Source organism: Poecilia reticulata, chromosome 18, assembly GCF_904066995.2.
Source record: "Poecilia reticulata chromosome 18, P_reticulata-male-v2, whole genome shotgun sequence".
Lineage (NCBI taxonomy): Eukaryota > Metazoa > Chordata > Actinopteri > Cyprinodontiformes > Poeciliidae > Poecilia > Poecilia reticulata.
Window position 1 is genome coordinate 19,940,826 of NC_088847.1, and position 144,179 is coordinate 20,085,004.

The 144,179-nt window shown below is 37.5% G+C and overlaps 7 protein-coding genes, 5 long non-coding RNA genes and 1 pseudogene across 19 annotated transcripts in view; 12 read left to right on the plus strand and 1 right to left on the minus strand.

The window, feature by feature from the left end:
- Window positions 1-1,847: 1,847 nt before the first annotated feature.
- LOC103480784 (urea transporter 2) lies at window positions 1,848-20,307 on the plus strand. The gene is made up of 9 exons (XM_008435961.3): window positions 1,848-2,224; window positions 2,589-2,778; window positions 3,227-3,355; window positions 3,959-4,148; window positions 7,096-7,243; window positions 17,096-17,230; window positions 18,301-18,350; window positions 18,495-18,706; window positions 19,865-20,307. Exons 1-8 carry the CDS (start codon window positions 2,098-2,100, stop codon window positions 18,675-18,677), a joined length of 1,152 nt encoding a protein of 383 aa, XP_008434183.1. The 5' UTR covers window positions 1,848-2,097; the 3' UTR covers window positions 18,678-18,706; window positions 19,865-20,307.
- Window positions 20,308-22,606: 2,299 nt separating this feature from the next.
- LOC103480785 (protein O-GlcNAcase) lies at window positions 22,607-38,628 on the minus strand. The gene is made up of 17 exons (XM_008435962.3): window positions 38,298-38,628; window positions 34,827-34,878; window positions 32,306-32,403; window positions 32,021-32,151; window positions 31,762-31,933; window positions 31,583-31,681; window positions 29,406-29,675; window positions 27,916-28,002; window positions 27,336-27,793; window positions 27,079-27,253; window positions 26,300-26,356; window positions 25,848-25,933; window positions 25,615-25,719; window positions 25,018-25,109; window positions 24,477-24,666; window positions 23,308-23,467; window positions 22,607-22,899 (listed from the first exon to the last, which is right to left on the minus strand). Exons 1-17 carry the CDS (start codon window positions 38,335-38,337, stop codon window positions 22,763-22,765), a joined length of 2,409 nt encoding a protein of 802 aa, XP_008434184.1. The 5' UTR covers window positions 38,338-38,628; the 3' UTR covers window positions 22,607-22,762.
- A 5,675-nt stretch (window positions 38,629-44,303) lies between these two features.
- Window positions 44,304-53,784, plus strand: LOC145548895 (fibronectin-like). The gene is made up of 16 exons (XM_081599977.1): window positions 44,304-44,310; window positions 44,365-44,535; window positions 44,708-44,858; window positions 45,640-45,788; window positions 47,381-47,638; window positions 47,784-48,041; window positions 48,198-48,455; window positions 48,585-48,842; window positions 49,197-49,454; window positions 50,126-50,383; window positions 50,529-50,786; window positions 50,943-51,200; window positions 51,330-51,587; window positions 51,942-52,199; window positions 52,873-53,130; window positions 53,485-53,784. The coding sequence occupies exons 1-16, from the start codon at window positions 44,304-44,306 to the stop codon at window positions 53,760-53,762; spliced, it is 3,594 nt and encodes a 1,197-aa protein (XP_081456103.1). The 3' UTR covers window positions 53,763-53,784.
- Window positions 53,785-55,219: 1,435 nt separating this feature from the next.
- LOC145548822 (fibronectin-like) lies at window positions 55,220-58,758 on the plus strand. Its single transcript, XM_081599829.1, has 3 exons — window positions 55,220-55,463; window positions 56,664-56,921; window positions 58,187-58,758. The coding sequence occupies exons 1-3, from the start codon at window positions 55,262-55,264 to the stop codon at window positions 58,627-58,629; spliced, it is 903 nt and encodes a 300-aa protein (XP_081455955.1). The 5' UTR covers window positions 55,220-55,261; the 3' UTR covers window positions 58,630-58,758.
- A 199-nt stretch (window positions 58,759-58,957) lies between these two features.
- LOC145548685 (C-type mannose receptor 2-like) lies at window positions 58,958-108,710 on the plus strand. Of its 7 annotated transcripts, XR_014084687.1 has the most exons (7): window positions 58,958-59,040; window positions 59,125-59,759; window positions 64,362-64,532; window positions 64,744-64,977; window positions 65,054-65,153; window positions 69,789-70,636; window positions 70,721-73,286. XR_014084687.1 is itself a non-coding variant. In XM_081599590.1 (6 exons), the coding sequence occupies exons 1-5, from the start codon at window positions 61,193-61,195 to the stop codon at window positions 69,829-69,831; spliced, it is 582 nt and encodes a 193-aa protein (XP_081455716.1). In that variant the 5' UTR covers window positions 60,705-61,192; the 3' UTR covers window positions 69,832-70,636; window positions 70,721-73,284. The 7 variants fall into 7 exon arrangements, 6 of the variants coding, with proteins under 6 accessions (XP_081455714.1, XP_081455715.1, XP_081455711.1 ...); XM_081599590.1 differs by lacking the exons at window positions 58,958-59,040; window positions 59,125-59,759 and adding an exon at window positions 60,705-61,226 and having other exon boundaries at window positions 70,721-73,284; XM_081599588.1 differs by lacking the exons at window positions 58,958-59,040; window positions 59,125-59,759; window positions 64,362-64,532; ... (2 more) ...; window positions 69,789-70,636; window positions 70,721-73,286 and adding exons at window positions 60,679-61,226; window positions 79,426-79,596; window positions 79,749-79,982; window positions 80,084-80,183; window positions 108,356-108,709.
- LOC145548510 (uncharacterized) lies at window positions 87,033-88,090 on the plus strand. The gene is made up of 3 exons (XR_014084514.1): window positions 87,033-87,284; window positions 87,423-87,680; window positions 87,839-88,090. It is a non-coding gene; the product is annotated as an uncharacterized LOC145548510 (long non-coding RNA).
- Window positions 90,198-91,251, plus strand: LOC145548519 (uncharacterized). Its single transcript, XR_014084521.1, has 3 exons — window positions 90,198-90,446; window positions 90,585-90,842; window positions 91,001-91,251. It is a non-coding gene; the product is annotated as an uncharacterized LOC145548519 (long non-coding RNA).
- LOC103480796 (receptor-type tyrosine-protein phosphatase H-like) lies at window positions 91,339-98,139 on the plus strand. Its single transcript, XM_081599912.1, has 10 exons — window positions 91,339-91,642; window positions 91,781-92,038; window positions 92,197-92,454; window positions 92,584-92,838; window positions 95,071-95,328; window positions 95,487-95,744; window positions 95,874-96,131; window positions 96,728-96,985; window positions 97,757-98,014; window positions 98,123-98,139. The coding sequence occupies exons 1-10, from the start codon at window positions 91,339-91,341 to the stop codon at window positions 98,137-98,139; spliced, it is 2,382 nt and encodes a 793-aa protein (XP_081456038.1).
- Window positions 98,523-100,636, plus strand: LOC145548737 (uncharacterized). The gene is made up of 2 exons (XR_014084742.1): window positions 98,523-98,605; window positions 98,689-100,636. It is a non-coding gene; the product is annotated as an uncharacterized LOC145548737 (long non-coding RNA).
- On the plus strand, window positions 103,312-106,175 carry LOC145548830 (uncharacterized). The gene is made up of 3 exons (XR_014084822.1): window positions 103,312-103,478; window positions 103,690-103,923; window positions 105,706-106,175. It is a non-coding gene; the product is annotated as an uncharacterized LOC145548830 (long non-coding RNA).
- A 563-nt stretch (window positions 108,711-109,273) lies between the features above and the next one.
- LOC103461438 (uncharacterized) lies at window positions 109,274-120,481 on the plus strand (annotated as a pseudogene). Its single transcript, XR_014084853.1, has 12 exons — window positions 109,274-109,754; window positions 109,960-110,208; window positions 111,102-111,359; window positions 112,321-112,761; window positions 112,978-113,226; window positions 114,121-114,378; window positions 115,319-115,759; window positions 115,964-116,212; window positions 117,107-117,363; window positions 118,328-118,768; window positions 118,977-119,225; window positions 120,128-120,481. The product of XR_014084853.1 is annotated as an uncharacterized LOC103461438 (transcript).
- Window positions 120,482-126,219: 5,738 nt separating this feature from the next.
- LOC145548742 (uncharacterized) lies at window positions 126,220-127,559 on the plus strand. Its single transcript, XR_014084746.1, has 2 exons — window positions 126,220-126,287; window positions 126,376-127,559. It is a non-coding gene; the product is annotated as an uncharacterized LOC145548742 (long non-coding RNA).
- Window positions 127,560-142,267: 14,708 nt separating this feature from the next.
- Window positions 142,268-144,179, plus strand: part of LOC103480787 (uncharacterized) — an 11,037-nt gene continuing 9,125 nt past the window's right edge. The window contains exons 1-2 of the mRNA XM_081599687.1: window positions 142,268-142,497; window positions 142,580-142,679. Coding sequence (XP_081455813.1) covers window positions 142,467-142,497; window positions 142,580-142,679 — 131 coding nt within the window. The 5' untranslated portion in view covers window positions 142,268-142,466. The remainder of the gene's footprint in view (window positions 142,498-142,579; window positions 142,680-144,179) is intronic.

Sequence of the window (144,179 nt, forward strand, 5' to 3'; positions counted from 1 at the left end):
TACACATCTGAATAGTTCTGCATCCTTTCTCTTAATAAAGCTCGCTCTGTCTTATGTACCCATCTGTCGCTCGTTTTTGAGGCTTTGAGATGTGCATTTACAGACGTAGGGCGTATTTACTGAGGCTAATAAAACAAACGAAACGGGGCGAAGCAGAAGAGAGATTAGCTGTCAGAGCATTTTGGAATGTCACAAAAGTTTCCACCGTTAAAAACGAGGTTTTTAGATCCTGACTCTGATGGAGGGATTGTACCTGACATGCTGTTATTGTCTTTACTCTCTTCACTTTGGCTTTTCATATCGGTTCATCTCAGACAAAAATAGTGCCCTTTAGCTATTCGATCCCCTGGTAGAGACGTGCAAAAAGGCCTAAAATAAACGTACCTTTTATTGCATCTCAGGCAGAGAAAATAGAAAAATCTAACTTTATTTAGTATGGAGAAAAATAATATAGAAAGGGTTAATAATTAAAAAAATAAAATAGCTGTGGTCAATACAATGATCAACATAAATTTCTAAAAACGATGCTTTTTTAAAAATGTTATCAGAGTTTGTAGGAATGATTAGTATGCATGTCAAATATCAGAAATGTTGTTTCTTAGTTTTTTTCCTTTTTAAATTAGTTTAGCCTACATCTGGTTGTGAGAGAGCCTGTGTACTATCTCTGATGGTAACTAGAGCTGAGGATGGCTAGTGGAACTAAACTCCACTTTCCAAAAAATAAAAAATTAAATGTGATTTACAAACCATAGAAACATGAGAATAAAGATCTGCAGAAGACAAAATAACATTTCTATTCCAGCAGATCTTTAAAAGTCAGTAGATAGATGCAGGATAAAAGCCACTCGCCTAAATCTGCTCAGATCGACAGTCAGAGCAAGAATCACAAACTTTGAACAAATGTGACAATCAAGGCTGGATAAGAATCCAGGTGATAAAGTAAACACCTATAAGGCTCGTTGTCAGAGAACCTTTTCTTACCATTTCGGTGGAAACACCAACATCTAAACTGATAATTGTCTTCGAGCAGGATTATGTACCACTTCACAAAACTCAAATAATCGCAAACGGATTTCTGCAAGATCAGAATTCACTGTCCAGTTTCCTTAATAGTCACCAGATCCCAAACCAAGACAGCTCCTGTGGGATGTGGTGGATTTGCATTATTGATGTGCAGCTGAAAAACCTGCAGCGTCTGCTTGATGCTTTCATGGCAACACGGACCAAAATGTCAGAGGAATGCTGTAAAGCCTTGAAAACTACAAAACTATGCTTGTTAACACCAGTTTTGCCTTGTGCTAGCTAGAAAGAAGCAGGTACAAAAAAAATAGTGCCAACAGTGGATGTGTTAGATCTGTCACATTCATGTCCGACTCTGTCAGAAATATTTCCGTTTAAGCAGCAAAGATACCCGTGTTAAAGGACTTCAGCAGCAAAGGCCGTTAATGGGTTTTATGAATGAAGGGAAGACAAAGATTCATCAACATGGTGCAATAAAAGGTGGATGAGTAGCTCAAATGGACAAACAGCAGGTGAGGAGCTGTGCCTGAAACAGAAGAGAGAGCAAACAGGGTGACTGTGAAATGGAACATCAGGGCAGGAACCGGCTTTAGGACTAATGCTGATCACACACACACACACGCACACACGCATCTACACACACCCCTACACACACACACACACACGCACACGCACGCACACACACACACACACACACGCACACGCACGCACACACACACACCTACACACACACACACACGCACGCACACACACACACACACACACACACACACCCCACACACACACACACACACACGCACACACACACACACAGCTGACAGTGTTGAACTTTGTTCAACTTTGTTCAACTCTGGCACACGAGGCTGAGTGAATACATCACCCACCAGTTTATAAGTCACCCCTTCGCAGAGAGAGAAGAGGCAGAGGAGGAGGAGAAACGATGAAGCAGAAGGAAGACGAGAAAGACGGAGCAGAAGAACAAAAAACAAGATAGAGGGGAACGTAAAGGGGAAGGTTTTCTGGATCAGCAGAACATTTTTCTCCTGTTTGGAGTTGGGAGGCCCTGCAGCTGTAAGAATGTGGATAGAAACCAAAACGGAGGTGGAGGAGGCCAGCAGGAGTCGGGCCGGTTTCAGTCGGCGCGTGCTGGATGGTCTGATGTTGTGCACTGGAGACATGGAGCACTTGGATACATACATCCAGGGTAGGGAAAGAAAAAGCTAATTTGGACTTTGGTGCTACTTTTACACACATTATTCACCAAGTTTTAGAATAACGATAACACTTGTGTGCAAAAACCCAAATAACCTCGGCTAGAAATGCTCACGGTGCGGGTAAAATATGCAGATTTAATCACAGCAGGGCTCCCACAGCGAGGTCGCCCGCACTCTGCCTCTAACACAACATATTCGTCATTAAAATCTTTTTTCCAGTCACTTTGCAAAACATCCTGAACTAACAAGAAATCAACACAACAGAGGAATAACTTTGTCAGCAGTAGTTTGCCCCCCCTCTTTTTTTTTTTTTTTTAAACATGTTTGAATATTTGTTTTTTGCTTCCTGACCAGAAAAGTGGTTTGTGCTGCAGCTGGCTGTGTGGGGGCTGAGAGGGGTGGCCAGAGTGATTCTGGCCAACAACCCGCTGAGCGGAGCTCTGATCCTGGCTGCCCTGTACTGGGCCTCCCCCTGGCAGGGCCTGCTGGGAACTCTGGGTGTACTGGCCTCAACGCTCACAGCTGTCATCGTTGGACAGGACAGGTGGAGTTTACACTGCCGCAGAGATCCAAACTCGCTTAAAAACGGCAAATGGTGGTTTGAAAATTGTCGCAAGAAATCAAGTGGTACGGGTCAAAATGTTTTGGTAAAGTTCACTGAATTATGTCTGAATGCAGTTTTAAGTTCACACTTCTCATCTTAAAGAAGCTGTACTACAATGTATGCCTCCCAGTGTGAAATATGCTAATGCCTATCCTTGTTCAAAAACAAACACTTCTCAACTGGAGGTCAAGGTGTTTAAAAACGAGGTGCAGAATACATTTACCTTCACTCTGAAGTTGCTGCTCATTAAAACAGAGACGTTTGTTTCATGAGGATCCGTAAAGTTTCATGAGGATCTTGCCAGTTGACGATAATTATGTTTAATAGGTTCCTAAATGATCATTTTTCATTATGAAACAAACACTTGAGCTCCTGTGCTTGTGAGCAGTGGCGACGTGGCGGGAGGTCTCCACGGATTCAACGGCATGTTGGTGGCTCTTCTGATGGGAGTGTTCAGCTCAGCGGGAGACTGGTACTGGTGGCTGCTGCTGCCTGTCTGTCTGGGCTCAGCTGCATGGTATGAATCTCATATATGCTTTATAACAATATAAAGCATAGATGGCGGCATCCGCCGTTTTTCCAAAGGCTTAAAAAGTATGATTGTATATATTTGAAACAGTATGTAAAATCTTGACTCTGTGAATTAGACTAATGTATGCTTTTTCAAATCGTTGAAGTTGTATCAGGTAGAATCAGTTCACCCTGAGAGAAGAATGATTCAGTAAGCTAAAAATCAATACGACACCGATGACCTTGAAGCGTGTATGAAAGCTTCTCATCAGCATCGCACCTCTTAGCGTTGCTCAGACAAAAACGTTGTTAAATGTCTGAAGAAAATAGTTGCTGCCAATAAAAAGGTGACGTGGTAATATTTCTCTGAACCAAATCAACATACTTAACACATTTTCTTTCTGTGTGTAAAGAACGTTTTATATTCCAAAGGACACACCCCACTGATATTCTTCTTCTTTACTTTATGGAATACAAGTTGGCAGTCATTTCATATTTCTGAGTTTGATTTCAATTCTAATCAAAAAATCAAAAGCATGTTTTTCAGCATATTGTGTTTTAATTTATTTAAAAAGCTTATAGTTTTTTCCATTTACTTTCATTTTCCCAGTGTCTTTCTGTCCAGTGGGCTCACAACGTTACTGGACCACTGGGACTTGCCTGCTGCCGTGTTTCCCTTCAACATCATTATCGTCCTTTACCTCCTGTGCACTGGAACGAACAGCCCTTATTTTCCTCACGACCCAGTAACACCACCGGGGGCAGTAGAGCCTAATGACACAGCGCTTATAGCAGTCGAGGTGAGGACAAAACAACCCGCTATGGACTGCATGTCCACCCAGCACGGGTTTAAAGGTCATAAAGTTGTGAAAGACAATCTCTATGAAGGGGAACATAAAACTACAACCCGACAACGCCATACGGTTGTGAAGACACTAAAGGTATTTGTGAGCAATCAAATTTTTTTTCTGACGAATATTAAAGTAATACACAGAATGTAGTACCTGGACTTTTTTTTTTTTTCATTTTAGAAAGGCGAGGTATTCATCGGTTTGCAGAAAAAAACAACAAAAAAAAACACGTTTTATGTGATGTAAATGGGCAACAGCAGAGCATGTGCACTGAGCTGCAGTCTTCCAAACTCTGTATCCTAAACAAACACTGGCTGAGAGCCAACATGAACTAAGAGACAAAATACCACCAAAGCTTTGACACCGTTTGGTCAAAAAGATCAGTTCCCATGGCTTAACACCATGGAAACGCTCTGAATTTAAAAACACAATTTTTGCACACTAACTTTGAGATAAAGAGCTACCATTTTGCAAAAGGTTGCATGTTGATCTGCTGACCCTCTTGATTTGTTTGGCCCTTCATCAGCAGCTGCAGAACAGAATGAAAAAGGCCAAAAACCGCCTGAAAAGTAGAGTAACAGCACTTTGAGTGTTAGTGGGTGTATTCATAATAATATGCTTCTATAATTCATATCTATTTATATATTACAAACAGAACACTTGTGCTTGTGAATTAAACGCAGAAGATATTACTCACGTTTATTTGAGCTGTCATCTTCAAGCTTTTCATCGATTTCTCTAAAGTCTCAATGATAATGTCAGAAAAGTGATTGAACAGTTTTGAATACTTTTTTTCTTGTATTTCTCTGCAACAGCCTCAACCAGTGGAAGAGAAATCCTGAGTTAATACGCCTTCTTGTATGAAGATGCAAACCTCTGTCAGCTGAAAAGGTCAAAACTCGATTCTGTTTGATCTTTTCGTCTTAAGGTGAACGCTTTCCCGGAGCGAGAAGCCTTACGCTGAGGAAAAAAAAAAAAGAGAGGCGGCGTTTAAGTGAACTGACATAATTCATTGTTTTTGATATGAGATATGTAGCTTTGAAGTTGCGAGCGGTATGGTAGTTTACCACAGACAGATCTGAGAAACTCCAATTTGTCTGAGTGATGTCGTTGTGAACAGTTTAAAATTTACGTTTGTGTTGCAGTGACGTTTCGTCTCAAGTATTTTCCTTCGTAATTCAGCCTCTAGTTTACAGTTCAACAATCTTCCAGTTACAGATCCCTCCAGGGTATCTGCTATGTTTAAGTTCAAAAAGGAGAAATTCAACCACTGGAGAACATCAAACAAATCTGGAAACTACTGGACAATAAACTTTAGCCAGGAAGGATGAAGATCAGGTAAATGAAAACCTAGGATGGTTGCATCCTAAAAGACTTCTAAAGAACACGCATTAATGTGTAACTAAAAGTCGGTGACAGGGAAGAATGAATGGAAAGATGGGCAGAGTCAGAAAAAAACAGAGAAACCATAAATTCCAACAAAAAAATCCTATAATGTTTAATGTCTTAAGAAACACTAGAATGTAAATGTAAAGTCATTAGATGTGGTCAAGAAACAACGGATTAAACAATTCATCTTTTCAACAGTAAATATCTTTATTTTGTGATGTATTTTCCATATAAATGAAATTTTCCCACAAGGATTTTTTCTTTACAATAAGTTGTTCTGTAGTTTTCTTTAAAACTGCAAAAGCTTTAGCTTCTACCAAAAGTTCCCTCCTTATTAGTTTGCCCTTGCGAATATAATTAAGCCGATTTGTAAGTAAGCCTTTAAGTACGGAGCTGCTTTGTTTCAGGAGGGGGGGATGAACTGTTTGTCTCTGAAGGATCATCTCCAAACTGATGCTGAGCTTTGATGCTAAAAAAAATCCTCTCCACTCCGCTCTGTGTCCTGGATATCAAAATTTAGACACGATGTTAATGACAAGCACCACGCTAAACCACTTTCCACAAGTTTCAGCTCCAACATCTCAGATTTTCTTATCTCTTTCTCTCCCTCCATGAATCGTTATTCATTTAGTCCTTATCTCCTGCGAGCTCATTTTCAATTTGTTTCATTTTCAAGTCTTTGTGGGCCGATAAGACGTTCCTTCTTGTTTAAACATTTCTTATTTCTTGTTAAACACTAAAAATCTTCCTCTCATCTCTTTGATTCTGTTCTCTTTTTGCCACTTTTGCTCTCTCTCATTCCGTTTTCCACATCTTTATCCATTTGTTAAAATGATTTTCCCCTCTTTCCGCATAAAGTAGCTTAATTTATGCTGTCCACCTTGAAGTCGTACATTTCATTTATGGCTCTAGTAAAAAAAAAAAGAGCAATATTTCTCATTTTTTTCTCTCTTCTGTTCCTCTCTTCCATTCGTTTTATTCCAGCCATCTTCCAGCTCTCCTCCGGTTCTCTCCCTAGATGTGTTTGGGGGGAGGGAGGTGACGTCTGTCCTATTTATATTTAATGCTCTCAGATTCAGTCGCTCTGCCGAGGAAAGCGCTCAGACAGCGTATTAAATCTTACAGGCGTAGAGATGCATACACACACGCACACACACATGCACACCCCTACAAGCGCACACACGTTGAGGCAAAAGCAGTAGTGAGGCTGCCGTGTAATCAAAAGACCATTTATGACTCGTAAATATCAGCGAAGTGCAGGTGCAGGTGCAGCCTTCGCGTCGCCATGGCAACTCTCCGGTGCTGAGTGACTGCTGGGAAGGCACCGTTTATCACTAGAGGTGTCTAAGCAGGAAGAGGTGGAGGTTGAGTAAAGGTGATTTATAAAAAGAGAAGAGCAGCAGCATGTTTAGATATGTTTGTTCCATAAAAGTCCGTTTTAAAGTTTTCCTATAGTTCGAGTTCCCGTTTCACCAAGTTTGTTCCTAAACTCTTCCCACCTCCCCAGGTGATCCGCGGCATCCCTCTCGGTGTGGGTCAGATCTACGCTACCGGGGCCCTCGGACCCTCTCTCCTCATCCTGGGGGCCGTGGTTCTCTACTCCCCGCTGCTGGGCATCCACGCTGTGCTGGGATCAGCAGTGGGAACGTTGGCCGGTCAGTCCCGCTGCGTCTTTGTCACCCGTCACAACCAGAATAACCAATATTATGCTCACAGTGCACAGACATCAAGCATATCGCAGACATCTGCCGTGTCGCAGGTGTTGCTCTTGTTTGACAAGTTGCATGAAAGAGCTAAGCTAAAACGCTTAAACGTTTTATAAGTCTGTCTGCATTCTGGCATGGTCATCATGAATGGGATCCTAAATTCAATTTCACATTGAAATCAGTCAGTTTGGATGGTTTTGGTGGGATTAGGAGGTTTTCTGAGAGACTCGCTGGGAGGAAACCCCGGGGCAAACCCAGATTTTACTGGAGGAACTGTTTATCCCTTCTGTCCCCCTGAATGAGTTGGAAAGGATGACAGAGCAGAGAAACGTCTGGGTTTCCTTCTTGGATCTCTTGTGCAGTGTTGACTTAGTCGGGTTGAGTCACATCACACTAAAAGCAGTTAATAAACATTTTTGTTTAGTCTGCCTGGTCTAGATTCACTTAATTATGTATGTTGGATTCAGTTAAAAGCTTACATTCTGAATATAATTCAAGTGTAGGGTCCTTTAGCTTTTTAAGTCACTCCCAAATCGGACATAGCTTTTATTGGGATATTAATATGAAATGTTGTAGTTGGTGTATGTGGCTGAAACGGATCAGATTCTTCATCCCATTCCTTTTTATGATTCTTCTTCTCTTTGCTTCTTGAGGCTTGTTTTAAAAATAGGCTGCTGAGTTTATTTTTGACATCTGAGATGTTCCTAAAATTAAAACAAGGTGATTTCACGATGTTTTGGAGCACAAGAATCAGGCTAACGCTGGGTCACAGTTGTGACATGACTGCAAGTTGCTGTGGTTCTGTGGCTTCTTTGTTTTTAGCTTCTGTTTGAACAGACAGACAGAGTTTTAATTAAAGACAGAAAAAGACGCAGCAACGTCACCCAGTCCACATTTTTAAATAATGGCAAGTTATGGTCTGTGATCGCGAAACACACAGTTATCAAGGAAAGGTCAGTTCTTCTTCATTGGTGTTCATCATTATTTTTAGTACTAGTGACCTACAGTCTTGTAAGTAGCTGCACGTATCCAGAGTTTTCCGATCGTGACTGTCTGATGGTAAAAGCTGAGCTGTTCTCCAGAAGTTGTATCTTCTGGTTTTGTTGGGATGCCTCTTGGTTTTTGTTTTACATTGATTGTTTCAGAGAATCTTCTATTTATGTCCAGTTGACATTTTCTAAGTAAGTGCATTTGCAAAGTGAAAGCAATTTCATTGTTGTTGTTTTGCTTTAGATCCAAACTGAAATATTTTACTTATTGGTTTCTTTTATTTTCCACCTGTGTTTTATAAATTACCTTTATTTCTGACTGAAACTGACCTGTTTGTTCCTCTATGGTTGCCTGAAAATGTATTAATAGTTCTTGTACTTGATCATAATTTGTCTTCTATATCAACACAAAGTGTAATTTGGGTCATCTGCATCATATAATGACTTTATTTCGACGTTTCAGATTGGGACATAAAAAAAAATTCAAATAGACAATGCTAAATATTTTAACACGATTTGTAGCACAACTTTTTATTCTGCATTTATTTGCTTACATTTACTCCTATATCAAGCTACAGAAGTTCTAGGTTTTTTTGTTTTAAACAAAAACTCATAATTCTTATTTTATAATACTAGTGGGAATTATGTTGGTAACTATTCTTGTGAGGTGTAAACCAAGTGTTTGCGTCCTGATGAAGGTTTAAAATACAAAAAAAACGCGATGTAGCTGAATAACTAGCTCGCTCACATTCACTATGTGGTGCATTGCTAAAACATTTCTCTTTTTGACATGAAATATGAGCACAGCAGAAATCGCCTCGTACAAATCAAGCCAAAGAGAAAGTTAAAATTTCCATATTTGATAATAAAAAATCTCCTGCAGTCATTTTTTTTTATTGATCACCTTAAACAGATTGTAGGATCAGCTTTCTGCAAGGCACGCTTTCAACTGTAGAATAGTTTAATAAGATTAAAGTCATCTCGGACTTATGAAACCTTTTAGCAACTACACACATTCCTAGTGCAGATATATAATTAAAGCCGCTGTGACACAAGAGGCAGGAAAAGTCTTTGTTGGCTCTTATATTCTGGGCCTACATCTGTACTATATGCATTTACAAATGTCTGCGTTTTTATGCGTTTAGTTTAAATATTCATATAAGAAATGATAAATGATGTAATTCAAGCCATGTCGCCACTGGCCACTAAAACTTCAGCACTGAGTCCTAAAATACTTTGACAAGCTGTGAGTCATTCTGCAAAAAAAAAAAAACAGAACAGTGGGAGTGAGCTGGTGCACAAATATGCGAACAGAAAACCTGGGGACATTAGACTTCTACCAGTGGTTAGTATGCAAACACACATTTCTGCAATAAGCATTAAGGAGATATGACCCTAATGAGGTTGTGTGGGCATCAGAAAGTAGACGGAGCGTCTGCCGGAGCATGGCGGTTTAATGCACGACGGCTAAATGCCTCTAAAGGTCTCTCTCTTGTTGCACATTATTTCTTTCATGCGTCTTCATTATTTCTGACTTTCTCACAGATTTAAAGTCTGGTTTCATTTTTGTCCCCCATTAGTGTTCATGTCTTTAGCGGAGGGTTAAAGACCTCGGGTCGTTCACAGCATTTATTGATGGACAGAAATTGAAGTTAAAGTTGTTTAAAAGTAAAGATCTAATCAGAGACGCATCTAACCCTACCCTTTACTCACATCTGCTCAGGAAAATTTTGAACTGCAAAATAAAAGACATCAAAACCAACACCTGATGTGTCCATGTCTTGTCAACTTTTTAGTGAGTTGTCAGAACTCGTCTTGTGGCTTTTCGCAGACTTTTGACTCATTTTTTTTCTAGTCTTATTGGAGACTTTTGCAGATTTCTAGAGAAAGCACATTGTGTTTTAGGACTGCAAAAGATTAATGCATGTGCCAAGCAAAGCCTCCTCTGACTGAACCTCTCACAGTAATTTGCAATGTGAAAATAAAATCTTCTTTGTTTATAATCACTCCATGTCTATGATTGCATTTGTTTGTTGCTTTTTATGTTATTTGTCTATTACTTTTCTGCTGATTCTTTGTCCTTATCCTTTCATGCCACATTAAGATTGTTCTATTATTTATTTAAGAATCTTTATTTCACCTCCTGTTTCTGATTCTCCATTTGGAACCTGGTTAAAATTACATTCTGACATATATATACACAAACCCATTCAATAAATCTGAATATTATTAAAAAGTCCATTTATTTCAGGAACTTTAACCCTGAGTGAAACACACATAGATGAATTACACACAGATGGATGTTTAAAAGCATTTATTTCTGCTACGGTTTCCCACCTAAGCAGCTTATGCTTATGAAAACACATTTTATTTTTAGGATATTAAATCAGACCAATAGAAAAAGTTTGTCTAATGCTTGCGTGAAGGTTGTTGTTTTCAAAATCTACTTTTAATCTGACAAATGACACTCATCGTTTCAAATTTATGATAGTTTCTGACTCAGAAAAGATTTCGTCCAGGAACATTTTAGGTAAACAAACTGCTCCAAACCCCAACACAGCTCTGACTCTTGCATAACAAACTTAATTTGTCCAAAAATAACATCTTCTTATTTTGTCACTGCGTCCTCTGGAATCTGCTTTTTTATTTGGAGAAGTGCATGAGCTATTTTTAGTTTGTCTATGAATTATTTCTACTTATTTGTTTTTTAACATCTATGTCAGAAATCAAAGTCCTTTCTTATGTAAATATGCTGCTTTCTAATAATTGAGTTTGACTCCTACGTATGACAAAATTTTTCAATCAGTACTTGACTTAATAAATCATAAACTTTTTATGTTCTCCACTGACTGCCTAATTAAGATGATTTTGTTTTGCAAAAAACTAAAGGATGATGCTTTAAAAAAAAATCAAACCTTTTCTTTTCTCTTTGCATTTCGATGTAGCTTGTTCTTTTTCTTTCATCTTTTCCTCACCTACATAATGAAAAGTGTGGGAGAGTTCGTAGCGCGATATTGCTCTGCGATGTCACATTTAAACCCAACTCTGCTACTTGACAGTTCTCATGAAAGGAACAGAAAGATTTCACCGTCAGCAGGCAGAAACTCATATGTCACAGGCAGTTTAATTACAGGTCAGAGGGTTTTGAAGATTGGAACAAAAAGATGGTGAATAAACCACAGGCAGGGAGAGATCAGCTGGAAAAAAAAGACAGCGATGCTTGAGAATGCAGAAGATGAAAACCCAACACTTGAACAGAGCCGAAAATGTGTTTTTCTGTGCTTTACGTCTCACTTCTTTGATACTTCAAGGTATTTTTTTCTGTTTTACATCTTCTATTTTTTTTATTTGCAGCTTTTTCCTTTTCCTTTTTGGTTTCCATGAAGGTGTACCTTTTATTATCCTATCATCTTGGTGTCCTTGTCACTGACATTAGCCTGCTGTTGCATTAATTATGTTTCCTTCATGGAAACCACATTTGATGTGTAGCTAAACATGAAGGAATGCAGAATGAAACATCTTCACCTGTTATGTTTACAAATTATGCGTATGCTGTATGACATGCCGCTGTTTTTCATATTGCGTGTGTAGTAACTTTTCCCATGAAGGTTGGTCTGGATACAAATTCAAAGTCATCACACATCAAATTGAAAAATATTTTGTGGAATTAAGCTCAACAAAAGTCCAAAAACTGGAAAAAATAATTTAAAATTTAAGAAGCCAAATACTTTATCACATTGTATATATCACAATCGTTTGACTTCAAAGTTGGTGGTTGTCATTAAACCTGGATAGGTGTACAAAGACAATAATGACAACTATTCTCTTGACAGTGACACCGGGGAGCCAATTAGGCAACTCTCTATAATCGCACTTTCCTAATAAAGGTTTTGTGTAAAAACAAGAGAGGAACAAACAGTGTTAGCACGTCTGAGCTCAAAGGAAAGAGACGAGCATTGAACTCAACAGGGACAGAGTTCGAGGCCATATTTAGAGCTGCCACTCAAACACGGTAGTGTATGCCGTTCCCACGAGGGGTTTCCAGAGGAGAGGAGCAGGGGCCGAATGTAGGGCAAAGCCTGCACATCACCTGCTACGACCACTTCATAGGAAAACAAGTAACCAAATGTGTTCTGTAGGGATCAGACTCTGAAAGAAGAGAAACGATGGGAGCTGGAATTCAGATTCAGATTGTTCTCCATTTCTAGGTGTGGATGTTTGGTGGCTGCATTGGTAATTAATGGAGGAAATATACAATATTAGAATCATATTAATTTGTTGGTAAGCTAGCACAGACCCAGCTTTTAAACGTGGTCCATGCATTTTTAACAGGGTAGTGGATGCAGCATCAGGAAAGCAGTTGAGCTCAATATTAACCGTGTTTCTCAATTTCAAAATCGGTTTTGATTTATAACCGGGATCATAGTTCAGCTGTGAAAGGAACAATCTAAGAGTCGCAGAGGCTCAAATTTATCACACTGTATGAATGAATGTTGAATGCTGCAGCACTAGCTGTGCTTCCATTGACCTTAAAATTGTGCAAGTTGGAATTACGAAAAGAAATTTTCTTAACGGAGACCCAGCAAAAACATGGCAAGTTTTTAAAATGTTTTTTTTTTTCAGCTGCGTTCGGACGTTAATACTGTCAGAAAAATGAAGAAGACGACAGGAAGTGTGGTAGTAGGATAATGGTGCGGGACGTTTTCTTAACTTATTGAACAGACTTAATGAGGTGAATTTAATCCACCTTCAAATTCAAGTTACTTTTTTTCACCTTCGACAAAACAAACATCTTCTAACATAAGGGTCATGATGGGCCTTGTGAAATCTATTTATTCATTTAATCCTATACTGCTCCGCGTTCCCACATTCTTTCCCCCAGAAAATTTAAACTTCAACACACCTGAATAGAATAATGATGTCAAGGTGGAAAAAAAGTAAATAAATATCAAACAAGGTTTTGCATCAGTTGTTAAAGCCCTGACCTTAACTCTGTTGGAAAATCTTTTGAGTAGTTTTTTAAAGCAGTTCCGTGCCGGGAAACCGAAATAACCAAGATGCACATACAAATATTTACTTCCCAGAAATGCGACACAAACTGCAGAGATTGATTCATCAATTGAATAAACAAGAAGGGTCAACAGACTGTTTCCTCTCAGCAGCCCTGGATGAAAGTGATATGTACATCTGTGATTTATTTTAGTGGTTTATTTTGTGCCTGTCACACTGTCCTCTAGTCAGAGGATGGAGGCAGGTGGAGTGAAGGTAAAAAAACAAAAAAAAAACAGAGTAGACGTTAGCATTTGATACGATAGAAGCAGTCTGACTCATCCTGTTAGAAAATACAACACACACACATACACACACCCAATAACAGTCCAAGCTGTGAAAATTACAGCATCCTTTGCAGCTCTCTTCCCATATTACTGCTTCCATATTACCATTTTGTTGGTAAGGAGCATAAAAAAGGGCAAGAATTGAAAGGGTCAAACAGTGAATAGAAGCAAATGAAGAGGATTAAGAGTGCAGAGGCGTCTGGATGTGAAGAAATGAGCAAACAGCTGTAGGAGAGCTCATCATGGCAGAGTGGACCAGCAGACATCACGAGCAGGAAGCACCGGGGTGTGGTCCGTCTGCTTCTGAACATGACTGCTAAACTGCAGCTCCTATTACCGCGTAATGAGTTAATCGATCACAGTGCTGGCTGAAGGTTGTTTTCTATAACAGGGCAGCTACCAAACTCCATATTGCTCTGAAAAATCCTGCAGCTTCCTTCCACACAGGAAGGATGTGAAGTGGTCCAGACTATTTTCTTTTCTTCTCCCTTATCTGTGCTCAGCATGCCTGGTCGGGCATTTCAGAGTTGTGATGGCTTTTAAAAGGCTTTTTCATCACACGAGATTTACAACTGGAAACACCAAATGAGTATATAATTAAAAAAAGAGAGAATGCTACCAACGTAGGAAGCATAGTGGTTTGGGTATTAAATGGTCCTTCCTTTAGATAGTCTGACAGTTTGAATTATTTATGATCTCGTGGTTCAGGAGGTTCAAAATGCAGTTCCTGCTGCAGGCACCCTGGTCAGCAAGCAGCGGCTGGAGACGTGAGAAGCATGGAGCCAGAATTTAAAAGTGTTTTTCATTAACTAAAAAAAAAACAAACAAAAAAAACACAACAGCCAGCATCTTTAAGTGACCACCTTCTCAGTAGACAGATTGTGTCCATTGCCTTTTACAAGATATTGGTTTTGTTTTGGAGAGCCAACATAAAACCAATCAACACCAACTTACATCTCAGAACTTTTACATCCATACATCCCTATAATCAGACCTGCTGATTGCCCCAATACAAAACTACAACTTAGAGAAAGCAGATTGATTTTTTTTTTCTTCTGTGGCTCAAAGACTCTCAGATAAGCAAACTCCTTTAAAATCCAGTTAAAAACATATCTGCGTTTGTTTTAAATTTGCTTTGTTGAAGCACTTCATTTTGATCTGGAAACTTACTTGCGAGCACGATCTGAATCAGCTGGAGTTTAATTTGTAGAGGAGCCACTGCTCTTCTGTTCAGCTGAAATATATCAGTAATAATTGGAGAGGCTGCTAGTGGCATTTCTCACATTCATCGTCCTCACTTGATAAATCTTAATGACTGCAGCGTTTGGTTGACATTTCCAAGGTGCCGTGATGAGATTCCTGTTTGTTGCTAACAACACTGTGATGGATCGCCAGGAAAGTTGGTGCTGGCATGTATAACCCCTCAGGATGTGGCTGTTTTATTCGCTTTATTACTTTGCAGCCCACATTTGTTCAAAATGCAATTTGTCCTATCATGTGATTAATGGACCAGTGCTGATTAGGCAGCCTTTTAAAGTGAGAGGATGTAAGACTCAGATTTATGTTTTTCTATGTACTCTCATACACACTGACTGACAACTTATTTAGCTACCTATTGTTAATACTGGGTTTTATACAGCTTTGCCTTCACTATTGCCTTAATTCTTTGTGAAATAGATTCAACAACTCGTCAGAAACATTCCTCTGAGATTTTATCCATGTTGACATGATAGAATTGCAAAGTCGCAGCAGATTTGTTGTCTGCATATCCAGTGATGTGAAAGGTACCAAAGGTGCTCTGTTAAAGAATTTGTGCTTTATAGCATTGTGCATTATGCTGCTAGATGGAGCCATCAGAAGATGGGTGATAAACATGGTCATTAAGGGAAACAATATGGTCAACAGCAATATTTAGGTAATACATTCCCACCATAAAGTATTTGCTAATGCAAAGCATATTTTGCATTAGCAAAGTATCGACCAATCAGTAATCAAAGTGTGCCAAGAAAACATTATACTGCCTCCAACAACATGAAATGTTGAGAAAAGGCCTGATGGAAACTTGCTTTGGTGCAGCTGAAGCTAAATTTGATCATATCCTCTAAATGTCACAACTCAAATTAAGATTCCCATAGACCAAGAAACACTTTTCAACCTGTTTTTGTCCAATTTTTTGTCCACAGGGTTTTGGTTTGTTGTTATCATATCTCCTGATAGATGTTTTGTTCCAGCCTAACTATTGCCCTGTTGGATTTAAGAAGATTAACATCCACCAGTGTTACAGGAGGAGTGTCAGTTATTCAGACAGAATAACAAGAACAACACCCACCTCTGCCTGAGCTGCCAGGATAAAACGCATAAAGTTATTTCATTTAACCTATTAAAACTGTTAAGGGTGGTAATTCTGTAGTTTTAATAGTATCAACAAGCAATTGGCAGCAACATTAAGAAAGAGGAACATGAGAAACTAAAAAAAAAAAGTCAAATTTGGGGGTGTGGCTACAGCAGATTTTGGGAAACATCTAGAAGAGTGCAGTCCTAGGAAACCCGCTAGATTCTAGGCCTCTTGTTGACGAACTCAAAGTGGAACTGCTTGAGTGGATCATTTTTAATGCTGCTGCTCTATTTTTGAAGTTTTTGCCTACCTTATAATTCAATCAAATTATGCCTACCTGTCTGATTGTTCAGTTCATCGTTCCAGATTTGATCAGCACGGTGGCTAATCTAAAGGTGAAGCATATGAACCTGTGCAGCTGAACTCCGCCGCCCTATTCTTCCTCACCACAGTGTGATTTTATTATCTCCCTCTGCGTGTGGGTGAGAGAGTCACACTGCAGCTGCTGATGCTGGAGGCCATGGGACAAAATGTCAGAGCATCTGGCTGAGCCGAGATCTACTTGGGCCGGAATGACCCCTGTGTAATCGGTTTATAGTTTGTCTGCTGTGGGTATGAGTCAGAGGTACGGTTTACCTGCATCACCAGAAGCCTGCAGCAGCCTCCAACAGACTGGGTGATGCAAGCATGACTAAAGTGAAATAAAAATGTAATATTTTAACATGACTTTTGCTTAAAAAAAATGAGGCTTTTTTCCCCCTCCCTTTACATGATTAAAAGCTGAATGCAGATGGCCTGGCTAATTAGCAGCAGTTTTCCAAGTGATTCATCATATCCTTCTAACAGGTTTGCTCCTCACAGCAAAGCAAGGCTAATTAGGTAAACGGCGTGTTCTGAGGATTTTAGCACTTATAACATCGGTCCCCATTTTAGGTGTGTTGACGCACAAAGGAAAAATTTCCCTATTAGGTTACATGCAAATTAAGGGTTGTACAAAGGGGTGGAAGCACAAAAGTATGTGTCTAGCCCCACCACATGGACAAGAATGGTACTGCTGTTTCAAGAAGTCCTGATTGAGTGTGTGTCTGGCTGTTTTCATGGGTTTATGTGATGACATCTTGTGTGTGTTTGTGTGTCACAGGTTTATCCATGGCAGTGCGTCATGACTCGCTTTACTCCGGCCTGTCGGGCTTCAATGGTGCTTTGGGCTGCATGGCCGTTGGAGGACTCTTCTTCACCTTCAGCTGGAGGACCCACCTCTTTGCCATCGCTAGCGGTGACAAACATTTACAAAATCTACACACACAGCAACACAATCAGGCCATGACCGCACGGACTTCAAGAAGAGTCCGTCAATTCATTCTGTTTTTTGACAGCTGGCAATAAAAACCAACATTAACTTCTTCACAATCAAAGCTAAAGTTGTTTGTTCAGCACAGGGGCCAGCCTTATTTGGAGTATTTAAAAAAAATGTCCACCACTGAATCAATTAATCATTAACTCAGTCTTTATGGAGAACTTTTGGTAGAATTAAATGTAACAAAGTGCTTTACAGAAACTGAAGTAACGACAAAGAATCAAAAGCTCGACCAGGTAATAACGTTACAATAGTAAGGAAAGGGTAATAAATAAGGAAACATTGGCAATCATGAATCAACATCAATTAAAGTGCTAAAAATTATACAATTCAAACATTACACAAAATTTATAAAATATGGAATTAGGAAAATGATATGTATGAGTAAGACAGTGATAAAAAACATAGCTATAACAATGAAGGAATGCAATGAAATTAACCAAAAATAACTTATATTCCTTAAATCATGACAAAAATAAAATATTGATAGAACTAAGACAGGCTTATTGAAGTTCAAGTCAAACTACAATGGAAAAAAAATACAATTTTGTACATTTTCAGTAATTTCAATTGCTTTTAGAAGTATAATAACCCACTCAGACTGAGTACCTTTAATATTTTTTTCAATTTGAGCATTTCTGTTTTTCCAACATTGTAAATTGCATTTCCATTCCTTTACATTATTTAAGTACAGTATTTTTTCTGTTATTAAACCAAAGGTTGATGTCATTAATCAGTGTAGACTTTAAATCCATTTTATCACTTTATCCATCCTCACATCTGAGAGGAAAAGAGCAAACTGTAGCGGTCACAGACATCACAGATAGTAACACTGACCAGCCTGACATGCAGCTAATTACCTCCCATTATGTAAATTGGCCTTAATTGGTGCTTTGGCTGCTATCAGGAAAGAGAGCAGCCAGCTGCTGCTGTGCACTGAATGTGTGGAGAATATTCTGTATGAACTCATCTTTTTTTTTTGTTCGCAGCGTTTCTCTCCGCGTACTCAGACATCGCTTTGAGCAACTTGCTAGGAACTGTAAGAATGAGAATTTGGTCTTTCTTCCTGCCTTTCTTTCTTAATAAATTGCAACTTTCTTTCTTGGACAACTAAACCTGTGTAAAATGTGGGTTAAGCTGCTAAAGGTGCCATGAATACACCTCATTCCTTCCCTCTGCTTAGGTGGGTCTCCCAGCATGCAGTTGGGCAGCTACTCTAATAGCCACACTTATGTTGCTGTTGACCGGAAGCTTAGCCGGATACCGCATCCCCATTGGTCAAGTCAAGGCCCCTGAATGCAACCTGCGCTCCAGAAGCCAATGGGAAGCCGGAAACACGGAAGAGAGGGAGAGCACGGATGTGTAGCGGAAAGTTACACCAACTGGACCAAACAGGTAGTTTTAATCTTAAAAATTATGTTAGCTGTGAGTTTTTATACTGGATTTTATTCCAAAGCTGCTTTTAAAACTGCCCTTATATTGACAATACAGCAAATGTTTTAAACCATATTTACTTGACTTAAAATCTGGATTCGTCATTTATAGGTTGGTGTATGCAAAGCAGCTCTTTAGGAATAATCCGTCTGGATTAAGAGTATTTGTTTCGGTCTGTGAAATTAGTTAACTTTTGGTATTCTTCATTTATTTACTTTCAGAAATGTGAAGAATGATGACAGGCTGCTGTTAAAGTTGTCCTTTTTCTCATAAATGTCAACAACTTAAAAAAAAAACTTTTTAGGGATCTAAATTTGAACAAGTGAAATTTTGTGAAACATGAAGTTCTGTTACCTCCATAAAGCTTGTGTATTGCTTATGATTCTCTTGATCTACACTTAATGAAATTTTTACTGAGCGTCTCAAAGTGCTCAAAAAATGATTAGCAAAATTTTTCCAAATAAAATAGGTCCAACTGACCTGCTGTTGAAGTTTGTACATTAAGATCATTTGCATGGTTGTGAGATTGTTGCTGGAATGGTAATTATTCAGAATAGAGTATCTAAATTTAACATCGACAAGAAACTTAGGAAATATCACGACAGGACTCTTGGGATACAGGATATCCTGTATCTTGTAAACTGTATTCTTTGCTTAGCTGCTGGTTTGGTTATCCCTTCTTTTAACTCTGTAGGTTTTTCTGTGTAATATTTTTCATCATCTTGAGATAAAGAAGAGGCATCATAAGTCAGAAGGAAAAATTCATTTAATAAACATGAAAACAAGTTGCATCGTCATCTTTAAAATGAAACATCCTGAATATTATTGTCAATAAAAACCCAAACTGAAATCAGCAGTAATATTTTTTCTTTTTTTTTGTTTACCCTGCATAGATGTGCTACACAGCACTCCACTAAAAATTCATTGTAAACACAAAGTTTATGTGTGATGTAACTCTATGCAGGCAGTCTGTAGCAGTTTGAAACTTGTAATGGTTTTTAATGAAGCGATGCTTAAGCCTGATGTTGAAAGGCAACCGTTACTTTAAATACTCATACAGACATGATTGTTGTTACAATTGCATTAAATCAAGTTAATTCCTTTCTTCTCTTTTCACAGTGCTTCATGTTGACTGCAACATTTTTTTTTCACATCTGTCGACATATTGCGTTTTCTAGAACACACTTTCCTAACTTTACACAAACATTTTGAAATGATTATCACAGTAAAGAAAAGAACTGTCCCCGCCTCCTTACAGGTGCAATAAAAATCTTGCAACAGACACAACCATCTATTATTTTTCTTTTTTTTTTTTTTTTTTTTTTTGCTTTACATCATGCAATTCAGTTTTGGTGCTTTATTTTTGTCTATGCAATCACCGCCTTCTTTGTTCATTTATTATTACAAAGCACCTCACGAGAGACTTTTAAGGAAAATTGTACAAAAGTGTCTTAAGTCTACTGATTGAACATAATTGTAAATAAAAAAGGTTGAAATATAAATGCTTGCACAAGTAGTGTAAATAAAAAAAACATTCATTGTTCTACATACTTTCAGTTGAACTGAGTGCGTTTGTGCTTCTTTTTGTGTGTGTGTGTGTGTGTGTGTCAGGGTGTGAACGGTGCGTTTGTGCCTCGTTGGGGTTTATAATGAAGGACGGATGACACAGCTGTCGCACTTTAATTATTCACATGCCCACTCTTGCATCCGCCTCAAATGAATGTCACGCTTTTCACTGAGTGGTTATGTTTAAGCATGACTCAGCCATGTAAGTGATGTATAATAATAATAATAATAATGGAAGGTATCTGTAGAAAATAAATAAAAAAAGAGAACCAAGAGTAAAATGTGTTGGTGTGTGCATATATATCTATATGTTTTTAGCTTTTATTTTCTGTTTTTCTAATGAGTTTTAGCATGCATACATTTAAAATGTCCTCCTCTTACTACATTTTTTACAACTGCAATTCCCAAATAGATCATCTTCATGTGTGTTAATGCGGGTGAGCGCCAGCCGTTGCAGTTCCCTTTGCATGTTTTTGTGTGTGTAAACGGTGTAACCCTGCTTGGTAGAAGAGCGACACGAGGTTTTGTTTTTCATGCACGTAAACATTCATCTTATCTAGAAAAATAGTAAACAAAGAACTTGAGGTTGTCAGATGATTTCAATGGGATAAATATATATATAAAGAAACAACTACCAAAGTAAAAATAATGATGATAAAATGAGGGGAAAAAATCCATCATTTACAAAGCAGAGCACAAAATCAAACGGATAAATCTGTTTTAATCCTGCCTTTAGGAATTGACATGAACTGTGTGGCTGCTGCTACAATTTGCTGAGCATCGACATAAACCAGGAGAACAAATGACCTTTACCTGTACAAAGGGTTAAAACTCGCCTATAACGTCTTCATTTACAAATTAACAGCTTAAATATAGTTTATTAAATGTACTGACACCAAATGTCCCACTGAACTACTAAGATGTAAACAGTCAAGGATAAAACACCAAGGCTTCTTTTTGTTAGAATTTATCAAAAGTAAACAGCATATTACTCATGAAGTGAAACTTCACTCTTATGCGGAGCAGCCTTCAGTCTGTGGGATCAACTAATGTGGATTTTAGCTAAATTAAGTGGCTGAAATTAGTTTTGAATGTCCAAAACTATTTCTTCAAAGAAATATGAGACATAGGCTTATCCAAATCAGATCAAAAGCAAGAAGCAAAAGAAAAGAAAAGAAAAAAATGCTCTGGGAAGTCAATTTATCACCAGCTCTGTGTTTCTGCAGGTTGGTGCTAAGCAGGTTTTAAACAAGCAGGTTTCTCTTTTTTTTTTGGAAAATGTTGTGCTCATTTTCTTTTCAGTGAAACTGAGGAAAGCAGTTCTGCTCATCCAGGCAGAAAAAGTGGTTGAAACTACACAGAGTCGAGAAACATATCAGTATATCTGCACCTCAACCTTTTAAGAGTATTACTGGTTCGGTGCTGCATTTCCAAGAATAAACTTACTTTTTATCTAATAAAAATACCTCTAATAAAATTCCTTACATTTTGAGCTACGCCTCCATTTAAAACACTTGTTGCTTTCCCTGATTGAAGGTATTTGTCAAGCAGCTCTTTAAAGGGTTTAAACCCTAGTTTATAAAATGCTCAAAAATCTTGTGGCTCATGCCTGTTTGATCTCTTCATTAAGGTTTTTAATCAAGCTAAAGAGTTTCTATAACATTTTCACCCGTTTTGTGCGTTATGCGTGTAAGCCTGTTGTTTTTAGTGACATGTTTACTGTTAAACCTTCACAACATGCAATGCATTCCATTAACCTGAAGGCAACCAAAAGGCTCCTGAATCCCCTTTCATGCTTCAGTTGAGTTTACCGTTTTGAGATAAGAGGAAATTGAGACAGTTACTCGACAAGCAGGCTGTAGTTGGTATCAATAAGTAAAAACAAGTCTAAGCTACCTAAAGATATAATTATGCTAAAGTAGGGCTGCCCATGTGGCATTTTCCTCTCTCATCTTACAGATTCTAACCCTTTTTTGAACTCCACAATTTTTCTTGCTTTGGTTTTCTTTCGGTTTTCTGGTGGAACGTCTTATTTATGTCGGCAGATTTTAAACCAAACGACTTAAAATAAAACGGTGACCGTTGGCAAAATATTTCTGAACGGGGCTGCTGCTTACATGAAACATGTCCTAGTCAAAGTAAGAGAGCAATGTTTTTTTTTTTTTTTGAACAAGCACAATAACGGAATTGTAAGAAACCTTCTCTTTACGTTATTCAAAATGTTTACATGCGTAGGAGGGAGACGCCTCGAGCTGATCGAACAAAGGTGACATTTGTGGCAAGATTTTTGTTAAAAACAAGCATCAGGAGTCCCTAAAAAATAACCTTTGTTGTACCTAACCATGCACTTTGATAAACTGATGAACTAATCAATGTTGATGCTGAAATGTGTGACCAGGTGATGGCAAGTGCGAGTGTTTTTTTTTGTTTTTTTTTTTGTTGACGTGGTTTTCAGAGCAGCCGTCCGAGCACCACGCCCTCTCTGCTCCTGGCTTCTCCTCTGAGGATCTCCAGGAAGCCCAGTTTGGTTAAGAACTCCAGCCTCTGCTGATCTGTAGGCTGCACCTCACAGAAGACACCCTGAGAACCTGGACACACACACATGCACAAGAAACGTCCATCAGCCTTTTCTCTGCACTTAAAATTAACTGCATTATAAACAGCCTCCCCACAAAAAAACACCACAATGAAACATTCTTCTGAATATGTTTGTCAAACAAAACTGGATGCTACAAAGCATCTTGACTCAGGTGGATTGAACAAAAATTCACATCACAGTTCACAATTATGCTACTCTTTGCTTTGGTCTATTGCATTAAGCCACAGCAAAATGCATTAAAGTCTGTATTTGTCGATAAGTTCGACTTGTACGAATGCTTTTTGCAACGCGCTGTTACTTAGAGCTTTAAAAGAAGTGTTGAAGTGGATCTAAAGAGGTTTGCATTTCCGCGTTTTACCAAACATCAGAGAGGAACTGGATGTGACTGTTATCCTACCGTTGGCCTTGAGCGCAGTGAGCAGGGCGGTGAGCAGGGTTCGGCTGACGCTGACGTCCACCAGCTCGGGCAGCGCGTCCAGCCGCAGCTGAGAGGGGAAGTGGTAGAGGAGCGAGTCCGGGTACTCGCCCTGGTCCTCCTCCATCAGTTTCACCAAGTCCTGCTCAGAGGACAGCAGACACACCAGATTATATTTTATTTTAGATGATGGAAGCATGAAGCACAGTCAAAACATCTGTGGACGAGGATGAGGACCACTGGAAGAAGTTTGACTTTCTTGTCATAGTTCTGAGATTAAAATCTAATTTCGAACAAAGTCAGGATTATGTGAAATCCTCTTCAGTAAACACCTTACAGAAGTTACCATGTGGAAGAACAACTTTTGTCTCTTGTAGTTAAATTTCATTTGATCATTGACTTTCTGCTTTACAAATCTATGAAACACTTAATTTTGAAATTCATCCAGTGTAGCATTTTTCTGTTTCTGTTCACACAGAACCTAAACACGGGGAAGTGAAAACAGTTTGGAGGGAATTACCGCTAACTTCCACTGGAATGCAGTAAAACAGGTTATAAGAGCCTTTCCAACTCCTTCTGCCACCTCACAATAAATCATTAGGCAGACAGAAAACTTGTCCCGTCTTCAAACATGAGTACGCTTTAAAAATGGCAGTCGTCCAAAAGTTTGACTGTTGGCACACACCATGACTCATTAAGCAGAAAAAAAAATATCAACCACAGATTGTCTCAGTCTGACTGTGTCTGTTGCTCACCAGAGTCATAGATTGATTCGTTGCCAGAGATTGTTTGTTCTCTGCTGTTGTAACTTTGTGCCACGCAACAACTTTTAACAAATATACCCAAGTAGAAAGTTCTTTACCGTAACGACAGTTGAATGTTCTGCTCTGCTAAAACCTGCTGCTCCGTGTGAGCAGCATGGCCAGCTTATGCTTGAACATGCTAACATGAGGCGTCCCAAATGCCAAAAAATGAATGTGTTTTTGTGCATCTTCATAGTGAGTAATTAATCTTTGGCAAGATGGACCCAGATGGTGCAACAGCAGGTACCAATAACTAAACATTCGTGTGCATGATGCTGCATGTTACGTGTCCTGTTTGCTAAAATGAAACAGGCAAGTAGCTCCTCTGCCCAGTTTGAACATATTCACCTGTGTGTTTGAGTGTGTGCTGCTCCCTTTGGGTGGGTATTTATCTCTCATGGCAGGAATCCAGCTGGCCTGGCATCGCTTCGCGAAGGAGCGGACGTCTAGGATGCCCAGCACGCAGCCGCAAATGCCGAGCTCATCTTCCAGGATGAAGCTGTACTCAGGGCTCAGCGCCAGACATGGGCCAAGACATCTATGAGGTGAGAAGAGGCATCATTTATAAAAATGCTTTAATTCTGTTTATGCTGCACACCAGTTCAGTTGAAGGAATTTAAGAGGCTTTAAATGTGGCATGGTTGTTGGTCCAAAAAAAAGGAAAAGATTTGTAGATGATGTCAAGAGGTCAGAGGGAGATGAGCAAAAAGACAACTGCAGGGTATATACATCACTACTAGTTACAACCGAGATATGCAGAATACAATCTGAATGCACAACGCAGCGAATCTGTGAACCTAAAGCATCTGGCAAGAGTAAACAAGTAAAGAAAGCAAACTAAAAAAAAGGGGGAATCTTCAATTTTAAGATTCATAACAGGCTGACAAACCTGTCTCCAATGACATCTGGATGAGCCACGGTGGACTCCTGTCCACCCTGAGTCCTCAGGTGAAGCTGGCGGACCATCCGGTACAGCTCCACCTACGAGCACATGACGTTCAAAATATAATCGCAATGCTTTCCTTTGCAACCTGGTTAATACTTCACAGAGCACTGAAAGAGCTCGAGCATGCAAGTCTATTCACTTTTCTTTGCGTATTTCCAGCAAAGTAGAAATAAGTTGAGAAGGCTGCAAATCATTTTGTAATGTGTTAAATTTCCTCTGTTTTAAGCTTATTATTCTTGTTGGCACTAATCACTTTGTTTGTTTCAGCCATTGTGTCTTTGGTCAAGACATTTCAACTGCCAGTGTCCTGCAACTTTTAGATGCATCTCTGCTTCAACACACCTGAGTTTAAAAAAAAAAATCAGGTCATTAGCAGGACATGACTGAATACCAAGGAAGTAATAAAGTCATTTTAATCATGTGTTCTGGACCAGGGACACATCTAAAAGTTGCAGAACTGAAGTTAAGTTTTGAAAACATATTTATTACATTAACTGAGTTTTACTTTGTCAGTAGCGAAAACAACAACTCATCTCCTACCTTGTCTTTGCTGTGATAGGGCCTGATGTTGTAGAGACGAGAGGTAGGAAAGAGAGGAGGGGGATGAGTGAAAAGTTCACTGCTGCTGCCTATCGGGAGGAGCATCTGTTCACACAACGACAAACACGCACAACAGTTGGAAGGGTTTAGGACTGAACTTGAAACCTGAATGACTAAGAAGTAAGAGGTAGAATAAGACAGTAGACAAAAAATAAATAAATCAATGAAGCTACCTGCACCTCCCCAGACACCCCCCCTTTGAACACCCATGGCTCTGAGTCCACTCCCAGCAGCTCTGCTCCTGTGGATTTCCCACACCCTGGAAAAAAAACAAGAGAAAAACAATCATCATTCACAAGAAAAGGTTAGGGGCTCTGAAATACATAAAGGTTTGTCAGTAAATGCTGCAGTCATTGGAAAACGTAAATAAACATGATTTTACAGCTTGTTTTAGCATCAGTGAGGGTCATCTTGTGAATGACTTGCTAACATCTTCACACCTTGGCATATTGAAACCACCCAAATGGGAACATTATGCATATTTCTTGAACGCAAACGAGACGTATTGGTTCTCAGCGAGCCATAATCTGCACATATCCGCCAGCGTCTTCTGGAAGAACCACAGCCGACTGTTTAACTTTCACCGGCTGCACAGTTAGAGAGAGAAGCATTTCTGCCTGCTCACAGTGGAAACAGTTCCTCCAGGAGGCGAGGTTGGAGCCGTCATTCAGCACTCGTCCGTCTGAGGGAAACAAAGAGAAAATGTGACATTCATGTATGACAACAAAATGTGTGGAGTGAAAGAATGCCGTCGGTGTACGGCAGGTGTTTCAGCTTGTAAAATGCCAGCTGCACAATGGCTTTACAAACGAGAATTACAGGCATTGTAATGCAGCTCAATTACATTTCATAGTGTTTTAAATAATTACTGTAAACATTCACATAGAGGCACAAAGATGAGCCGAAAGTTTTTTGGGGGATTTTATAATACAGTAATTAAAAAAAAAATATTAAATGCATAATTAATACAGAATAAATATATACATATCAGAATGAGAGCAGCTCAACCTGTACTATAAAATAGGAATTACTTCAATAACTACTGAAATAATATAATAGATGAGAAACTTTCATTTTTCAATCAGAAACAACTTACTAACAAATATATATCATTTATTTCTTAAAGTTAAATAAACTCATAATGATCAATGGTGTTATATATAAACAATATTATATAGCATATTTTTATTGGATAGAAGTAAATTTGGTGTAAGAATAATAAAAAAAACATCAAGGATTGAGGTTTGAGGCTTAACAATTGAATTATGGTTAATAACTACACACCATGTCTGCTGCTTTATTTTACTAGTTTTATTATTACTACTAATTTCCCCTTTGTAAGATAGAATATTCTATTCTATTCTCTCCTGTTCTAAGCTTGTATCCGTATCCATGTGTTCTTACCCAGCCAGCATATGAAGGCCTTTGCCACCAGAGCTGTGTTCCTCAGGTCCCACACATAAGGGTAAAGGTCATAGAGCACGGCCCTGTTAGCCCCGCCCACTACGCTGCAGTGGAGCTGGGCTATGTCTTCGCACAGAGACAGGAACCTGGCGGCCCGCCCACGCCACTCATCAACCTGAGGACAAGAGCCAGCATTCAGATATTTAACCATGATGACCTGCATGTAGGAAATCGTTTTCGACGAAAGACAGAAAGACCTTCTGAGGCTGCGTCTTCTTGCTGTTCGCACCGACCAGGTGGCAGTTTGACTTTAGCCAGCTGAGGTCCTGCAGCAGCTTCTGCGCCGAAGGGCCGTGCTCATGGGGGAGGTAGTGGAGGCCGACGAGCAGCCGCACCTGGGCCTCGCTCAGCAGGCCCTTCCCGCCACAGAGCCCGCGACCCGGCGCCCGGCCCCCACCCGCGGGCGCGCCCGACCTCGATCCCGGAAGTTGCTGACTTGATTGGTGTGGCCTCTTTTTGTCCCCTTCTCGCCCCTCTCTCTCCACTTTGCCCATAGGAGGGGATGAGGGTGGAGAGCTGGAGTTGAGTGGGAAGACGGGGAGTTTGGCCACAGCGTGCGCGGCTCTGAAGGTGGAGGGACAGTCGGACCTGTCAGAAGCTTTGGTACGCGATGAGGAGACGGAGGCCCGGTGGTCTGCTCTTGTGCTCTGCCGACCTGAAATATTGGTTCAAGCTGCAGTGTGAGAACTTCCAGAGTTCAGATCGGGTAAATTGTGACTTATTTAGTATCAGAGGAAAGCATTATCACAGTGGTAATTTGGCTTATATAATCTTTACCTGCTTGCAGAGGTTGATTAAGTTCTTCCATCCAGTCATGAAGTGCAGCAGTTAAAGCTCTCTCTGGACAGTATTCACACTCCTCGTCTGAAATATATAATGTAACTTTTATTAAATTAACTGAAAATTAGGCCAAAAAGTCATCATTTCTGTTTCTGTTCCTGAAACCTGAGGAGATTTGATACCTTTGACTTGAAATGGGTTTAAGAGGTACTTTAATCAAACTGTGATAATCAGTTTTCTTCTGTTTCTAGTAATAATTCAGAATCAGATGAAAGTAATGTTGCTCATGGAGTTCCACAAGGACCACTTATTGGTCCCCTGTTATTGTGCATTTTAAACTCTTAATGGAAGCTTTCATTAAGCTGTCTACTCTTAAATTAACACATAATGTCACTGGTGTATTTTTTTCAATCTCTACATAAATGTTTTATTCTTATGTTTATAATCTTAGTGTAATATTTTAACACATTGAGTTACAAATGTATGCCATTTACTGAATGAACTAAGTTAACTTGAGCTGCTTTAACATTGTGTCCATAATCACCTTAATTTATGGAGCACGTTGTGCCTGGAACCTCTGAAACTTCCAGCCACAGATTATCAGCAAAGCTTCACGCAAGAATTTCCTTTTCATTCAGTATTACGGCTCCAGGTGTTTATCACTTTTATCCCTTTTAAAGGAATTGATTGCACCAGAATCCACCTCATTTTCTCCACACAAAGGGACCCGACTCTCTCCTGGTTTTCTCTCATTATCATGCGGCACAGCCACCCTGCACCGCCTCCACACACCCCACAGAGAGCAGAACTTCACACGCTTCAGTGCTTCTCAGCTGTCTTTGTTTTTTACGACTCCTCCTGTTCCCTCTCTTCCTTCCTGGCTTTTTTTTTTATTGTCAATTTAAATTGCGTAATAAAACTTTACAGTTGCAATAGGATTCTGAATAATAAATTGCGCTAAACAGACTTACAACCATCGCACATCTCTTATATTTGTTATAACATTTCATGCAGTCATGCAAGAGGATAAAAACTCAAAAATAGATGGAGAGAAAAAGAGAGAGAGACAGAAAAAGAGAGAGAGAGAGCGCTACGATGTCATTGTTTTAAAAAAAATACTCTGCTTGCCTGGTCACACAAAAATATGAAACTGTCATTATCTGGTTTTCCAGTTGGTGTTTCTCTCTCTGGGTTCCAGAATGGATTAAAATGTATCCATTCTGGAACGTGGTTTCAAACATAATCATTTCTGGTTTCCCAGGATGCAGAATGCATGTGGATAAACGACAAAAATCCTTTGCAGTTACATCTGAAATCATGTCCATGTGGACGGGGTCTTATTTGTGCCTTTTGGTCAAAATGACCCAAAGAACCAGAGAATATTAGACGATTAGACATTTCCACAAGAAGTAAAAGCAGTGACTGTTTATTAATGCAGTCTGGCAGAGCTAACGTTGACTTATAAACAAAATGAAATCTGCCCTCACCTTTTACGTAATCTTTTTCAGCTCTGAACCAGCTTCCCAGAGTATGCAGTGGGATGTAATTGGCTTCGAATTCACAGTTGGGATTGAGCAGCAGACCCCTCAGGTGGTTCTTTAGCTGAGGGTCGCGACCCTTGAAAGGCCCCAGGAAGAGACGTCGGGTATCATAGTCGTTGGCGTGCAGGTTGTCCCAGATCAGCGGGGGCCGCTGGAGGACACACTCCAACTCGGCAAGGCAGTCTAAGGACAGTTTCCTGGAGATAACTTTGCTGCCTGTGGGACACAGTGACGGATGAAAACATCTGAGGAACAAAACTGGTCACATTAGATTTACTTCTTTCTCTAAATCAATGTTAGGAGAGTCCATTTTCAGTTATGAATTTTTAGGCAAACAGATAAAAAAAACATCTGAACACAAAAAGACCTCAACTGGTTTACTACAGTGATGTTGGTACAGAAGTTTATCTATTTACCAAATGTTCAGTCAAACATTAACCCAGTTTGCATACATACCTAAAAGGTGTTGAATTAAAATGGTAATATAGGAAATTTATATGCTTTATAATATTGTTAATGTAAGTGCGTTGCATAAGTGGCTTTAGTAAATTTAGGGAGAAAGCTTATTTACTTAAAAAAAACTAGCATCATAGCTGTAAAGTACCTGGTGCAAGTTGTGCTATTAGTGTTCAACATTCACACTTTGTCAAAAATATTAGTCAAGTCAATTGAGATATGTGACATTTTAAGCACACATACTGAGTAACAATGTTGTTATTCAGATCCAATTGTGAAAATATTTAATTTAAACAAAAACATCATTTATTCGACCATATAGTATAGGCTAAGGGGATTTTTAATCACCACTCTGGAGGAGAATGACTTATTTTAGTCATTTCTGTTGCTACACACACATCTTCGAAAGGCTCATTAATAAATGTTATGTCTCCTTTTATTTTTATGCAGACACACAGCTTTGTGGTTCTTTCCAGAACACAAATTTCCTTAAACTGTCTGAATTACTTGAGGGACTAAAATAAAATACAAGCTGGTTAAAAATATCTCTCTTCAACTGATCTCTGACTAGACAAAGTGCCTCATCTTTCCCCAGCAGTGGACGGTTTCATCTGATCGGGCAATAAATTGGACATATGAACTCCGCTGTAACCCAATATGCTGAGTCAAACCCATAACCAACCCAGGGTTGTTTCAGTCCATAACTGACTCTGGACTTGGTCAGAAAAATAACCTAAATTAGGTTATTCTTTGTGTAAACATAAAGTGCTTGTTTATGTTGATTTGCCTGATTTGCCAAAATTTTTTGTTTTTTTAAATAAATCTGTTGTGGGAGAAATCTGTGTCCTCAAGGGAAGCAGGAGGTAATTGCTTGTTCACAAAACAGCAACTTTGCATATTTTCTTCAGCAGCTCTGATGCATATTTTATGCAGACGGGTCAGCTGGGTGTCTTTTAGCCGAAAATCCTCCGGGAAGCTTTTCTCTTCCACAACAACTCACAAGAACTGTATTTCACAGCCTCCGCGATTTTCCAAGTGTTTAAAATCAAGAGTGTTTACAGATTCTCATGAACCCATGTCACAAGAAACAATGCTACATCTGTTTAACACTTAGAAAGGGAGAGCCTTTATCCTCGAAGTTGCATGACTTAACTTCCTCGTGCCTTTGGCAACGAGTGAACAATCCAAACAAACGTCACTGAGAAGACACACGCCTGGATACATCGCAGTTTAGTCAGCAAGATGCCTGTAGGCTCAGTAAACAAAGCAAGTCAGGTGTTTTCTTGAGCATAAATAATAGCAATGATGAAACAACAATGTGATATGTTAGCAATCTTTTTTAGCTCCTGGTGTTGAAACCCAGAGAGAAACACCAAACCTGGAGAAGTGATCTAGAAGCGAGTGGGCGATCGATCCTGCGCTTCTATTGTGCTTTCATGTGAACGTGGGCGGATGTGAACCTAAATGGCTCCATGGTGTGTGGAGGAGGCTGAGTGGGTTTGTGCAAAAATCTAATTTGCATGCGTGCATGTGTGCCGAGATGTGCTTTTATTAGCACATTTATTAGGCAAGATGCATTTCGCATAAAGAACACGTGTATTTCTAAATTCTAGAAGGAAGACAGATTATGCAACTTTTAAGAGCGTTTTCATTGGCTTTTGTCTTACCTGTCCATATCACCGTTATGTTAGGTAGCAGGTCCTCTCCGACTGTTTGCAGGTAGGGAGATTTTGACACACTTGGGGAGCACAGAGAACCGCAATACTCTACGTATGAAAGAAAGAGAAAATAATGTTTCATTCAGCAAAACCTGCCTGGCAGAGTTTCATGCAGACTTCGGTTTTACCTGTAGGGCAGAAAAGGAAGACAGGCGGCTCCCCCAAGAAGCGGTAAATCTCGTTAGTTACTGTGACCTGAGCGTGGGCAAATGAAGTGAAGGCCTCGCTGTCGGCCTGGCACATGGAGTGATCGATGTCGTCAAAGAGGATGGCGAACGCCTGGCACCCCAGGTCTGACACCTGGCAGAGAGAAACAAAGGAGGATCAGGAAGCGGGACGCAACACGCGCTGGTGCGTTTCTGATATGTTTTAGAGAGAGTAACGTGCCTGTTTCAGCTTCCGTTTGAGCAGCGTCAAGTCGCAGGAAGAAGAGAAGACGATGTCCTGACCAGGGGAGAGCGCGTAAACAAACCTCAGACCCCGGGACTGAGCTTCCACTATAAGAGTACGCAACTGAGCTGTGAGAAGAGGAGGAACAAGTCATAAGTATGATGGTTGGGATGAGAGCTGTAGGCTACATTGGTAGAGAAGGAACTATTTGTGATTAGTCTTAAACATAATTAAATGTGAAGAAGTTATTCCATCATGGAAGGATAGAGTGAATGTACAAACCTTCCTCTTCGGGAGAATAGACTTCCCTCCACAGCAGTCTGTGCTTCAGATCGTCTTTGGGGCCGTACAGGTAGGTGTTCAACCCCCACAGCTGCATCCTGAGGGAGATGGAGAAAGGTGAAAAATGTTTTTCAATGTTGCACAAAGGGAAGACGAAAGAGATAATTTTAAGAGGTTGATAAACATCAGCCATTTACAAAGATGCACCAGAGAGAATTTTATGTCTGGTTATTCCCTGAAATCAACAACAGACTTGTCAAAGAAATTAGCTTCCTTTAAACATCTGCTTACATCAAGTCCTAGTAAAGCAAAGGCTCCTCAAACACAGACTCTTCCACCTCCATGATTCACAGTTGGAATAAAGTTACTTTCCTCCAATGCTTTATTGGGTTCACACCAAAACTCACCTCCTGTTCAGTGATCTTAACAATTCAATTTTAGACCTTTATGTGAAAAACACGTGAGCTTGCTTTAAATTGTACTTTGTCTTTATGTTTTTCTCACAGAGCAAAGGTTTCCTCTTTGCACACCTTCAATGAAAGTTAAACTTGTGCAGACTTTTTCTGCTTGTACAAGCATGAAATGTCATGCAAGCAATACCAACAGACTGCTGGACGTGCTGCGGTGACATTTTGGGGTTTCAGAGATTTATTCTAGCATCTCGTGGCCTCCTCTTGACTCAGACGTGTTTGTAGATTATCCTTCTGAGAGTGGAACAGATTGTTTAAAATTCTGTTTAGACCCCATTTAAAGACTCATAATTTACTATTTACCGCATCGTTTACTTTGAAATTGAATATTCACATTTTCAGATGCATAAAAATGAGCTTTTTCAGAAGTCAAAGGTACAAGTTTTTCCCATGACTGTTCAAAAATGTCTTCTTCCCTCTCTCGGAGTACCACATTTAAAAATGTTGTAGTCAAAATGACCTGGCAGCATTGGTGTACTAACTGATAATGGAAATTATGTTTCTTTTTTGCGATTCTGACCAACCTGTCAGCGCTGATGAAACTAAAAATCATGCGATTCCTATTTCAAGCCGATTTTGCTGCATCTTTGCTTTGACTTGCAGACCCAAAACAAATTTGCTACAACATTTAACACTTAGTGACAACTTTTATTTAGCTTTTTCAAAACATATTTCATGCATACCCATCTTCTCCAAGCTCTACATCTTCTCTTTTGTCAGATATAAGTCGATGTTTCGCATCGAGAGGGAGGACAGTAGGAGCAGCAAAAGACAGAGCTGCAAAAATCGTAATAAAAGCAGATTAACTGTCTCTACTGCGAGATCCCAAGGCTGCGTCATTTATAGGACACAAGCTCCTGAATTATAAATAGAGAATAGTACTAGAAATAAAACTGAATCTGCATCAGTGCCCATTCATACACTTCGACATGTTTGTGTTCCTCCTGCTCATTTCTGGAAGGGAAGTGATCTCATCTTTCACTTCCTGGACAGATGGCACGTACAGTAAGTCGCCTCCACAGAGTGCCAACCTACATACCAACATGCAATGAGACGAACACACATATCGGGTATAAATCTGCAGCACCACTCTGCCAAAGCTATAAACCACAAAGCGACTGTTTCTGCACCCCACATGAGAACCCCAAATGAAACGTCTCTATTAATAAATCTGGAACCCGCACACTCAGCTGTTGGCGCGGCATCTTCACAACAAAGTGACTGTTTAGCAAAGTTGTGCAAACTTGAGACACATTTGAATTTAAAAATCTGCAAGGCAGAATTCTTCAGACTTAATCCCAGCTGCCTGCTGTGTGCTATAAGGACAAACTTCAAACAGAACCAAACACTGGACTAATTATTTTTGCTTAGGGAAGCAGGGGTACGCTCTCCAGGCTATTATTAGATGCCAAGCTACAAAACTGTGTCCGAGCTTTCAGCAAGGATTTAAGATTTAATCTTAAAGGTAGGATCAGCGAGGCGCGAATAATTAATTGGTTCCCTTCAAACTACAGAGAATACACGAGGGTAATGAGAGAGCATGAAAATCCCTCGTCTTTCATTAGCGCATAAATTTACAGCATGTTTGAGGCACGTCTCTCCTCATTGTTTACGTATGAGGTTGTTTCTCCTTACATGACTAGATCGCCGATGCTTTAACACTTTGCGTTTGCATTGCGTAGGGAGCTGAGTCATGCACAGCTTTGTTCTCTTTGTGAGGAAACTGCTAATGAAAAAAATGTTTTGCAACTCAATGGGGAACACAGTTACTTTCCTTGGCAGTGACTCAAATTAAATTGAAGGGCTAAACCTGTCTTGTTCCCCATTGTGCGTCGGATGAGGGATGTAGCAGAAAATAGCAGCCGCTGAGGGCTGGAGTTCGACCCTTGCGGTTTGGAGCAAAATGTATTAGCATGGCCCAGTCAAAGTCCAGACTGAAATTCAAACATGGTTTAAATACATCCTGTCACACAGATGGTTGAAACGCAGCAGTTTGAAATGTGTAGAGAAAATATTCAACAGGACACAAGCAGACTGAGGAATGTTCTTACCACTGGAAGAGAACTTTCCTCTGATCCATGGACCAGGGTCGACCATAGAAACCTAAAGGAAAAACAAACATAGAATGAGCACAGACGCACAAAACCACTGCTGTGCTTAACTGCTCATTGGTAACATTAGAAATTAGTTATGTTAGCCCATATTTTGGATTGAAAACCAACTCATTTTGCTGAGTGACCCAACCATGTTACGTTAACTTAACCCAGACCTGCATTGCTCCATATTTGACCAAGTACTGGTTGACCACGATGACTAAAACTGGCTCAGATCAGGTTGTTTTGAATCCACCAATTCTAAACTGTTTCATTTTCATATTTCACACTGTTGTTATCCACAATGAACTGATTCCGCCATTGACATGAACTGATGATCACTCAGCAACGAGGACATTATCTAAGACAGACATAAAAAAAAAAAAGCCCAATTACAATTTGGAAATGCAAACGAGGACAAAAGCCTTAATTTTTGGAGCTACAGTGACCAGAAAGTAAAACTATAGTGTCTGGCCTTACTGTCCAAGGTTAGGCAGAAGCTTACAAGCCTGACAACTCCATCCAAACATCAAAACTTTTGCTGCCATCATATACTTTAGAGAAATTTTGAAACAAGAGCTGCCGGTCTTAGGTATAAATGGGTGTACCAAATGGACAGTCACCTTATGTATACAGTGAGATGAATATACCTTAAGAACAACAAGATCGACGTGGTGGAGTGACCATCACAAAGTCCTGATCTCAACATCAAGAAAAATATGTGGGCAGAGTTAAAAAGGTTCAGGCGATCTAGGCGGCCTACACATTTAACTCACAAGTTCTCCCAGAGGGAATGGGCCACAATTTTAGCGAAGCTTGAAAATTAATATTAATATTAAAGAGACATCTTATTACATGCATTTTTTTTTTTTGTTTTAAAATGTTACAAAGATTAACGAGATGTTAAAAAGATTCTGCTGAAATAAAAATTATTACCGCTGACACATTTGCAGGACATTCTTTCTTCATGACGGTGTTGGTGAATTAAAATAGAGGATTCACACAAATTAGTTTCTTATGCTGAAAAATCAGAATGAAAATTTGCATCGGAGTCCACAAATGAGATCTCCTAAATTTCCCAAATAAACAAAGAACAGCTCAGTTTTATTAATACTCATTACTGGCTGCTGCAGCTACAATGCAAAGCGTAAAGTAAGGCAAAACGATCTGAGATCTTCCAGCGCCCGCTTGGCCGTATCCCCACTGTATTTGGTTTAGGCCTAATTTATCTGCATGCACACTCTCCATCACATTTTCTATTAATAGAAATGGGAGCATCCCCAGTGCCCCTACCAGTCTTGTATGTTATTGAATAAGTCTGCAGTGTGTGTGTGTGTGTGTGTGTGTGAGTGCAAGTACAGTAAGTGGGTCAGAGTGACAAGTGAATAAAATACAGTCCAGACCACTTTCTTCTGCAAGCCATTGGGGAGTTTCTTCATTACTGCTTCGGTGTGCATGTGTGTGATGTCTGACGTTTCTAGATGCAAGTGGAGTCTTGGCTTCAAAGCCAGACTAAAAACCTCATGAGAAACCTTCTGAACGGTCTGAGGAAAACTACCGTAGGTTAGAGGAAGTAAAGAATCTAACAGACAATTAGCTGCTAAACTGCACTGGAACGAAGAAGATTTAAGGTTATGTCTGTTGTGAATGCTGAACTGGAATGGATTAAATGATACAGTATGCAGCTGGAATGATAGATACCTGAAATAAAATAAAATAAAAACTTCCAAAGATGTATTATTTAACAAACAGGATGCCAAAGAGGGTAAGAGAGCGATCTAGTTATTTACTGACGATTTTATTTGGTTTCCTGCATATCACATCAAAATTGAGATTATACAATTTTTACTACTGATGCAGAACAATAACTGCAATTTAAATGAGCTGTTGTGCAAAGTTGGATTACTGTTTTGGTTACTCCATCATTGTTTTTCTTGTTTAATGTTTTGGGTTTTGCTTGCAATATTGACCAGCATGTCAAAAATAAACCTTCTTGAAAAATAATTCAGTTTGAAAAACCTTTTTAAGCCCTGGAAGAACAAGTGTTTGTTATAGACATAATCCTGATGAGCTATAAAAAAAGTGAGAGCATTTCTCATATCTAGAAATTTGATGTCAGACACGGATGTCATGACACAAAACGTTAAAGACATGAAAAGAGTAAAATACGACGCTTTATGTAATTAACACACTAGAATTACTTTTTATGCAATGTTGAAGTAATTTGATCATCAAATAAGTCAAAATATCACATATTTTTTTAGACATGCAACTTTCAAACACGATGTACCTGTGTGCCAGTGGGACATTGTTGTTAAATATGGCAGAAATGCCCCAATAATTTTACTAAAGCTCATGCAACACAGTGCAAACACTTTGTCTACGCTAATGAAGTCTCCCTCACCTTAAGACACCAGATGCCTAAAACAAATTTTTTGGTTCATCTCGCTATTAATTTCCTGACCAGTTACTCTGGCCATTGTGTCTTTTTTCTTTTAGCTAAAATTATCTAGTCTTATCTGTCCAGACGTAGTTGAACGCTGTGAATTCCCCTAATGTCTCTCAATTTGCTTATATCTTATATACCTGGATTATTCAAATATTTTTGGTTCAGCGCCTCAAATAAGTCAAAACAGGACAAAGCTTTCTATTTGTATCTAAAAATGGAGGAAATTTGCAACATCACAATTAACCAGGATTTATTTTTTTAAATTACTTTATATGCCGCTGTATTGCGGTAATTGGAATCTGTGGCACAATAAACGATAATTGTAATTCTACTTTACTTTTTTTCAGCATTATTATCATATTTCTCCTCTTCATCAAAACTGTACTCAACAGATTTAGATCTGTTGAGTCCTGTGTCCTCTTCACCTTCGTTATCATCATCATCATCATCATCATCATCATCATCATCGTGATAATTAACTGCCCACCATAACAGCAGCCTTCCTCCTCCTATCCCCCCACACACACCATCTCTGTCATCATCTGCTATTGTCGTGTCATTCAAACTTCATTTCATTCTCTAATCACCAGCCTCTTCATTTCCAGCTCCATCCCATCATTTCTATTCCTTCCATCATTTCTGTTTCATCTATCAGCACATCAGTGTTTATTTCCTGCAGCCACAGTGGCATGGTTCAAACAGATCTGATGCTTTCCGCTGCCTGCCTTTTTGATCTCCACTTCACTTGGCTGATGCCCACACACATCATTTGCCACAGACCTTTTCATCCAAGCTTATTCTTCCTTCATAAATATATTTATCAACACTCCCACGCCCATTTTACAGCAGCTGCAAACGATCGTTTTTATTGTAGTCCAGGTCACACTATTCTCTGATCAAAATCAATACGCTCAGTATAGGAATAAAAAATAAAAAAAATCACATGATTTATAGGTCATTGATGAAGTCGCCGCTCTCACCTTCCACCACCCCACAAAGGAACTGCTTCTCCTCCTCCATCCCGCCGTTGTCTCCCTCCGCTTCCTGTCGCGGCCTCTTAACGAGCGAGGGAAGATGTTTTCCCCGTCGATCAGCTCAGAGTCCGGGAATATTCTTCATGCTTACCATCGATATGCTTCCTCTTCTTCCTGTCCCTCTCCTTCCTCTCATCCCTCCTCCTCCTCCTCACTACACAGCCGGATGCTCCCGCGCTGCGTTCAGGTGCTCCCGGGAAGCGGCAGCTTTAAAGCACCGGAGAGGTTTCTGGCAACGGGCAATTACGCGTTTCTCAATAAGTACGCCCGAAATAACATCGAATAAAATTTAGCAACGGCCAACCGTTTTTGGCCGTTGGAATGTTGATATTTCATCTTGTTGTGAAAGGATGAAATAAAAAATAAAAGTCAATTTCCTGTTAACCTTAATTTAGAGAAGTCACCTGCGTAAAATAGAACCCCAGCCAGCGCACCTAGGTGGACCCCATATGCAGTGGTGGAGAAAGTACTCAAAAAATTTACTTAGGTAAAAGTACAAATACACAGACAAAAATGTACTCAAGTAAAAGTAAAACTACCACATTAACATTTGTATTTAAGTAAAAGTACTGGCTTTTAAAAATACTTAAGTATTAAAAGTAAAAAAAACTTGCTGAATGCATTACCTAATCGCTAATATCATTAAGTGAACCGATCGTATTTAATTTTAATACATTAGAAATTTGCCATTTTAATGAACAATGCCAGATAAAGCATGTTTTTATTATGTTTACTCTGTAACATAGTTTAGATTTAGATATGTGATTCTATGCATCATAATTTCAGGGATGAAAACATCTTGTCTCCTGTCCTAACATAACATGAACTTCACTTTTTTTTGCCACTAGTGGCTTTTATTTTTAAAGAAATCCAACAGAAAGGGGATGGAAAGAAGGTGAGTGGGAGAGGACAGGCAACCAAGGAGCCAGTAGCAGTGTTGTAGTCAAGACCAGCACCCCCGCTACATGACACAAAAAAATTAAGTTTTACTTATCAAAATTGCTTCTCAAATTGATCTGAAATATCCACATTCCCATAAAACAAAACTAGATATTAAATACTTAGAGCTGAAATAAATTTAATCAGTAAATATCCGTCCAGAAGAATCGGATCGGTCCTGAATGTTTGGTCACAGCGTTGTCCCATATATGCAACACCTCAGTCAACACCTCCACTCAATAATTCAGCGCATAAGTGACAACTTTTTTCCATCGCAGATGCAACATGTGTCTCTGTACAGCTAGCTTTGCTAGCATCACGTTCACGGATCTTACCTTTTGCTTCCAAGTGATGCTGAAAGTTGGACGAAGTCCCCACCGTCTGTGAAAGTGAAGCGCTGCTGATTTTACATGTCGCCATATCTTACGATGTATGCAGTGCTATTATATTACTGACGATTAGACAGAGGAAACCACTTTGCATGTCTTGGAGCTCTGCTGCGAGTAAAGGTGGAGCCGATGGGTGACAACAGACACGTAAGTCACGTTATTGCTCGGATTTTATGGCGCCACCTTAAGTCCCTGAACTTCACATTTTAACGGAAAAACAGCTCAATGCGACTTGGATGTAACGAGTAACGCGACACTTTTGTAGAAATGTAGTGAAGTAGAAAGTACAGATACTTACTGTAAAATGTAGTGGAATAAAAGTAGAAAGTATCCATTATTAAATCTACTAAAGTAAAGTACAGATACACGAAAATTGTACTTAAGTACAGTAACGAAGTACTTGTACTTCGTTACTTCCCACCACTGCCCATATGGGAAAAAAGAGGGCAGACAATATGGGTCCAAAAAGGGTTGGTATTCAGTTTCCTGGTGGCTCTACGGGGCAGCTGTTCTATCAGATAGCTATTAGCTGTCAGGATTGCATACATGCAGTGAGTACTCATGCCCGCGCATGCGCATTAAGAAGTCCGACCGTCAGTGGAGTTGTCAGTTCAGCATACGCAACAAGTTATCACGAAAATAAGTCATTAAAGTGTTTATATCATATAATATGATAACTAGATAGATATATGCGTTGTTGTGGTTTCTGACAACGTATGCTGATCTGGACCCACCATAGAAACTGCAGACAAACCCTTCTGTCTGCCCTCTTTTTCACATATGGGACCCACCTATGTATGCTGGCTGGGAGCTAATCAAAATACCTGCTTTACAAAAAACCATAAATTCTTCATTCAAATACCAGATGAAATCAAATCAGCTCTGAAGAATAAAAAAAGAAGGCAGACTTTTTCCAGGTATTCACACTAAATTGTGATGGAGTATCATAAGATTTTCAGCTGGCAGCTGATGTGAACTCCTAATTTCACCAAGAAAGTTTAATGCTTCTATGTTTAATTCCTGAGTAATTGTAGAGAATGAAATGTACCAGATAAGTTTTTCCTTCATTCCACTCCTTTGGAACATTTTCTGTTCAAATATTCTGATTGTTATGATTATTGTCTGTTCTGTATTGTCTCAATTTATGTATCCTATTTGAGTAAAAAAAAAAACGTGCAAATATAACAACAATATAAACAACAAATACTTGCAATTACTTTTCTTGTAAAAGCACGTTTTGATTCAGTTTTCTACAAATTATGTTAAGTTTCTACCTGTGTGCTTCCTCTCCCCGCTGCATCTTGTTAGTAAATCTCACTCCTCAGTGTTTAGGCCTCGCTGTCTCTGCCACTCTTTGCTAACTTCTTTCCTGGCATGACCTGTTTCTCCAGAATGTTCTGCTGCCTTTTAGTCTTTTTTATGCTCCTAGAGCTGACTACCTGTGTGAGACCTGTAAGTTTTCTTATTAACATAAAACCTCACCATGCTAATTCCATGTTCCTGTATATATTTTGCCCCTGCATCAACAAACATAACATGTTTTACATACATCTCCCACATCTGGTTACAGAAAATGCACGGACCTAACACAAAAGTTACTGTAAGGCTATTCAGCCAGTTGAAAATATATACTTCTCACTTCAAACATTAATATTCTGGGTTTCCCTTCCTTAACATGAAGAAAATACTTTGTAAGATCTGATTTTTTTTCACTTGTAAACTTTCTGAAGTATCAACTGAAAGCTCAAAGACAAAGTGAAATAAAAGCAAGAAGAAAACACAGAATCTGATTGAACTACATTTTTAATAAATTTCCATTTTTATCATAAATACTCTGGAATCATCTGATGCATATTAAGTTTGTAGAGCAGACACTATCATCAGGGTCCTTATAAACTAGCAAGTAAAAACAAAATCTTCTGACTTTGTTGTCTATATGGTTTATGTATCTCTGAAATATGAGATTTTCTTCAGTTTGTGTGTCACTGGCTTTTGTGAGTTTTCCTGACAGACCAGATTCTTTCATTAACTTCATGGTCCAACTGCTTTCAACAGGACTTCTCATAATACTTCATGGTTAAATGCAGAGCAAGTTTTCTCGCTTAAAAACCAGAAAACTCACATCTTCATACAAAATAAATATGTGTGATTAAAAATTCTAAATGGAGTAGTTTGGTGTAGTGTTCAGATTTTTTAAATTTGACCACAGTTAAATTACCTTTAAGGTAAACGGCCATTAAATATCTTGTACTGCGTAAGAGAGTTTCCACCACAAGAATGAGTTATGTTTTTTTACCCTGGTGGCACTGACATGATTTAGCTTCACCTTAGCAAGAATCTGCTCATTTAATTCTGTTAAGGTTTTGTGACTTAATTTGGAAGAAAACAATCCACTACAATTCAGTCCACAAGAATTTATTTTCAGTTCCCACATCACCCTTAAGCGTTGTGTTACAACTTTGGTTTTCATTCATGTTTTGATCATTTCTTTTTTGTTCTTTCCTCTGTGTGTTTGTCTTTTGATTTATTATATATATTTAGCATTTAGACTTATGCTTTTGTAATGCTTTTTTCTGTTGCTGCTCTTGTTAGTTTTAGGATTTATCTTTTGTTTAATCACGTTTTCAGCTTATGTTGCAGCTGTTTTCCATTTACTCATCTGTCCTCTGCTTGTGGTTTCCCTTCAGCTGTTCCTCATTCTTTTGATTACACCTACTGCAGGTTAACCCTTCTGCTCTCTATATCCTCTCTTAGATTCCCATTTATGTTGCCGCTGTGTTCTCTGTCACTTGTTAATCTCTTTTAAGACGTTTTGGCTGAGTTTGGTTAAACTCTTTTAAAAAAATTGGTTGTCATGAGACTTCCACTTTCCTGTTTGTGTTTTGGTCCCATCCCCGCTCCATGCATGACACAGTGGGCTCCGGTTTTTAGTTTTTATCGGAGAGGAGTTGTGGTCCAACATGTACACACTGCCTAATAAGAAAACCAATTCAGAAATTTACACAAAAAAAAACAACTAACCAAGCAGCCTTCAGTAAAGGTTTATTAATAATTGGTAAGTGAGATTATACACTTTATAGGGACTGTAGGTTTGAGCTGGAGCATCATGAAACCTTTCCACTGTTTAGTTTATGAAAATATTATAAATGACTACTTAAAAAAATGATATATAGACATAAGTCTACCATGTAAATGTGCCAGATTTAAGCTTTAAGGACTGCTTTCCACTGCAGTTCCTGGTATAGTGATGATGTGGGAAACTTTCAAAAACTGTGATGTCACAGCTAATAAAATCATCTTCCAATTTCCTTTCTGAGCATTTTTTTAAGATATTCATCCACTGATTTTCAAATTCATTATTGCTTTTCTTAGCATATTAATAAAAAGCTGTACAGCTTGTGGTAGAACTGAGCTTTATTTGTAAATCGTTTGTGTAAACGGCAGCATATTGTGCTTTAAATGACAACAAGGATAACAACTTTAATTTTCACAAGAGCTGGGTTGAAACATCCTCATTCCTGTCTGTTATTGCAGAACGAGGAACAATCTTTCCAAAAAGTCCCTAGGATCTATAAAACTAATCAGACGTGTTTCTTTCTTACTCTGTAACAGTAGTAAAAACGCAGAGCGCCTGAAGTTTCTGTTTATGAGTATCTTCGCTTCATTGCAGCACTCATCTGCTCATTACTTTGATGTGTAGCATTTTCCGTCAGGACAATTTTAGCAACAAGAAGGTGAATACTTTTTAAAAATGAACTTTTAAAATCTTAATGTTGAGTATCTGGATTTTATTTTTTTTTTTTACCTGACTAAGATATGAAATAACTTCATAATGTAGATTCAGTGGATGACCATTAAAAAAACCCAACTTGATTATTGGTCTTTTTAAACGTTTGACCCATGGATTTTAGGTTGATCTACCTCGCACTCACAGGTTTGTAACTTTTTGATTTTATTTTCTGCTTTATGTTGTATTTTGTTGCATGTTCATTTGAAATCAAAGGAATTCCTACAAATGGGGATATTGTACAAATGGAAGTAAAATAAAGCATGAAAATAAATAAAACCAAAATGTTCTCTTCTAAATACTTTCTGTAAGAAACTAGAAATAAAGGATTGTTCATGGAAAAGTAAATGTAAAAGAAACTTTTGATGTTTCAGATACATATTTTCTTTAATAACTGAAGAGGGACAGGATCTCAGAGTCGAAATTCTCAAAGCTAATATTTAGGTTTTTGTCACATTTCACTCATTTGTAAAACCCCAACTAATGACAAGAATTGAAAATTAGTCAGCATATCAAATGTACATTAAAAAATAAAGTATAATAAGGAAAACAAGTGCAGTTACCAGAATGTAAAACTATCCCCTTACTTACCTTTTATTTCAGTGACCTGAAAACAACTTTGTGATAAATATTGCAATTCTTCAATGTAACCAAAGTTTAGAGCAGATATTTTTCTAGGAAGGGACACAGTTATTAATCCATACATGTTCAATTTTTCAGCTAACTCAATTTGTACGCAGTAAGTTTTCTTGTCCACCTCTAGGTGCCTAAATGCATTGAATTGCTGCCACATGATTGGCTGAATCACTGTTTGTGTTAACATGCGCACTGAATGAAATGGCCAGTGAGTTCATTCGTACATCAACAGCTGTGCATTACTCAATGTGTTTTATTCTAGGTGCACTCCTCAGCGTTGCCTTTGCCCAAACTCGTCAGTACTACTTTGTAGGCTCTGCACAAACCTGGACAAACGCCCAGAGTGTCTGCAGACGGGACTACACCGACCTGGCCACCATTGAAAACTTGGCTGACGTTGATGCTGTTATCAGGACAAATCCTGGCTATTCGGGTAGATTCTTAACACTCACTGCATGCTTAAGTGTTTCAGACACAGACCTTATATTTTGAGATGCATATATATATTTTATTAATGTCTGGAGAAATTCAGAAATACAGTGAAATTCTCATAGATCAATCTTCACAGCTGCTCACTGGCAACTTGAAACTTTGTTCTTCAACAGGTAATGCTTGGATAGGCCTCTATGATGAGTTGTACAACAGCTGGAAATGGTCCCTGAATGACAGCAGCTTCTATGGAGCTGGAGAGTATACATTTAGGAACTGGATACCCGGCTCACCCAATGACTTCGGAGGACAGCAGCACTGTGTTAGGTTTTTAAGTGACAACTCATATTTGGGTGGATGGGATGACCGTCAGTGCTCGGACCTGAGACGTTTTTTGTGTTACACTGGTGAGATTTTCTTTCAGTTTACACTAGAAGTCTGTTGTTCTTTTTTGTTACATAAAATCTTATGAACACTGAAATGTTGGTCATGGGGGAAAAAAGGTGGAAATATTGTTTCTTTCTCTGCTCATGTAATTCTGGTTAAAGCCACTTGATGGCATCATTTCCTCAGAATTCCCTTATTAATAACATGACTGGTAAACTTCAAGCATTCCTAATCGTCAGTCTGTTTTATTTTCAGGAATAGTCGGTGGCTCGCCGTCTTATTTTGTCAGTACCCAATCACTGAATTGGGCCGAAGCTCAGCGATTCTGCAGAGAGAATTATATTGACCTGGCCAGGTAGTAAAAGCACAATATTAAAAGAAACTGAAATATGTAATGTACTACTTAGCACTATGAGTTTTCTTTTCCCACTTTTGGGTCATTGCAGTAATTCAGCAGCAAAATTTAAACTTATGAATCTACAAATCAAACATTAACATTTTATTTTCATTTGAAAATAAAAAAACTTTGTCCATTTTATATGCTTTATATAATGTGCTACTTAGTTTACCTGCCTGAGAAATCAATAAAACTATATCAGTTTGTTGTTGACATGTCAAAAAATGTGGAAAATGCAATGATAATCCAAGACAAAGAAAGTTATTGTCTACTGAACCAGTTCAGTTTTCCTGATTTTGTTTCTGTAATTTTCTTTCTTCACAGCATACGAAATCAAGCAGAAAATAATAACATCAGGACCCTCCTGGGTGGCATCGAGGTGTGGATTGGGCTTTATCGGGACAAACTGTGGTCAGACAGCAGCCCCTCTCTGTTTCTACACTGGGCGGCCGGTCAGCCAGACAACGATTACAGTCAGTGTGTTGCTGCTTCATTCAGCGACTCGGGAAAATGGCTGGATGAAGACTGCACCCAGAGTTTTCCTTTCATCTGTTACAAACCAAGTAACTCGTACTATATATTTGTCTTTAACATAAGAAGAAATGTGTTAATAATTGCTCACATACTAACACTGTAAACTCATGCTTTAAGTTCTCTGTGAAACTTGGAATTTTTTTTTCTTTATTTGACCTCAGTACAGGTTGTCTTGTTGAAATGCAAGATTGCACTTACAAAACACAAACAAAAATACAAAATCAGACATTGAAATAAATGTACATTTTAAAAACAGTGGAGAGAAATTTTCCTGTGTTGTCCATGGAATGATAAAAAAAAATTCAAGTAAAAAAATCAGATATACAGAGAAAATATTAAATGGGCTTTAGGCAAAGGTGATTTAAATTTCAAATATCATTTGTAAAATCCCATATAAAAGCCCATTTAATATTTTCTAATATTTTCTAATTTTTTTATAGAGTTTCATGATTTTTCATATATGAAGAGAAAAATCAAAATCTTTAGCACAGTTGCAGTTTTCATTCTGCAGAAAAACCCAATTCTGAGGCATAAAATATATCAGTGAAGTTTGATTCTTCTGTTTTTGTTTTATGTAGTAAAGATCAACTTTCTCTCTCAGTCCCAGCCAACACAGAGGGTTTCAGAGCATCAAGTCAAAATGAGAGCAGCATCACTCTGCAGTGGAACAAGATGAACAACAACATCAGCTTTGTTCTCCAGTTTAATGGATCAGAGACATTCATCAGAGCACCAGATGGAGACGGACCAGTAAACCACACAGTTTCATCTCTCACTGCTGGAACCAGATATACATTCACTCTCTTCTCCGTGTTTGAGAACGTCAGAAGCAGTGGAGTACAATTTCAAGCTGTAACTGGTGAGAAAATTTACCTTCATTATATCGACAAGAAAACCAAACTGTCCTAATTTTTTACTTCATTTTATGGCCCCTTTACATTTTTGAAAGAGAATATATGACCAAGAAATTTTTTAAGAAATTGCTTCATCCTATATTTTTGGAGCTATCGGTGTGCAAACAGAACATTGAATAAACATGTTTTAAATGTGGTTAATGTGAAAGAACTTGGTGATTTCCTAATGAATTTTTTATATGTATGCTATGACAACATTTGGCTACGGATGAAAACACACCTAATAAGATATAAATGCAAACATTTTATTTGGTCATTGGATAAAAATCATTAAGTCAATTTATAGAAGATTTTTTCATTATATGATTGTGTTGACATCATGTTGCAAATCATACTGATAGATTAACAATATCTATCCATTCATAAAGAAACTTCAAAATAAGCTGCTCTCTCAACTTTGTGCATTAGTATTTGAACATAACAGAATACTTTGTTTTACTAGATTTATTTTCTTACATTAGAATTTGATAAAGTATAGCTACTTGTTTTGAATCTTTTAAAATTATATTCAGATTTTTGGACACCTTGTACCATCATCACTATATTTTTGGAGATTCTATCTTTTGGAGGATAAAGATTGTCAAGAAATTTGACTATTTTTTCCAACTTGTTCTCAGCTCCTGTAAACACAGAAGCTGTGAGAGCATCAGATCAAGATGAGAGCAGCATCACTCTGCAGTGGAATAAAACCAACAACAGCACCAGCTTTGTTCTCCAGTTTAACGGATCAGAGACATTCATCAGAGCACCAGATGGAGACGGACCAGTGAACCACACAGTTTCATCTCTCACTGCTGGAACCAGATATACATTCACTCTCTTCTCTGTGTTTGAGAACGTCAGAAGCAGAGGAGTACAACTTACTGCAGTCACTGGTTAGATACAAGTACATTACTTTATTAACAACCAAAGTAAACTATTTTTGTTTGACATTAATTGCTGATGAGTTTGAAAAAGTCACTTCACCACCAAACTCCAATGAACTGAAGACATAATTTAACTCATATTCTTTTCTTTCAGCCCCCCAAGATGCAGAAAGCTTCACATCACTGAGACAGGATGAGACCAGCATCACTCTGCAGTGGGATGTTGTCAATAACAATGTCAGCTTCATCCTCCAATATAATGAAACAGAGTTGAATATAGCACCACCTGCTGGACAACAACCATTACTTCTGACAGTTTCATCTCTCACTGCTGGAACCAGATACACATTCACTCTCTTCTCTGTGTTTGAGAGCATCAGAAGCAGTGGAGTCAGCATTGCTGCAGTGACTGGTGAGAGATTTATTTTCATCACAGTTTCAAAGGAAACTACATTAGTGATGTTTGTAAGCTGTGAACAAAGATCTGAATGTTTCACCTTGGACTTGGAGTTGGACACAGTCAGTGACTCAATGTTGAATCATTTCTAAATCTCATTGTTGTTCTCAGCTCCTGAAAATGCAGAGGGCTTCAGAGCATCAGAACAAAATGAGAGCAGCATCACTCTGCAGTGGAATAAAGGAGACAACAGCACCAGCTTTGTTCTCCAGTTTAACGGCACAGAGACAAACATCAGTTCACCAGATGGAGACGGACCAGTGACACATACAGTCACATCTCTCACTGCTGGAACCAGATATACATTCATACTGTACCGTGTGTTTATGAATGTTAGAAGCAGTGCTGTAAACATAACAGTTGCTACTGGTAAGATAACTGTGAGCTTAACATTAAATAATATTTGTTCTATATATAATTTCTTACACTTCAAGCATTTCAGTTTACCAATGATTTTATGGAATTTTCTTGAGTTAAACATTTATGTTTTTGTATCAGCTCCTACAAATGTCGAAGGTTTGAGAGCATCACATCAAGATGAGAGCAGCATCACTCTGCAGTGGAATAAAACCAACAACAGCACCAGCTTTGTTCTCCAGTTTAATGGATCAGAGACATTCATTAGAGCACCAGATGGAGACGGACCAGTGAACTACACAGTTTCATCTCTCACTGCTGGAAATAAATACACATTCACTCTCTTCTCTGTGTTTGAGAACATCAGAAGCAGAGGAGTACAATTTGAAGCTGCTACTGGTAAGGATTTTAAGATAATCCCTATGTGATTTAAATGATGAATTTCTGTAAAGATCTGCAAATGGTCTTGTACATGTTTAAAATTGATTGAGGACTATGAAGAGGATGCAGAATGACTAAAATGAATTGTAGGATGGAGCTTTCCTCATTGGACAAGTACTAATACAATGAAATTGGTTAATTTTACAGAAACAACAGATATTTGAGGGCAATTTAGATGACTATGAAAATTAACCCATTACCATAGCTGCTGAATAGATGTTTGATTGATGACTATTCATCTTTAAATCACCAATAAACACATTGGGTATACCAAAGTTATAAGCCTACTAATGAATTCCTCCTCTACTTTAGCTCCGAGAAACACAGAAGCTGTGAGAGCATCAGATCAAGATGAGAGCAGCATCACTCTGCAGTGGAATAAAACCAACAACAGCACCAGCTTTGTTCTCCAGTTTAACAGATCAGAGACATTCATCAGAGCACCAGATGGAGACGGACCAGTGAACCACACAGTTTCATCTCTCACTGCTGGAACCAGATATACATTCACTCTCTTCTCTGTGTTTGAGAACGTCAGAAGCAGTGGCGTACAATTTCAAGCTGTAACTGGTGAGAAAATGTACCTTCATTATATCCAAAATAAAACCAAACTGTCCTAATTTTTTACTTCATTTTATGGCCCCTTTACATTTTTGAAAGAGAATATATGACCAAGAAATTTTTAAAGAAATTGCTCCATCCTATATTTTTGGAGCTATCGGTGTGCAAACAGAACATTGAATAAACAGGTTTTAAATGTGATTAATGTGAAAGAACTTGGTTATTTCCTAATGAATTTTTATATAAATCCTATGACAACAATTGGCTATGGATGAAAACACACCTAATAAGATATATATGCAAACATTTTATTTGGTCATTTGATAAAAATCATTAAGCTCATTTATAGAAGATTTTTTCATTGTATGATTGTGTTTACATCATGTTGCAAATCACACAAACAGATTAACAATATCTATTCATTCATAGAGAAAACTTCAAAATAAACTGCTCTCAACTCTGTGCATTAGTATTTGACCATAACAGTATACTTTGTTTTACTAGATTTATTTTCTTAAATTAGAATTTGATAAGATATAACTACTTGTTTTGAATCTTTTAAAATTATATTCAGATTTTTGGACACCTTGTACCATCATCACTATATTTTTTGGAGATTCTATCTTTTGGAGGATAAAGATTGTCAAGAAATTTGACTATTTTTTCCAACTTGTTCTCAGCTCCTGTAAACACAGAAGCTGTGAGAGCATCAGATCAAGATGAGAGCAGCATCACTCTGCAGTGGAATAAAACCAACAACAGCACCAGCTTTGTTCTCCAGTTTAACGGATCAGAGACATTCATCAGAGCACCAGATGGAGACGGACCAGTGAACCACACAGTTTCATCTCTCACTGCTGGAACCAGATATACATTCACTCTCTTCTCTGTGTTTGAGAACGTCAGAAGCAGAGGAGTACAACTTACTGCAGTCACTGGTTAGATACAAGTACATTACTTTATTAACAACCAAAGTAAACTATTTTTGTTTGACATTAATTGCTGATGAGTTTGAAAAAGTCACTTCACCACCAAACTCCAATGAACTGAAGACATAATTTAACTCATATTCTTTTCTTTCAGCCCCCCAAGATGCAGAAAGCTTCACATCACTGAGACAGGATGAGACCAGCATCACTCTGCAGTGGGATGTTGTCAATAACAATGTCAGCTTCATCCTCCAATATAATGAAACAGAGTTGAATATAGCACCACCTGCTGGACAACAACCATTACTTCTGACAGTTTCATCTCTCACTGCTGGAACCAGATACACATTCACTCTCTTCTCTGTGTTTGAGAGCATCAGAAGCAGTGGAGTCAGCATTGCTGCAGTGACTGGTGAGAGATTTATTTTCATCACAGTTTCAAAGGAAACTACATTAGTGATGTTTGTAAGCTGTGAACAAAGATCTGAATGTTTGACCTTGGACTTGGAGTTGGACACAGTCAGTGACTCAATGTTGAATCATTTCTAAATCTCATTGTTGTTCTCAGCTCCTGAAAATGCAGAGGGCTTCAGAGCATCAGAACAAAATGAGAGCAGCATCACTCTGCAGTGGAATAAAGGAGACAACAGCACCAGCTTTGTTCTCCAGTTTAACGGCACAGAGACAAACATCAGTTCACCAGATGGAGACGGACCAGTGACACATACAGTCACATCTCTCACTGCTGGAACCAGATATACATTCATACTGTACCGTGTGTTTATGAATGTTAGAAGCAGTGCTGTAAACATAACAGTTGCTACTGGTAAGATAACTGTGAGCTTAACATTAAATAATATTTGTTCTATATATAATTTCTTACACTTCAAGCATTTCAGTTTACCAATGATTTTATGGAATTTTCTTGAGTTAAACATTTATGTTTTTGTATCAGCTCCTACAAATGTCGAAGGTTTGAGAGCATCACATCAAGATGAGAGCAGCATCACTCTGCAGTGGAATAAAACCAACAACAGCACCAGCTTTGTTCTCCAGTTTAATGGATCAGAGACATTCATTAGAGCACCAGATGGAGACGGACCAGTGAACTACACAGTTTCATCTCTCACTGCTGGAAATAAATACACATTCACTCTCTTCTCTGTGTTTGAGAACATCAGAAGCAGAGGAGTACAATTTGAAGCTGCTACTGGTAAGGATTTTAAGATAATCCCTATGTGATTTAAATGAAGAATTTCTGTAAAGATCTGCAAATGGTCTTGTACATGTTTAAAATTGATTGAGGACTATGAAGAGGATGCAGAATGACTAAAATGAATTGTAGGATGGAGCTTTCCTCATTGGACAAGTACTAATACAATGAAATTGGTTAATTTTACAGAAACAACAGATATTTGAGGGCAATTTAGATGACTATGAAAATTAACCCATTACCATAGCTGCTGAATAGATGTTTGATTGATGACTATTCATCTTTAAATCACCAATAAACACATTGGGTATACCAAAGTTATAAGCCTACTAATGAATTCCTCCTCTACTTTAGCTCCGAGAAACACAGAAGCTGTGAGAGCATCAGATCAAGATGAGAGCAGCATCACTCTGCAGTGGAATAAAACCAACAACAGCACCAGCTTTGTTCTCCAGTTTAACGGATCAGAGACATTCATCAGAGCACCAGATGGAGACGGACCAGTGAACCACACAGTTTCATCTCTCACTGCTGGAACCAGATATACATTCACTCTCTTCTCTGTGTTTGAGAACGTCAGAAGCAGTGGCGTACAATTTCAAGCTGTAACTGGTGAGAAAATTTACCTTCATTATATCCAAAATAAAACCAAACTGTCCTAATTTTTTACTTCATTTTATGGCCCCTTTACATTTTTGAAAGAGAATTTATGACCAAGAAATTTTTAAAGAAATTGCTCCATCCTATATTTTTGGAGCTATCGGTGTGCAAACAGAACATTGAATAAACAGGTTTTAAATGTGGTTAATGTGAAAGAACTTGGTGATTTCCTAATGAATTTTTTATATGTATGCTATGACAACATTTGGCTACGGATGAAAACACACCTAATAAGATATATTTGCAAACATTTTATTTGGTCATTGGATAAAAATCATTAAGTCAATTTATAGAAGATTTTTTCATTATATGATTGTGTTGACATCATGTTGCAAATCACACTGATAGATTAACAATATCTATCCATTCATAAAGAAACTTCAAAATAAGCTGCTCTCTCAACTTTGTGCATTAGTATTTGAACATAACAGAATACTTTGTTTTACTAGATTTATTTTCTTACATTAGAATTTGATAAAGTATAGCTACTTGTTTTGAATCTTTTAAAATTATATTCAGATTTTTGGACACCTTGTACCATCATCACTATATTTTTTGGAGATTCTATCTTTTGGAGGATAAAGATTGTCAAGAAATTTGACTATTTTTTCCAACTTGTTCTCAGCTCCTGTAAACACAGAAGCTGTGAGAGCATCAGATCAAGATGAGAGCAGCATCACTCTGCAGTGGAATAAAACCAACAACAGCACCAGCTTTGTTCTCCAGTTTAACGGATCAGAGACATTCATCAGAGCACCAGATGGAGACGGACCAGTGAACTACACAGTTTCATCTCTCACTGCTGGAAATAAATACACATTCACTCTCTTCTCTGTGTTTGAGAACATCAGAAGCAGAGGAGTACAATTTGAAGCTGCTACTGGTAAGGATTTTAAGATAATCCCTATGTAATTTTATTGAAGAATTTCTGTAATGATCTGCTAATGGTCTTGTACATGTTTAAAATTGATTGAGGACTATGAAGAGGATGCAGAATGACTAAAATGAATTGTAGGATGGAGCTTTCCTCAGTGGACAATTACTAATACAATGAAATTGGTTAATTTTACAGAAACAACAGATATTTGAGGGCAGTTTAGATGACTACGAAAATTAACCCATTACAATAGCTGCTGAATAGATGTTTGATTGATGACTATTCATCTTTAAATCACCAATAAACACATTGGGTATACCAAAGTTATAAGCCTACTAATGAATTCCTCCTTTACTTTAGCTCCGAGAAACACAGAAGCTGTGAGAGCATCAGATCAAGATGAGAGCAGCATCACTCTGCAGTGGAATAAAACCAACAACAGCACCAGCTTTGTTCTCCAGTTTAACGGATCAGAGACATTCATCAGAGCACCAGATGGAGACGGACCAGTGAACCACACAGTTTCATCTCTCACTGCTGGAACCAGATATACATTCACTCTCTTCTCTGTGTTTGAGAACGTCAGAAGCAGAGGAGTACAACTTACTGCAGTCACTGGTAAGATACAAGTACATTAATTCATAAACAACCAAATTCAACAATTTTTCTTTGACATTAATTGCTGATGATTTTGAGAAAGTCACTTCATCACCAATGAACTGAAGACATAATTTAACTCATTCTTTTCTTTCAGCCCCCCAAAATGCAGAAAGCTTCTCATCACTGAGACAGGATGAGACCAGCATCACTCTGCAGTGGGATGTTGTCAATAACAATGTCAGCTTCATCCTCCAATATAATGAAACAGAGTTGAATATAGAACCACCTGCTGGACAACAACCATTACTTCTGACAGTTTCATCTCTCACTGCTGGAACCAGATACACATTCACTCTCTTCTCTGTGTTTGAGAGCATCAGAAGCAGTGGAGTCAGCATTGCTGCAGTGACTGGTGAGAGATTTATTTTCATCACAGTTTCAAAGGAAACTACATTAGTGATGTTTGTAAGCTGTGAACAAAGATCTGAATGTTTCACCTTGGACTTGGAGTTGGACACAGTCAGTGACTCAATGTTGAATCATTTCTAAATCTCATTTTGTTCTCAGCTCCTGAAAATGCAGAGGGTTTCAGAGCATCAGAACAAAATGAGAGCAGCATCACTCTGCAGTGGAATAAAGGAGACAACAGCACCAGCTTTGTTCTCCAGTTTAACGGCACAGAGACAAACATCAGTTCACCAGATGGAGACGGACCAGTGACACATACAGTCACATCTCTCACTGCTGGAACCAGATATACATTCATACTGTACCGTGTGTTTATGAATGTTAGAAGCAGTGCTGTAAACATCACAGTTGCTACTGGTAAGATAACTGTTTGCTTAACATGTTATAAATATGTTGATTTTCTTTGCGATTTGAGATTCACTTCTCTTCTATATTTAAAATCCTCTGTAGTACTGATTTTCATATCCAAAGTAATAATTTCAGTCTTAAGGACGTCATTTATGTCTTTACACAATAAAATATTAAATCCAAGATAAAAAATATCCCTTTCAATAATGAAAAGGAAAAGCAGTATGAAATTTACATATTTTAATTATTTGATTAGACAATCTAGTCAGAGGTTTTAACACCCTTCGTTAAAGGATGTTAAAACACATATTAATGAACCATATAATTTACGAGGTATTTGCAGCATGATATGCAGCAAGTACCTCCAGTAGTGGAATGTAATGTCTCTTCCTTCTTGTAGTAAACCTCAACATCTTCTGCTTTCTGGTCTTTATTTGTGCCTTGTTCAAATTTTGAATATTTTGTAATTTTTATTAGATTTCTTTTCCTTTCTTTGGAACTTAATTAAGTTAAACTACATGCTGCAGCATTGTGTGAAAGTTAAACATAATTTGGATTCAGATATTTCGGCACTATTATTTGTCATTGTATGTAAAATTAATCTTTTAGAACTTCAAAGGTTTTATGAGATTTACATCACATAAATATTTTTGTTTTTGTCTCAGCTTCAGAAAATGTAGAGGCCTTGAGGCTGTCAGATCAAGATGAGAGCAGCATCACTATGCAGTGGAGTAAAATCAACAACAGCACCAGCTTTGTTCTCCAGTTTAATGGATCAGAGACATTCATCAGAGCACCAGATGGAGATGGACCAGTAACTCACACAGTCTCTTTTCTCACTGCTGGAAAAAAATATACATTCACTCTCTTCTCTGTGTTTGAGAGCATTAGAAGCAGTGGAGTACAGTTTGAAGCTGCAACAGGTAAGAAAATGACCATAATTACCCTGCCAACAACAAAGTCCATTACCAAGACAGTTCTTGAGTACCGTATTTTCCGCACTATAAGGCACACTGGATTATAAGGCGCTCCTTCAATGAATGGCCTACTTAAAAAAAAATTTCATATATAAGGCACATAGAATAGATGCTACAGTAGACACTGGAGTTACGCTATGCATCCACTAAATGGAGCTGCACTAACGGGAATATCAACAAAAAAGTCCGACTCCGGTCAGCGAGGAGAGCCTTCCACGACTGGGCCGGGCGTGGCCGGACGATGGTGACCCTTCTCCATTCGCGCACAGCATGTTCGTGGAGAACGTGGTGCTAAATGACCTGCAGACAACTTGATTCTAGACGGTCGGTAGGTAGATAGGTCAGTCAAACTTTATTAATAGATTACAAACAAGCGTTCTGACAACTATCCCAGCATGCACCACGCGCTTCTTCTTCTACTGTCGAAAATGAAGTCGGCGGCTACTTATCGTAGTTGTTAGACCTGTTGTGGCTCAATATTGGTCCATATATAAGGCGCACTGGATTATAAGGCGCACTGTCAGCTTTTGAGGAAATTGAAGATTTTTAGGTGCGCCTCATGGTGCGGAAAATACAGTTATTACTTAAACTGTGTGTTCATATGCGATGCGCAAAAACATGTTGAACAAGCAGTTTTAAACTTGTCTAATGTGATGAAAGTCTATGATTAGTTACATTTATATTTAGATACTATATTGAGACAACCATGGCTAAAGTACGAGAAGACTGCAAATAAGACTTAAACGCAAACATTATTTGGCCATTTGAGCAAAATCATTTAGTCTGGTTATAGAAAAGTCTTCATTACATATGTGTACATAATATGATGGAAGCAGTTCTAGTGTTTGAAAATCAAACTTTTGAATCAAAGAGCAAAACTCAAAATCAACTGATCTCTGACCTTTATTGTATACTTTAGCATTTGAACATAGCAGTATGCTTTACTTCACCAGATTTGATTTCTTATATTAAAATTTCATAAAATATTGTTACTTGATTAGGATTTTTTTTTTAAACAATTATTTTCTGGTGTAAGATTTTAGGATAAGTCGTTTCATCATCTCAATATTGTTTTAGAATATTATCTTTTGGAGGATAAACATTTTTTTTTATTAAATTGACCTCCTTTTTCTTCTTTTGTCTCAGCTCCTAAAAATCCAGAAGGCTTCAGGTCATCAGATCAAGATGAGAGCAGCATCACTCTGCAGTGGAGTAAAATCAACAACAGCACCAGCTTTGTTCTCCAGTTTAACGACATTCAGACATTCATCAATGCACCAGATGGAGTTGGACCAGTGAACTACACAGTTTCATCTCTGACTGCAGGAACCAAATACACATTCAGTCTCTTCTCTGTGTATGAGAACGTCAGAAGCAGAGGAGTACAATTTACTGCTGTCACTGGTATGAATATAAAGTATATACATTTATTCACAACCACAGCAAATGATTTTTCCTCCAAAATCTTGAAAATCATGTTGAACCATCAAGGACTCAAACCTGGAAACATCACACTTAAAAATAAATTCAAATCTCAATTTAGTGGGGAAAAAGTACTTTGACCTGAGATAAATAATTTCTTTTGAACTATTTCAATTCTTTCAGGATGTATAACTCAATCCATCCATCCATTTTCTTACACCCTTGTCTCTTAGTGGAGTGGGGAGGTGCTGGTGCCTATCTCCAGCTCACGTTCCGGGCGAGAGGCGGGGTCCAGAATTAACTGAAAGTATTAATGGGGTCAGTTTGACAACTGTGCTAAAACAAAACCTCAAACAATTTTTATTGTCTTCTATTAATAATAGAGTAAGAGTATGCTGTTTCTGATTGATGAAATTAGTTTTTACAACAGTAGGAATACAGATTAAGTTGGATGTTTGTAGATTCCAACAGTTGTGCTTTAAAATACACACTTCTAAATTAAATAATGGTAACAAACTCCTGTGAATAAATGCCTCATTTTTATGGACAAAATGTCTAAAATATGAAAACACTAGTGGGGTTTTTTTTTATGGGACTACATTGTCTAATGTCACATGCAATGAGGAAGTAACACTATGAGCCAGAACATCAGTTTATATAAGGGTAGGAAATAAATTAATAGAATTGAAATTTTTAAAATGTGAAATATGTGCCAAGAGCAAACAGCTATTGTTGAACAATAAATGTTTAAACTTGTTTCTTGTAAAGGAACTCAATATTCAATATAAACATATTAACAAATCTTTGAGACAATCATGGCTCAAATATGAAAAGACTAACGAGTCTCATATGCAAACATATAATTTGGCCATTTTAGCCAGTCTTTATTACATGAGTATGTATTTATATCATTTTGCAAAAAGCAAAATATACTTAAATGCACATTTAATGGTCCAGTCAAACTCTCTTCATTCAAACAGTAAACCTGAAAATCATCTGATCCCTGAACTTTATTTTATGCTTCAGCATTTGAACATAAATGTTTGTTTTACTTTAACAGATTTGATTTCTTATTTTAGAATTTGATCAAATAACATTACTTGACTTGGAAATGTTCCTAATAAAATTATTTGTCTTAAGATTGTGGGACTTTTTTTTATCATTATGACAATATTGTTTATAAATGTAAACTTTTGGAGGATAAAGGTTTTGAATAAATTATTTAAATTTGTCCTCACTTATCTTAGCGCCTAAAAATGCCAAAGGCTTCAGAGCATCAGAACAAGATGAGACCAGCATCACTCTGCGATGGAATAAAGTCGGCATCAACATCAGCTTTGTTCTGCAGTTTAACGGCACAGAGACAAACATCAGTTCACCAGATGGAGACGGACCAGTGAAACACACAGTCACATCTCTGACCGCTCGGACAAACTACACATTCACCCTGTTCTCTGTGTTTGACAATGTCAGAAGCAGTGGAGTCAGCATACTTGCAACTACTGGTAAGATACTTAATCCAATAAATAAGATCAAAAATAAGGCAAATCCAACAGATTTGCTTTATTTTTCACTTAAATTTGCAGTGGTTTTAATTATTTTAATTTCACTTCAGAACTTAAGAAAGATTGTAGAAAGTCTTATTTTGAAACACCTGCAATTATTATGTCTTTCTGTTATTAGTTTATGATCAATATTAGGTGTGTTGTGGACAAGTTTATTTTGAAATTACAAAAAAATAAAAGAATATGGAATCACCCCAATATGTTTTTCTTTTTTCTTTTCATGTCAACAAAACCAACTTGCTTGAAACTTGAAACAACATCAACTAACAAACAGGGCCAAGTGAGTATATAAACACAATTTTTAGATTTTTTTTTTCCCTATTTGGGAATTTTTTGTCATATAAAAATATTAAAGTTTGAATTTTACTCAAAAACAATTGCATTTTATTAATCTGCAATTTAATAGATTTCTATTATATTAGTGAATTGTAAATGTCTAATTTTTGTTATCAACAGGTTATGTTTTGGGATTGAAGCTGAGGTTGAAAATTCCCAGCACAATGACAGAATCAGAGCTAGAAGATGCTTTGATAGAGGTGAGCTAATATTTATTTAGATTTGTTCTATGTCTATTTGTGTCTATTTTAACCTTTGACTCATATATGTGTTTTTCAATCCAGCTCTTCAGAAAATATAATCTGCCGCCACAGTTTACTCTGAAAATCGTTTCTTCAAAACCATGAAATTTCCGGGGGAATCAAATTCTGCATAATTCATATGTAACGTTGTTTCTTTTCCCTGAAATAACATGTATTTCATTTTATGTACCAATTTAAAAATTCTGGAATGTTGTAATTTTACAGATTTTATTATTTTTTTTATGAGATATTTTAATCTATTTTTGTTTGCCAAGAACTCAGTAAAGAATATCTTCTATTTTCATTAATCATTTGTGTACATTTCTTATATGATTGTGTTGCCTCTAAATAGTTTAAGGAATCAATAAATTGGTTACTTTTGATTGAAAAATTGTCTTAGACGAAATACTGAAAGCTATATACAGAAGCTTGAAAAAAACCTGAAAAAAAAACTTAGATATGTGGTGATATGAACAAAGTAAAAGTAAGAAGAAGCAAAACTTAAGTCTGAACGACTCCATTTTGCTCCCTTGGCCATTACGTGAATGTGAAATTCTGATCCCCCACCACCAGATGGCGGTGTAGGTATTTACCACAGATTTCAATGACGCCGAGTTCAATATTTTGGTCCCGACAGCGACAACCAAAAATGTAGTGTGACATCCAGGTCGTATGAGGTAATGGGAGTTCTTTAAAACTATTTGAAATGCATGCCAAAGCTGTACTCAGAAACCGTTTTTAAAACGGGTATTTCCTGTAACTCATTCCTTTCAGTGTATTATTGTTACCTCTGGTTCTTAGCGTCACGAACAGTTTCTCAGAAAGCTCAGCTGAACTCATGACAGATTTAGGAGACAGCATAACCCAATGTGTAAAATGTGTTCATCTTTGAGTTTCTGCTCCTTATTCTATTACTCTGAAGAACAGGTGGCACACAATTGAAACACTATTAACTTTATGCTTTATAATATGATTTAATTGCAAATAATTAATAATAGGACTCAGTGATCAAAGCTAAGCTCAGTGTGAAAACAGAAATAAAACCAACCTTTGTTTATAACATCTCTAATATGGAAACGTTAGTCAAGGTAATTAAAAATATTTTGAGTATATTTTAACACAAAGATTTGATGCAAACTGTTTGAAGTTAGAGTTTCTCCCAGTGAGCTATTCTGTCAACATAATTTTTTACTATTCTGTAAATTTATTAGATTTATGAAAATAAGGAATCTCAAAAAAATTTGGATTTTCAGAGATACTTCATTGTTAAGATAATACTCAACTGTTTCTTTCTATGTTTAAATCATAATTAAATTTGCTGTTCAAAGTTGGTTGCCTGGTTACATTAGACTTAATTGTTCAATGTCAGTGTCGTTATTTTTTCTCTGTTATTTTAAAATATTAACTACCTTCTATAGATTTTCTAAGCTTCTAAATAAAATATGTGTTCTTTCCTTCCACCTTCTTCAGCTTTCTGTTTGGATCTCCCAACTATTTCACTGCAACAAATGAAACAACTTCACCAGACATTATTTTGTCAAATTATTTCTCCCATGATAAAAATGTGTTTGACCTTTTTTCTCTTTTCTACATTTTATAACGACTCAATTTATTTTGTTTTCTTCGAGATCGTTCTCACGCCACGGATTTAAGCATTTTTCCAATTTTGTACAAAGTTTCTTGTTCACCTCTGATACACCCAGAAAGCTGCAAAATAATCTGAATATTTCTACAGATGACAGGAACTAACTTTTATTAGAAGTTTGACATTGAGTGAAAACAAGCAGAGTACAATCTCCTGCTTGCATGACTTTTTAGTCTCACAAATTATAATATTGGAAATAGACTTTTGATTTAGAAAAAAAAAAAGCCTTTTACTGCAAAGTGAATTTCTATGAACTCTGGTGTTTTCTTAGAACTATGCTCATCCTCATTCCTGTACTGTCAGATGCTGGTAACTGCCACACCCACCTCAAATACCTATAAACATGCTGCACATCTCAAGATTTTGTTGTACTTCATTAGCTTGTATAAATTGTGAAATACATTCTTAGTGTTTGGATTTAGAAGATATTATCTGGATACTTTATTTTTTCTCAAGCTTTCGCTGATGGCTTACAGGCTGATCCTGTTTGGGCTCACAGGTTGGTATCTTATTCTGGCTTATGTGATTAGCACTTTCACCTCAGTATTGACGACGTACTCGATTCACTTAGGAAAGTCCAGAGCAGCTTTTTTAAGCATCCTTACAAGATCTTTAGCTTTTGTTCTGAAGCTAATATCCAAATGTTGTAGCAGATCATGTTTGATTCTAGGAGTCCCTTCTACCTCCTAACCTGTGATGGCCGACTATTCAAATGATGCCAAGACTTGCATGTACTTGTTTAATTGAAGATGAAGTTGGCACTTTCAGGCATCTGGAAATTTTACCAGATGAACCAGATTTATTTATTCTGTTCCTCTGATTTTGACCGATTTGTTTCCATTTTTCCAGGATGTCACTTAAGTAGTGTGTTTAAAATACATCCACAGGTTTACCTAACATTGGTTTACAAATGTTAAAGTTAAAGCGTCCTCGGCTGGGGTTTCTCTAATAGTTTAACATTATAGTAACCTTAGTTAACTTGAAGACAACTACAAAAATCTATTTTTCTTTCATTATTCTGGCATTTAAAAAAAAACAGGATTTAGAACAAACTTAGAATTTATCTTACTTTTTAGAAACTGTGGAGTATTCACCACCTAGGCCAGTGTTTCTCAACCTTTTTTGGGCCAGCTCCCCCCTAGCCTTTATCCAGGTCCCTCACCGCCCCCCACCAAAGAATTTGTAGGCTACTTTGCACTGATCATTATTTTATCATTAATATTACTATCACTATTGTAGACGTTTTGATTTTTATGCTTGTTTCTGTATTTATCATCAAAAATAATTTCCCAGAGAACAAAATGTCGTGGGAATAGAAATTATTTTCACAGGCGTCTACGAAAAATGCAATGAATGAAAATTTAAGTTAAAATTGGTAGGCCTAACAACAGCCAATCAGAGTGGAAAACAAATTCTTATTTTGTGCCATTTTCTAGTTGTTAAATATTCCACAAAATGACCAGATAAAAGATGTACAACATGTCAGTTTAAACTTTGAACTATTTGCAAAACGACTGAGCTCTGCAACATTAAAACATGGATATAACTAACTACATTAATCATAGTTTCTGGTGGTGCAGCTCTGTGCTGCCTTCAGGAGAATGGGACAACAGAGTATCATCCATAAAACTTCACCCTTATGGCATTTATTGTGCAAACCAGAGCTTTCAGTGGAAAAACTAAAGTTCCAGGTTCTTTTAATGCCATACAAATATGAGACAGAAACATGGATTATATCTTTATACAGACCTGTCTATTGATTACAGATTAATAGTTTAACTGGACATAAATTACAAAGAACAAATCTGGTTCTTAATCAAATCCTAATGAGTCAAATTGAAAGTGTCATGGAGTCATCAGCCTCATGACATTAACACTGACATGAAAAATAATATTGAAGAAATAAATATATCAAATCTGATTAAAAACATAAATAAGTGATCAGTTATTTACTGTTATGGTCTGTAAGATATATTTATTCTCAGTATTAGATGTGGTCTCAACAAACCCATGGCACTTCAGCAATATTATTTTACCTTTTATCTGGAAATAGTGTCTGTTTATTCTTGCCATACCATCCTCTGTATTAATTATTGATCCAAAGGTCTTACCATACCAGTTTATTCCTCTGTATTTACTTTAGTTTCTTGCATTTTGTTCTTCATTCATTTCCATTTAGTTTCTTTTGATTATTATTATTCTCTCTTGGGTTATTGCTATGTCCACTTTAGTTTTTCCTGTTGCTAGTTTTATTTTATCATTTATTGACCACCAGTAATTTTCACTCATCACCTGCCGCGCCGCCTAATCGTCATGTGTTTCACATCATGTGTTGATTTTTCACTGTTCAGCGTCGGATTCTGTGTTTTTATGCCATAATTCATATCTAGTTCGTCGCTCCGTTTTATGTCCCGCTTCTCCTGTTTCAGAGTTTTGCGCTATGTGCTTGTCTTTTTTTTTAAACTCCCTAAGGTGCAGGGCGGTCGGGAAAAGGATCGATGGGGAAAAGGCAGACTGACATAAACCTTTTAAAACAACGGAAACAATTTCTGCATTCTGGTTATTGAAATTTAAAAGTGCTGTGTTGTTCTATCACCCCCGTTTCATACCGGACCACTTACAGCACCGTGTTAACGCTATAAAATGAACGCTCTCTATCGTGGTATCAGTGAGGGTGTCGTGATTTTAGCTAACAGTAGCAGGAGACAGGAGCTGGGACAAGAAGCTAACAGAAGCTAACAAACACTGAATAGAAGAAGAGCTGCCATCGGTACAGTTGCAGCCAAGCATGGTTTAATGTCACACAATACAGTTTTACCAAGTTGCTCAAATTGTTGTGCATTTAAGGTGTAAAGTTTACCTTCGCCCAAACGCCCCCCAAAGGCATTCCAGTGCCCCCCTTTTGTAGAAATGTCCGCCAGCGCCCCCTGCCGTCCTCTGAATGCCCCCTGGGGGCGGTACCGCCCACGTTGAGAACCGCTAACCTAGACCAATACTACGTCATCATTTAGAAACTGTGGCGTGCTCACTTTTAATCCAGAAAAGGAATTAGATTAGTCACTCTTTAGTTTATTTTATCAGAAACTGTAGAGTACTCACTATTTAGATGCAGAGACCAGAAGAACAGTAGAAACTTCTGCCATCAACGTTAGATCAACATTAGATTATTTTTCATCTTTTGCTCTTTCCTTTGGTTTGTTATTTTGTTTATATTTCCTTTAAAGTCCTGTAAAGCACTTTGTATTGCCTTGTTGCTGAAAATGTGCTATATAAATAAAATGACCTTTACCTTACCTTAACACTGCAAACCAGCTATGAAGGTTACTTTCTGGTTCCTGTTTGCCATGTTCAATAAATATAAATCCTTTTAATCTACACGAATCTTGCATAAAATCAAATTCTAGAAAGATTTTAGGACAAACAACTTTTAGACCTGAAGTTAATAGACAGTGACTCTCGCTGAAGAAAACTTAACTCTCCATATCTTGTCATTTGGATACACTAATAATAATCAAATGCTTTTAATCCCTATTTTTGCTGACATTTTCCACAGAAAGCACGCTTGGAATAAATAAGGAAGATGAATGAATGCCTGTAATTTAATGCTATTAAAGTTTAATGGGTTTTATTTCAGGCGCCCTGTTCAGTGTTGCTAGTGCCCAAAGCCATCAGTACTACTTTGTGAACACTTTGCTAACATGGACAGAAGCTCAGAGCGTCTGCAGACGGAACTACACTGATCTGGCCACCATTGAAAGCACAGCTGATGTTGATAACTTTCTAAATACCACCTCCGGTTATGCAGGTGAGTTTTTAACTTGAAAATAGGTGAACAACACAAGTATAATCACAAACCCCACATTTCAAGTACTTTGAATTGTCCTGTTGCTGAAAATGTGCAATATAAATAAAATTATCTTATTTTTTTTATACAAGTGTAAGTTTTATCATATGTGACTATAAACATGCTTCACTGCAGCTTTTAATGTAATAAACTTTTTTTATTATTTACTTAGGCAAGGCATGGATCGGTCTCTATGACGACACAATAAACAGCTGGAAATGGTCCCTAAATGACAGCAGCTTCTATGGTCCTGGAGAAAATTCATTTAGGAACTGGGAACCTGGGCAACCCGACGATTATTATGGACAACAGCATTGTGTCAGGTTTTACGGGTCCAGTGATAGCTCACCGGGCCAATGGGATGACATTCAGTGCATGGTAGCAATGGAATTTGTGTGCTACAATGGTAAGAGTGTTATACATATATGAAATATTATTATTTTCTAGTTTTCTTATTCTACGTTTTGCCTATATATTTACAGGTACAGTAGGTGGATCACCATCCTATGTTTTGAGTGATATTTCACTAACCTGGACAGGAGCTCAGCAATTCTGCCGTGAGAATTATGTTGATCTGGCCAGGTAAATAACAAGACAGTATATTAAAGCAAATACTGCATTAATGCATAATATATAGAGAGGGATTGTAGTTCATGAATTCCAGACGTTTTTCTGTGGGTTTTTGTTTTGTACTTTAAAAAGTCATAAACCATTTCCTTATTCAAACACATATAAACATGAAACATGTTAAAAGCTGTAGTCTCTTTCATCATGTTCACCATTAACTTGTAAAATGTAGAATGTACGTTTAAGTTAACTTCATCTAAGACACGTCTCACCAGAGAACAATGGATTTCTCTAAATTTGTTGATCTCAGTGCTGCAGACTGTGAAGTCAGCGGGCAGCCCTCCTCTCAAGGCCTAAGAGAGTTACGAGGCTGGATAATGTCCAGGTCGGTACCTTACTCTGACCGCTGACCCCTCCAGCTATAAAGCCAAAGGATCGTTTCACCAAGTTGGTGTTATAATCTTATTCTGACACAATACATTAAACATTGTTCTCTGAGGAGAATTTTATTATTTAGTTTTATTTTTCAGCTTCTCCTCCTTCAGGAAAGTCATGATTCCACTTTTAGCATACAAAGAAGTTGTTCCCATGTTTTTATTTCAGTGAGACCTCTCTTTACTGGTTTTTCTTTAAAGGTGTAGGAATGCTCAAAAAGAAAAACAAAACAAACATCAGTATTTCTTAAAACAAATTTCTCACTTGTGAGGTTTACCTAATTCTTAGTAGCATTAAAATTATTTTGCATACACTGATTTCTTACAGGAATTCAATTTCTTTTATGGTTTTACTTAACGTTCCCCAAACTGCATGCACATGTCTCTAGCATTTCATCAATTTGGTCTGGTGGTTTGTGTTTTTGGGGTGTGGTAGAGTCTGATCATGCTGAGGATTTCTCCTATTTGTGGTCTCCTCACTCCACCACCCCTCTTGTCGCCCCGTGCAGCATTCTTTGAAGGGCAGTTTCTTGCCCAGTGACCAATATTGCCACAAATCCAGCAGCCATTTGAATGCCGTGGATTTTGTGGGGTGTTATTTTGGGGTCGTCGCCTATTGTGACTTCCTCTGCCTCTGCCTCTTCCGCGGCCTTTTGTCCGGCCGTTTGAAAAGGCAGAGGTATCTAAACCTCCAAATTCATCCAGGTGAAAAACATCTGATCCTTTCACAGCCTTCCTGACCTCTAAGGTACAGGGTCTAAAAACATATAAGTTTTGTGTCCCTTCCTCTAGTGAGGGATACAGTCGTGCTGCTGGGACTGCAGCGGCTGATACTGGGGCAGACGGAGCTGCTGCAGCAGCAGGGGGAGAGGTGGCTGCAGGAGCTTGCTCTCCCTGCACCGCTACAGCATTCCGTGTGCTTGGAATTACTTTATTTTCTTCCGTCTCTATAATTAAGTTTTTAGATTCATTTAACCATAATTTAGCACACCTCAGCTCATTCTCCTTTTTAGATTTTTTATTTTTTATTTTTTTATACCCATTTTTCTTTCTACACTACTCTCCAAAATTCCCACAATTGTTTGCCATTGATCAATTTTTAGCTTTCCATCTATTTTATATTTATTTCTCCATTTTTTCATGTGTATAGTGCTACCAGGAAACCTGGACAGCATGTACTTTTCATCCCCATCGGGGCCCTCAATAAGTGAGGAATTACAAGAATGTTTGTTTCCCATATGTAAAACACTTGCAATTTCAGCTTGAAAATATTATTTATTTGAATTTATTTAAATTTGGTCCAGGTTTGTTGACTCCTAGGGAGTCCTATGAACTGGAGATCTTTTCAGTGGGCCAGCAATTAAAATACCTTGTTGTGGTATTCCCCGCTTCGACTCTTCCGAGTGGGAGAATCTTGCCTATTGCATCCACAAGAGGTTTGCTGTTTAATTCCACTGTTTTATATGAGGTAAAATACAGAGCGGTATTTAAACCTCCAACCACTCTCACACTACTCTTTCACGCACACACACACACATCAAAGCAGCAGCAGCAAACCAGCAATACCAGCACAGTAATGACTCTACGATTTAGCGCAACATTATCTGCTTTTGTCTTGTAAGTTGTACTTTCAGAAAACTCGGCACCAGTCATATTTTACCCATCAAAAAATCTAAACCACACAGCAATGACAAGCTTCCTATCCGCCTGAGGACGTGCCCTTATGGGGTCTCCTCGAACAGAGTTTTAGCAGAGTGACATTTAACAAGGATACTCAGACCTCAGAGTTTTAGCAGAGCGAACATCATACAAGGATTCTCAAACCACAGAGTTTTAGCAGAGCGACATCATACAAGGGAACTCAAACCACTAAAATAGCCATTTTAAAATTCACCTACGTTTCTGTAGTTTTCGGGTTGTCCAGTCGGATCTCGTCACTCCGCCGTTGGCAGACAAAGTCGGACATGTGTCGCTGGCCCAGCGAAGAATTCTACTTCCTGGGTCTTTCTTTCCAGGTCCAGTTGACTCTGGCCGTGCACGGATTCAGCGCGTCTTCCTCTGCCTGACAGCGGTCGGTATGAGAGATCCCGGGTTTCGGCACCAAAATGATAGGTATTTTCCTAGAACCTACATAAAAGAACCACAGACAACGTATATGAATTTTATGACTAAACTTTTGCAAAAGGAGAAAAACTCTGTCAACTGCTCCTCCGAGCCGTTCACAGAGCGTTCTGAAAATCTTTGGGTAGAGCTTGTCTTTTATTATCAGACTTCAAAGATAGACAGCAGAGGAAAAACAGCAAAGGTCGTAAAACATTTTACCTAAACACAGCAAAGGTCGTAAAACAATTTACCTAAACAACTAGCAACCCAGTTCCAGATGCAATATCTGATCTATGGCCTGAGCCCGGTTCAAATCTCGGTCAAACTGTTTCACATGTAGATGAACGGGCAGTTGTGACCTCCAGGTCAGTTCATACACACTAAAGAAGAGAATACTTTAAACTGACTAACATTAGACTGAATATGAACTAAAGTAACAACAAAATGATAATACCAAAAAATCTCTATCAGTTGGGTTGTTAATTTGAACATGTTTTGTTGATTTTTTTTGTTGTTCTTTAATAAAGTTACGAACGTTTTGATAAGGAGTCAGAGGAGGACGTGCTGGTCTCAGGGCCCTGGCCGCGTCCAATGCTAAGATTGACTCAAAACCTCCCACGATGGTGCGATCGACATATTGCACCGCTGCTCTAGCAAAGAACAGTTCAGAAACAATATGAAATGGGGAAAAAAAGCAATTTATTAACTGATTAAGTCGTGCTTTAAATTGTTCTTGAAAAACGAATCCGTCACGGCTAATTAGTGGGTGCACTCATGGCTGCACAGTGAACCCGTTGATTTTTTACAGCAGACAGCCGCTCCCCTCTCTTGCAGGTACTGCGTACCCCCCGCTAAATCTTTTAGGAGTACGCAGTACCCTGCCGTACCCCCTTACTTTCACCCCTGATTAACGGTGTAAGTTTGACAACTGTGCTGAAACAAAACCTCACACTATGTTTATTGTCTTCCATTAATGATGAAAGGTATGATGTTTTTGATCAGTGAAACAACAACAGTAATCTATTTTTTTCAGACTAAGTAAGACATTTGTAGAATGACATTTTCTCTCCAAATTCCAAGAGATGTGTTTTAAAATTTGGAATTAAATCATAGAACCAAGCTTCTGTGAATAAATGCCTTATTTCTTATGGACACAAGGGCTAAGGTATGAAAACTCCCGTGGGGGGTCTTATTTTTTGTGGGACTACATTGTCTAATCCCACATGTAATGAGAAAATAACACTACGAGCCAGAACATCAATTTGTTCAAGGGTAAAAATAATTCATTTGAACCTTCTTCAGTGACTTTTTGAAATAGAGGAAATTAAAAATGCTTGATGATCTCCCCTTCTCTCTCATTACCCACTTTCCTGTCTAATCATTCTCAAATAAAGGCCACTAAAGCCAATAAAACCTTTAAAAAGTGTATCAAACTCTATATTCAGACAGCAAATCTTAAAATCAACTGTTATTGTCTGGATTAGTTTTTTTCCTGTGTTTCTTTAGTTTGCTGTGTTCTGTGGAGTCTCTGTGTTGTCCTGTCTGACCCTGATTGTTCCCAGGTGTGTCTCGTTCCGTGATTACCGCTGTGTATTTAATGCCACCTGTGTCTCTGTGTCTTTGTCAGGTCCTTGTCTAATGTTGTCGTATTATGTCGTTTAGTCATCACAGTCGAACCGTCGTTTCCTGTCCTGTGTCAGCGTCAGCTCTCATCTCAGTCCCGTTTATGATCAGTTGCTACCAGTGACTAGCATTAGCTTCACTGTGCTACCTGCTCGTTGGACTGTTTGAGTTGTATTTTCGTCATTAAAGTCATTATTCATCTTCAACCTGGGTCTGCCAGCTTCTTCCTCACCACCATATTATCGCAACATCGTGACAGATATTTTAACTAACTCTAACCTTTTGTTTTACTTTGGCTTCTTATATTAGAATTTTATTGCTAAAATGTTGCTGCTTGATTTGGATTTGTTCCTAGTAGAATTATTTGGCTTAAGATTGTGGGACGCATATCTTAACCATCACAGTATTTATAATTTTATCTTTTGGACAATAAAGTATTTGAAGACATGAAGTTATGAAGTTATATATTTTTTCTTTTTTTTTGTCTCAGCTCCAGCAAACACAGAGGGCTTCAGAGCATCAGAACAAGATGAGACCAGCATCACTCTGCGATGGAATAAAGTCGGATTCAACATCAGCTTTGTTCTCCAGTTTAACGGCACAGAGACAAACATCAGTTCACCAGATGGAGACGGACCAGTGAAACACACAGTCACATCTCTGACCGCTCGGACAAACTACACATTCACCCTGTTCTCTGTGTTTGAGAACGTCAGAAGCAGTGGAGTCAGCATACTTGCAAATACTGGTAAGATACGTAAATCTGTTTCATACTTCATGGAGTGCATTAAGTTACATTATTTTTCCCATAAACTCAAAGTTTCAGTTGTTTAATGGCTTGAATTTAACCAAAGTCCTTTGTAAATTATCTTTGAATATATGAAAGATAATCCAACAGTAAGACATTTGTTATGTCTTAATGTTGTTGTTCTTTGATTTTTTTGGTGTATTGTGGACAAGTTAATTTTGAAATTACAAAAAAATGAATGATAGAAAATTTAATGAAATATGTGGTTTCTTTCATGCCGATAAAACTTCATTGATCAACAAACAGGTCCAAGTGAGTAAATAAAATTCTTTTTCTTTTTTTTCTATTTGGATAATCACTTATCCAAATAGATCTATCATATAAAAATTTAGACGTTTCAAATATTTAGATTTTATTTGAAAACAGTTATTGCTTTGTTCTTTAATAATCTACAATTTAATAGATTTATCTTATTTTCATGAATTATAAATGTCTAATTTTTGTTAACAGATTATGTTTTAGGATTGAATTTGAAGTTGGAGCTTCTTGGAGAAATGACTGAATCAGAGATGGAAGATGCTTTGATAGAGGTGAGCTAATATCTATTTAGATTTTTTTTAATGTTTATTTGTGTCTTTTTTTTTAACCTTTGACTCATGTGTTTTTCAATCCAGCTCTTCAGAGAATATAATCTGCCACCACAGTTTACTCTGAAAATCCTTTCTTCCAAACCTTCTGGATAATTCATCTGTAACGTTGTTTCCTTTTCCTGAAATAATGTGGTTTATTTTATGTACTAATTTCAATTGTAATGACTTTCCTTTGGGTAATATTTTAATCTCTTTTGGTTGATTAAGGACTGAGTTAAGATTTTCTTGTATTTGCATAAATTATATGTGTGCATTCTTCAATTTATGCCTCTAAATAAAGTTTTGGGGATCTATAAAATGTTTACTTGTATTGGAAAAAAAAATCTTTTGGAAGAAATATTGAAATTTAGATGCAGAAGCTTGAAAAAAAAATAAACCTAGGTGTGTGATGGTATACACACACAGGATGGCAAGCAAAACAAAGCAAAAGCATAAAAAATACAATTTAGGTCAATGTGACTCCATGTTGCTTCCCTGATCATTAAACTTTTAAGTACAGATTTATAACCATATAAATGCAATAAGTCTTCATGGTAATGGGGAAAAGCAAATGTTGTAAATAGGTATTGGGAAGAATTAACTTGAATGTATGAATCAACTGGATGTATTTACATGAAAATAGGATAGAAATGTTCCTTTCTCAAACTTTTTAAAATGTAATCAGGGTCGAGGTGGATTAGGGCTCATTTCTACTGTCCCTTACTTCCTAAGATCAACATGATCAGAACAGGAATCCAGAGAAACCCCTCTACTAGTTTTTAAATTGCAGACCACTTAATCAACATGGGGAACAAATATTTAGCTTTTTTTTTATTTTGCTCTTCCTTTGGTTTATTTTTTTGTATTTCTTTCTAATTCATGTAAAGCACTTTGTATTGCCTGGTTGCTGAAAATGTGCTGTATTAATAAAATTACCTTACCCAGCTTGCAGTGAAAGTGAAAGTCAAATGTTTGACATTTGAGCATTCGAATGTTAAATATGAATGTCGTCTGAATCTTCACTCCAAACATTCAGTCACTATGGCAAAACTTTATTTCCTGTAATTTTACATAATCAGTTTTAATATTTTTTTAAACATTTATGGTGGTTAACATTTTTGACAAAAATGGACTTATTCCCCATACAGGGAAAATCCTTGCATAGGGAAAGTGCAGGGAAACTAGCATGAAGTCAGAAAAACACTGGAATAACACAAGAATGATGATGGCGGATGGTGGAATTAACAATGATAATGTTTAGGATGTTTATGATAAGAAAAAAAATTGTGAATTGAAATTGAAAAAAAAAAAAAAATAGAACAGTTAGAAAATAGTTATAATTAATACCATCAAAAGTTGTAGCCAAAATATTCATAGAACTTGCATATTAAATCATCTTTAGCATCACCATCACAGTGTTTGCAGTCAGAGAGAGACTGAGCTCTTCTCAAATTGATGCAGTGGATCATTTCTATGGATCGGTCTGCATCAGGAAAAACTCTGGTCTGACAGCAGCAGCTCTTTATTTTGGAACTGGGCGGATGGTCAGTCAAGCCACGGCGGTAAAGTGTTTAGTGTCGTACTATTGTGAATCTAGAAAATGCCATGATGCAAACTGTGTTACTCATTCATCTGTTACAAACCAAGTGATGTATCCAGATCAAGTTTGAATCCTTCAAAAGTCCTTCATTCATCTCCTCTGGGTCTTCTTCCATTTTAGGCCTGGAACTGTTTCTCAGGATTAAGATTTATTCAGGATCAGGACTGAAATAATTACACTTACAATAAAATGGAAAGATTAGAAAAATATTCTGCATAATCAGGTATTGATCTGTCAATTGTTTTGGATAAAAAGAATCAAAAAATAGTTTATTGGTGTCAGAAATCAAAGGATTTGTCTTGGCCTAATTTTGTCTAAAGTTTTGTTTTAATCCGAGAAAAAAAAATAGATGAATTAAGAGTCTTTTAAAACCACCAGAACCATCACTAAAAAGAGTTTTATTCCGGTCTGAAATCTGATTGTTCGCTCGTTTAGAAGCATTACATTTCTCCAAGGGAGGAATGACTGGCAAGATTAATCAGCTTTTGTCTAACCTGGTGTTCTCTCTCAAACTGGAAATTGCTGGTCACATAGGTCTTTTGGATTTTCTTGATTCCTGAGTTTTGACCTGAGAGCAGTTTGATCATGAAGCCTTGAGAGAAAGTTACTTAACAAAGCTAAAGTCTGAGCTGAATGGAGAAAATCCTGCTCAATCTTTCACAACGTGGGCAAGTAGGACGTGTGATTCAAATAAAAAGTTAAAGCAGATTAATCTGGCAGGGTGTTTAGTCCTGGGCCTGATCCAGTTGTATAAGGTATTATGATGGGTTTGAACTGGTCTCTTGCTGGAAAAGCTGCCTTACTGCCTTTCAGAGCAACCATGTCGACTTCAACCACAGCCTCAGTTCATGTTGTAGTTCAGTAATTAAAATATTTTAGTCCTGTATCAGCTCGTCATTACTGTTTGCAGGACAACGTCATGATAATTTTGGTGAATATAGATTCAATGCTTATTTGTCACAAAGAATAAAAACAGCATAAATAAACAAAACAATTTGGAAAGCATAAAACTACATTATAGTTTAGTAATTTTGTGTCTTAGTGCCACAAGATGAGACCAGAATCTATGAGCAGAGGAATAAAGTCAACATTGAGTTTATTCTCCAGTTTAAATAGAGAAATTAATTGATGCTCCTGGTGGAGATGGATCAGTAACTTACACAGCCTTACTGCTGTTTTCTGGCACTAGATTCACTTTCATTCTCTTCTCTGTGGTTGATAAAGTCAGAAGCAGTGGAGAACAACTTACAGCTGTCAGTGGTGAGGTGTTTGATTTTATGTTATCTTTATTCTTGCTGATGGAAATTGTACTTAAGTATAAAGTTCTGTATTTGTCTGATGCAAAACAGAGTATTGTACTGACAGTGTTAGGCTTCATGTGGTGTAGATTTGAATTTGCATCATGAATAATTTCAGCTGCAGCATCTCAGATACCAGAGGAAAAAACAAGCTGCAATAAAACGACGCTGGCTTTCCGGTCTGAGTTCTTTGAATTAATTTGACTACCGTAAACAGAGTCTGGCTGTGTCTCCAGCTCTATTAAAAAACAACCATAAACCCAAAACAAAGTCCTTCGAAAGTAACTATTAATTAGTGACTTCCTTCATGCATTAGAACAGGCGTCTCCAACCCTAGTCCTTCAGAGCTACTCTCCTGCAGGTTTTAGATCAAACAACTGAAACAACTGAATTTCTCTTTACCAGGCCTTTACTACACTTGATGTCCTGCTGAAGATTATCTCTCATATTACACTGTGAGGACTTGGTGACAGTTTTACCAAATGAAGCACTGAAACATTTTTCAGATAAATTACATGTTTAGAGTAAAAATACATGTTCAGAGTTCGGTCTCCTGCGGGAAGTGAGAGAGAAGGACAGAGCGAGGCAGCATCATTGATAGGATGGATATAAATTACGTGACTTCTCGTGCGCCACACCTGCGCCATTACTGTCCATTGAGTCAACATTATGGGTGGTCAGAAAAATACCACAGTGACACAAAGAATCTGAAAAATGGACGCAATAATTAGTGGTTAATTCAACCCTATGAATTAGATAACGAGGGCTTCAGATTTAACAGGTGAGGAAAAAGTTTTAACTTAAAGAAAACCTTGAAAAAGTGAGCAGTGGGTCAGTTATGCTAGCCTAACTGTTACTAGCCTTCTATTGACTTTGATAACCTTAGCATGTGCTGCGCAGTTCGGTGTGTTTTGGTTCCGTTAGCACTAAAACAGGTCAACCCGCCCACCAAGTCATCAGTAGAGCAGCTGTTTAAAGCTGCACCTGTTGTTGAAGAGCTACTATTGTGAGACCTTTATATTTTACAGTGAAACTTCCATCATATGTTTTCAGTATACTTTTTTTCTACAAACAATTGAATATAATATCTTATGTGCCTTGTCAGATGTATGGTAGTGACATGATGGAGTCACTTGTGATTTTTTTTTATTTTTTTAAAGAACCTCAAAATGCAGAAGACTTCAGGTCATCCATTCAAGATGAGAGCAGCATCACTCTGCAGTGGAGTAAAATCAACATCAACACCAGCTTTGTTCTCCAGTTTAACGGATCAGATACATTCATCAGAGCACCAGATGGAGATGGACCAGTGAACCACACAGTCTCTGTTCTCACTGCTGGAACCAGATACACATTCAGTCTCTTCTCTGTTTGAGAACGTCAGAAGCAGTGGAGTACAACTTAATGCTGTCACAGGTAAGATATGTAGCTTAATTCCCACATGGCTTTAATTTAAGATCTGTGCAGTTTTATTTTATTTTATTTTATTTGGCAAATTCCATGTTATACAAGTATAACAGCATCTTAAATTTAGGTAGAGTGTATATGTTTTTATTTTTTGTTTTGTGTGAAACTAAGAGAGTAGCGTACAGACATTTATTTTGCAACAGTTTTCAAAGTATTGAAATTTGATTTAAAACATTGAAACAGAGAGCAAATGGGCATAAAGTTTCAACAGGTAGACTTCACATCCTTGAATCAATCAAGATATGTGTCAACATGCACTAAGTTATGCAGATTACTGGAACATCCTTTTTCATATAAGTAATTTCAAAACTTTTTTTCAAAGCTCCTAAAAGCACAGAAGCTCTAAGAGCATCAAAACAAAATGACACCAGAATTTGATCATAATTTTGTCAATAAAGTGTTGCAAGAATTAACTGTGAAATTATGTCTTAAGCTTGTCCAATTATGGTAACATATGATCACTGTAGGCACATTTCCCATAGTCAGACATTATGAGAAACAGGACCAATTGGAAAAGAAATATGTAATCATCTTTATTTTTGATAATATTTTAAATTGTTTTTACAGCTGTATTTTTATATAATTATATTCATAAGGGCAAAAAGGAATGAACTCTGACAGTAGCTAGAACAATTATATTTATATTTATTTTATTTATTTTTTACATGTAATTCTGCTTCTTAGCTGATAGGAGGCAACAAAAGTCCAGAATTGGCAGTAGTGCACATCTGTTCCAGTTTGAAAGGTATTTTTGCCAAAGACTGTTGACTGTCATATATTATAGGCCTTTGGTAATTTGCATTGCACAACAAGTTATTTATTTTTGAGCAGTAGTTTTTGAAACTGCTTAATAGCTTATTAGCCTACTTCAGTACCAATAAATAAGTGCCAAGTCGCATCAAACTGGACCCAGAAGACTAGACAAGATAGAAGTTTGGTTTTCTTAAGCTTTCCATAACCCACTACTGTTGAGTGTCTAAAAGATCCACATGCACTGAGGGCTGTAATACCATAAAGTATTGAATCACACTAAGTTATAGCACTTTTTCTGAATGTTAATTTCAATAAGAGGTTACCAAATTTTGAAATGAATACTGTAGCACATTTTAAGTTGCTAGTTGTTCAACAGGAAGTTAAAAATACTCATGATTCTTCTGCATAACCTGCACGCAAACGTTTCCACCATCAGCTCTCTCCACCAATCAAAATCTTGTACTGCACTTCCCTGTTCTTCTGTGTCTGTCATGGTTTTTGTTATGCATGGGTAGAGCACGTGTGGTGTGTGCGTTTGTGTCTTAATAGTTCTTAATATACCTTAAAAAAGGTATATTGAGACGATGGTAATGAATACGAAGAGAACTGGAATAAATAAATTCTTGACATTACGTGGTTCCTCGGTTCTGGGGTAACTGTTAGTGAAGTTCACAGATGAATATGAGAAGGAACTGAGGAAAATAAGCAATCCCAGGATGAAAAAGTAATGTATGCCTGTAGGAATTTGAAATCCCCAGTTTCCAGAATGTAATTGCCCCATTATATTAGTTTTGTGAAAAAGTTTCAACTCAATGAAAACATGACCTGAAGGACAAGTGAACCATAGAGTTTCATGATTCATTGTTTTCCTCTCAACAGCTGGAGATGCAAACAGTCAGCAGTTTCCTTAGTGTGACAAAGTTTATTGATGTTAAAGCAAAACTAAAATAATTAATCATGAAATGAAAAGATCCTTATTGTAGACTAAGGTCCCTCTTAATATCTGCTCCACTCCATCTCTTTCTACACCTCTGATAGTTTTATTAGTCAAATAGCTATTGATTTATTAGTGTGATTAGATAAAGCCTTTGCTTCTACACAAAGAACAGTCACATCTTCTACGAGTGTCCACAATAATCTCTTTAAAACAATTTATTTTCTATCCTAACAAAAACATCTACGGTGTATTTTTTTTATAAAGAAATGAATAGTCTTTATTTCAGTAAAAGAAGCTCTGGTTATTTATGAGGAATGTGGTTTGTCGGGAACCTTAAGTTTAAGAACAAGGAAGTGTTTGCTAAAGTCAGATTTATGGTGAGATGATCTTTGATCAAGAAGCATTTTGTTTTGTTGCATTGTTAATATTATGTTCTTTAGATTTTTAGGGCTCTAAATTAATTTTTTTTCATTCCTCCAGCTTCTCTAGCTTTGTGTTTGGGTCTTCCAACCATTTCATTATGACAAATGGTTCACCAGACAAAATGACCTTTAAGCTTTATTACAGCTTAGGATAGTTTCTCCAACAATTTAAAAGCACCTAATTTATGATACAGTTGTTCCCACGTCATGGATCTGAGCATTCTGGCAACTTTTGATCAACATTTCTTGTTCACCTCTGATACACCCAGAAATCTGGAAAATAATCTGAATATTTCTACAGATGACTGGACTCTGTGGTGCTCTTATGCTGCTGACCTCCTGGTTAGACTCATGACCTTTTAGTCTCTCAAACTATAATGTTGACAACAAAATGTTGATGAAACAGCCCTAAGAATGCAAAGTGAACTTCTATGAACTCTAGTAGTGTTAAGCACCTGCACATCATAACTTCTCTGTTTTTTTTGTGACACCTTATATTTTAAAATTATGCTCATCCTCATTCTTGTACTGTCAGATGTGCTGGCAGCTCATAAAAAGCAACTTTTCCATGAATACCACACCCACCTGAAATACCTTTAAACTTGCAGAGCATCTCAGTACTTTGCTTATTATTTGCTTTGAAGCTTATCAGCTTGTCTATGTTGTGAAATGCATCCGTAGCGTTTGGATTTAGAAATCATCTGGATACTCTATTTTATCTCAAGCGTTCATTGATGGATTACAGGCTCATCCTGTTTGGGCTCATAGGTTTGTGTCCGTTTTCTTATGAGTTCTTATAACCTTTTTTTTTTTCTTTTTTTTTTTTTTTTTTTTTTTTACATTTTCCTGGGTTCAAATCCCAGGACAGACCTGCTTACATGTTCTGTCTGTCTTTGTCTTAATAGTTATTTTTCTTAAATTCATCATGTTCAGATGTTTACATGTGTTTCCATTTGTTAGAATCACTCTTGAGACCATATGACAAAGATAAACTGTTTTGCGTATCCATCCATAACTTGCTGCTCATTTCTTCTTCATAGGTCTAGTTGTGCATTTTTTGTTTGTAGCTTGAACAAACATTTTCTATTGTGCTTAGTTCAGGGCTTTGTGATGGCTACTCCAAAACATTAACTTTGCTGTTTGTTCTTGCTAATTATTGGTGCCATTCAGAAGTAAGACTTTGTTACTAAGTTATAACTTCAAGTGTGATGTCTTGAACCGATATTTTCATTAAATTTCCAGCTTCCACCTTATTTTTCAGTTGTTACTAAAAATTAAGGTATTTTTTTCTGGGCTCATTTTCAATCTGTAGTTTGGCTTATTTTTATTTCTTGTGAAGTAATAATGTGATTTTTCTCACTAAATTCTTTTTTAGCCGATGTGGGTAAGGGACATATTTCACTGTGGAAAACTGAAACCATTTCAGCATCTTTGCTAAAGTCTTTAGAACAAAGTTTTAGTTTTGCACATTTAAGCAGTCTGTCCCCAGGTGAACCTCCATTTAACGCTGATCTTGGCTAATAAACCAATGACATCCTATTTATTTAACATTTCATATTTTATTGGCATGCTAATCTTACTTAACTTGATAAAAGTTAAATAAGTATCTCGCTCATTATTCTATCATTTAGTAACTGTATATCTGCTTTAGTTTAAATTATATATTTGAGTACATTGTGTTGGTTTTCTGCTCACATATTTTGATTGTGTTGTGCTGGCAGTTTTTCTCCCAACAGCTTCATTAGTTAAATCATGTAATGACTTTAAAACCTGCTGACCTCTAGTGAAGCTGTCCACCATGTTTTACATATTTTCATTATTCAAAAAAGCTGAATTAATAATTCATTAACACTGAAGTTTGATTTGCAAAGAAGGTAATTGAGTCGTTTATGTATATTAGTGCCAGAACACTGGAGATGAACAAACCTGCTTTGAAGGTTACTTTGCAGTTCCTTCCTGCTTACCAAGTCCTTTTAAACTACACAGGTGACAGAAATTACATTAAAACAAATTCTAGAAGGGCCTTATGACAAATTGTAGACCTGAATGTCAAAGGTAACGGCAAACAAAATGTAATTGAGTTTTTTTTTTTTTTTTTTGGGGGGTGGGGGTGGGGGGGGGAATTATTAAGCTTGGCTAACAAGGCTGATTAAATGCGTTTAATCACTATTTTTCCTGACATTTTCCACAGAAAAAACACTTGGAAGAAATAAGTAAGATTAATGCAATGCCTGTAATTCAATGCTGTTAAAGTTTAATCGGTTTTATTTCAGGCGCCCTGCTCAGTGTTGCTAGCGCCCAAAGCCATCAGTACTACTTTGTGAACACTTCGCTAACATGGACAGAAGCTCAGAGTGTCTGCAGACGGAACTACACTGATCTGGCCACCATTGAAAGCACAGCTGATGTTAATAACTTTCTAAGTACCACCTCCGGTTATACAGGTGAGTTTTTAACTTGAAAAAAGGAAGACAACACAGATATAAACAAACCCTGCGTTGTTTTATCAGTATTACTGAAAGTCTTATAATATGTAACAGTAAACATGTTTCACTGAAGCTTCTAAATATAATAAACATGTTTTTTTATTATTTAGGCAAGGCATGGATCGGTCTTTATGAAAACTTAACAAACAGCTGGAAATGGTCCCTAAATGACAGCAGCTTCTATGGTCCTGGAGAAAATTCATTTAGGAACTGGTATCCGGGCGAGCCCAATGACGCTCAAGGACAACAGTATTGTGTCATGTTTTACGGCTCTAGTATTAACCTTCTGGGTCAATGGGATGACGATTGGTGCACAGTCGTAAGGAAATTTGTGTGCTATACGGGTAAGTAAACATATATATAAAGAAGTATAATACATACATTAAAATATATTTTCTTTTAGTTTTTAGTTTTCTTATTCTACATTTCATCTATACATTTACAGGTACAGTAGGTGGATCACCATCCTATGTTTTGAGTAGCATTTCATTAACCTGGACAGAAGCTCAGAAATTCTGCCGTCAGAATTATGTTGACCTGGCCAGGTAATAAGACTGTATCTTACAGCAAATACTGCATTAATGCATTAATAATCTCTATAAAGAGGGATTGTAGCTCTGGTTCATGAATTCTACAGACATTTTCCTCTGGGCTTTTGTTTTGTCATTAAAGAAGTTGGTGGGTTATTCTTTCTCTTTGTAAACACTTGGTCCTGGTTTGTTTTGGCATGAAGAACAGTGCATTGTTTCTTACTGTTGTTTTCCATTTACTTCCCGTTACTCCTGTTGCTGAGTTATGCGAGCTGTATTCCTGTATTTCTGGTAACTCTTATCTTTTGTCATACTTTGTTTTTTCTTTCCGTGTATCAGTCTTTCCTTTAAATATTTTTTTCTACCTGCTTTTTATACAGCTGCCTGTTTATTAAACTAATCTTTTTAATTCAATGAACACATCGTCTAATGCGACGTTTTAAGTGACTGCTACCTTTATGCAAATTAGAAAACTAAGAATTCAAAGTACTTACATCATAAAAAATTAAAGCTGCAGTATCTTAACGTTTTAGGCCAGTAAAAACCAGCCCGGTGTTCTACGCTTTGATTCTTACACAGAGTCTGTGTTCTCAGCTTTTGAGAAATGGTTGCTCCATTGATGCATGGACTCTGTTGAAGTCTTACACTTTACCCAGTCACTAATGTTTGATGTATGTTGTGTGCCAGTTCAATACTATGAAGCGTACCAGAAATTTCCTGAAGTGTGAAACAACCATCATTCACTATGAAGAGAGACGTGCCGACCCTAACGAGACGGCTGTTAAAGATAGTTTAATAGTTGGAAGTGTGACCAACATGGACTGAACAGCTTTGTTTACTACATCTGCTTCTATTGCTAAAACTACTGGTGGACTGCAATGATAAAATATCGCCGAAAATCAACATCAACGCTCAGAATGTCTTCTGTTTGCTTATTTAGCCCAGTAGAAATTCTGCCAGTGGGAATTCAAGTCAATTGGAGAAAGCCCAGTCTGTGCCATAAGCGAGACTTGAATCGAGAGGAATAGCACAGGAAGGCAATTGCCAGGATAGTAACTTTTATAAGAAATATATTTTTAAGTACTTGCTGAAATTGTCATCATGTTGTGACGGTATGAGGCAGATAATCTGTAAAAAGATCAAGATCCTCCGCTTTTTTCCTGTGCTTCAACTGCTGTCTGAAGAAATGCACCGTGCCCAATGACAAACAACCAATCAGGGCCAGTAGGAGCATCTTAGCGCCGTCAGTCAACTCCTCATGAATGAACTGCTAAATGTGCCAACAGCGGAGAAACAATTCACCATCACAGTAAAACCATTTACTCACTGTTACCTGTGGCTGTGCTAACTAGTCTTAGCATTCATAGCAAGTTTTGCTGCCTTCCTGTTATCAAATGTACCTCATAAGTATTTTTGCTTACCGAATTCATTACTGGAAATATTTGGCTGTTCAAACAGGTTTTGTTTTAACTTGTTGAATGCAGAACAAAATTTGATGTAATCACACATATTCAGTAGAGTGAAACAGAAATTATTTCAATACTTCACATTTGAAAACATTTTTTTTTAGTTTGCATCACACATCACTCTGTGAACATTGCCATATTTCCAAGATGGAAAAAATACACATTAAATAAAATATACTAGCATTGAATCTAACAGTCTTAAAGGCGATTTCCCCTGCAATTTAACTATCTAGAGCAGTGCTTCTCAACCCTGGTCCTCACTGCCCCAGTTCCCTGCATGTTTTAGGTGTTTCCCTTCTACCACACACCTGAATTGTATCTCTGGGTGATTAACAGGTTTCTGCAGTACTTGATGGTCATGCAATCATTTGAATCAGGTGTTCTGGAATAGAGGCACATCTAAAACATGCAGAGCAGGGGGCGGTGAAGACCAGGGTTGAGAAACACTGATCTAGAGACAAGATTACATATTTAGCTGTTACCACCTTAGTAAAAAAGTATACTTTAGTGTACTAAATTTTAACACACTTTAGCATACTTTGATTGATGTACTTAAACTGTACTATTTTTAAACTTTTTTTGTGCTTAGTATATTTTAATAGTATTTAAATAATATTAAATTACAATTTTTAGTATACTTAGTATACTTTAACATACTTTTTTGGAACAACTTCAAGTTGTACTTGGTGTACTTTAAGTATATTTTTTTATGTACTATTTATTAGAGGTGTGACGATCGATCGGCCACTGATCATAATCGGCCGGTTTCCGTAAAAAAGCGTATGATCGGTGATCGCCGATCACGGTCTCTTGTTGCCGATCACACAAACCGATCACCTGCTTCTCATTTCTCAGCCTGCCTGTGCAGCTGGTCTCCTCTTTCCTTCACTCTGCGCAAACGCGCAGCAACAAATTCTAAGCGATGTGGAACTATAACGCACTGAGTGAATGGGGACGTTTGCGTGTTGCAGCGGAAAATTGAAGCACGTGGGGTGAAGCAGGTCAAAATGCATCAACACAGCGAATCTAATATGGCCAGATTTTTGCACAGCTTTTGGCTTTTAAAGACTATGGTCTTAAACTTTTAATCAGTTGAAAAAAATTGAGTGTAAATGCAGTTTTCAGAAAATTCCCTGCTCAAAAGTTTTTGTCTCTTGCGCTGATTTTTTTTCCTTTAACATTGTGAAGCTCTACTTAGAACCTTCTTAAGATCCAGTAGTGCAAAATGCAAATTCTTGCAATTTTTTGACTGGTCTTAAGATTTTGATCAGGAGTGTATTTTGTTCACTTAAAGTATACTTTTCTTTAATATATTAAGTGTATTTTGGTTCAATTATGTTTAAGTGTGTTTAAAGTTATAATTTCAAAATTGGTACAAGCATACTTTTAGTATATATAGGTAGTACTTAGTATACTTAAAATATACTTTCACAAATGTAAGTATGTTTGAAATATACTTAAGTATACTTTTTTTTAACCTGGGCAAAAATAAAATGTATGTCTTTTATGTGGCTAAAAGTTAGTTCAGTAGAAAGTGGCACTAATGTTCTAACAGAAATCAAGCGAAGGACAAACATACAGCACATATAAGATAGAAAAAAGGCCTGATGCTACATTGTGACTAATAAAAGGACTCGGGGAACTAAAATGTCCTTTTCAAAAGAAACTATGAATGGTTGAGACTTTACAGACGAAAAATGTTAAAAGTAATTAATAAAGAACACATCAATTTTCTGAATTCAATTTTCCTGAAAAGAAAACATTTGTTTAAAAATTATATCTCTAAAAAGGAACCAAACCATTTTCTGTTCCACTCCCACAGAAAAATTAAGACATGAAATTCATAATTATGTATGACGTTTTTCCTGTAATGACTTTCTGCAAAAATAAATTCAAAATAATAAATCTCAATTCCTGAGTTTTGTGACTGAGATTTTGAGACAATTGCAACTTAATTAATGTTTTTAGAAATATTTTAAAAGCTGGATCTTGTACTTTTTAGTTTTGATATAATTACATTTTATCTTCTAACAGGGGAATTAAAGTTATATTAAGATATTAACAATTTAATCCTTAGGTTTAGTTTTTACTTACAAATACCACTTTCTAAATATCACCATTTTTAAGAGGGTGCTTAAATATTGCAACATAACAAAAGCCCCATCTTTATACCAATATGTTAATAGGTTAATTTAAGATTTGAAATTCCAATTTGGTTAATTTGACTAATTCTTCTGTTTTGCCCCACATGTTATATTAGGGGGTTAAGGTTAGGACAATTCCAAGGACTACTTACCGACAGGGGACCCTTTGCAATTTTTCTTTCTTTTGTTCATAGAAATAAAATAAAAAATAGGGCCCTTTCAGTTACAAAATTAATCATTTTGTGTTTTCTAAAATTGTTTTTAGCAGAAAAAATTTTATATTACCACACCAAGACCAGAAAGCACACATCCATATTTACCCTGAACACACCGTGGATCTTCAGAAATGGTTCGTTCCTGCTTAGTGCACATGATGGTAATGGTGTTCAGCAGCAGTCAGTGGAAGACAAGAATGACCGTAGCAGTTACTATGCTACTAAAAAAAATTATAAAATCAGGTTTTCAAAGAAATAGAAAGAGGGAGAGAGAGAGAAAAAGGTAAGAGTGTCAATTTGCAACCCAGTTTTTCTCCGAGAGGTGGGTAGACTGAGATTATCAACCATTTAGCATAGCTACAGACTACTGTTTGCCTCCATAGCATGTAATAAATTAAGTAAAGAAATTACCAATATATTCACATATTTCACTTGTCCTTGTACCATTTTACCACATTTAACGGGTGAGTCAGTCAGCAGCAGCTCAAACCCACATCCTTCCTGACCTGTCCATTCCTGAATGAAATTAAAGCTGCAGTATGTAGCTTTTATAAAAACATATTTGTTAAAACTGTCATTATGTTGTGACAGTATGGTACGAGAGGTAATCTGTGAAAAATCTATTTCCTCTGCCTTCTCCCGGTGCTAGAAACAACCAGTCATCTACAGGAGAGTTTTAGTGCTGTCAATCACAATCTCATGTGGTGCTGCTCATCCTTCCTCCTCCTTGCTCTGTGTTATTCTGTAGTCAGCATAGCCTGTTGTGAATGCTCAGTCTAGTTAGCATAGCTACCAATGACAGCAGATAAACAGCTTTCCTGTAATGATAAGTTGTCTTTCCACCATTAGCAAAGTTAGCAACAAATGAAGTTGATGGAGTTAAACATTTATGTTTTTGAGGTTGATGCACTAGAGCGTCCTCCTGGTTCTGATTGTTTGTTTTGGCCGGAACGATGCATTACTTTAGTTAGGTTGATTCTGTTCTCCGTTGGTCACCGTTGAATTGTTTGGACAGAGTCAACACATCTGTTCAAGAGCTCATGATCCTAATATACATAAAATTAACTTACCATTCCAAGAAAGTAATTAACATAAAATGTAATAATCTCTCGTACAGCCGTCTTCTTTGTTGACATCCGTCATTTCTCGAATCATTACATATTTGTAAAAAAAACAACTGATTATTTTAGTTTAGATTTAATGGCTGAAGCAAAATGAAACACTGTGGATTTTTAATTATTACTATTTATGTTTTTCTTGAGTATTAAAAACAGAAACAAACAAAAGACAACACAGCTATTGTCTTTTTGTGTGTTTGTATTGAAACAGAAAAATCAAAAGAAACCCAACACAGATTAGTTTTCCTTATGTACTGTATTTAATATGATGGTTTATTCATGTTACTTTCTCTTGCCAGTATACGAAATCAGGCAGAAAATGAAATCATCAGAAACCTTATAGGTGCCAACATTGTTTGGATTGGACTGTATCGGGAAATGCTGTGGTCTGATGGCAGCGACTCTCTGTTTCGATACTGGGCAAATGGCAAGCCCAATGCACCATCTGGTGAACAGTGTGTTGCTGGATCATTTAGTGACTCTGGAAGATGGTCGGATGAAAGTTGCAGCCTGAGTTATCCATTCGTCTGCTACAAACCAAGTAATGTATTTTATAATTCCTAAGTTTACATCAGGAAATATTATGTTGGGAAGAATTATGTTATGTAACACAGAACAAATAAACGTTTTCTGAAAGTATAGCTTTTAACAAATTAAAGAAATTACAAAAACCCACATTTTACTGTAAAAACATTAAAATGTGTTTGGACACATTCCTGTTTAATTTGTTACTGTTTGTATTGTTTTTATCTTAGTTCCACCAAATGCAGAAGGTTTTACAGCTTCAACACAGGATGAGAGCAGCATCACTCTGCAGTGGAACAAGATCAACATCAACACCAGCTTTGTTCTCCTGTTTAATGGTGTGGAGACATTCATCAGAGCCCCAGTTGGAGATGGACCAGTAAACTACACAGTCTCATCTCTCTCTCCTGGAACAAACTACACATTCACTCTCTTCTCTGTTCTTGACAACATCAGGAGCAGTGGCATCAAAATTACTGCAGCTACTGGTAAGACTTTACATTTTATTAGGAAACAAATATATTTTAATGCCAGAAGTCAGTGAGTCTGTAGTCTCTTGGTTATTGAAAATGGTTTATTTGCTTTGGAGGGGGAAAGCGCACGACTCGTATACGTCCTCAGTCCTGGCTTGTTGACCTTTGCCACATCTTCCCCTCTCTCATATAATCCAGTTTTTTGTTTGACCACTTTTACAGTTTACTCTTAAACCTGCTCTGTAACAAGAGTATGAAACACGAGTCTCATTGAAGGACAGCAAAGTTTACTACAATTTTTTTCAGATAGAGACGGACCAGTGAACCACACAGTTTCATCTCTCACTGCTGGAAATAAATACACATTCACTCTCTTCTCTATGAGAACGTCAGAAGCAGTGTACATTTTAAGCTGTTAATGGTGGGATATAAAGACTTTAATTTATTCACAACCAAAGTAAACAATACTTTTTCCTCCAAAGACTTGAATCTCCCTTTGTCACTCATTGGCTATAATCAATGATACTCATAATAGGACCAAATTGTGCAATTTCAGGATCAACAGATAATATTTAAAGTTCCAGTTGTTTGAAAATGTATCAAAGTTTAGATCTACAGAAAACAGGACGGTACTCCATCTGTATGTCATGAGCCTACCCAGTTTTGGTATAAACTTGAGAAAACTCACTTTGTTCATGAATGTAAATATGAATAACCGGCACAGGGTCAAACTGTACAAGAGTTTCAACAAGAGATTAAATAGATTCACAAAGTAATTTCAAGGTCTTTCTGTTACTCTAACCATCCAATTCAATAACTAGCATTGCCACAATTTTAGAAGTATTTCTAAAACAAAGAGACAAGTTCTGAATATTTTGGTCGAAAAAATTTGACTATTTTTTCCAACTTGCTCTCAGCTCCTGTAAACACAGAAGCCTTCAGAGCATCAGATCAAGATGAGAGCAGCATCACTCTGCAGTGGAATAAAATCAACAACAGCACCAGCTTTGTTCTCCAGTTTAACGGATCAGATACATTCATCAGAGCACCAGATGGAGATGGACCAGTGAACTACACAGTTTCATCTCTCACTGCTGGAACCAGATATACATTCACTCTCTTCTCTGTGTTTGAGAACGTCAGAAGCAGTGGAGTACAACTTACTGCAGTCACTGGTAAGATACAAATACATTAATTTATTAACAACCAAAGTCAACAATTTTTCTTTGACATTAATTGCTGATGATTTTGAGAAGGTCACTTCACCACCAATGAACTGAAGACATAATTTAACTCATATTCTTTTCTTTCAGCTCCCCAAGATGCAGAAAGCTTCAGATCACTGAGACAGGATGAGACCAGCATCACTCTGCAGTGGGATGTTGTCAATAACAATGTCAGCTTCATCCTCCAATATAATGAAACAGAGTTGAATATAGCACCACCTGCTGGACAACAACCATTACTTCTGACAGTTTCATCTCTCACTGCTGGAACCAGATACACATTCACTCTCTTCTCTGTGTTTGAGAGCATCAGAAGCAGTGGAGTCAGCATTGCTGCAGTGACTGGTGAGAGATTTATTTTCATCAAAGTTTCAAAGGAAACTTTACATTAGTGATGTTTGTAAGCTGTGAACGAGGATCTGAATGTTTCACCTTGAACTTGGAGTTGGACACAGTCACTGACTCAATGCTGAATCATTTCTAAATCTCATTGTTGTTCTCAGCTCCTGAAAATGCAGAGGGTTTCAGAGCATCAGAACAAAATGAAAGCAGCATCACTCTGCAGTGGAATAAAGGAGACAACAGCACCAGCTTTGTTCTCCAGTTTAACGGCACAGAGACAAACATCAGTTCACCAGATGGAGATGGACCAGTGACACATACAGTCACATCTCTCACTGCTGGAACCAGATATACATTCATACTGTACCGTGTGTTTATGAATGTTAGAAGCAGTGCTGTAAACATCACTGTTGCAACTGGTAAGATAACTGTGACCTTAACATTAAACAATATTTGATCTATATCTCATTTCTTACACTTCAAGCATTTCAGTTTACCAATGATTTTATGGAATTTACTTGAGTTAAACATTTATGTTTTTGTTTCAGCTCCTACAAATGTCGAAGCTTTGAGAGCATCAGATCAAGATGAGAGCAGCATCACTCTGCAGTGGAATAAAATCAACAACACCAGCTTTGTTCTCCAGTTTAACGGATCAGATACGTTCATCAGAGCACCAGATGGAGACGGACCAGTGAACCACACAGTCTCATCTCTCACTGCTGGAACCAGATATACATTCACTCTCTTCTCTGTGTTTGAGAACGTCAGAAGCAGTGGAGTACAATTTGAAGCTGTTACTGGTAAGGATTTTAAGATAAGCCCTATGTGATTTTTAATGAAGAATTTCTGTATTGATCTGCAAATGGCCTTGTACATATTTAAAATTGATTGAGGACTATGAAGAGTATGCAGAATGACTAAAATGGATGTAGGACGGAGTGCTCCTCATTAATACAACATACATGAAATTGGTTAATTTTACATCAGCAAATTTTTTTAACAGCAGTCAAGAAGACCAAAAAGAAATTCATTATTACCATAGATGCTGAATATTTGTGCATTGAAGACTATGCATTTTTAAATTAGCTATAAAATCATCAGGTATACCAAACTTATCAGCCTACTAATAAATTCTTCCTCTATTTTAGCTCCGAGAAACACAGAGGCAGTGAGAGCATCAGATCAAGATGAGAGCAGCATCACTCTGCAGTGGAATAAAATCAACAACAGCACCAGCTTTGTTCTCCAGTTTAACGGATCAGAGACATTCATCAGAGCACCAGATGGAGACGGACCAGTGAACCACACAGTTTCATCTCTCACTGCTGGAACCAGATACACATTCACTCTCTTCTCTGTGTTTGAGAACGTCAGAAGCAGTGGAGTACAACTTGAAGCTGCAACAGGTGGGTAGTTTAATATGATCTCTATGTGATTTTAACAAGGTATCTCTGTGCAGTTCTGCAAATGGTGTTGTACATGACATGACATCAATTTTAATTGTAAGAACATATTTTGTGTGAAAAGTTTGGAAAAAATATCAATTTTAATGAATTTTTAAAATGATTCAATATAAGAAGCCAAATTCAGAAATAATGCACCTGCAGGTCAGTAAAACTGGTTGTGAAAACTAACACCATTCACACGGAAATTTATTAAACCAAGATATGGCTGGATTATTTTGGAAGACTTGGCAATGTTTAAAAATGATTTCTTTATTAAATTAAATCAAAGAATTGTAAGATTCATTGTTTAAAATTGATTGAAGACTATGGAGAGCATGCAGAATGACTAAAATGGATGGAGGATGAAACTCTCCTCAGTTCATAAACTACTAATACAGCAAACATAAAATTATCTAATTTTACAGCAACAACAGATGTTTAACAGCAATCAAGAAGACCACAAAGAAATTACCTATTTCTGCTGAACAGGTGTTGGATTGAAGACTATGCATCTTTAAATTAGCAATAAAACCATCAGGTATACCAAATTTTTTAGCTTACTAATTGATTCCTCTTCTTTTTTAGCTCCAAGAAACACAGAAGCTGTGAGAGCATCAGATCAAGATGAGAGCAGCATCACTCTGCAGTGGAATAAAATCAACAACAGCACCAGCTTTGTTCTCCAGTTTAACGGATCAGAGACATTCATCAGAGCACCAGATGGAGATGGACCAGTGAACTACACAGTTTCATCTCTCACTGCTGGAACCAGATACACATTCACTCTCTTCTCTGTGTTTGAGAACGTCAGAAGCAGTGGAGTCAGCATTGCTGTGGTCACTGGTAAGATATTGTAATTGTAATATGTTAATCTTTAACTTTCACCTTTTCATCTTTCTTAGATTCATTCTTAGATTAGAAATTGATAAGATATAACTACTTGTTTTGAATCTTTTAAAAATCAGATATTCAGATTTTTGGAAATCTTGTACCATCATCACAATATTTTTCGGAGGATAAAGATTGTGAAGAAATTTGACTATTTTTTCCAACCTGTTCTCAGCTCCTGTAAACACAGAAGCCTTCAGAGCATCAGATCAAGATGAGAGCAGCATCACTCTGCAGTGGAATAAAATCAACAACAGCACCAGCTTTGTTCTCCAGTTTAACGGATCAGAGACATTCATCAGAGCACCAGATGGAGATGGACCAGTGAACCACACAGTTTCATCTCTCACTGCTGGAACCAGATATACATTCACTCTCTTCTCTGTGTTTGAGAACGTCAGAAGCAGTGGAGTACTACTTGCTGCTGTCACTGGTAAGATACACATACATTAATTTATTAACAACCAAAGTCAATAATTTTTCTTTGACATTAATTGCTGATGATTTTGAGAAGGTCACTTCACCACCAATGAACTGAAGACGTAATTTATCACATATTCTTTTCTTTCAGCTCCCCAAAATGCAGAAAGCTTCACTTCACTGAGACAGGATGAGACCAGCATCACTCTGCAGTGGGATGTTGTCAATAACAATGTCAGCTTCATCCTCCAATATAATGAAACAGAGTTGAATATAGCACCACCTGCTGGACAACAACCAGTACTTCTGACAGTTTCATCTCTCACTGCTGGAACCAGATACACATTCACTCTCTTCTCTGTGTTTGAGAGCATCAGAAGCAGTGGAGTCAGCATTGCTGCAGTGACTGGTGAGAGATTTATTTTCATCAAAGTTTCAAAGGAAACTTTACATTAGTGATGTTTGTAAGCTGTGAACGAGGATCTGAATGTTTCACCTTGAACTTGGAGTTGGACACAATCTCTGACCCAATGTTGAATCACTTCTAAATCTCATTGTTGTTCTCAGCTCCTGAAAATGCAGAGGGTTTCAGAGCATCAGAACAAAATGAAAGCAGCATCACTCTGCAGTGGAATAAAGGAGACAACAGCACCAGCTTTGTTCTCCAGTTTAACGGCACAGAGACAAACATCAGTTCACCAGATGGAGATGGACCAGTGACACATACAGTCACATCTCTCACTGCTGGAACCAGATATACATTCATACTGTACCGTGTGTTTATGAATGTTAGAAGCAGTGCTGTAAACATCACCATTGCTACTGGTATGATAACTGTGACCTTAACATTAAACAATATTTGATCTATATCTCATTTCTTACGCTTCAAGCATTTTAGTTTACCAATGATTTTATGGAATTTACTTGAGTTAAATTTTTATGTTTTTGTTTCAGCTCCTACAAATGTCGAAGCTTTGAGAGCATCAGATCAAGATGAGAGCAGCATCACTCTGCAGTGGAATAAAATCAACAGCACCAGCTTTGTTCTCCAGTTTAACGGATCAGAGATATTCATCAGAGCACCAGATGGAGATGGACCAGTGAACTACACAGTTTCATCTCTCACTGCTGGAACCAGATACACATTCACTCTAATATCTGTGTTTGAGAACGTCAGAAGCAGTGGAGTACAACTTACTGCAGTCACTGGTAAGATACAAGTACATTAATTTATTAACAACCAAAATCAACAATTTTTCTTTGACATTAATTGCTGATGATTTTGAGTAGGTCACTTCACCACCAATGAACTGAATACATAATTTAACTCATATTCTTTTCTTTCAGCTCCCCAAGATGCAGAAAGCTTCACATCACTGAGACAGGATGAGAGCAGCATCACTCTGCAGTGGGATGTTGTCAATAACAATGTCAGCTTCATCCTCCAATATAATGAAACAGAGTTGAATATAGCACCACCTGCTGGACAACAACCATTACTTCTGACAGTTTCATCTCTCACTGCTGGAACCAGATACACATTCACTCTCTTCTCTGTGTTTGAGAGCATCAGAAGCAGTGGAGTCAGCATTGCTGCAGTGACTGGTGAGAGATTTATTTTCATCAAAGTTTCAAAGGAAACTTTACATTAGTGATGTTTGTAAGCTGTGAACGAGGATCTGAATGTTTCACCTTGAACTTGGAGTTGGACACAGTCACTGACTCAATGTTGAATCACATCTAAATCTCATTGTTGTTCTCAGCTCCTGAAAATGCAGAGGGTTTCAGAGCATCAGAACAAAATGAAAGCAGCATCACTCTGCAGTGGAATAAAGGAGACAACAGCACCAGCTTTGTTCTCCAGTTTAATGGCACAGAGACAAACATCAGTTCACCAGATGGAGATGGACCAGTGACACATACAGTCACATCTCTCACTGCTGGAACCAGATATACATTCATACTGTACCGTGTGTTTATGAATGTTAGAAGCAGTGCTGTAAACATCACCATTGCTACTGGTATGATAACTGTGACCTTAACATTAAACAATATTTGATCTATATCTCATTTCTTACACTTCAAGCATTTCAGTTTACCAATGATTTTATGGAATTTACTTGAGTTAAATTTTTATGTTTTTGTCTCAGCTCCTACAAATGTCGAAGCTTTGAGAGCATCAGATCAAGATGAGAGCAGCATCACTCTGCAGTGGAATAAAATCAACAACACCAGCTTTGTTCTCCAGTTTAACGGATCAGAGACATTCATCAGAGCACCAGATGGAGACGGACCAGTGAACCACACAGTTTCATCTCTCACTGCTGGAACCAGATACACATTCACTCTCTTCTCTGTGTTTGAGAACGTCAGAAGCAGTGGAGTACAATTTGAAGCTGTTACTGGTAAGGATTTTAAGATAATCCCTATGTGATTTTTAATGAAGAATTTCTGTATTGATCTGCAAATGGCCTTGTACATATTTAAAATTGATTGAGGACTATGAAGAGGATGCAGAATGACTAAAATGGATGTAGGACGGAGTGCTCCTCATTAATACAACATACATGAAATTGGTTAATTTTACATCAGCAAATTTTTTTAACAGCAGTCAAGAAGACCAAAAAGAAATTCATTATTACCATAGATGCTGAATATTTGTGCATTGAAGACTATGCATTTTTAAATTAGCTATAAAACCATCAGGTATACCAAAGTTATCAGCTTACTAATTAATTCTTCCTCTATTTTAGCTCCAAGAAACACAGAAGCTGTGAGAGCATCAGATCAAGATGAGAGCAGCATCACTCTGCAGTGGAATAAAATCAACAACAGCACCAGCTTTGTTCTCCAGTTTAACGGATCAGAGACATTCATCAGAGCACCAGATGGAGACGGACCAGTGAACTACACAGTTTCATCTCTCACTGCTGGAACCAGATACACATTCACTCTCTTCTCTGTGTTTGAGAACGTCAGAAGCAGTGGAGTACAACTTGAAGCTGCAACAGGTGGGTAGTTTAATATGATCTCTATGTGATTTTAACAAGGTATCTCTGTGCAGTTCTGCAAATGGTGTTGTACATGACATGACATCAATTTTAAATGTAAGAACATATTTTGTGGGAAAAGTTTGGAAAAAATATACATTTTAATGAATTTTTAAAATGATTCAATATAAGAAGCCAAATTCAGAAATAATGCACCTGCAGGTCAGTAAAACTGGGTGTGAAAACTAACACCATTCACACGGAAATTTATTAAACCAAGATATGGCTGGATTATTTTGGAAGACTTGGCAACGTTTAAAAATGATTTATTTATTAAATAAAAGCAAAGAATTGTAAGATTCATTGTTTAAAATTGATTGAAGACTATGGAGAGCATGCAGAATGACTAAAATGGATGGAGGATGAAACTCTCCTCAGTTCATAAACTACTAATACAGCAAACATAAAATTATCTAATTTTACAGCAACAACAGATGTTTAACAGCAATCAAGAAGACCACAAAGAAATTACCTATTTCTGCTGAAGAGGTGTTGGATTGAAGACTATGCATCTTTAAATTAGCAATAAAACCATCAGGTAAACCAAATTTTTTAGCTTACTAATGGATTCCTCTTCTTTTTTAGCTCCAAGAAACACAGAAGCTGTGAGAGCATCAGATCAAGATGAGAGCAGCATCACTCTGCAGTGGAATAAAATCAACAACAGCACCAGCTTTGTTCTCCAGTTTAACGGATCAGAGACATTCATCAGAGCACCAGATGGAGACGGACCAGTGAACTACACAGTTTCATCTCTCACTGCTGGAACCAGATATACATTCACTCTCTTCTCTGTGTTTGAGAGCATCAGAAGCAGTGGAGTACAACTTGAAGCTGTTACTGGTAAAGATTTTAAAATTACCTTTATGTAATTTTAAGCCAGCATTTCTATAAAGATCTACAAATGGTCTTGAACGTGTTTAAAATTGATTGAGGAGTGTGAAGAGGATGCAGAATGACTAAAATGGATGTAGGACGGAGTGCTCCTCATTAATACAACATACATGAAATTGGTTTATTTTACATCGGCAAAATTTTTTTAACAGCAGTCAAGAAGACCAAAAAGAAATTAATTATTACCATAGATGCTGAATATTTGTGCATCGAAGACTTTGCATTTTTAAATTAGCTATAAAACCATCAGGTAAACCATATTTTTTAGCTTTCTAATGGATTCCTCTTCTTTTTTAGCTCCAAGAAACACAGAAGCTGTGAGAGCATCAGATCAAGATGAGAGCAGCATCACTCTGCAGTGGAATAAAATCAACAACAGCACCAGCTTTGTTCTCCAGTTTAACGGATCAGAGACATTCATCAGAGCACCAGATGGAGACGGACCAGTGAACCACACAGTTTCATCTCTCACTGCTGGAACCAGATATACATTCACTCTCTTCTCTGTGTTTGAGAACGTCAGAAGCAGTGGAGTACTACTTGCTGCTGTCACTGGTAAGATACACATACATTAATTTATTAACAACCAAAGTCAACAATTTTTCTTTGACATTAATTGCTGATGATTTTGAGTAGGTCACTTCACCACCAATGAACTGAATACATAATTTAACTCATATTCTTTTCTTTCAGCTCCCCAAGATGCAGAAAGCTTCACATCACTGAGACAGGATGAGACCAGCATCACTCTGCAGTGGGATGTTGTCAATAACAATGTCAGCTTCATCCTCCAATATAATGAAACAGAGTTGAATATAGCACCACCTGCTGGACAACAACCATTACTTCTGACAGTTTCATCTCTCACTGCTGGAACCAGATACACATTCACTCTCTTCTCTGTGTTTGAGAGCATCAGAAGCAGTGGAGTCAGCATTGCTGCAGTGACTGGTGAGAGATTTATTTTCATCAAAGTTTCAAAGGAAACTTTACATTAGTGATGTTTGTAAGCTGTGAACGAGGATCTGAATGTTTCACCTTGAACTTGGAGTTGGACACAGTCACTGACTCAATGTTGAATCACATCTAAATCTCATTGTTGTTCTCAGCTCCTGAAAATGCAGAGGGTTTCAGAGCATCAGAACAAAATGAGAGCAGCATCACTCTGCAGTGGAATAAAGGAGACAACAGCACCAGCTTTGTTCTCCAGTTTAATGGCACAGAGACAAACATCAGTTCACCAGATGGAGATGGACCAGTGACACATACAGTCACATCTCTCACTGCTGGAACCAGATATACATTCATACTGTACCGTGTGTTTATGAATGTTAGAAGCAGTGCTGTAAACATCACAGTTGCAACTGGTAAGATAACTGTGACCTTAACATTAAACAATATTTGATCTATATCTCATTTCTTACACTTCAAGCATTTCAGTTTACCAATGATTTTATGGAATTTACTTGAGTTAAATTTTTATGTTTTTGTTTCAGCTCCTACAAATGTCGAAGCTTTGAGAGCATCAGATCAAGATGAGAGCAGCATCACTCTGCAGTGGAATAAAATCAACAACAGCACCAGCTTTGTTCTCCAGTTTAATGGATCAGAGACATTCATCAGAGCACCAGATGGAGATGGACCAGTGAACTACACAGTCTCATCTCTCACTGCTGGAACCAGATATACATTCACTCTCTTCTCTGTGTTTGAGAACGTCAGAAGCAGCGGAGTACAGTTTGAAGCTGCAACAGGTAAGAAAATGACCATAATTTCATAATCACAGTTCTTGAGTAATTGCTGAATTTTTTTTTCATATGTGATGTGCAAAAACATATTGAACAAGCAGTTTTAAACTTATCTAATGTGATGAAAATCAATGTTTTGTTACATTTATTTTTAGATATTACATTGAGACAACCAAGGCTACAGTATGAAAAGACTGCAAATAAGACTTAAATGCAAACATTGTTTGGCCATTTGAGCAAAATCATTTAATCTGGTTATAGAAAAGCCTTCATTACATTTGTGTACATGATATGATGGAAGCAGTTCTGGTGTTTGAAAATCAACATTTGAATCAAAGGCAAAACTCAAAATCAACTATTTTATGCATTAGCATTTGAACATAGCAGTAGGTTTTACTTTACCCAATTTGATATCTTATATTAGAGTTTTATAAAATATTGCTAGTTGATTAGGATTTTTTTTAAACTAAATTATTTTCTGGTTTAAGATTTTAGGACATGTTGTTTCATCATCGTCACAATATTGTTTTAGAATATTATCTTTTGGAGGATGAACATTTTGAAATAATTAAATTGACCTCCTTTTTCCTCTTTTGTCTCAGCTCCTAAAACTGCACAAGGCTTCAGGTCATCAGATCAAGATGAGAGCAGCATCACTCTGCAGTGGAATAAAATCAACAACAGCACCAGCTTTGTTCTCCAGTTTAAAGGCATTCAGACATTCATCAGAGCACCAGATGGAGATGGACCAGTGAACCACACAGTTTCATCTCTGACTGCAGGAACCAGATACACATTCACTCTCTTCTCTGTGTTTGAGAACGTCAGAAGCAGTGGAGTACAATTTACTGCAGTCACTGGTATGAATATAAAGTACAGAAATTCATGCACAACCACGGCAAATGGTTTTTCCTCCAAAATCTTGAAAATCAGGTTCAAACTTGGTAACGTCACACACGTCTTCTTTTTTATGGGACTACATTGCCTAATGTCACGTGCATTGAGGAAGTAACACTATGAGCCAGAACATTAATTTATAAGGGTAAAAAATAAATTAATAGCATTTGAATTTTAAAAATTTTAAATAAAAGCCAAGAGCAAACAGCCATCAAGCAGAATGTTGAACAATAAGTTTTTTAAACTTTAGTGTAAATAAATTCAATGTTCAATATAAACATATTAACAAAGCTTTGAGACAATCGTGGCTCAAATATGAAAAGACTAACGAGACTCAAATGCAAACATATAATTTGGCCATTTTAGCCAGTCTTTATTACATGAGTATGTATTTATATCATTTTGCAAAAAGCTAAATATTCTTAAATCTATTGCTCATTTAATGGTCCAGTCAAACTCTCTTCATTCAAACAGTAAACCTGAAAATCATCTGATCCCTGAACTTTATTTCATGCTTCAGCATTTGAACATGATAAATGTTTGTTTTACTTTAACAGATTTGATTTCTTATATTAGAATTTGATCAAATAACATTACTTGACTTGGAAATGTTCCTAATAGAATTATTATTTGTTTTATGATTGTGGAACTCTCATCATCACAATATTGTTTATAAATGTAAACTTTTGGAGGATAAAGGTTTTGAATAAATTATTTGACTTTATTTGTTTTAGCGCCTAAAAATGCCAAAGGCTTCAGAGCATCAGAACAAAATGAGACCAGCATCACTCTGCGATGGAATAAAGTCGCCATCAACATCAGCTTTGTTCTGCAGTTTAACGGCACAGAGACAAACATCAGTTCACCAGATGGAGACGGACCAGTGAAACACACAGTCACATCTCTGACCGCTCGGACAAACTACACATTCACCCTGTTCTCTGTGTTTGACAATGTCAGAAGCAGTGGAGTCAGCATACTTGCAACTACTGGTAAGATACTTAAATCTACTGGACACTTAATGGTGTGCAACAAATTTACTTTATTTTTCACATAAATTCGAATTTGCAGTGGTTTTAATGGGTTGCATTTCACTGTAGAACTTTTTGAATTATGAGTAAAACTAGAAAAGATTGACCAAAGTCTTATTTTGAAACACCTGCAATTATTATGTCTTTCTGTTCTTTCCTTGAAATTACAAGAAAATTAAAATATGAAATCACCCCAATATTGTTTCATTGATTTTCTTTTTTTCTTTTCATGTCAACAAAACCATTTTGCTTGAAACTTGAAACTTCATTGACCAACAAACAGGGCCAAGTGAGTAAATAAACATACTTTTTTAGTATTATTTTTTTTCTCCCTACTTGGACATTTTTTGTCATATAAAAATATTAAAGTTTGAATTTTTCTCAAAAACAAATATTGCATTACTGTTATCAATCTGCAATTTAATAGATTTATATTAGTGGATTATAAATGTATAATTTTTGTTATCAACAGATTATGTTTTGGGATTTAATCTGAGGTTGAAGCTTCCCAGGACAATGACGGAATCAGAGCTAGAAGATGCTTTGATAGAGGTGAGCTAGTATCTATTTTGACTTTTTTATATCTATTTGTGTCTATTTTAACCTTTTACTCATATATGTGTTTTTCAATCCAGCTCTTCAGAGAATATAATCTGCCGCCACAGTTTACTCTGAAAAATGTTTCTTCGAAATCATGAAATCACCGATGGAATCAAATTCTGGATCATTCATCTGCAACGTTCTTTCCTTTCCCTGAAATTGCATGAGGTTTATTTTATGTACTAATTTCATAATGCTGGGATGTTGTCATTTTACAGATTTGATTTTCTTTTGTGAGAAATTTTAATCTATTTTTGTTTACCAATAACTCAATTAAGAATATCTTCTATTTTCATTAATCATTTGTGTACATTTTTTTTTCTATGATTGTGTTGCCTCTATATACAGTTTTAGGAATCAGTGAATTGGTTACTTTTATTAAAAAATAGTCTTAGGCGAAACACTATATACAGAAGCTTGAAAAAACCTGAAAGAAAAAAGCTTAGATATGTGGTGATATGAACAAAGTAAAAGTAAGAAGAAGCAAAACTTTAGTCAGAACGGCTCCATTTAGCTCCCTTGGCCATTACGTGAATGTGAAATTCTGATCCCCCACCACCAGGTGGCGGTGTAGGTATTTACCACAGATTTCACAGAGTTCAATATTTTGGTCCCGACAGTGATAACCAAAAACGCGATGTGACATGCAGGTCGTATGAGGTAAAGGGAGTTCTTTAAAACTATTTGAAATGCATGCCAAAGCTGTACTCAGAAACCGTTTTTAAAACGGGTATTTCCTGTAACTCATTCCTTTCAGTGTATTATTGTTACCTCTGGTTCTTAGCGTCACGAACAGTTTCTCAGAAAGCTCAGCTGAACTCATGACAGATTTAGGAGACAGCATAACCCAATGTGTAAAATGTGTTCATCTTTGAGTTTCTGCTCCTTATTCTATTACTCTGAAGAACAGGTGGCACACAATTGAAACACTATTAACTTTATGCTTTATAATATGATTTAATTGCAAATAATTAATAATAGGACTCGGTGATCAAACCAAAGCTAAGCTCAGTGTGAAAACAGAAATAAAACCAACCTTTGTTTATAACATCTCTAATATGGAAACGTTAGTCAAGGTAATTAAAAATATTTTGAGTATATTTTAACACAAGGATTTGATGCAAACTGTTTGAAGTTAGTTTTTATTCTGTTTATATTCTGTCAACATAATTTTTTAATATTCTGTAAATTTATTAGATTTATGAAAATAAGGAATCCCCCCCAAAAAAATAAAAAATGCAAATTTGTCTCTTAGAAACTCTTAGATTATACCTGTGCCTCTATGGGAATTTTTTTTCGCAGGTTTTTTCAAATGTAGAACGTTTGAAAACCACATGAGGGTGAAATGCTTTTATTTTACCCTCACAAAACAACCTTATGCTTTTTATAAAGGGGCGATTGGTATTCCGGTCAGTGAAAAATGTTTTGTTTGTTTAGATGAAGAATGTAGTTTGTCAGGAAGTTCAATGTGAAGAACAAGGAAATGCTGGCTAAGATAAACTCAGATTTATGCTGAGATAATCTGCGCAGATTTGACTCTGACGTCGTCGTCTTGCTTGTTCACTCAACCAATGATGATTTAAAGCTTAATTTAAAAATGTCCTTTTTTGTTTGTTAATGTGTCTGTTTTCTGTTTCACTATAGTCTTCTTTCTTTTACATTTTAGAGAGCTTTATTGTGGAAAAACAATACTTTATTTGGATTTTCAGAGATACTTCATTGTTTAGATAATACTCATCTGTTTCTTTCTATGTTTAAATCATAATTAAATTTGCTGTTCAAAGTTGGTTGCCTGGTTACATTAGACTTAATTGTTCAATGTCAGTGTCATTATTTTTTCTCTGTTATTTTAAAATATTAACTACCTTCTATAGATTTTCTAAGCTTCTAAATAAAATATGTGTTCTTTCCTTCCACCTTCTTCAGCTTTCTGTTTGGATCTCCCAACTATTTCACTGCAACAAATGAAACAACTTCACCAGACATTATTTTGTCAAATTATTTCTCCCATGATAAAAATGTGTTTGACATTTTTTCTCTTTTCTACATTTTATAACGACTCAATTTATTTTGTTTTCTTCGAGATCGTTCTCACGCCACGGATTTAAGCATTTTTCCAATTTTGTACAAAGTTTCTTGTTCACCTCTGATACACCCAGAAAGCTGCAAAATAATCTGAATATTTCTACAGATGACAGGAACTAACTTTTATTAGAAGTTTGGCATTGAGTGAAAACAAGCAGAGTACAATCTCCTGTTTCCTGACCACCTGCTTGCATGACTTTTTAGTCTCACAAATTATAATATTGGAAATAGACTTTTGATTTAGAAAAAAAAAAAGCCTTTTACTGCAAAGTGAATTTCTATGAACTCTGGTGTTGTTTTCTTAGAACTATGCTCATCCTCATTCTTGTACTGTCAGATGCTGGTAACTGCCACACCCACCTCAAATACCTATAAACATGCTGCACATCTCAAGATTTTGTTGTACTTCATTAGCTTGTATAAGTTGTGAAATACATTCTTAGTGTTTGGATTTAGAAGATATTATCTGGATACTTTATTTTTTCTCAAGCTTTCGCTGATGGCTTACAGGCTGATCCTGTTTGGGCTCACAGGTTGGTATCTTATTCTGGCTTATGTGATTAGCACTTTCACCTCAGTATTGACGACGTACTCGATTCACTTAGGAAAGTCCAGAGCAGCTTTTTTAAGCATCCTTACAAGATCTTTAGCTTTTGTTCTGAAGCTAATATCCAAATTTTGTAGCAGATCATGTTTGATTCTAGGAGTCCCTTCTACCTCCTAACCTGTGATGGCCGACTATTCAAATGATGCCAAGACTTGCATGTACTTGTTTACTTTGAAGATGAAGTTGGCACTTTCAGGCATCTGGAAATTTTACCAGATGAACCAGATTTGTTTATTCTGTTCCTCTGATTTTGACCGACTTGTTTCCATTTTTCCAGGATGTCATTAAGTAAATAGTGTGTTTAAAATACATCCACAGATTTACCTCCGTATAACTCTAATATTGGTTTACAAATGTTAAAGCGTCCTCAGCTGGTGTTTCTCTAATAGTTTAACATTATAGTAACTTAAACTTGAAGACAACTACAAAAATCTATTTCTCTTTCATTATTCTGGCATTAAAAAAAAAAAGGATTTAGAACAAACTTAGAATTTAGCTTACTTTTTAGAAACTGGAGTATTCACTACCTAGACCAATACTACACCATCATCATTTAGAAACTGTGGCGTGCTCACTTTTAACCCAGAAAAGGAATTAGATTAGTCACTCTTTAGTTTATTTCATCAGAAACTGTAGAGTGCTCACTATTTAGATGCAGAGACCAGAAGAACAGTAGAAACTTCTGGATCAACATTGTTAAACTATTTTTCAAGCTCCTGTTCTTCCAACTATTAAGAGAGAAAAAAATTCTATAACTTTAAAAACCTTTTGACTCGTTATATCCTCTCTTATGCCCCGATTCAGAAAAATGCTGTGCACAAAGACTGAGATCACGCAGAGATAACAGCGTCACAATAATCAGCATTTATTCAAGACAGATGCATACTATCACCAGAAAAGCACATCACAAAACATCGGAAACCTCAGAGCACAAACAACACGAATTTACCTGAGAGAGAAAAAGACTAAAGATAGTAAAGCAAAGACGTCTTTGGAGAATTGCGAGAGCAAATCTAATTTGTTTCTCCTATGCAGAAAGTTTTATAGTAAAGGCGTATTCCTGTCTTTAAGTTTTTCAAATAAGGCGTATCTCTGCTCATCCAACCAGGAGCTGTTTAAAGTTAGAAACTCCCTGCAATTTGTTTACAAGATCAAACACCAGTTGTCATCTTTATCTAAACAAAGTGGAAGCAGAGCTTCTCCTGAACTCCTGCTGTTTTATGGCTTTTCACAGATCAGTGTGAAAAGCTGGAACTTCTCCTGATTGTTTCCCAGACACACAAAGGGCAGATTAAATGATCTTAGCAAACGATCTGCTGTAACTACAGGTAAAATAAAGGTCAATAGGCCAGAATAAGTTATTAATTTTAAAACTATATTTAGGCTATTTCAATCAAGATGTGTTAAGTTTTAAAACTAGCATATTCTAAATGTATTAACCCAGAAATGGCAACCCTGAACAGGAGCTCCTAGTTTACATACTTTAGATCAACATTAGATTATTTTAGCTTTGGTTTGTTATTTTGTTTGTATTTCCTTTTAAGTCCTGTAAAGCACTTTGTATTGCCTTGTTGCTGAAAATGTGCTATATAAATAAAATTGCCTTTACCTTACCTTAACACTGCAAACCAGCTATGAAAGTTACTTTCTGGTTCCTGTTTACCATGTTCAATAAATATAAATCCTTTTAATCTACACAAATCATGGATATTGCATAAAATAAAATTCTAGAAAGATTTTAGGACGAACAACTTTTAGACCTGAAGTTAATAGACAGTGACTCTCGCTGAAGAAAACTTAACTCTCCATATCTTGTCACTTGGATACGCTAATAATAATCAAATGCTTTTAATCACTATTTTTGCTGACATTTTCCACAGAAAGAAGACTTGGAAGAAATAAGGAAGATTAATGCAATGCCTGTAATTCAATGCTGTTAAAGTTTAATGGGTTTTATTTCAGGTGCCCTGCTCAGTGTTGCTAGCACCCAAAACCATCAGTACTACTTTGTGAACACTTCGCTCACATGGACAGAAGCTCAGAGTGTCTGCAGACGGGACTACACTGATATGGCCACCATTGAAAGCACAGCTGATGTTGATAACTTTCTACATACCAGCTCAAATTATACAGGTGAGTTTTTAATTTGAAAATAGGTGAACAACATAAATATAATCACAAACCCCACATTTCAAGCACTTTGAATTGTCCTGTTGCTGAAAATGTGCTATATAAATAAAATTACCTTATTTTTTTATACAAGTGTAAGTTTTATCATATGTGACTATAAACATGCTTCACTGAAGCTTTTAATTTTTATAAACATGTTTTTTTTATTATTTAGGCAAGGCATGGATCGGTCTCTACGATGACATAATGAACAGCTGGAAATGGTCCCTAGATGACAGCAGCTTCTATGGTCCTGGAGAAAATTCATTTAGGAACTGGCAACCTGGCCAACCCGACGATTATTATGGACAACAGCATTGTGTCAGGTTTTATGGGTCCAGTGATAGCTCACCGGGCCAATGGGATGACATTCAGTGCATGGTAGCAATGCAGTTTGTGTGCTACAATGGTAAGAGTGTTATACATTATATAACATATATATATATATATATATATATATATATATATATATATATATATATATATATATATATATATATATATATATATATATACAGTGGGGCAAAAAAGTATTTAGTCAGCCACCAATTGTGCAAGTTCTCCCACTTAAAAAGATGAGAGAGGCCTGTAAATTTCATCATAGATGTACCTCAACTATGAGAGACAAAAGGAGAAAAAAAAAATCCAGAAAATCACATTTTTTGATTTTTAAAGAATTTATTTGCAAAATATGGTGAAAAATAAGTATTTGGTCAATAACAAAAGTTCATCTCAATACTTTGTTATATACCCTTTGTTGGTCAATGACAGAGATCAAACGTTTTCTGTAAGTCTTTACAAGGTTCTCACACACTGTTGGTGGTATTTTGGCCCATTCCTCCATGCAGATCTTCTCTAGAGCTGTGATGTTCTGGGGCTGTCACTGGACAACACGGACTTTCAATTCCCTCCACAGATTTTCTATGGGGTTGACATCTGGAGACTGGCTAGGCCACTCCAGGACCTTGAAATGCTTCTTACGAAGCCACTCCTTCGTTACCCGGGTGGTGTGTTTGGGATCATCGTCCTGCTGAAAGACCCAGCCACGTTTCACCTTCAATGCCCTTGTTGATGGAAGGAGGTTTTCACTCAAAATGTGACGATACATGGCCCCATTCATTCTTTCCTTTACACGGATTAGTCGTCCTGGTCCCTTGGCAGAAAAACAGCCCTAAAGCATGATGTTTCCACCCCCATGCTTCACAGTAGGTATGGTGTTCTTTGGATGCAACTCAGCATTCATTCTCCTCCAAACACGACGAGTAGAGTTTTGACCAAAAAGTTCTATTTTGGCTTCATCTGACCATATGATATTCTCCCAGTCATCTTCTGGATCATCCAAATGCTCTCTAGCAAACTTGAGACGGGCCTTGACATGTACTGGCTTAAGCAGGGGGACACGTCTGGCACTGCAGGTTTGAGTCCCTGGCGGCGTAGTGTGTTACTGATGGTAGCCTTTGTTACTTTGGTCCCAGCTCTCTGCAGGTCATTCACTATGTTCCCCCGTGTGGTTCTGGATTTTTGCTCACCGTTCTTGTGATCATTTTGACCCCACGGGGTGTGATCTTGCGTGGAGCCCCAGATCGAGGGAGATTATCAGTGGTCTTGTAAGTGTTCCATTTTCTAATAATTGATCCCACAGTTGATTTCTTCACACCAAGCTGTTTACCTATTGCAGATTCAGTATTCCCAGCTAGGTGCAGGTTTATAATTTTGTTTCGGGTGTCCTTTGACAGCTCTCTAGTTTTGGCCATGGTGGAGTTTAGAGTGTGACTGTTTGAGGTTGTGGACAGGTGTGTTTTATACTGATAACGAGTTCAAATAGGTGCCATTAATACAGGTAACAAGTGGAGGACAGAGGAGCCTCTTACAGAAGAAGTTACACGGCTGTGAGAGCCAGAAATCTTGCTTGTTTGTAGCTGACCAAATACTTATTTTCCACCATATATTGCCAATAAATTCTTTAAAAATCAGAAAATGTGATTTTCTGGATTTTTTTTTCTCCTTTTGTCTCTCATAGTTGAGGTACATCTATGATGAAAATTACAGGCCTCTCTCATCTTTTTAAGTGGGAGAACTTGCACAATTGGTGGCTGACTAAATACTTTTTTGCCCCACTGTATATATATATAAAAAAGATTATTATTTTCTTTTAATTTTCTTATTCAACATCTTGTCTATATATTTACAGGTACAGTAGGTGGATCACCATCCTATGTTTTGAGTGACATTTCACTAACCTGGACAGGAGCTCAGCAATTCTGCCGTGACAATTATGTTGATCTTGCCAGGTAATAACAAGACAGTATATTAAAGCAAATACTGCATTAATGCTAACGCTCTATATAAAGAGGTATTGTAGCTCTGGTTCATGAATTCTACAGACATTTTCCTCTGGGCTTTTGTTTTGTCATTAAAGAAGTTGATGGGTTATTCTTTCTCTTTGTAAACACTTGGTCCTGGTTTGTTTTGGCATGAAGAACAGTGCATTGTTTCTTACTGTTTTCCATTTACTTCCCGTTACTCCTGTTGCTGAGTTATGCGAGCTGTATTCCTGTATTTCTGGTAACTCTTATCTTCTGTCATACTTTGTTTTTTCTTTCCGTGTATCAGTCTTTCCTTTAAATATTTTTTTCTACCTGCTTTTTATACAGATGCCTGTTTATTAAACTAATCTCTTTTTATGAACACATCGTCTAATGTGACGTTTTAAGTGACTGCTACCTTTATGTGAATTAGAAAACTAAGGATTCATAGTGACGTATTTTCCGCACTATAAGGCGCATAGAATAGACGCTTCAATTCGGGTTGCCAATTTGTTCCGTACTCTATTATTACACATCCACATTTGTAAAGTAGTGATCCCCAAGTACTACATATAGTAGTCTGCCCCAGTGGTTGTTTCACTCACGGTGTTGGTGTTGCAATATTGTGCCCAACTGCTTTCTGGGTAACAGACCAACCGACACGTTGCTGCCGCAGTCTCTGTCTCTCTTTCCCCGCCCCTCCGCCCCCTGGCTTTAAATGTATTATCAAACTTTATTAACAAACCAGCATTCTGACAACTATCCCAGCATGCACCGCGCACTTCTTCTTTTACGGTGAAAATTAAGTCTGCGGCTGCTTACCGTAGTTGCTAGACCTGTTGCGGCTCAGTATTGGTCCATATATAAGGCGCACCGGATTATAAGGCGCACTGTCGGCTTTTGAAGAAATTGAAGGTTTTTAGGTGCGCCTTATAGTGCGGAAAATACAGCATTTACATCTGAATTAATGCATAATAATCTATATAGAGAGGGATTGTAGTTCATGAATTCCAGACATTTTCCTGTGGGTTTTTGTTTTGTACTTTAAGAAGTTAATGTACGGTTATTCTTTGTCTTTGTAGACACTCGGTCCTGGTTTATTTTGGCACTAAGATCAATGCACTGTTTCTTTCTGCCAGCTATTTTCCATTTTCTTTCTGTTGCTGAGTTATTGTTGGTAATTCATCTGTTTTCATACTTTTCTCCCTCTTTTCATGTATCTGTCATTCTTATCAATATTTTTTCCCACCTGATTTTTTTTTTTTATCTCTTTTTAATTTAATTAACACATCCTCCTATAGAAAACAACCAACTGGTCACTTTTCTTATGCTTGATGTCATTTTCATTTCTGCTTTTCTTTGAAAAAGCACAAATGAAAGCACCACTGTTGAATTCCTCACTACCTGTAAGTTTTTGATATTTCAGTTTAGACTATGTGGTAGCATGGTGTGGTTGGAAAGAGGGCTGCCCATATACATATAAATATTAATTTTCTTGAAGCAGTTGCCAAGGATTTGAATCTTTACCTCAGGATTTCTGATTCTTGTGTTCCAACCTTGTCACATTTACTGACCAGTCAGTTTTAATGAGGGCTAATGCCTTCAACCAGTTTAGTCCTTTTAACTCCACCTGCCTGGTGCCTATGACTTTCATCTCCATGGAGGCTTGAACTCTTTTTATCTTTTATCCTATCGCTAATCTTTGTAAGTGACGTATGTTGTGGGCCAGTTCAATGCTATGAAGCTTACCGGAAATTGTCTCCGTTGTAACAGAACAGCCATCATACATTGTGAAGAGACAAGGGTCTAGCAAAACAAGGTGGCTGTTAATGTTAATTCAGTATTAAGAAGTGCGACCAACATGGACAGAACTTCCTCTGCTGCCATTGCTAAAACTACAGGCAGACTACAATTTTAAAACAGCGCAGATAATCAACATCATCGTTCACAATTTCTTCTGTTGGCTAATTTGGCCCAGAAGAAATTCTACCAGAAAGAATCCAAGTGAACATGAGAAAACCCAGAATGTATCACAGCAGGAAGGATGACACAGAGGAGGGAGAAATGAATTAATCGTAAATGTTGCTTCTTGAGTGGAGTGTGAGTTTAGTGTGGAATCCAGTCTCCCTTGATGACCTTTGAACTGTTTGTTTAAAGAGTCAACGTATCTGTTTGAGAGCTCATGATCCTAATATAATTAAATTTGACTTAACATTCCAAGAAAGCAACTAATATTTTAAAGTGTAATAATTTCTTGTATAGTTGTCGTCTTTTGTCGACATTCATTATTTTCTATTTTACATATTTATAAATAACTGTATATTTTAGTTTAGATTTAATATCTGAAGCAAAAATCAAACACTGTGGATTTTTTATTTTCAATTTCAAGTTTTTTTTTTTCATTTAGGTACTAAGAACTGAAAAAAGCAATTTTTTTGTTTTGAAACTGAAAAATCAAAGGAAACCCAACAGATTATTTTTCTTTGTGTACTGTATTTAATGTGATTTCTTATTAACATTGTTTTTCCTTCCCAGTGTACGAAATCAGACAGAAAATGAAATCATCAGAACCCTTATAGGTTCCAGCACTGTTTGGATTGGACTGTATCGGGAAAAGCTGTGGTCTGATGGCAGCGACTCTCTGTTTCGATACTGGGCGGATGGCGAGCCCAACGATCCCTCTGGTGATCAGTGTGTTGCTGGATCATTTAGTGACTCTGGAAGATGGTCAGATGAAAACTGCAGCCTGAGTTATCCATTCATCTGCTACAAACCAAGTAATGTTTCTCATTTCTGCTGCTTAAGCAGTCATAAATAATCCTTAATTTTACACAACAGATGACTGTGGTGTAGTCATTTTCTGAGGTCCCTCAACTACAGTCTCTAAGCAAACTGCATAACATGCATTTTCACCAGTTGGCTTGTGAGGAGTTGTTCATTATAATGAGAAATTTCTTGCATTTTTTACATCTCTATTTTAAGACTGTTAAAGTCTTAAGAAATTACTAAAAAATCTGCTATGTAGCAACTAATTAAAGAGTCTCACTTGAAGGACAGCAAAGTAAGAAACATGTTTAGTGGTCATTAACAGAATCAACATTTTCAAACAGAAATGGACTGTGAGATTTTTCTGTTCTTTGTCCAGAGCAGAATCTGTTTAGTCCATGTAGAGACAAACTTCAAATGGAAAGCAGCATGTAGCTGTCAGGCTGTCGCAGGTAGTCTGACTGATGAAAAGGATTTAATGCCTATTAAGAATCTGCTAAAACCAGGACTTAAAGCTGAGGTTTATTTAACTCATAGTGAGGTGTGATTGCTTTTTTTATGATTTCCTCTGACTGTAGGCATGATATTCTCACTAAAGGAGCAGGAAAACCTCTTCACCCTCATTAACTCAAAATCTGACAATAAGTTGAAATAAAAGCAAAAGTATTTTGTGTCTTTAGACTTATAATGTTTATCTTCTGTTTTGTCCCACATATTCTATTTGAAGGTCCGTGTACCGGCTGTCGGTGTTGTCCTGCTGGCACAGAGTGCATCACCACCAATGGAGTTGCTGAATGCATTGACGCCTGTGTGTATTACACTGTACTGAACGATGCCTGGCGTTCAACAGAGAATACAGACTATTCAGTCTTACACTGTGACTATTACATTGCCTGGAGTGGATGGTATCGCTTTTACTTGGGTCAGACCAGCGCTCAGATTCCAGAGAAATGTGTAGCAGAAAGAAGATGTGGAACCGCTGCTCCTTTGTGGATAAATGGGCCTCATCCAGTTCAGCTTAATGAAACCGTAACTCGCACTGTGTGTAACTCTTGGTATGGTTCCTGCTGCTATTTTCCCACACACACCATCCAGATCAAACGTTGTTATGGATACTACGTCTACAAACTTCAACAGCCGTATGGATGCAATTTGGCATATTGTACAGGTAATATTGTAATAATATACAAAGAATTCAGAACTATCTGTTTTCCTTTTTACAACTAGGTAATTTTAATATGTATTTACACACACAACACGCAATTCACTCATTTCTATAAATTGTAGTTATTTCCTTAACCAAAGCCAATGTGAAACAGTTTGGTAAAACTAATGCTTTACATTGTAATATATATTGTGTCTGTGTGTGTTAGAACCTCAACCCTTCAGAGTATTGACACAAGATGAGAGCAGCATCACTCTGCAGTGGAACAAGATCAACAACAGCAGCAGCTTTGTTCTCCAGTTTAACGGCACAGAGATAAACATCACTGCACCAGATGGAGATGGACCAGTGAACTACACAGTCTCATCTCTCACTGCTGGAACCAGATATACATTCACTCTCTTCACTGTGTTTGAAAATGTGAGAATCAGTGTAGAGCAACTGACAGCTGTGACTGGTAAGATATTTTACTGCACAACATAACTAATCACACCATCATTTCCTTGGCTTTATTTTGAGAAAAATGTATTTAGTTTATCATCTTTGATAACTAATTCAAACCATTTGTAAAAAATGGTTTGAATTCTCCATTTTTCTAGTGCTGTTTGTGAATGTACTGGGTAGGTACTGAGACAAAACTTATAGTTTCCAAACTGTCCAACTTCTCTGTTAGTCATCAGTTTTAACAGAAACTCAGGAACAAATGCTTATATTTCCTCATGAAAAGCTCACATTTTTCTCACCAGTACCTGAACAATCAGAGCACTTCTTGTTTTCAATTAGTACCTAAAACCCCTTAACCCCCAGAAAATACAATGGAAAACTGAACACAGGCGTTCAGCTGCTTAAGGAGTTTATCATAAATATTCAGTCTTTCTATTCTTTAACCATTTCATATAAAATATGAACTATGACTACAAACTGAGATCTCAGTACAAACAGATTAATCAGGTTTTCTTCTCTTTGGGTGACTAAGTTCACCTTCAGAGACAGGAGAGCCAGAGCTTCTCTGCACCAAAAGCAGTCAGCTTATGGGTTCAGATTCTGATTAGTATGCCTCCTGTGTCACTATGTTTAGTTGATATGAATGATGTTGATATCTGGACAGATTATATAGATGTTTGGAAAAAATAACATGATGCAGTTTTGTAAAGTGAAAAGATGCAATGGAAAGATCAGTGATGTTTAAAATGTAAATGACACAGTTCTATCATATATTCCCATTGCTCTTTGTTTAATTGACCTGGACATGTTTTCTTTTTGTAAGCTACAATTAAGATCCTGGCTACAAGTAGACAAGAAAACCCAACTGCAAAATCTGAACTGAATATCTCCTTTTCTAAAAATCAGCTCCTCAAAATGCAGAAGGATTTATGAAGTCAGGACAAACTGACATCAGCATCACTCTGCAGTGGAACAAGATCAACAACAGCACCAGCTTTGTTCTCCTGTTTAATGGTGTGGAGACAATCATCAGTGCCCCAGTTGCAGATGGACCAGTAACCTACACAGTTTCATCTCTTTCTGGTGGAACTAAATATACATTCACTCTCTTCTCTGTTCTCGACAACATCAGGAGCAGTGGCATCAACATTACTGCAGCTACTGGTAAGACTTTACATTTTATTATGAAAGAGAGACCTTTTTAACACCAAAATCTTGTTAGTGGGGTGTGCTGTGGTGGCGCAGGGGTTAAAGACGACCCACATATTGGAGATCTTAGTCCTCGACGTGGCTGTCAGGGTTCGATTCCCGACCTGGTGACCTTTGCTTCATGTCTTCCCCCTTCTCTCATTATCAACTTTCCTGTCAAATAAAGGCCACTAGAGGCAATTAAAAAGTAAAAAGAAAAACAAAAATTCAGTTAATCTGCAGTCTGTTGGTTGGTCATTGAACAATGACCAACCAACAGACTGCAATGTCTGAAATGTAAAAGACTCAGTAGCACCGTGGTAAAGCACAGGACTGATGGTCTCAGTCTTCAACACCACTGTCAGATTTGAGTCCCAGTTTCTTGACCATTGCTGCACGTCCTCCACTTCTCATGATCCAAGTTTCTATTTTAAGACTGTTAAAGTCTTAAGAAATTACTAAAAAATCTGCTATGTAGCAACTAATTAAAGAGTCTCACTTGAAGGACAGCAAAGTAAGAAACATGTTTAGTGGTCATTAACATTTTCAAGCAGAAACAGTCTGTGAGATTTTTCTGTTCTTTGTCCAGAGCAGAATCTGTTTAGTCCATATAGAGACAAACTGTAATTGGAAAGCAGCATGTAGCTGTCAGGCTGTCGCAGGTAGTCTGACTGATGAAAAGGATTTAATGCCTTTTAAGAATCTGCTAAAACCAGGACTTAAAGCTAAGGTTTATTTAACTCATAGTGAGGTGTGATTTTTTTTATGATTTTCTCCGACTGCACCTTTAGTCACATTCTCACTAAAGGAGCAGGAAAACCTCTCCACCCTCATTAACTCAAAATCTGACAATAAGTCAAAATAAAAGCAAAAGTATTTTGTGTCTTTAGACTTATAATGTTTATCTTCTGTTTTGTCCCACATATTCTATTTGAAGGTCCTTGTACCAGCTGTCGGTGTTGTCCTGCTGGCACAGAGTGCATCACCACCAATGGAGTTGCTGAATGCATTGACGCCTGTGTGTATTACACTGTACTGAACGATGCCTGGCGTTCAACAGAGAATACAGACTATTCAGTCTTACACTGTGACCAGTACATTGCCTGGAGTGGATGGTATCGCTTTTATTTGGGTCAGACCAGCGCTCAGATTCCAGAGAAATGTGTAGCAGAAAGAAGATGTGGAACCTATGGTACTTTGTGGATAAATGGGGCTCATCCAGTCCAGCTTAATGAAACCGTAACTCGCACTGTGTGTAACTCTTGGTATGGTTCCTGCTGCTATTATCCCACACACACCATCCAGATCAAACGTTGTTATGGATACTACGTCTACAAACTTCAACAGCCGTATGGATGCTATATGGCATATTGTACAGGTAACATTGTAATAACTTACAAAGAATTCAGAATTATCTGTTTTCCTTTTATAACTAGGTAATTTTAATATGTATTTACACACACAACACACGCAATTCACTCATTTTTATAAATTGTAGTTATTTCCTTAACCAAAGCCAATGTGAAACATACATTTTATGTTTGGTAAAACTAATGCTTTATATTGTAATATATATTGTGTCTGTGTGTGTTAGAACCTCAACCCTTCAGAGTATTGACACAAGATGAGAGCAGCATCACTCTGCAGTGGAACAAGATCAACAGCAGCAGCAGCTTTGTTCTCCAGTTTAACGGCACAGAGATAAACATCACTGCACCAGATGGAGATGCACCAGTGAACTACACAGTCTCATCTCTCACTGCTGGAACCAGATATACATTCACTCTCTTCACTGTGTTTGAAAATGTGAGAATCAGTGTAGAGCAACTGACAGCTGTGACTGGTAAGATATTTTACTGCACAACGTAACTTATCACACCATCATTTCCTTTGGTTTGATTTTGAGAAAAATACATTTAGCTTATCATCTTTGATAACTAATTCAAACCATTTGTAAAAAATGGTTTGAATTCTCCATTTTTCTAGTGCTGTTTGTGAATGTACTAGGTACTGAGACAAAACTTATAGATTCCAAACTGACCAACTTCTCTGTTAGTCATCAGTTCTAACAGAAACTCAGGAACAAATGCTTATGTTTCCTCATGAAAAGTTCAATATTTTCCACCAGTACCTGAACAATCAGAGCACTTCTTGTTTTCAATTAGTACCTAAAACCCCTTAACCCCCAGAAAATACAATGGAAAACGGAACACAGGCGTTCAGCTGCTTAAGGAGTTTATCATAAATATTCAGTCTTTCTATTCTTTAACCATTTCATATGAAATATGAACTATGACTACAAAACTGAGATCCCAGTATAAACAGATTAATCAGGCCTTCGTCTCTTTGGATGACTAAGTTCACCTTCAGAGACAGGAGAGCCAGAGCTTCTCTGCACCAAAAGCAGTCAGCTTATGGGTTCAGATTCTGATTAGTATGTCTCCTGTGTCACTATGTTTAGTTGATATGAATGATGTTGATATCTGGACAGATTATATAGATGTTTGGAAAAAATAACATGATGCAGTTTTGTAAAGTGAAAAGATGCAATGGAAAGATCAGTGATGTTTAAAATGTAAATGACACATCTATCATATATTCCCATTGCTCCTTTCTTGTTTAATTGACCTGGACATGTTTTCTTTTTGTAAGCTACAATTAAGATTCTGGCTACTAATAGACAAGAAAACCCAACTGCAAAAATCTGAACTGAACATCTCCTTTTTTAAAACATCAGCTCCTTTGAATCCAGAAGGATTTATGAAGTCTGGACAAACTGACATCAGCATCACTCTGCAGTGGAACAAGATCAACAACAGCACCAGCTTTGTTCTCCTGTTTAATGGTGTGGAGACAATCATCAGTGCCCCAGTTGCAGATGGACCAGTAAACTACACAGTCTCATCTCTCTCTCCTGCAACAAACTACACATTCACTCTCTTCTCTGTTCTTGACAACATCAGGAGCAGTGGCATCAACATTACTGCAGCTACTGGTAAGACTTTACATTTCATTATTAAAGAGAGACCTTTTTAACACCAAAATCTTGTTAGTGGGGTGTGCTGTGGTGGCGCAGGGGTTAAAGACGACCCACATATTGGAGATCTTAGTCCTCGACGTGGCTGTCAGGGTTCGAGTCATGGACTGGTGACCTTTGCTTCATGTCTTCCCCCTTCTCTCATTATCCACTTTCCTGTCAAATAAAGGCCACTAGAGGCAATTAAAAAGTAAAACAGAAATTCTGTTAGTCTGCAGTCTGTTGGTTGGTCATTGAACAAGACCATCTGCTATATAAAAATGTAAAAGACTCAGTAGCACAGTGGTAAAGCACAGGACTCATATATGGTCTCAGTCTTCAACACGACTGTCAGATTTGAGTCCCAGTTTCTTGACCATTGCTACATGTCCTCCACCTCTCATGACCCAGTTTTCTGTTTGAAGACTGTTGAAGCCTTAAGAAATGACTCAAAAATTTGCTACAGAGCAACTAAATAAAGAGTCTCACTTGAAGGACAGCAAAGTAAAAAAACATGTTTAGTGGTCATTAACATTTTCAAGCAGAAACAGTCTGTGAGGTTTTTCTGTTCTTTGTCCAGAGCAGAATCTGTTTAGTCCATATAGAGACAAACTGTAATTGGAAAGCAGCATGTAGCTGTCAGGCTGTCGCAGGTAGTCTGACTGATGAAAAGGATTTAATGCTTATTAAGAATCTGCTAAAACCAGGACTTAAAGCTGAGGTTTATAGTGAGGTGTGATTTCTTTTTTTATGATATCCTCTGACTGTAGGCATGTTATTCTCACTAAAGGAGCAGGAAAACCTCTTCACCCTCATTAATTCAAAATATGACAATAAGTTAAAATAAAAGCAAAAGTATTTTGTGTCTTTAGACTTATAATGTTTATCTTCTGTTTTGTCCCACATATTCTATTTGAAGGTCCGTGTACCGGCTGTCGGTGTTGTCCTGCTGGCACAGAGTGCATCACCACCAATGGAGTTGCTGAATGCATTGACGCCTGTGTGTATTACACTGTACTGAACGATGCCTGGCGTTCAACAGAGAACACAGACTATTCAGTCTTACACTGTGACTATTACATTGCCTGGAGTGGATGGTATCGCTTTTACTTGGGTCAGACCAGCGCTCAGATTCCAGAGAAATGTGTAGCAGAAAGAAGATGTGGAACTCATGCTCCTTTGTGGATAAATGGGGCTCATCCAGTTCAGCTTAATGAAACCGTAACTCGCACTGTGTGTAACTCTTGGTCGGGTTCCTGCTGCTATTTTCCCACACACACCATCCAGATCAAACGTTGCTATGGATACTACATCTACAAACTTCAACTGCCGTATACATGCAATATGGCATATTGTACAGGTAATATTGTAATAATATACAAAGAATTCAGAACTATCTGTTTTCCTTTTATAACTAGGTAATTTTAATATGTATTTACACACACAACACGCAATTCACTCATTTCTATAAATTGTAGTTATTTCCTTAACCAAAGCCAATGTGAAACAGTTTGGTAAAACTAATGCTTTACATTGTAATATATATTGTGTCTGTGTGTGTTAGAACCTCAACCCTTCAGAGTATCGACACAAGATGAGAGCAGCATCACTCTGCAGTGGAACAAGATCAACAGCAGCAGCAGCTTTGTTCTCCAGTTTAACGGCACAGAGATAAACATCACTGCACCAGATGGAGATGGACCAGTGAACTACACAGTCTCATCTCTCACTGCTGGAACCAGATATACATTCACTCTCTTCACTGTGTTTGAAAATGTGAGAATCAGTGTAGAGCAACTGGGAGCTGTGACTGGTAAGATATTTTACTGCACAACGTAACTTATCACACCATCATTTCCTTTGGTTTGATTTTGAGAAAAATACATTTAGCTTATCATCTTTGATAACTAATTCAAACCATTTGTAAAAAATGGTTTGAATTCTCCATTTTTCTAGTGCTGTTTGTGTATGTACTAGGTACTGAGACAAAACTTATAGATTCCAAACTGACCAACTTCTCTGTTAGTCATCAGTTCTAACAGAAACTCAGGAACAAATGCTTATATTTCCTCATGAAAAGTTCAATATTTTCCACCAGTACCTGAACAATCAGAGCACTTCTTGTTTTCAATTAGTACTTAAAACCCCTTAACCCCCAGAAAATACAATGGAAAACAGAACACAGGCGTTCAGCTGCTTAAGGAGTTTATCATAAATATTCAGTCTTTCTATGTTTTAACCATTCCCTGTGAAATATGAACTATGACTACAAAACTGAGATCCCAGTATAAACAGATTAATCAGGCTTTCTTCTCTTTAGGTGACTAAGTTCACCTTCAGAGACAGGAGAGCCAGAGCTTCTCTGCACCAAAAGCAGTCAGCTTATGGGTTCAGATTCTGATTAGTTTGCCTCCTGTGTCACTATGTTTAGTTGACCTGAATGATGTTGATATCTGGACAGATTATATAGATGTTTGGAAACAACATGATATAGTTTTGTAAAGTGAAAAGATGCAATGGAAAGATCAATGATGTTTAAAAAGTAAATGACACAGATCTATCATATATTCCCATTGCTCTTTGTTTGTTTAATTGACCTGGACATGTTTGTTTTTTTGTAAGTTACAGTTAAGATCCTGGCTACTCATAGACAAGAAAACCCAACTGCAAAAATCTGAACTAAACATCTCCTTTTTTAAAAAATCAGCTCCTCGAAATGCAGAAGGATTTATGAAGTTAGGCAAGATGACATCAGCATCACTCTGCAGTGGAACAAGATCAACAACAGCACCAGCTTTGTTCTCCTGTTTAATGGTGTGGAGACAATCATCAGTGCCCCAGTTGCAGATGGACCAGTAACCCACACAGTCTCATCTCTCTCTCCTGCAACAAACTACACATTCACTCTCTTCTCTGTTCTTGACAACATCAGGAGCAGTGGCATCAACATTACTGCAGCTACTGGTAAGACTTTACATTTTATTATGAAAGAGAGACCTTTTTAACACCAAAATCTTGTTAGTGGGGTGTGCTGTGGTGGCGCAGGGGTTAAAGACGACCCACATATGGAGACCTTAGTCCTTGATGAGACTGTCAGGGTTCGATTCCCGACCTGGTGACCTTTGCTTCATGTCTTCCCCCTTCTCTCATTATCCACTTTCCTGTCAAATAAAGGCCACTAGAGGCAATAAAACCTTAAAAAAGTAAAATAAAAATTCTGTTAGTCTGCAGTCTGTTGGTTGGTCATTGAACAAGACCATCTGCTACATAAAAATGTAAAAGACTCAGCAGCACAGTGGTAAAGCACAGGACTCATATATGGTCTCAGTCTTCAACACGACTGTCAGATTTGAGTCCCAGTTTCTTGACCATTGCTACATGTCCTCCACCTCTCATGACCCAGTTTTCTGTTTGAAGACTGTTAAAGCCTTAAGAAATTACTCAAAAATTTGCTATGTAGCAACTAATTAAAGAGTCTCACTTGAAGGACAGCAAAGTAAGAAACATGTTTAGTGGTCATTAACAGAATCAACATTTTCAAACAGAAACAGACTGTGAGATTTTTCTGTTCTTTGTCCAGAGCAGGATCTGTTTAGTCCATGTAGAGACAAACTGTAATTGGAAAGCGACATGTAGCTGTCAGGCTGTCGCAGGTAGTCTGACTGATGAAAAGGATTTAATGTCTATTAAGAATCTGCTAAAACCAGGACTTAAATCTGAGGTTTATTTAACTCATAGTGAGGTGTGATTGCTTTTTTTATGATTTCCTCTGACTGTAGGCATGATATTCTCACTAAAGGAGCAGGAAAACCTCTTCACCCTCATTAACTCAAAATCTGACAATAAGTTGAAATAAAAGCAAAAGTATTTTGTGTCTTTAGACTTATAATGTTTATCTTCTGTTTTGTCCCACATATTCTATTTGAAGGTCCGTGTACCGGCTGTCGGTGTTGTCCTGCTGGCACAGAGTGCATCACCACCAATGGAGTTGCTGAATGCATTGACGCCTGTGTGTATTACACTGTACTGAACGATGCCTGGCGTTCAACAGAGAATACAGACTATTCAGTCTTACACTGTGACTATTACATTGCCTGGAGTGGATGGTATCGCTTTTACTTGGGTCAGACCAGCGCTCAGATTCCAGAGAAATGTGTAGCAGAAAGAAGATGTGGAACCTCTGCTCCTTTGTGGATAAATGGGCCTCATCCAGTTCAGCTTAATGAAACCGTAACTCGCACTGTGTGTAACTCTTGGTATGGTTCCTGCTGCTATTTTCCCACACACACCATCCAGATCAAACGTTGTTATGGATACTACGTCTACAAACTTCAACAGCCGTATGGATGCAATTTGGCATATTGTACAGGTAATATTGTAATAATATACAAAGAATTCAGAATGATCTGTTTTCCTTTTTACAACTAGGTAATTTTAATATGTATTTACACACACACACACACGCAATTCACTCATTTCTATAAATTGTAGTTATTTCCTTAACCAAGCCCAATGTGAAACAGTTTGGTAAAACTAATGCTTTACATTGTAATATATATTGTGTCTGTGTGTGTTAGAACCTCAACCCTTCAGAGTATTGACACAAGATGAGAGCAGCATCACTCTGCAGTGGAACAAGATCAACAACAGCAGCAGCTTTGTTCTCCAGTTTAACGGCACAGAGATAAACATCACTGCACCAGATGGAGATGGACCAGTGAACTACACAGTCTCATCTCTCACTGCTGGAACCAGATATACATTCACTCTCTTCACTGTGTTTGAAAATGTGAGAAACAGTGGAGAGCAACTGACAGCTGTGACTGGTAAGATATTTTACTGCACAACGTAACTTATCACACCATCATTTCCTTTGGTTTGATTTTGAGAAAAATACATTTAGCTTATCATCTTTGATAACTAATTCAAACCATTTGTAAAAAATGGTTTGAATTCTCCATTTTTCTAGTGCTGTTTGTGAATGTACTGGGTAGGTACTGAGACAAAACTTATAGATTCCAAACTGACCAACTTCTCTGTTAGTCATCAGTTTTAACAGAAACTCAGGAACAAATGCTTATGTTTCCTCATGAAAAGTTCAATATTTTCCACCAGTACCTGAACAATCAGAGCACTTCTTGTTTTCAATTAGTACCTAAAACCCCTTAACCCCCAGAAAATACAATGGAAAACAGAACACAGGCGTTCAGCTGCTTAAGGAGTTTATCATAAATATTCAGTCTTTCTATGTTTTAACCATTCCCTGTGAAATATGAACTATGACTACAAAACTGAGATCCCAGTATAAACAGATTAATCAGGTTTTCTTCTCTTTGGGTGACTAAGTTCACCTTCAGAGACAGGAGAGCCAGAGCTTCTCTGCACCAAAAGCAGTCAGCTTATGGGTTCAGATTCTGATTAGTACGTCTCCTGTGTCACTATGTTTAGTTGATATGAATGATGTTGATATCTGGACAGATTATATAGATGTTTGGAAAAAATAACATGATGCATTTTTGTAAAGTGAAAAGATGCAATGGAAAGATCAGTGATGTTTAAAATGTAAATGACAGAGATGATCTATCATATATTTCCATTGCTTCTTTCTTGTTTAATTGACCTGGACATGTTTTCTTTTCGTAAGCTACAATTAAGATTCTGGCTACTAATAGACAAGAAATCCCAACAGCAAAAATCTGAACTGAATATCCCTTTGTTTAAACATCAGCTCCTTTGAATCCAGAAGGATTTATGAAGTCAGGACAAACTGACATCAGCATCACTCTGCAGTGGAACAAGATCAACAACAGCACCAGCTTTGTTCTCCTGTTTAATGGTGTGGAGACAATCATCAGTGCCCCAGTTGCAGATGGACCAGTAACCCACACAGTCTCATCTCTCACTCCTGCAACAAACTACACATTCACTCTCTTCTCTGTTCTCGACAATGTCAGGAGCAGTGGCATCAACATTACTGCAGCTACTGGTAAGACTTTACATTTCATTATTAAAGAGAGACCTTTTTAACACCAAAATCTTGTTAGTGGGGTGTGCTGTGGTGGCGCAGGGGTTAAAGACGACCCACATATTGGAGATCTTAGTCCTCGACGTGGCTGTCAGGGTTCGATTCCCGACCTTTGCTTCATGTCTTCCCCCTTCTCTCATTATCCACTTTCCTGTCAAATAAAGGCCACTAAAGGCAAAAAAACCTTAAAAAAATAAAATAAAAATTCTGTTAGTCTGCAGTCTGTTGGTTGGTCATTGAACAAGACCGTCTGCTATATGAAATGTAAAAGACTCAGTAGCACCGTGGTAAAGCACAGGACTGATGGTCTCAGTCTTCAACACCACTGTCAGATTTGAGTCCCAGTTTCTTGACCATTGTTGCACGTCCTCCACTTCTCATGATCCAAGTTTCTATTTTAAGACTGTTAAAGTCTTAAGAAATTACTAAAAAATCTGCTATGTAGCAACTAATTAAAGAGTCTCACTTGAAGGACAGCAAAGTAAGAAACATGTATAGTGGTCATTAACATTTTCAAACAGAAACAGACTGAGATTTTTCTGTTCTTTGTTCAGAGCAGAATCTGTTTAGTCCATATAGAGACAAACTGTAAATGGAAAGCAGCACATACAGTGGGGCAAAAAAGTATTTAGTCAGCCACCAATTGTGCAAGTTCTCCCACATAAAAGATGAGAGAGGCCTGTAATTTTCATCATAGATATACCTCAACTTTGAGAGACAAAAGGAAAAAAAAATCCAGAAAATCACATTTTCTGATTTTTAATGAATTTATTGACAAAATGTGGTGGAAAATAAGTATTTGGTCAGCTACAAACAAGCAAGATTTCTGGCTCTCACAGCCATGTAACTTCTTCTGAAAGAGGCTCCTCTGTCCTCCACTTGTTACCTGTATTAATGGCATCTGTTTGAACTCATTATCAGTATAAAAGACACCTGTCCACAACCTCAAACCGTCACACTCTAAACTCCACTATGGCCAAAACTAGAGAGCTGTCAAAGGACACCCGAAACAAAATTATAGACCTGCACCAGGCTGGGATGACTGAATCTGCAATGTGAAAGAGTTTGGTAAAACTAATGCTTTATATTGTAATATATATTGTGTCTGTGTGTGTTAGAACCTCAACCCTTCAGAGTATTGACACAAGATGAGAGCAGCATCACTCTGCAGTGGAACAAGATCAACAGCAGCAGCAGCTTTGTTCTCCAGTTTAACGGCACAGAGATAAACATCACTGCACCAGATGGAGATGGACCAGTGAACTACACAGTCTCATCTCTCACTGCTGGAACCAGATATACATTCACTCTCTTCACTGTGTTTGAGAACGTCAGAAGCAGTGGAGTACAACTTACAGTTGTCACTGGTATGAATATAAAGTACATTCATTTATTCACAACCAAGGCAAACAAGTTTTCCTCCAAAATCTTCAAAATCAGGTTGAACCATCAATGATTCAAACCTGCAAATGTCACACTTAAAAATAAACCCAAACCTCAAATTAATGGGAAAACTAATTAATTAATGGGAAAAATTAATCAAATTAATGGTAAATTTTATTTATCTCAGGGTAAACCCTGAGATAGATACAATTTTTGGATTATTTCTATAGCTACAAGATTTATCCAGAGTCAGTATTAATTGAAAGTATTAACGGCAGGGGTGAAAGTAGTTTTAAATTCTTGGGGATATGACAAAAGAAATATGACCAAAAAATTATATATATATATATATATATATATATATATATATATATATATATATAATATTGCTTCTTTGTGTCCTTTGGAATTTATGTGCTGATAAAATTTTTGCGAAGTTATAAAAGCTGCGTACCTCTTGAATTGCCACAAAGTAAAGCCGTATTTCCTTCAGCCCACTGGCTGCAATGTTGACACCTTGAGATGCCATGAGGCCTAAATTCTGAACATTTAGCTTTTAAACTGGTTCTATTGATCCTGTGTCCAGACAGAGGGATAATCAGTAGCTCAGCATCATGACCTATTTGTGCTGAAGATCCTGCAGCTTCCACTCTCTTCCTAACATGGCGCCTCCTCATCCTGACTCTCATACTGACAGGAGGAACCACAGAACTCTGTTAGGTTAAAGCTCATCTTCTGAAGTTGGGACATTTTTCCTCCAACAGGTTCCAGAGGAATCACCTCAAACCTGATGTTGGACTGGATTTTATTTCACTGTCATTTGTGAATGTTGGAGCCCCATTTTCAGCAGTGGAGCTATAAAGGCTGAAAAAGGTTATCATTTTGGAGAAAATCTCATCAATATCAATATTTGCACTAAATAAGACGCAAAAAAATTGTTTGATAAGGAAAAGACTCTCAGGGTGCGTTTACACTGCAGCCTGAAGTGACTCAATTCCGATTTTTTTGCCAGGGCCGTTCACACTGCCAGTAAATGCGACTTGTATGTGTTCTGCAGTGTGAACGGGCAAACGACCTGAAAGTGTCCCGCATGCGCAGTAGAGGGCGCCATAGCGTCAGCGTTCTCAGTGTTCTGCCAACTGCCATAAAAAGAAGTGCTCAGTGTTTGCGAAAGTAAACATGGAGGCTAACGGTGGAGCTTAGCTTACATATTTGAAGTTGTTGTCCGGCCGGAGCAGCATATTAACAACTTAATCCTCATATAGTCCGTCATGGTTGTTGTTTTTCTTCCCACTTGCGCATAATAGTGAGATTTGTTGAGAATCAGTGACGTTCAGTTCGGATGAATGTGACCTGGACGTTATGGTCGCATTTGAATCGGATATGTATCGGATATGGGTCACATTCTAAATAGAATCCGACCTGTGCTGTTCACACTGCCATGAAAGATCGGATGCAGGTCACATTACGTCAAAAAATCGGAATTGAGTCACTTCAGGCTGCAGTGTGAACGCACCCTCAGACTCTGAGCCCGACAGCACCAACCTATTTTTTTATATTAGACAGTTTAATTTCACATAATTATCACGGTAGAAGCCATTTGTTTGTTAAATACTTAATTAAACTTACCGTGTTTGATGTTTGTTGTAGATGAAGTATACTCAAAGAACAAGGTAATTAGTCCAAGTTTGTCGTTTATTGAACGTTCAGAAACTACAGCTGTGATGCGCCACAGCAAAGATAAACAAAAAAACAACCCGAATAGGTTATCAAGTCTATACCACTCGCGAGAGTAAAGAGTCATTTAAGCACATCCGTTGCCATGGCAACCTCCTGCGCTCCACAATCCGGCCAGAGATTAGCTAAAAATATTCAGTCCGTTACGATATTAGGTTTTCAGGCTTGATATTTATTTTGCGATCATTAATAAGCCCCTGAACACAGCGGAGGTTGATTAGTTAATTTTAAACTCCTGCTCTAGTAATGGAACCGAAACCAGAATTGCGCAGCACCTCGTTGAAACAATTACTGAGATATTATTGTTGTTGGGTCATTAATTTGAACACGTTTTGTTGATTTTTTTGCTGTTGTCCTCTAATAAAGTTACAAACGTTTTGATAAGGAGTCAGAGGAGGACGTGCTGGTCTCTGTGCCCTGGCGGCGTCCTAATGCTAAGATTGACTCAAAACCTCCCGCGATGGCGCGATCGACATATTGCACCGCTACTCTAGCAAAGAACAGTTCAGAAACAATATGAAATGGGGAAAAAAGCGATTTATTAACTGATTAAGTTGTGCTTTAGATTGTTCTTGAAAACGAATCCGTCACAGCTAATTAGTGGGTGAACTCACGGCTGCACAGTGAACCCGTTGATTTTTTTTACAGCAGACAGCCGCTCCCATCTCTTGCGTACGCAGTATCCTGCCGTACCCCCTTACTTTCACCCTGATTAACGGTGTAATTTTGACAACTGTGCTGAAACAAAACCTCAGACTATTTTTATTGTCTTCCATTAATGATGAAAGGTATGATGTTTTTGATTGGCGAAACAGCAGTAATCTATTTTTTTCAGATAGGACAAGATGCATAGAATTACATTTTCTCTCCAAATTCCAAGAGATGTGCTTTAAAATATGCAGCTTTGAATTAATTCATGGAATCAAGCTGCTGTGGATAAAGGCTTTATTTCTTATGGACACAAGGGCTAAGGTATGAAAACACTAGTGGGGGGTCTTATTTTTTGTGGGACTACATTGTCTAAAGCCACATGTAATGAGAAAATAACACTATGAGCCAGAACATCAATTTGTTCTAGGGTAAAAATAATTCATTTGAATCTTCTTCACTGACTTTTTGAAATGGTTTAAATTAAAAATGCTCAGTGTCTTCCCCTTCTCTCATTACCCACTTTCCAGTCTGATCATTCTCAAATAAAGGCCACTAAAGCCAATAAAACCTTTAAAAAAGTGCATCAAACTCTCTTCATTCAGACAGCAAATCTTAAAATCAACAGTTATTGTCTGGATTAGTTTTTTTTTTCCTGTGTTTCTTTAGTTTGCTGTGTTCTGTGGAGTCTCTGTGTTGTCCTGTCTGACCCTGATTGTTCCCAGGTGTGTCTCGTTCCATGATTACCGCTGTGTATTTAATGCCACCTGTGTCTCTGTGTCTTTGTCAGGTCCTTGTCTAATGTCTTATTATGTCGTTTAGTCATCACAGTCGAACCGTCGTTTCCTGTCCTGTGTCAGCGTCAGCTCTCATCTCAGTCCCGTTTATGATCAGTTGCTACCAGTGACTAGCATTAGCTTCACTGTGCTACCTGCTCGTTGGACTGTTTGAGTTGTATTTTCGTCATTAAAGTCATTATTCATCTTCAACCTGGGTCTGCCAGCGTCTTCCTCACCACCATATATCGCAACATCGTGACAGATATTTTAACTAACTCTAACCTTTTGTTTTACTTTGGCTTCTTATATTAGACTTTTACTGCTAAAATATTGCTGATTGATTTGGATTTGTTCCTAGTAGAATTATTTGGCTTAAGATTGTGGGACGCATATCTTAACCATCACATTATTGTTTATACATTTTATCTTTAGGACAATAAAGTATTTGAAGACATGAAGTTATATAAAATTTTCCTCTTTTGTCTCAGCTCCAGCAAACGCAGAGGGCTTCAGAGCATCAGAACAAGATGAGACCAGCATCACTCTGCGATGGAATAAAGTCGGCATCAACATCAGCTTTGTTCTCCAGTTTAACGGCACAGAGACAAACATCAGTTCACCAGATGGAGACGGACCAGTGAAACACACAGTCACATCTCTGACCGCTCGGACAAACTACACATTCACCCTGTTCTCTGTGTTTGAGAACGTCAGAAGCAGTGGAGTCAGCATACTTGCAAATACTGGTAAGATACGTAAATCTGTTGCATACTTCATGGAGTGCATTAAGTTACATTATTTTTCCCATAAACTCAAAGTTTCAGTTGTTTAATGGCTTGAATTTAAGTCCTTTGTGAATTATCTTTGAATATATGAAAGATAATCCAACAGTAAGACATTTGTTATGTCTTAATGTTGTTGTTCTTTGATTGATTTTTGGTGTATTGTGGACAAGTTAATTTTGAAATTACAAGAAATGAATGATAGAAAATTAAATGAACCCAATGGGTTTTTTTTCCATGTCAACAAAACTTCATCGACCAACAAACAGGTCCAAGTGAGTAAATAAAATTATTTTCCTTTTTTTCTTTTTCTATTTGCTTAATCACTTTGGTATCATATAAAGATGTAGATATTTCAAATATTTATTTTATTTGAAAACAGTTATTGCATTGTTCTTTAATAATCTACAATTTAATAGATTTATTTTCATGAATTACAAATGTCTAATTTTTGTTAACAGATTATGATTGAATTTGAAGTTGGAGCTTCTTGGAGAAATGACTGAATCAGAGATGGAAGATGCTTTGATAGAGGTGAGCTAATATCTATTTAGATTTTTTTTTTATGTCTATTTGTGTCTATTTTTTTAACCTTTGACTCAATATGTGTTTTTCAATCCAGCTCCTCAGAGAATATAATCTGCCGCCACAGTTTACTCTGAAAATCCTTTCTTCCAAACCTTCTGGATAATTCATCTGTAACGTTGTTTCCTTTCCCTGACATAATGTGGTTTATTTTATGTACTAATTTAAATTGTAATGTTTTCCAGAATTGACTTTCCTTTGGGTAATATTTTAATCTCTTTTTGTTGTTAAAAACTGAGCTAAGGTTTTCTTGTATTTGCATAAATCATATCTGTGCATTCTTCTATTTTTTTGCCTCTAAATAAATTTTTAGTGATCTATAAATTGTTTACTTGAAAAAATTTGTTTTTGGAGGAAATATTGAAAATTAGATGCAGAAGCTTGGGAAAAAAATAAACCTGTGTGTGATGGTACACACACAGGATGGCAAGCAAAACAAAGCAAAAGCATAAAAAAGTCAAACTTAGGTCATTATGATTCCATGCTGCTTCTCTGGTCATTAAACTTTTAAATACAGATTTATAACCATATAAATACAATAAGTCTTCATGGTAATGGGGAAAAGCAGATGTTGTAAATAGGTATTGGGAAGAATTAACTTGAATATATGAATCAACTGGATGTATTTACATGAAAATAGGAGACAAATATTCCTTTCTCAACCTGTTTAAAATGTAATCTGGGCCAGGATGGATTCTACTGTCCATTACTACTTTAGATCAAAATGATCAGAACAACAATCCAGAGAAACCCCTCTGGACCACGTATTCTTAAACATGGGGAACAAACAAATTACAGCCATAAATAAGAAATATTTAAGTTATTTGAATGATGGTTTGTTTTTTTTATTTGATCATAAGATATTTGTTCAGGCCATTTTTATTACGAAATAAAGTAAGCCTTTATTTTGAAAGGCTTACTTCCTGTCGGACCGGAAAGACTGGCTTGCTTACACTAGGGAACGTGTTTAATCCGTTCCCTAGACACGGACGGATTAAACACGGCTTAAAACAGGTTTTGACATTTTTATACAGATAAATACAGTGTCTAGGGATGACAGATATTGGATGTGTTGCCATAAAAAATATGTAGCTTTTTTTCTTATTTTGCTCTTCCTTTGGTTTATTTTGTTTGCATTTCTTTCTAATTCATGTAAAGCACTATGTATTGCCTTGTTGCTGAAAATGTGCTCTATAAATAAAATCACCTTATCTTACCCAGTTCGCACGTGAAAGTCGAATGTTTGAACATTCAAATGTCAAATTTGAATGTTGTCTGAATCTTCACTCCAAACATTCATTCACTATGGAAAAACCTTATTTCCTGTAATTTTATATAATCAGTTTTAATATCTTTTAAACATTTACGGTGGTTAATATTTTTGACAAAAAATGTATTTATTCCCCATGCAGGGAAAGTCCCTGCATGGGGAAAGTGAAGGGAGTTTATTCTTTCCTGCAAAGGGACTTTCTCCATGCAGGAAAGGAAACTAGCACGCAGTCAGAAAAACACTGGAATGGTGAAATTAACAATGAAAATGTTTAGGATGTTTATGATAAGAAAAATAATTGTGAATTTAAATTGAAAATATTCATAGAACTTGCATATTAACACATGTTTAGCATCAACATCACAGTGCAGTCAGAGACGGACTGAGCTCTTCACAAATTGATGCAGTGGATCATTTCTATTAATCGGTCTGCATCAGGAAAAACTCAGGTCTGACAGCAGCAGCTCTTTATTTTGGAACTGGACGGATGGTCAGTCAAGCCACGGCGGTAAAGTGTTTAGTGTCGTACTATTGTGAAAATGCCACGATGCAAACTGTGTTACTCATTCATCTGTTACAAACCAAGTGATGTATCCAGATCAAGTTTGAGCTACAAATCAAGTTTTAACTGTTTTTCTAGCTCAGTTGCAGACATCTGTCTCTGACAGACGTCACTAAAAACTAAATAAATGTGAGACTGAACAATCAGTTGTTTCCCAAAGTAATTAAAAGAATGAGATTTATTCCTCAAGCTTAGTTTTTTCCTCAGTTCTACCCAATGCAAGAGGTTTCAAACCATCAATACAAGATGAGAGCAGCATCACTCTGCAGTGGAATAAAGGAGACAATGGCACCAGCTTTGTTCTCCAGTTTAACGGCACAGAGACAAACATCAGTTCACCAGATGGAGATGGACCAGTGAACTACACAGATTCAGTCTCTTCTCTGTAACTGACAGCATCAGCAGCAGTGAAGTTGAGTTTACAGTGTCTACTTTGGAGATGTTTCAATGTGTCATTGCCACACCTACTTTAACAAAAGATTAACCATAACCTTCTGTGGCTGTGACCAAGCTGAGAATGACATCTTGTCAAGTTTACCTTAAATAACTGGAAGCATCAACTTACTGTCTCTACTTTAATCATTTGACAACTACTGAGCTCAAATTTCTGCATTGGACATTTTGATTTTGCATATCAGATAAATGCCAGTGGATGGTGCCTCTGTCTGGTCTATTATGTCTGACTGCTTCTGAATGAGAGCGCTTTTTAGAAACACAGACCTTCATTCATCTCCTCTGGGTCTTCTTCAATTTTAGACCTGGAACTGTGTCTACCTACCAGGACTTTCTCAGGATAAAGATTTATTCAGGATCAGGACTGAAATAAATACACTTACAATAAAATGTTTGGTACTGGCTGGGGCTGATCCAGTTGGACAAGGCATTTTGGTGGGTTTACTGGTTGTGTCTGAATCTCAACTGGTCTCTTGTGCTCAATTTGCTCTTCCAGTGACAGAAAATGTCAAAATGCTGATGAACTAATCAGTGGCAGGATTGGGATAGCAAAAGCATTATGGTGTATTAGACAACCAATAATTGATTCCAATAACTTTTATTTAGACAACAGAGCCAGAACAAATATCTGCTTTTCACATTAAATATGCAGATATGCAAGACAAAACTTTCAGGTTGTAACAGACCAAAAAAGTGTTGCCATCTTGGCAGGAAACCTTGTTACTCATTATAAATCACTGCTGCCTTTCAGAGCAACCATGTCGACTTCAACCACAGCCTCAGTTCATGTTGTAGTTCAGTAATTAAATATTTTAGTCCTGTATCAGCTCGTTATTACTGTTTGCAGGACAATGTCATAATTTTGGTGAATATAGATTCAGTGCTTATTTGTCACGAAGAATAAAAACGGCATAAAGAAACAAAACAATTTGGAAAGCATAAAACTACATTATAGTTTAGTAATTTTGTGTCTTAGTGCCACAAGATGAGACCAGAATCTATGAGCAGAGGAATAAAGTCAACATTGAGTTTATTCTCCAGTTTAAATAGAGAAATTCATTGATGCTCCTGGTGGAGATGGATCAGTAACTTACACTTCCTCATCCCAGAATCCTGGCACCAAATTCACTTTCATTCTCTTCTCTGTGGTTGATGAGGTCAGAAGCAGTGGAGAACAACTTACAGCTGTCACTGGTGAGGTGTTTGATTTTATGTTATCTGTATTCTGGAGGCGAGCTTGCTGATGGAAATTGTACAACTAAAGTACAAAGTTCTGTATTTGTCTGATGCAAAACAGACTACTGTACTGACAGTGCTGGGCTTCATGTGGTGTAGATTTGAATTTGCATCATGAAAAATTTCAGCTGCAGCATCTCAGATACAAGCTACAATAAAACAACACTGGGTGTCCATTCTGAGTTTTTTGAATTAATTTGACTAATGGGAGTCTGACTGTCTCTCGTGTCCTATAACAAACAATCACTAAACAAAAACACTCGCACAAAGTCCTTCGATTGTAACTATTAACTTCATGCAACCCTAGTCCTTCAGAGCTACTCTCCTGCAGGTTTTAGATCAAACAACTGAAACAAATGAATTTCTTATCTCTCATATTAAACTGTGACGACATGGTGATAGTTTTACCGAATGAAGCACTGAAACATTTTTCACAGAAATTACATGCCCCAGCTTTAATAGTTTTAGATGATCTATGGCTGCACAGTGGCACAGTTGGTAGAGCTGTTGCCTTGCAGCAAAAAGGTTCTGGGTTCGATTCCCAGCCTGGGTCTTTCAGCATGGAGTTTGCATGTTCTCCCTGTGCATGGTGGGTTTTCTCCAGGTACTCCAGTTTCCTTCCACAGTCCAAAAACATGACTGTCAGGTTAATTGGTCTGTCTAAATTCTCCCTAGGTGGGTGTGTGTGCATGGTTGTTTGTCCTGTGTGTCTCTGTGTTGCTCTGCGACAGACTGGCGACCTGTCCAGGGTGACCCCGGAACGTTAGCTGGAGATAGGCACCAGCAACTCTCCCGACCCCATTAAGGGACAAAGGTGTAAGAAAATGGATGGATGGATAACTAGTATAACGTAACGATAATGGAAAAATTAAATGAAAAGGAAAAATTAAATGAAAAGGAAAGAGGAGTTTCCTCTAACTGTCACTCTTAATTATAGAGAAAAGATGGATGTTTTCACTCAAACAGATCTTTTTTTTTTTTTGCAAAAATGAGAACAGCACATAGACATGCTTAGGACTGCTGAAGTAAACTGATCAAACCACAGATTCATTCAATGTGAAAAATAAACAGACTGGAGAAATGAAAGAAATTAAACAGATGTGAAAGGATAAATCAAGATAAATCAAATTGTAACGAATCATTTCAGGGTATATTTTAAAACATAAATAAAGGTTTAATACAAACTACTTGGATGTAAAAACTACTTGGATGACTGTAAATTTCTTTATTTAGGTTCTGCTAATCTTTGCACAAAGTTTTTATTGATCTCTTGTTCACCCTGAAAATTACCAATTCATCTGAGTATTTCTACAGAGGACTCTGTTTTCACTGGCTGTCTGACATGTTTAGAGTAAAAAGTCATGATCAGAGCTCAGTCTCCTGTGGTTCTGCTAAACTGCTGACCTCCTGGTCAGACACTCAACTTCTAGTCTCACAAACTGTAATGTTGGCATTAAAACCAACCCAATAATACAACTTATTCTATGTAATGTAGAAATGTTAAACAGCAGTAATTCAAATGACACTTTTCTGCATTTATCATTTCCTTATTCTTTTCAGCTTCCTCACATCCTGGAGGCTGTAAAGATGCATCTCTCCCATGAAAGCCACACCCATCTGTAATGACTTCAAACATGCAGAGAAGCTCAAGCTTTTAGGTGTGTCTTTCAGCTTTGAAGCTCATTATCAGCTTGTCCATGTTATGAAGTGCATTGTTTGAATTTAGAAATTATCTGGATACTTTATTTTATCTCAAGGTTTAATTGATGGATTTCAGGCTGATCCTGTTTGGGCTCACAGGTTTGTGTTTGTTTTCTTATTCTGGCTTCTAATAATTAATTATTTTTTTTTACATTTTTGCACAGTAAGAAAACTGAGACAGAGAAAGACGAAAGTTAAAATATCTTAACTTTCCACATGTGGATACGATTAGGACTTTCACCTCAATGTAAGAAACTCCTGGTTTCAAATCCCAGGGAGACCTGCTTCCATGTTCTGTCTCCTTGTCTTGCTTTCTCCTGCAGCCTTGGTGGACACACATAATGTCACACAAGCAGTGTGTTTTAAAATACTCAACTGATCTAACAGACCAATGACATCCTCCTCTGAGTTTTCTTTAACAGGTTGACAGCATACAAATTTTAGTTAACGTGTTTAAATTAAAAAAAAATGTTCTCATTATGCTGGGATTAAGCAACATATATAAATGTCTAATTTTAAATGTATTGATCTGCTGTTTTCATATTTTGTTTCTGTTTTGATGTCAGTTTGTCTCCAAACAGCTTCATTGGTCTCTGGAGCTGCTGGTAAGAATTTACATCTTATTATGAAAGAGAAACTTTTTCACACCAGAAATCTGTCAGTTGTATCTGAAGTTTGTTGGTTGGTCGTTCAAGAAAACAGAAATTATGAAACATTTGAAAGGATCCTAAACCAAAATTGAGAAAAGATTTTGGGAATAATTTTCTCATTTAACTTACTCTAAAACCTGCTGCAATTACTTAAACATGAGTCTCCTGTGAATGACAGCATTGGTTATTGTCATGTTCTGTGTTTTCTGTGTAGTTATTTTTGAGATTTTCTGTGTTTAGTCTTGTTCCTGTCCTGTCTTCCCTGTTGATTGCTCCCAGCTGTGTCCAGTTCCCTGATTACCCTTCTTGCGTATTTAACCTATTTAACCACATCTGTTGTCTCTGTCCTTCGTTGGGTCCTCGCAGGGGTGAATCTACAAAAATATTTATGGGGTGGTAAGAGGGGGGCAGGGTGGCAATATATATATTATATATTAATAATTTCTAAATATATATTGTTTTTAACTTGCATTGTTTCAAAATGAGCTTCATGTAGCACCGAGGCTTAAATACAATTTCTTAACGTAGTATAGGTAATTATTCTTATGTCTTTCATACTCTTGCTAATTGATATGTATTACTGGACTGGACAGCGCCTATTGGTCGCTATGTGATACATTGTGTCCAGAAAACCATTTTATCCCAATACAGGACAAGGAGAAATCTGTCACAAAAATATTAGTAGCGCCATCATTTGTTATTAGATATGTCTATTAAGTATGACTTAAAATAAAGATTAGAAAACTGATGTTTGATAAATTCTCCATGATACAAATCTATAAACAGTTTAGTTTCTGATAGTTCTGTCAAGAAGGGGTGAATTTCTATTTATATTGGTCAATCCAGGCACGGAGCTATGGGGGGTCTGGGTGGGTGGCTGTTATAAATATCACCACGTTTTGTGAACACAGGGGATTAGCTCAGTTTTTGTCGCTTGTTTTTAGGAATTGCAGCGGCTGCAGTGCGCCGCAATAAAGGTACAATTAAAGCTGATAAACAGGTGAAGAACCAAACTAGACAGAACCACTTCTGACTGTTCACCAAGCCAAAGAACCAATAAAAGTTCCACCAAGCCACTACTGAGGCACTGGGGTCATGATTCTCGACACAGGCAAAACAAGGTTCAATGTCCAAACTTATTGATTGTTCTTGGCGATTTATTTTCCTCTTTCACCAAACAATTACAGACATCAAACTTTCTTTTATTCACATGCTACCACTCTTAAAAACCATCGGCTCCAAACCCAAATGCCTGCTGGTCCTTCTCCAGGCCCCTGCACTTATCTATGTGAAATGATCCACATTACTTCCTGTCTAAATTTAGAAAACAAATAAGAAAATAATAAAACAAAAAAATAAATAAAATCAACAATTATGAACCTACAAATAAACTATGTAAATACAAAAAAACAGAAATGTAAGAATAAAGTAATAAAATTCAAATGGATAAAGAAATAAAGAAAAAATAGCTCCAACCACTTATAATCTGCCTTTTCTCGCTCTGTGTGCAGTGGCGGAGCCAGAGGGGGGCCAGGGGGGCCAGTGCCCCCCCTGTCATCTGATTGGCCCCCCCAGTGGCCCCCCCAGATGATTGACATGTAACAGCACCAGGTTATTCCTGTACATTATTTGGAATCATTCTAAGTCAACCTAATATCTAAAGAAGAAAAACAATAATAAATATATCAAAAGAAAATGTATAAAACTTTATATAAGTCCATGTGACATAAATAAATAGATTTTTATCAGGCGCGATACCAGCCTCCTTTATACTCATAACAACAAGCTGATATTCTTCTCCTGGGTGTTTCAGTTGTGCTGCGCTGTGGTGCAATTCAAAGGCTAAAGCACTTCATACCTGGTGGTTGTAAAACACCAATAAGTTATTTATTGATCCTCCGCAAAAAAAAGAAAAAACCGAAGAGGGGCTGACAATGTTCCTAGTTTGGATCAGAGGTGGCGCTAGAGTTTTTTCGTTGTCCGTCAAAGAAAAAAATAATTTTATTTTCAATTTGTAGTCATCAAACGAAACATTTATTATTTCTCTGCTAGAACGTTTTTGAAATCAGGTAACAATTCACGAAATTATGTGATTAGAAGACGGCAGAACTCTGATCGTTTCCTGATCCCTCAGCGGGAGAAAAACTCCGCAGAAGCGGATCAGCTGCTGGACACTCCAAAGCCTCTGGTCCGTTAAAGCGTCCAGATCAGAGGTGATTCTCTGACTGATATTGTTCTTAGTCTGATTAATAATGAGCTCCACGATGTTCTCTGTGCGTAAAGTTGAAACTGTCTGCGCACCAAGTGGTCAGCTGATCACAGTCTGGACAGAAACCAGGGAACTGCTCTCTGTTCTCATCAAGACGAGGCTGAGGAGGGAATCTGGCATATTAACTAGGTTAAGTTTTTACTGGTTTTGTTTTTAAAACACCATTAACATAAGCAGTGTAACTATATATTGTATATTTGGCGTTTGTCATCTCATGTGTGATTAATTGGAGCGTAACCGTGGAGCATTTATTGCCCAGCGCTCTGCGCTTGTTTCTGCCTAACGGATCTGCACTTTAATTTCTTTCCTCTCTCAACAGTCAGCTGCTATTCATCTATTTAAACTACAATAAGTTCTCTTTAGGTTTTCTCTGTGTGCTGCAAACTCCTTAAATGTAAACTCATTAGAAGCCCGAACCTCCATCAGGCAAATAATTCTGGTCCGACCCGAAATATTGTTACCTGTCAAATTACCTGTCAAACCAGAGCTTCCTAACCAAGGTGTTCATAACTCTTCAACACGCTGTCAGCTCCCGGTCAGAAAGACGCCTTTAGTTCAGTGTCCATGAGATGATATTCAGAAAGGATCTTTTATTTGATTGATTTTAGTTTCCTCTGCGATGAACTCTGCATAAAGTCTATCATGTCTCCATGTGCTGCAGTCAAAGGTGTTAATTATAACATGTCAAATGACAGAGGGGCTTAAAAACTAACCAAATATTCAGTTTGGTTATTTTTTTTAAATTATAGATAGATAGATAGATAGATAGATAGATAGATAGATAGATAGATAGATAGATGTACACGCACATTTTAAATGTTGCCCCCCAGAGGTAGTCCTGGCCCCCCCTTGGCCCCCCAACTTTAAAAGTCTAGCTCCGCCACTGGTCTTTACACTTATATGTTAAGTATAATTTGCATGATAAGTGGCTGATTTACAATTATATGTCAACCAAATTTACATGATGATTATTATTAATTGAATTGAACATGATTGTATATAATTACAAAAGGTGAAGTGAAACATATTTAAGTGTGATTTATTTGGATAGAGGAAGTCTTTTATTTTGAAGAATGCTTAACAGGATCTGGTTCTGTCTTTTGTCACTGTCTTGCTTCTGTTGATTTTAGTTGCTAGGTAACGAACAGCTGTTGCCGTTATCAGCATGGGCCGTTTTCTCCTCAATAAAAACTGAACAGAAATGTTCAGTAAAAGACATCCGAGCCCTGTCTTGATTGAAGAAGCTTTCTCTCCGTAACATAGGGACTTATAATATATATATATATATATATATATATATATATATATTCCTGCACACCTCAACATCCCGGAATAGCACAGTCTGACCCAAACTCTTGCCCGAGTTGTTCTTGAAATCTGCCTTTGAAATACAATCATGAAGCCCTTTTATACCCAAGACTCCTGAATGACGCAAGACAAGAACTTCTAAGTTTTGGACCTCAATAAAATGATGTATAAGTGCAGGGCTGGATCCTGTTGTTTCTTATGTTTCGTAAAATAGTCACAGCATTAAATTGTCTGCGAAAATGTATACAAATAAATATAATAAGTCACAGACTGTTCCTAGCACTGTGCAATTATTAATACATTAATAATCCTAATAAATTTCCGTAATTGTAATTAAAAATTATAGTGGAAAAAGGCTTCAGAACATTTATACCACAGCAGGTATGGAAAACCACAAAAGCAAAAATTAAATCATATACAAATCCTTTAATCTCTTCATGTAAAATAAAAATTATAATGTTTTATTTAAATATTTATGCCAGCTTGAGTCATGCAGAGCTGAGCTGATCATTTCCATAGCAACGATCAGAAGCAAGGCGTTGCACCAGAAGTCCAGTGAGCTCACTGATGAGGTCATAGGTGACATTATGTACATCACAGTAGATCAAAGAAGTTCTAATGCTTGAATGCTGGAATCTCTAAGCATCAGTCAGGATCCAGACATTTCTACATTTCTTGGAGTTTCACAATTGTGTAAAGCAACAATGTTCAGTTTTGCGACAGCGCTTGTTCCCCTGATATTCCCGGTTGGTTGGGGCATCGGATATGCCGTGACGACTGGGATGAAGAAAGTGTGCGATCGTTTTTTTCCAGGTAAGGATGGCAACGAAGAAAACGATCAGAATGAAGAGGACGATCTGTTTTGGAATGGATTTCCATCCAATTCCAAAGAACGAACCGACCCGGCTGGGGAGGTTTGTTCGCTGGATGTTGGGACCTCGGACTCCATCTCGTCCTCTGAACGAGACAGTACAGAGGACGATGGTACTGTCTCTGGACAAACCGACCCGGCTGGGGAGGTTTGTTCAGAAACGATGGTACAACGTGAGGGTGAGACTGCAGTCGCAGAAAAATCTAACCCGGCTGGGGAAGATTGGTCTGCGGCTGATCTCGCAGCCAAAGCTGTGGCTGAAGTGACAGCCAAAGCTTTGGTTTCGCTGGTCCCATCCTTACAGGATAGTAGTCCTCTGAAGGCCACTTTCTCAGGGTCCTTTGAAATACAACGTTTCCCGGACGGGGATCGTTGTATTTCAGAACACAACAGAGTTGCTTGTTTGTCCGAAAAACCAGCTCTAAATGTAAATGTCTCTGTTGCTGTCGAGGTTTCCTGTTCCCCTGACGTTAATGCAGTGGATGGCGTTGGCTCAGATCTGCCAGATGTAGGGACGACATCTGCAGGACCAGGACAAGAGGAGGAGAACTTCAAGTTCTCCAATGAGCTCCAGAACAGCTGGGTGAACGCTGCCTTCCAGAGCGTCCTAAACTTGAGCGTCACCAAGCGGTGTCTCGCTCAGGAAAGGGTTTTTCTGGAGGCATCGTCCATCCCTGCTGTGGGAGTCTCCTCCTCTCAGCTGTCCGCCAGCCCGGCAAGCATTTTAGTCAGGAAGACCTTTCCCCAGTTCTGATGGAGCTGAGGGAGAAGAAGCTGCCATCAGGCGGGGGAAAGGATTTCGACACAAAAAGTTTGCTGGAGTCTGTGCTGGTCTGGCTGGATTCGTTTGGCGGCGACACAGATAGAGAGTTGTACGACAACGACTCCTGCTCTAACTGTGGAGCCACTTCCCTCAGGCTCCTGAACGACGGCGCCCTCATTTCACTTCCACCAGTATTATTTTCAACCAGTATTTCTATACTGCTTGAATACTGGTTGGATTTGGCGTGCAAACGCCGTTGTTCAGGCTGCGGGTCACCCTGGCAGAAGAAACACTGTCTGACCGATAACAAGGTCCTGGTGTTTTTTCTGCATAGGTTTACCAGGGAATACCGAACAAAAGCCACTCAGACCATCGATGTGCCTGCAGAATGTGGGACGGAGACGTACCACCTGTCCTCCGTCATCTGTGGGGATCCAAAGCAGACAGACATTTACTGTTACTTAATGAAGGGAGAACGAACCGTGAAGGCAGACAACGAGCATGTCTTCACTGCAGACAGCGACTGCAGTGAAGACATGATCAACAACGGTTTCATTTACATTTACGAAAGAAGTGATCAGACACCAGAGGTTAGTTTCTCCAGCCCTCCTCTGGAAGAAGACAAAGGGCCCTTTGGAAAGGAGCTACAAATATTAACATCGGAAGAAGAAAGAATCCTAGAAGATCTAATTAGTAATCATTTTGAGCTGGAGAAATCTGACTGGGACCAAACATGTGTCTGATTTAAATTTATGGGACAAAATGTAAAAGATTTGACAGGTTTCTCTCCGGGCACTCCGGCTTCCTGCCACAGTCTGAAATCTCCACTGAAATGATCCAGTAGGCCAGGGGTCACCAACTCCAGTCCTCAAGGGCTACCTACCATCCTGCAACCTTTAGATTCACCTCTGCTCCAAAATGTCTGAATTTCCTCACCAGCATTCATTCATCTCTGCAATAGGCTGGAAATGAGCAGCTTATTTGATCCAGGTGTGTTTGAGCAGAGACACATGTAAAGGTTGCAGGACGATAGATAGATAGATAGATAGATAGATAGATAGATAGATAGATAGATAGATAGATAGATAGATAGATAGATAGATAGATAGATAGATAGATAGATAGATAGATAGATAGATAGATAGATAGATAGATAGATAGATAGATAGATAGATAGATAGATAGATAGATAGATAGATAGATAGATAGATAGATAGATAGATAGATGTACACACACATTTTAAATGTTGCCCCCCCAGAGGTAGTCCTGGCCCCCCTTGGCCCCCCCCCCATCTTTAAAAGTCTAGCTCCGCCACTGTCTGTGTGTCGGCATTACACACGACCCGTTGCCATGGCAACCGACAAACAACAGCTCAATGAGCACATAGAGCAGAGATTACCGATCAGGGGAATCAACACCAAAAAAACAAACATTTCCCACACAAAAAAGTAGCAAAAACACTAAAACAGAACATCCAGTCTGTTACATTATGCTGTCAGGCTTAATGTCTATATTGTCATTATTAATAAGTTTTCGCCTGAGCACAGCGGTGGTTGATTAGCTGATTTAAACAGCTGCTCTACTGATGACGTAGTGGGCTGGTTGTTTATTGCTAACGGAACCAAAACACACCGAACTGCGCAGCACATGTTAAGGTTTTCAAAGTCAGTAGCAGGCCAGCAACAGTTAGGATAGCATAACTGACCCACTGCTCATTTGTTCAATGTTTTCTTTAAATTAAAACGTTTTCCTCACCTGTGAAATCTGAAGCCCTTATTACCATTATCTATGGTTGAATTAACTGCTAAACATTGCGTCCGTTGTTCTGATTCTTTGCGTGATTGTAGTATTTTCCTGACCACCGATATCCCTGACTCAATGGACAGCAATGGCGCATGTGTGACTTACGATAAGTCACGTAATGTCCAGTTCAGTAACATATCAATGCCCGCTACTTGGGGTGCGTTCACACTGCAGCCTGAAGTGACTCAATTCCGATTTTTTTGGCAATTCCGATTTTTTTGCCAGGACCATTCACACTGCCAGTAAATGCGACCTGTATGTGTTCTGCAGTGTAAACGGGCAAACGACCTGAAAGTGTCCCGCATGCACAGTAGAGGGCGCAATAGCGTCAGCATTCTCAGTGTTCTGCCATCCGCCATAAAAAGAAGTGCTCAGTGTTTGCGGAAGTAAACATGGAGGCTAACGGTGGAGCTTAGCTTATATATTTGAAGTTGTTATGCGGCCGGAGCAGCATATTAACAACTTAATCTTCATTATAGTCCGTCATGGTTGTTGTTTTTGTTCCTGCTTGCACGTATCAGGACGCAGAATAGTGAGATTTGTTGAGAATCAGTGACGTTCAGTTCGGATGAATGTGACCTGTACGTTGGGTCACATTTGAATCAATATGTATCGGATATGGGTCACATTCTAAAAAGAAACCGACCTGTGCTGTTCACACTGCCATGAAAAGATTGGATACAGGTCGCATTACGTCAAAAAAATCGGAATTGGGTCACTTTAGGCTGCAGTGTAAACACAGCCTTAGCAGTGAGTGTCAGGTTACATTGTGTTGCATTCAATGTTGTCGGAAAAAAAGTTTCATGCGCGTAATGTCCGATTTGCCATAACTTTTTATTGAATTCATTGTTCCAGCCCCACCCCTTCACATGTGGTATCATTGAAAAGCCCTAAATGTCCTCTCTAGATACCAAAAGGAATTAATTCAGTAGAATGCAGGGGGTGGGAGATATTCAAGTTTAGAAATGTCCTCTACGGAGGACAAAAATGAACTACTGGTAATCAGAGGGATATGGGTGTCCATATGTCTCTCTGACATTCAGAGTGAAAACAAGCAAAGTACAATTTCCTGTGTTGTTCATTATAGTTTGAGAGACCTTTTAGTCTCTCAAACTATAATCTTAACAGATTTTAATGAAACAGCCCTAATAATGCAAAGTGAACTTCTATGAACTATAGCAGTGTTAAGCACCTGCACATCATAACTTCTGCTTTGTTTTGTGACACCTTATATTTTAAAATTATGCTCATCCTCATTCTTGTACTGTCAGATGTGCTGACAGTATAATGGATGCCACATCCACCTGTAATACCATTAAACATGCAAAGCATCTCAATACTTTGCTTATATTTGCCTTATAGCATTGAAGCTCATCAGCTTGTTTATGTTGTAAAATGCATCCATAACGTTTGGATTTAGAAATGATCTGGATACTCTTATCTCAAGCGTTCATTGATGGATTACAGGCTCATTCTGTTTGGGCTCTTTGTCTGTTTTCTTACTGTGACTTCTGAGACCCCTTTTTTTTTTTTTACATTTTCCTGGGTTCAAATCCCAGGAGAGACCTGCTTACATGTTCTGTCTGTCTTTGTCTTAATAGTTCTTTTTCTTAAATTCATCATGTTCAGATGTTTACATGCGTTTTCATACCATTTGTTAGAATCACTCTTGAGACCATATGACAAAGGTCAACTGTTCTGCATATCCATCCATAACTTGCTGGTCATTTCTTCTTTATAGGTCTAGTAGAGCATTTTTTGTTTGTAGATTGATTGATTCTCTATTGTGCCTAGTTCGGGGCTTTGTGATGGCTACTCCAAAACATTAACTTTGCTGATAATCAGGTCGTTTGCAGGTCATTTAGCACATCGTTCTCCACGAACATGCTATGCGCGAACGGAGAAGGGTGACCATTGTCCGGCCACGCCCCGGCCCAGTCGCAGAAGGCTCTCCTCGCCGACCGGAGTTGGACTGTTTTGTTGACATTCGGTTTAGTGCAGCTCCATCTAGTGGATGCATAGCACAACTCCAGCATTTACTGTCGCATCTATTCTACGCGCCTTATAATGTGGTGCGCCTTATATATGAAAAAAGTTTTAAAATAGGCCTTTCATTGAAGGTGCGCCTTATAGTGCGGAAAATATGGTATACATTTTTGAGTACATTGTGTTGGTTTTCTGTTCACATATTTTGATTGCGTTGTGCTGGCAGTTTTTCTCCTAACAACTTCATTAGTTAAATCATGTAATGACTTTAAAGCCTGCTGACCTCTAGTGAAGCTGTCCACCATGTTTTACATCTTTCCATTATTAAAAACAACTGAATTAATAATTTATTAACACAGAAGTTTAATTTGCAAAGAAGGTAAATCAACCGATTATGTGTATTAGTGCCAGAACGCTGGAGATGAACAAACCTGCTTTGAAGGTTACTTTGCAGTTCCTTCCTGCTTACCAAGGCTTTTTAAACTACACAGGTGACAGAAATTACATTAAAACAAATTCTAGAAGGACCTTATGATGAATTGTAGACCTGAATGTCAACATTGATAGTGAACAAAATGTAACTGAGTTTTTTTTTTTTTAGCTTGGCTAACAAGGCTGATTAAATGCTTTTAATCACTATTTTTGCTGACATTTTCTACAGAAAAAACACTTGGAGAAAATAAGGAAGATTAATGCAATGCCTGTAATTCAGTGCTGTTAAAGTTTAATGGGTTTTATTTCAGGCGCCCTGCTCAGTGTTGCTAGCACCCAAAGCCATCAGTACTACTTTGTGAACACTTCGCTAACATGGACAGAAGCTCAGAGCGTCTGCAGACGGGACTACACTGATCTGGCCACCATTGAAAGCACAGCTGATGTTGATGACTTTCTAAGTACCACCTCCGGTTATACAGGTGAGTTTTTAACTTGAAAAAATGAATGTATAAACACAAACCCTGCATTGTTTTATCAGTATTACTGAAAGTCTTACATAACAGTAAACATGTTACTGAAGCTTCTATATATAATAAACATGTTTTTTGATTATTTAGGCAAGGCATGGATCGGTCTCTACGATGACATAATAAACAGCTGGAAATGGTCCCTAGATGACAGCAGCTTCTATGGTCCTGGAGAAAATTCATTTAGGAACTGGCATCCTGGCCAACCCGACGATTATTATGGACAACAGCATTGTGTTCAGTTTTATGGTTCTAGTGTTAACTCATTGGGCCAATGGGATGACGCTGAGTGCATGGGAACAAGGCAGTTCGTGTGCTATAATGGTAAGTAGATGGATAGATAGGTGAAATGTAATACAGCAATTAAAGTTTATTATTTTCTTACATCTTATCCATATATTTACAGGTACAGTAGGTGGATCACCATCCTATGTTTTGAGTAGCATTTCATTAACCTGGACAGAAGCTCAGAAATTCTGCCGTCAGAATTATGTTGACCTGGCCAGGTAATAAGTCTGTAAGCAAATACTGCATTAATGCCAACACACTATATAAAGAGGGATTGTAGTTCTGGTTCATGAATTCTACAGACATTTTCCTCTGGGCTTTTGTTTTGTAATTTAAGAAGTTGATGTGTTATTCTTTCTTTGTTAACACTTGGTGGTTTGTTTTGGCACTAAGCACAGTGCATTGTTTCTTTCTGTTAACTGTTTTCCATTTACTTCCTGTTGTTCCTGTTGCTGAGTTATGCAAGCTGTATTCCTATATTTCTGGTAACTCTGGTACTTGTTTTTTCTTTCCGTGTATCAGTCTTTCCTTTAAATATTTTTTTCTACCTCCTTTTTCTACAGCTGCCTGTTTATTAAACTAATCTCTTTTTAATTCAATGAACACATCGTTTGATGAGATGTTTTAAGTGACTGCTACTTTTATGTAAATGAGAAAACTAAGGATTCAAAATCCTTACATCTCAGAAAAATTAAAGCTGCAGCATCTTAACGTTTTAGCCCAGTAAAAACGAGCCCTGAGTTCTATGCTTTGATTCGTACAGAGGGTCTGTGTTTTCAGCTATTGAGAAATGGTTGCTCCATTGATGCATGGACTTTGTTGAAAGTCACAAGTAAAGTGACTGGGTAAATGTTTGTGATGTAGGTAGTGTGGCAGTTCAATATTATGAAGCTCACCAGAAATTGACTGAAGTGTAAAACAGCCATCCTTCACTATAAAGACAGACATGCCGACCCTAACAAGACGATTGTTAAAGATAATTTAATAGTTGGAAGTGTGACCAACATGGACTGAACAGCTTTGTTTACTACATCTGCTGCTATTGCTAAAACTACAGGTGGACTGCAATATTAAAACAGCACCGAAAATCAACATCATCATTCAGAACTTCTGTTTGCTAATTTAGTAAAGTATAAATTCTACTAGAGCAGTGGTTCTTAACCTTTTTTGAGGTACCAAACCCATCAGATTCATATGCGCATTCACTGAACCCTTCTGTAGTGATAAATAAAATGATTTTTTTTCCATATTCAAGACATAGGGGTGACCAACTAGAGTCTAGTTGGGTCACCCTAAGATCACTAAGTCTTCTTAAAATGTAGAGTCTCTGAGAACAGTTCTTCAAAATATAGCCAGTGTTTTCAGCAAAGTTGAGCTGACTGTCCAACGACCCAAGGTATTTAAAATTTGTTACAGTTTCAACAAGTTGGCCATCGAGAGAAACTGGAACCACTTTAAGGTCTTATTTAGATTATTTAATTAGCTCTACATTCTTAAGAGAATGAAAAATTAATAATAAATAATAAAGACTTTGCTGTATTCTAATTTAGTAATGTAATTATATTAATTGTATTACCACCCCCACGCCACTAGAGGCAGCAGCAACCTCGAAAAGATGCGACTAAGGAGCAGATTTAGAAGTTCACCGAAAGCTACAGAATTTGGTAAAAACTGAGCTTTGCTGAAGTAATTAAAGACACAAGTTCAAATCCATGCTG

Bases quoted from the DNA above. Each gene is read 5' to 3' on its own strand.
- LOC145548895 (XM_081599977.1), top strand. The intron at 48,042-48,197 runs GTGAGAGATTTA...TGTTGTTCTCAG, and splicing joins CAGCATTGCTGCAGTGACTG to CTCCTGAAAATGCAGAGGGC. The intron at 51,588-51,941 runs GTAAGGATTTTA...CCTCTACTTTAG, and splicing joins ACAATTTGAAGCTGCTACTG to CTCCGAGAAACACAGAAGCT.
- LOC103480796 (XM_081599912.1), top strand. From the start codon at position 91,339: ATGATTTTATGGAATTTACTTGAGTTAAATTTTTATGTTTTTGTTTCA. The intron at 92,039-92,196 runs GTGAGAGATTTA...TGTTGTTCTCAG, and splicing joins CAGCATTGCTGCAGTGACTG to CTCCTGAAAATGCAGAGGGT. The intron at 92,839-95,070 runs GTAAGGATTTTA...CTTTTCTTTCAG, and splicing joins ACAATTTGAAGCTGTTACTG to CTCCCCAAGATGCAGAAAGC.
- LOC103480785 (XM_008435962.3), bottom strand. From the start codon at position 38,337: ATGGAGGAGGAGAAGCAGTTCCTTTGTGGGGTGGTGGAAG. The intron at 32,404-34,826 runs GTAAGAACATTC...CATCTCCCTCAG, and splicing joins AGGAAAGTTCTCTTCCAGTG to GATGCAGCTGTGGGGGTTGA. The intron at 31,934-32,020 runs GCACGTTACTCT...TCTCTCTGCCAG, and splicing joins TCAAACGGAAGCTGAAACAG to GTGTCAGACCTGGGGTGCCA.
- LOC103480784 (XM_008435961.3), top strand. From the start codon at position 2,098: ATGTGGATAGAAACCAAAACGGAGGTGGAGGAGGCCAGCAGGAGTCGG. The intron at 2,225-2,588 runs GTAGGGAAAGAA...CTTCCTGACCAG, and splicing joins CTTGGATACATACATCCAGG to AAAAGTGGTTTGTGCTGCAG. The intron at 2,779-3,226 runs GTGGAGTTTACA...GCTTGTGAGCAG, and splicing joins GTCATCGTTGGACAGGACAG to TGGCGACGTGGCGGGAGGTC.
- LOC145548685 (XM_081599588.1), top strand. From the start codon at position 61,193: ATGGCTTACAGGCTGATCCTGTTTGGGCTCACAG. The intron at 79,597-79,748 runs GTGAGTTTTTAA...TTTATTATTTAG, and splicing joins TACCACCTCCGGTTATACAG to GCAAGGCATGGATCGGTCTT. The intron at 80,184-108,355 runs GTAATAAGACTG...TTTCCTTCCCAG, and splicing joins AATTATGTTGACCTGGCCAG to TGTACGAAATCAGACAGAAA.
- LOC145548822 (XM_081599829.1), top strand. From the start codon at position 55,262: ATGCAGTGGAGTAAAATCAACAACAGCACCAGCTTTGTTCTCCAGTTT. The intron at 55,464-56,663 runs GTAAGAAAATGA...CTTTTGTCTCAG, and splicing joins ACAGTTTGAAGCTGCAACAG to CTCCTAAAAATCCAGAAGGC. The intron at 56,922-58,186 runs GTATGAATATAA...CACTTATCTTAG, and splicing joins ACAATTTACTGCTGTCACTG to CGCCTAAAAATGCCAAAGGC.